Source organism: Ranitomeya variabilis, chromosome 2, assembly GCF_051348905.1.
Source record: "Ranitomeya variabilis isolate aRanVar5 chromosome 2, aRanVar5.hap1, whole genome shotgun sequence".
NCBI lineage: Eukaryota > Metazoa > Chordata > Amphibia > Anura > Dendrobatidae > Ranitomeya > Ranitomeya variabilis.
This window is the reverse complement of record NC_135233.1, coordinates 433121387-433265565: the sequence shown is the minus strand read 5'-3', so window position 1 is coordinate 433265565 and position 144179 is coordinate 433121387. Positions and strand designations below refer to the sequence as shown.

Here is a 144179-nt window from a genome sequence, read left to right as displayed (position 1 = left end):
TACGATGAGAAGTTCAGGAATGTAAGCCTTTTTTCTAATGTCTCTGTTCTTTCTTCAGGTTTATGACTTGTTTTAATCTTGGAGTAATGTATTCTTAATGAGAATATGCTGCATTATATATAAGACGTCACCATGGTATTATAATCGGACTGGACATCGGGCGTCTCATGCGACTTTGATGAGATTCCTCTTATCAGGAGAAACTTCATGCAGCCACTTCAGTTAGGTGAAGAATACATTTCGTTAAATGTTTATGCCCAACTTTGTGTATTTTGCAGATATGAAACATTCAGGATCATTTTTTTTCTGCAATCTGTTACAAATTAAATTGTTGTTGTTTTGTTTTGTTTAAAAACCTGTCCGCTTTGGACATTTTTTTTTTAGGGCTTGTTGCGCTGTTACTCTTCTTGGAAATGTCTGATAAATTAACAACTGGGTGTCTCTTCGTCCAAGGGGGTGTGCACTTGACGCTATCGGTGCGAGACCTTGTAGGGACAGATCGTGTTGTAAGGGGAATAGTAATGCTCCGTTATCATTTTATTCGTACATTTCCAGGAGAAACCGAGTATCTAAGGCTAGTTTCACATTTGCGTTTAAAACACAAACGCAGGTGGTGAAAAAACGCATGTAAACGCGGCAAAACGCCGCGTTTTTTAGACGCATGCGTTTTCACATGCGGTAAAAAAAACCGCGGCGTTTTGCCGCGTTTACATGCGTTTTTTCCTGCGTTTGCGTTTTTTTTCCCATGAAGAGAAACTTCACAAGAGAAAAATCTAGATAACCAGACACCGCGAATGGGACTACAGAGGGCGTGTATTATGGGATCTCTACATATAGACCCTAGGGCTACTGAAATTTTAACAGTTTGCTACTGTATCCTGTGTCATGATGGATCTTCGCATGGAGAGCTTTTATTTCAACCTGGATTTCAGCTTCAAGCTGTTTCTTGCCTGTGCTTTTGCTTGGGAGCAAGACAGAAATCGCGAAAGATGGAGAAGGAGACAATGTAGGCGTTTTTGGAGACACCCCATTATTGAACTACGTGAGAGCCGTGGAGCCTATCACACGCTGTATGGTGAGCTTAATGCCAACCCGGACAAATTCCATGAATACACAAGGATGTCGCAAGACTCGTTCCGGGATTTGCTTGCTCGTGTCCAAGGAACTATACGGAGACAGGACACCCAGCTCTGTAGAGCGATTCCACCTGAGGAACGTCTGCTGGTTACATTAAGGTACGTTACAAATCTAAACCCAAAGACAGTCCAATTTTTTTTTTTTTCACACATGTATGTTTTGGCTATTTACCTATCTTTCTTTAGCGTAAACACACCATAAATAGAATAGATTGTAATGTTTTTTGTTTCTGTTTTTCTTACAGATTTCTGGCAACCGGAGAGAGTTTATCATCCCTCCACTTCCAATACCGGCTTGGAATATCCACCCTATCCGGAATAGTTGCGGACACCTGTCGGGCTTTGTTTAATGTACTCCCGGATGAGTTTATACCCCTACCCACCGTGGACATGTGTCTTGAAATAGCTGAAAAATTCTGGAGTGTGTGTGATTTCCCCAACTGTTTAGGAGCGGTGGATGGAAAGCACATCTGCATTATCAAACCTGCCAGAACAGGATCGGAGTACTTCAACTATAAAAAAATATTTTTCTGTTGTGCTCATGGCAATAGCTGATGCGGACTGTCGCTTCATCGCCGTGGACATTGGAGCTTTTGGCCGTGGCAACGATTCCCAAACTTTCAAGAACGCAGATATGGGCCGGCGTGTGTATGGCCAAAATTTCAATTTTCCCCCGCCACAACTTCTGCCCAACACTCAAGGTCCACCGATGCCATTTGTTATGGTTGGGGATGAGGCCTTCCAGATGTGTGAAAACCTACTGAAGCCCTATTCCAGTCGGGACTTGAACCACACTAGAAGGATCTTTAACTACAGACTGACCAGGGCCCGAAGAACTGTAGAGTGTACCTTTGGCATTCTGGTCGCTAAATGGCGCATTCTTGCATCAGCCATAAATCTAAAAGTGGAAACAGTCGACGAGGTGGTCAAAGCCTGTGTGGTTCTCCACAATTACATAATGGCTAAGGAGCAACCCAACATTGAACTGGATGAACCAGTTGCACACCCACTGCCCAATTTCCATCATCACCCGCTGCGGTCAACTGCAGCCGTTGGTCACATGCGGGACCAATTTGCTGCCTTTTTTTAATCAGATATTGGACGTATGTCATGGCAGGACAATGTTGTGTAAATTTCCTGTTGTAATTATATCTGTACCAGTAATTTTCTACAATGATAATATTTCTCATTAATAAACTTTATTTTTTGGTTGTGTTGACCGTGTCTCCTGTGTATTTCCTCTCCAAACCAAGGTTGTCCTAAAACTGGCAGTATTTGGTCTGTCTTTAATATCATTTTTTGTAATCCAAAACCAGGAGTGGGTGATAAAGGCAGAGGTGCTAGTTATTATTATGTTAATATCATAACCCGACATGATATGAGACATGATTTACATACAGTAAACCATGCCATATCCCCCTTTATTTTGCATATTCCACACAACTAATGTTAGTAGTGTGTATGTGCAAAATTTTGGCGCTGTAGCTATTAAATTTAAGGGTTAAATGGCGGAAAAAAATGGCATGGGCTCCCGCGCAATTTTCTCCGCCAGAGTAGTAAAGCCAGTGACTGAGGGCAGATATTAATAGCCATGAGAGGGTCCATGATTATTGCCCCCCCCCCCCAGCTAAAAACATCTGCCCCCAGCCACCCCAGAAAAGGCACATCTGTAAGATGCGCCAATTCTGGCATTTGGCCACTTTCTTTCCATTCCCGTGTAGCGGTGGGATATGGGGTAATGAAGGGTTAATGTCACCTTGCTATTGTAAGGTGACATTAAGCCAGATTAATAATGGAGAGGCGTCAATTATGACACCTATCCATTATTAATCCAATTGTATGAAAGGGTTAAAAAAACACACATTATTAAAAAGTATTTTAATTAAATAAACACAGGTTGTTTTAATATTTTATTGCTCTCTCAATCCACCTGAAGACCCTCGCTCTGTAACAAAGGAAAATTAATAAACCAACAATATACATACCTTCCGATGATCTGTCACGTCCCACGATGTAAATCCATCTGAAGGGGTTAAAATATTTTACAGGCAGGAGCTCTGCTAATGCAGCTGTGCTCCTGCCTGTAAAACCCAGGGGAATGAAGGTAATGTAGGTCAATGACCTGTATTTACCTTCATTCGCGGTGATGCGCCCCCTGCTGGATGTCCCTAGAACGTGCGAAAATATTCAGAAAAGTTACCAGGCTCGAGGTCATATGAGGACATCCAGCAGGGGGCGCATCACCACGAATGAAGGTAATGTAGGTCAATGACCTGTATTTACCTTCATTCGCGGTGATGCGCCCCCTGCTGGATGTCCCTCGAACGTGGGAAAATATTCAGAAAAGTTACCAGGCTCGAGGTCATATGAGGACATCCAGCAGGAGGCGCATCACCGCGAATTAAGGTAAATACAGGTCATTGACCTACATTACCTTCATTCCCCAGGGTTTTTTACAGCTCCTGCCTGTAAAATATTTTAACCCCTTCAGATGGATTTACCTCGTGGGACGTGACAGATCATCGGAAGGTATGTATATTGTTGGTTTATTAATTTTCCTTTGTTACAGAGCAAGGGTCTTCAGGTGGATTGAGAGAGCAATAAAATATTAAAACAACCTGTGTTTATTTAATTAAAATACTTTTTAATAATGTGTGTTTTTTTAACCCTTTCATACAATTGGATTAATAATGGATAGGTGTCATAATTGACGCCTCTCCATTATTAATCTGGCTTAATGTCAAATTACAATAGCAAGGTGACATTAACCCTTCATTACCCCATATCCCACCGCTACACGGGAATGGGAAGAGAGTGGCCAAGTGCCAGAATTGGCGCATCTTACAGATGTGCCTTTTCTGGGGTGGCTGGGGGCAGATGTTTTTAGCCAGGGGGGGGGGGGCAATAACCATGGACCCTCTCCTGGCTATTAATATCTGCCCTCAGTCACTGGCTTTACTACTCTGGCGGAGAAAATTGCGCGGGAGCCCACGTCAATTTTTTCCGCAATTTAACCCTTAAATTTAATAGCTACAGCGCCAAAATGTTGCACATACACACTACTAACATTAGTAGTGTGGAATATGCAAAAAAAAAGGAGGATATGACATGGTTTACAGTATCTGGTCGGGTTTCACGAAAACCGACTTTGCCAAAAATCGGCTACTTTGGAAATTTGCCGATCTGTTTAGCTCAACCCTACTGGCGACGTTTCTTGACGCACGGTGTGTGTTGCCGGCGGCCATAGACACAATAAACCAAACATAATTGTGGCAAATCAAACTTTTTTTATTTATTTAACAACTGAAAAAAATTATTTTTTACTGCGCCGGCTTGGGGTAGAGTGATGTAAACGGGGGGTATGAAGAACTGAGGCCTGGCTAACCGTGGACGACGCAGAGGTGGCAGGAGAAGTGGCAATGAAACTAGAAGGTTCTGGAAGTTCGGGGATGGGGCTTGACACATGAGAGGCTTGAGACGCACTGGAAGGGTGAGACAAAACTGACATTACAGACACATTGGGAGGTGAAGGGGGAGGAATGCTAAGAGTCCTCTGTTTTTTTTTATTCTGGGTTTTTTTTGGCTTTGCCTGGTTGTGGGACGTCTTGGTGGGCTCATATGCCGTGGCGTGGTGGCGGGTGACCTGTCAGGGTCCGGCTGCACTGTGTCACAGTCCATAGCGATTGGCGAGCGGGCGGCCATGCCAGGGTCCTGCTGCATCGTGGTGGGGGCGGTCCGGAAAGCTATGCCAGGGTCCTGCTGCATCGTGGTGGGGGCGGTCCAGAAAGCTATGGCAGGGTCCTGCTGCATCGTGGTGGGGGCGGTTCGGAAAGCTATGCCAGGGTCCTGCTGCATCGTGGTGGGGGCGGTCCGGGAAGCCATGCCAGGGTCCTGCTGCATTGTGGTGAGGGCGGTGTGGAAAGCCATGCCAGGGTCCTGCTGCATCGTGGTGGGGGCGGTCTGGAAAGCCATGCCACGGTCCTGCTGCATCGTGGTGGGGGCGGTCTGAAAAGCCATGCCAGGGTCCTGCTGCATCGTGGTGGGGGCGGTCCGGAAAGCCATGCCAGGGTCCTGCTGCATCGTGGTGGGGGCGGTCCGGAAAGCCATGCCAGGGTCCTGCTGCATCGTGGTGGGGGCGGTCTGGAAAGCCATGCCACGGTCCTGCTGCATCGTGGTGGGGGCGGTCCTGAAAGCCATGCCAGGGTCCTGCTGCATCGTGGTGGGGGCGGTCCGGAAAGCCATGCCAGGTTCCTGCTGCATCGTGGTGTCAGTGGAGGAGGTCCAAGTAAGAGCAGCGGTTGTCACGGTGGTGGTGGTGGGATGTCCAACTGCACTCGTCATGGTGCTGGCGCTGTAGTGGAGTCCGCCTGTGGAAGGAATAGAGGTGGCCGAGCAGTGGTATGCAGCAGAGGTCGGCATTGAGGTTAATCGTGACAGTGAAGGCACAGTTGGATATGCCGCCACTGTCTGCTGGAAATACCGACTCTGCTGCATAGCCTGCACGTAAGCAGCATTGCAGGCCTGCATGACACTCAGCTGGAGATCAGGAGTAAGGTTTTCCGACATGCCCTGCTCAATTTGGTTAAAAAAATGATGAGCTGGCCTCTGGAGGTCGGCTTTAACTTGATCAAGGCTTTTGGTGACCTCCTGGATACAGGCATTCAAGAGGTTATGTGAAACATCCATTCGGTCACCTAAAGCCTTGATTGCTTCGTGTAAAACCGAGCTCAAGTGCAAAAACTCGGGCATGAGTAACCTGTCCGAAGCCCACTGCTGCTGCTGGGATGTGCCCAAAAAAAAGGGGCAGTGGAAGAGGACTGCGAAAGGGGAAGACCTGATGGACCAGCTCCCTGGTCTCCAGTTAGTGTGGAAGGCCCACCTGCTGCTGCGCTGCTGGATGGCTGGGACGGGTCCGTGGCTGTCGGATGAAGGACCGCTCCAGAACCTGGGCCGACAGTCATGCTGTATGTGCTATGAAAAAAGGAAAAAGAAAATTAATACCAAAAATTAACCAGACGCAAAATCCTGTGGAATTTAAAAATACAGATTATGGCAATACAACACAACCTAATGCACGGGAGAAATACTTACGTTCTCTGGGCAAGGACCGGTCTTAGAAATGCCAGAACTCGATGGTATTTGTATTGTCTGATCCTTGCTCCTGAACCACTGGGAACACGACTCTCTTCACGCAGGTCCTTGTTGAAGCGGTCCTTCATCGAACGCCAACGTGTTGGACTTTTTGCCGTGCTCATCCAACTGTGTGTGATGAGAGAAACTCCAGAGAGTTTCTTTCATCATACACAGGGTTGAGTGAGCACGGCCAAGGTCTCTGCTGCTTCACACTGCAGTGCAATACTTACCAAATGCATTTCGGACCCGTGTCGTGGCGTTGTCCCAGCCATCCCACATCGCTTGGGCCACCTCAATCCACAACTGCCGGATCGTGGTGTTGTTTGAGTGCAGTGGATCCCGGCTGTCCCACAACGGGACTCGCTCCTGGACCAGGGTGATGAGTAGGTCATTGTCTATCAGGTTATGGTCCCGTTGTGAAACCTAAAAGATAAAGAAAGTCATTAAAGTTTGCTCAATTACATAAGGAAAAGAAAGAAAAAAAGATGCTGAGAAATGGCATGAATAGGAAAGTCAAGATACAAAAGGATTCCAGAAGAAAAAAAGTTTAGAAATACGAGTGGAAAGAAAGGAAGATTCAAGAATATTACACTGAGGACAGTCAGCCTTGTATACGTACCCGCTGTCGCCTTTCCACCGGACCTTGACTCCGCTGCTCCGGCCCTGTCTCTGCCGCAGTAGAAGAGCTCTAAAAAAAAGGAAAAATCAAATTGTCACGTGTCGATGTGACAGTGAATGCTTACCAATCTGACGAGGCAAATACTCACCTCACTGAGAGCTCCACTTCCGACTGTCCTGGCTGAAACTCCTCACCAGACGAAGAATCCGAAGATGACATTCTGATGCATGTAGAAATAAAAAAATGGCAGAAATTAGGACATGTAGAGACAGAAAATAGAAAATAAAGGCATTGGCTAGGATATACTCACATTGTTCAGAGTCTTTTCCTCCAAGATGTGGCCTGTCAGGGTTTCTTCGGCTTCAGAGTCTGGTGACAAGTGACCTGCAACTGTCCACACCCTCCCTTTTATCACCTTGATGGTGGGGGGTGGCTTATCAGTGTCTAGACATTGTTATCTTAATTAAAACGCATGCGTTCAAAAACGCAACAAAACGCATGTGCTAAAAAACGCATGCGTTTACATAGACCGCAATACGTTTTTTTGCCGCAAAAAAAGCCTCTAGAAATTACTACATGTTGCATTTCTGAAAACAAACGCAAGCATAGAAACGACGCATGCGTCGTCAAACGCAGCAAAACGCATACAAAAAAAACGCATGCGTTTTTAATCTTAAATATAGGAAAAAAACGCATGCTTTTTTTGCGCAAAAATGCAGCGGCAAAAAACGCAAATGTGAAACCAGCCTAAGACTGAAGAAAGATGATAATAAGTTGCATCACAGACGAGTTACATGCATGGTTCTCACCAATATAACAAATTACACTAATGGTATGGAAAAAAAAATTGCACCATGAGCTAAAGGATTTATTCATCTTTAGGGCATTTTTTTGTACTTAAATCCATGCATTTTGGGCTAAAAATATATTTTTTTGCAATTGAATTCCATTAAAATGTTTGCACCGTTTGGCTTTTCCTTGCACATTGCTGGCTGCAGAATTAGTTAATGGAGAATCCATCAGTGAGCATGTGTTTGGATGGGAAGTTTATAATTCTGATTTTTTTTTTCTGGGCTCTTCATAGCCGATATATGACCACATCAAAGTTCACTTAAAAATTGAAGTGGTCATTAGAGATGGGCGAACTTGAACAGTAAAGTTTGGCATCCGTAGCGAACACGTACTGTTTGGGCAAGGACGCCGAACACCGGGTGTTCCTCGCGCTGTCATGCACATGACGGAGCAGCAAATACTGCCTCTGACCGACGGTAAAATTATAACCACTGGTCAGACAGCCACAGTTCATGTAACTGTGATTGGAGGTAAAAAGTTTACCTCCTGTCACTGGCGTTGGCTGATGGGACTAATGCTCTAATCAGCCGACACCTGCTGCTATTAACAGCAAGAGCAGGAGCAGCTGATGGGAGTATTCATCAGCCTACGCTCTAAATTATTTAAAAAAAAAAAAAAAACACCGTAGATTCCCCTGTATTTTTGATAACCAGCCAAGCAAAACTGACAGTTGGGGGCTGCAACCCTCAGCTGTTAGCGTTAGCAAGGCTGGTTATCAAGAATAGAGGGGTTCCCAAGCCATTTTTTTTCTAATTATTTAAATAAGTCATTTGACAAAACGGTGTGGGGTCCCCATTTTTGACAACCAGCCAAGCTAAAGCAGACAACTGGAGGCAGGTATGTTCAGCCTCTTCCCACTTGCCCTGTAGCAGTGGCAAGTGGGGCTGATGTCACCTTTGTATTGGTGTCTATAAGACACCTATCCATTACTAATCCTATGGTTATATGGTTAATAAGCACATCCAGAATAAAGTCTTATTAGAAATAAAACAACAGTTTTTTTGGGGTTTTTTTATTTAAAAACAACAAACACAGTTATACTCACCTAACGCCTATTCCACCGAAGCCCTCGTCTCCTGTAATAACAAAAATATAATAAACAATAGTATTCCTCACCTGTCTCTCGTTCTGTCCCACGCTGTAATCCATGTCTGGGGGATAAACAGTTTTCAACCTTGATGATGTCAAGATGCGACCGCCCAGGCAGAGAACCACTGAAGAATGAGCTGCTGCGAGCACAGCGTCAGTGATGTCATCGAGTTTACTGCAGGTCACTGAGGCTGCGTTCCCAGCTGGGCCCCTGAACTGTGGTGACCTCCAGTGAGATCCCCGCTAAGGCCGGTTTCACACGTCAGTGGCTCCGGTACGTGAGGTGACAGTTTCCTCACGTACCGGAGACACTGACACACGTAGACCCATAAAAATCAATGCATCTGTTCAGATGTCATTGATTTTTTGCGGACCGTGTCTCCGTGTGCCAAACACGGAGACATGTCAGTGTTCGTGGGAGCGCACGTTTTACACGGACCCAATAGAGTCAATGGGTCCGCATAAAACACGGACCTCACACGGACATTCTCCGTCTGGGGTCCGTGTGCGTGCAGGAGACAGCGCTACAGTAAGCGCTGTCCCCCCCACATGGTGCTGAAGCCGGTATTCATATCTTCTCTCCAGCAGCGTTTGCTATAGAGAAAATATGAAGAATAGTGTTAAAAATAAAGATCCATGTGTCCGCCGCCCCCCCACCCCCTGTGCGCCCCCCCCCGCTGGTCAGAAAATACTTACCCGCTCCCTCGCTCCTTCCTGGTCTGGCCGCGGCTTACTGTATGCGGTCACGTGGGGCCGATCATTTACAATCATGAATAGTCGGCTCCGCCCCTATGGGAGGTGGAGCCACATATTCATGACTGTAAATGATCGGCCCCACGTGACCGCATGCAGGAGAAGCCGCGGCCAGACCAGGAAGCAGTGAGGGAGGCGGGTAAGTATTTTCTGACCAGCGGGGGGGCGCACAGGGGGTGGGGGGGCGGCGGACACATGGATCTTTATTTTAAACACTATTCTTCATATTTTCTCTGCAGCAAACGCTACTGCAGAGAGGATATGAATCGCAGCTTCAGCACCATGCAGAGTGGGTACCACACGCTCCGTGTGGTACCCACTCGCCATACGGGCGGCACACGTGTGCCGCACGTATGGCCTCCGTGAGTTCCCAGGCACACGGACACGGATAACTCCGGTACCGATTTATTCCGGTACCGGAATTATCTGGACGTGTGGGACAGCCCTAACACAGTGAAAAAAAAAGTCTCAGTGCAGAGGCGAGTTCACCCGGAGAAATTTCCCATTTCTACTGGTAAACTCTGAGGTACCCGAACTTATTTTTAACTGTTCGGCCGAACCCCTCCAAACCCGAACATCCAGGGGTCCGCCCATCTCTAGTGGTCATAAATCAGCAAAATAAATAGACTCAAAAGAACAAAGCTCACTGATGGGATCTCAGTTAACTCGCTTGCAACAGTCTATGTGCATGCAAATAAAGAGGCTGTAAAAAACAAACGGTGTAACATTTTTAATAAAAACCCAACTGCAACAACATTTTTTTGGGGATCCGAATACATGCATTTAGGCTAGTTAAATTGTCCCTGAAGGTGCCACAATCCTTGAAAGGTGTTGTCCATGTTCCAATCACTAGGTTCCCCCTTGTAAAATAATAACACTAAGGGCTTGTGCAGACGACCGTATTTTTGGCCGGAGGGCAAGGTGGATTGTCCGAGCAGTGGATAGCCCCTTTAAACCTGTCTGAAAAATTGCCCTACGTGCACTAGCACACTGGATTACATTGGTAAGTGCGCAGTCCTTGGCTCACAAGGACAGCCCTCTGTCTGAAAATAGTCTCCTGAATGCCGCCTAAACGACAAAATAAACTAAGCTGAACTTTAAAAACCTCTAGTTGTCAAGCAATATGAAAAAAAAAAAAAATGTTGCTATTAGAAAGATTAAAAAATATATATAATATATATATATATTTCTTGCAGGGGAAAACAATAAAAATAAAAAAAATCTGCGATCAAAAGACAAAGTTAAATTTAAAAGTTTCTAAAAGCTTTTTGGCTATTAAAAAAAAATTCCTGCTAAATATTATGGAGTGAAAAATAGGCACGAGGCCTTTGTCCACTGGTGTACAGTATGATTGACATTATATTTTTTTACATTTGATATTGGACTTCTAAAGTTAGAACATGGGTATTACATTATTCATTATTGTGATTTTATTGTTGTACTAAACAGTGTATAAATCTCTGCAAAAAATACTCTACATTTGAACACAATTTAGCAATATATTTAAAATTAAAAAGAGAAATATGAAAAATGTACCGTATATTTCTTTTTAGATGTCAATTCTAAAATATAAAAAAATATATATATTTATACCATTTATTAGTAACACATCTCTCTCTCAATGTCTGAATATCCTTTTATGATACAAAGTTTGGATATTCGGATTATATTTCATTAATCGGTACGGTATAATCCTGGAGCTGTTTTCGTGCCGTTCTTGGGGCAGCACAGGTTTTCCAGTTATCTTATGCCTGGTTAGCAGAACAATAACAACATTAACATAAAAAGAGCAGATGTTACCAAGTGGGCTGTGAACTCAAAACAAACCGAAATATTCACAAGGGGACGCTGTACACTCAGACCGTAAAAAACACAACTTTCCACCCGCTGGCTGCCCCTCTGCACATTTCAGGAATCAAACTTAGAAAACAACGGGCTTTATTTTGTTATGTGTTGCATTTACACGGTGCTAGATTTCCCCCTTTATTATGGGCAAAGCATCTCCATATTTTTTTTTTATTATTATTTATTTATATACTGTATGTATATATATATGTGTATTATGTGTATATATATATATGCATGTTACATGCAAGTCAAATATATATATATATATATATATATATATATATATATATATATATATATATATATATATATATATATATATATATATATATATATATATATTTTTTTTTTTTCTCCCCATTTTTGACTTGCATGTATATGCATACATATACACACATTTTGATATTAGTTTCTTTTTCTTTGCCAAGGTGTTCTATTTTTTTTTATTTTTTTTTTTTTAATAGCGGTTCTTTCAATTTTTTAAATGGGTAAAATTGCTAAGTCCTTGTAAAAACAGACAACATTGCTACTGGTCTCTTTTAAAAAATTTTTTTTTTTCAAGAACTGAAGGTTATTAATTGTATAGTTTATAGCTTGTTGCCAAGGTTCCCAGCCATCGCTGCAATCCATCAGAGCTGTTTGCTACAGAGGTTGTAATCTCTTCTGAAGCTGGCCAGATCGCTGGCTCCAGTCACCTTTAGTGTCCTTGCGTGCTTCAAATGGTACTAACACTTGGAGCTTGGGAAAGTAAACTGTCAATCTTCAAGAGCGCACCGTCCCTGGTAAGCAGGACATTTGCTCAATCAGGGTCAGGGTTTCTTCTGAGTAATTTTTGTAATGTATTGTAATTGTGATCAGTAATGTGTTTGTTTTTTGTTTTTTTTTTTACAGAAGTCCAAATTCCTTCTATATACACTGCTCAAAAAAATAAAATAAAGAGAACACTAAAATCCTACATCCTAGATATCTAATATTCCAGTTGCAAATCTTTATTCATTGCATAGTGGAATGTGTTGAGAACAATAAAACATAAAAATGATCAATGTAAATCAAAATTAATATTCTATGGAGGTCTGGAGTTGGAAAGATGCTCAAAATCAAAGTGGAAAATCAAATTACAGGCTGATCCAACTTCAGTGGAAATGCCTCATGACAAGGAAATGATGCTCAGTATTGTGTGTGGCCACCACGTGCCTGTATGATCTCCCTACTGTACAACGCCTGGGCATGCTCCTGATGAGGTGGCGGATGGTCTCCTGAAGGATCTCCTCCCAGACCTGGACAAAAGCATCCGTCAACTCCTGGACAGTCTGTGGTGCAACAAGACGTTGGTGGATGGTGCGAGACATGATGTCCCAGATGTGCTCGATTGGATTCAAGGTCTGGGGAAGGGGTGGGCCAGTCCATAGCTTCGATGCCTTTATCTTGCAGGAACTGCTGACACTTCAGCCAGATGAGGTCTGGCATTGTCCTACAATAGGAGGAACCCAGGGCCAACCGCACCAGCATATGGTCTCACAAGGGGTCTGAGGATCTCATCTCGGTACCTAATGGCAGTCAGGCTACGTCTGGCGAGGAGGGCTGTGTGGCCCTCTAAAGAAATGCCACCCCACACCATTACTGACCCACTGCCAAACTGGTCATGCTGGAGGATGTTGCAGGCAGCAGAACATTGTCCACAGCGTTTCCAGACTCATGTTATAGTGTGAAGAGCACAGGGCGCCAATGTCAAATCTGCCAATCTTTGTGTTCTCTGGCAAATGCTAATCACCATGCACAGTGCTGGACGTCGGGCCCTCATACCACCCTCATGGAGTCTGTTTCTGACAGTTTGAGCAGACACATGGATGTTAGTGATCTGCCGGAAGCCATTTTGAAGGGCTCTGGCACTGCTCCTCCTTGCACAAATCGGTCCTGCTGCTGGGTTCTTGCCCTCCTGTGGCCTCCTCCACATCTCCTGGTGTACTGGCCGGTCTCCTGGTATCTGCTCCATCCTGTGGACACTGTGCCGAGAGACACAGCCACCCTTCTTGCTACAGCTCACATTGATGTGCCATCCTGGATGAGCTGCATTACCTCAGCAACCTCTGTGGGTTGTAGACACTGCCTCATGCTACTGTACTTCATGCTACCTCAAGGGATGAGAGCAATGACAACATGCAAAAGTGACCAAAACAGCCAAAAAGTATGAAAACAGAGAAATGGACTGTGGTCACCCCCTGCAGAAGCATTGCTTTATAGGGGTTGTCTTGCTAATTGCCTATCATTCTTACCTGTTGTCTGTTCCATTTGCACAACAGCAGGAGAAATGGATTTAATCAGTGTCGCTTCATAACTGGACAGGTTAATTTCACAGAAGTGTGATTGACCGAGTAACATTGTGTTTGTGTTCTCTATTTATTTAATAGCAGTGTAGTTAAATGGGTCACCCACTCTGAAAAATTATCTTTAGATGTGCCAGGACTATATATACACCACTTACTAATATACTTAAATGTACAAAGGTGAACCCATCTCCCAATACCAGTATCCCACCGACCATGATCCTGGCAGCTTCACTTCTGATTTCTACTTAAGAGGGCAGAGTTTCCAGTGTCGGCACATAGTCAGGGCTGTGCCTCAAGGGGACTGGCCAACAGGCTCATTTCAGTAGCCAAACTCGTCCCCATCTCTGTATTAGACAAAGGGGCTGTCTTAGTAACTGAAATGAGTCAGCCAGCCCCCTTCATCCAAAGCCCTGATGTGTGGACACTAGGAAGGAGCACGGGGCAGAGGAACACACTATGGACAAGGGGGGCAGAGTCTCAGAAGCAGAGAGCTCTTTTAATAGGACGCCAGTTATTTCGGCTACCCTCGATATAACAACCTGTGTATTATTGGATCGTACCTGGTGGGAGGCGGGTGAAGGTGGACAGGAATCCTTCGTATGTCTGTTCTGGGACATTGATAAAGCGACTTAAGACGTTATTCACCATTTCATCATCCGCTACAACCGGGGGTGACGTCCCGTCAGAGCTGGGCATGGTCCTACAGGGTCGCATCAACAGAAAAAACACAAAGGGAAAAGGCGTCAGCCAGGACCATAACTATGGGACTTCATTTTGGCTCACTTTTTTCAAGGGTTTTTTCAAGGGTCAAAAAAAAAAAAAAAAGAAAAAGAAAACAAAAACACAGAATTCCAAGACGCCATGAAAATCTGAACAGGAAGCAGTCGCGTTCGCCGGCTCCAAACTTACTTAACACCGCTGCAGGGTTTGCCGTCTCGAGGGGCGCAGACGGCACTAACCACATCAACTCGGTGGTTTATATGCAAATTTTGAGGTTTTAGAGAAGGAAATATTTTCTTGTGTTTTTCAGGCTCCAAAATACAGCGGTTTATGAATTTACGCAAATAAAGAAAGAAGTTTAATACTTCGCAGACAGAACAGGGGCAATAAAACTCATCCCCTTCCCCTAATCAGATGTATTCCCCCCTTTTAATCGGGAACAAATTTTGAAAATTTGGAGCCTTTTGTTTCAGGGGCCACATATCAGCCACTTGTACATCACTGCCCCTGGTTCCCACTAATGCAAAATCCCTGGTCTTGTAAACAGAAGATGGGCCCCTGTACTAAATCCTCAACAGGGCCCCTACCTACAATGCTGGTACTATAGGGACCATCAGAAAAAACTCCCCCAACGGCCTGGAAATTCCCCGTTTAGGCAAGGTTTAGATCATCTCCATCCCATTAGCGCATCCGGAATATCGGGACCGTTGACACCTATGGGCCGATTTACTTGCAATTTATTTAAGTCACTATTTCTTTGTCTGGTGATTATTCGCAGCCTTTTTTGTACCAAATTTGTCAAAATGATGCAGAAGTTCACAAATTTTTCGCAACTTTCATAAAAAAAAATATTTTTTTTTATGTCCGTTTTCAAACAGTTTAGCACAAAAAGTGTAGCAAAGAATGTCATAAAAATCCACCCCAGACAGGAGAGGTCAAGACCGGAGTGCAGCGGCGCAAAGTTTTCCAACTTTTTGGTAAAGTGGAAAATTGTGAATCCAGTGAAAACTTCTGGAAACCCTAAACTCTGCTGATATTGGCAAACTTAGAAGAAGAAAATGCAAAAGACAAAAAAGTGACTCTAAAAGAAGGCACAAATGGAAAGATGAATAGTACAAAACGCAAAAAGGCACAAAACAGCAAAAACTAGAAAAAAAAATGAGGTGCAAAAACTGCAAATGTAATAATAATAATAATAATAGTAATAATTGGCCTTTTGGTGTTTTCTAATAAAGAGGACGGGTCTGTGGGACCCCTAGGACATCAGGCCCAGGTGTATCTGCCTCCTCTGTACCCCCCTTTAGATCTATAGTCACCAGATCACATGATAAAAAGTCAAATAAAATATTTAAGAATTTCTTTTTGTATTTTATACATTTATTGTTTTTGCTTTTTTTCACAACTTTTTTTTTATTTTTTTATTACATTTTGTTTTACTAAGGGTGAGGAATGGGTTAAGAGTGACAACTTTGGGTAAAGCGGTCACAGACGGTTACCCACATCGCCCTGGGGTGAGGGGCACATCTGCACAACCAGTTCCTGATACATTCAGTTCATTGCTGGAGGACGACAACGACACGGAGGGGAGCGTATAACCAGGTGAGTCCTATGTGTCACCGATTCTAGAGCTACGATGCCCCCTCTAACCCTGGGTGACTACTCGGTGGGGGTAACATGATGTCCCGCACATGCGAGACCAGTTCCATAACTATTCTTACCATCTACTATTAAATAGAAATCAATGGGAAACTGCTGTCAGAGTAACCAAAACTACCACACTGTAACAAACCCCCAGCTCTACTCATTCACAAAACACACAATCACCCCAGCTTTCTTTCTGGAACAGCGCCACCACCACTCACAGGCTGTCTCTGGTACTGCAGCTCAGCTCCATTGAGGTGAACAGAGCAGAGCTGAAATGCAAGCCCCTACAACCTATGGTCAGTTGTGCTCCTTAAACGCAATCATGTTTGTCTAATCCCGTACAACCCCTTTAAAATTAGGTGGGAAATCTCTAATACTGCAATCCCATAAAATTAGAAAGTAAAGGCGATTTTTTCTGGCTCCATAATTTGTAGAAGTAGATTTATGGCACGGTGCAGGCGCTGCAGGGACGGTGGGGCTTTTGGTGGTTTGCATTCGCTTCAGCATTTTCGTCTGAAATAATTCCACTGCAGAATCTGCACCGAAATGTTTGCATGTGAACACTGCTGTAATGCAACAGCTGCAACTTGCCATACAGATCCTCAGCCCATTAGGGCCCTGAAGGTCGGACCCTCAGCATTCGGTCATTTATACCCTAATCTAACCCTAAATCATCAATGTCTATTCAGAGAATACCCCAAATTTCTGCGACTCTTTAACATACTGTTTCGACTCCAAGATCTCTGCTGTCTGTGAATGAATGGGACCATTCTGGATCCCCAAGCTGGATAATTCTCAGAGCTGAGAGTTTGCTCATGTTCTATCCAATTCTGGACTGATACAATGTAACAAACAAGGGGAGGATTTGTGCTCACAAAGGATCAGACTGGATACAATTGTGCAAACACTCAGAAATATGGAGGATTTTATGACCTGAATGTAACCAATGTTCCCACTCACTGACAGCAAGGAGAGACCTTGAAAAATAGACAGTAATAGAAACAGTCACAGACTTGTCTGGTGTCACAACCAGCGAGGCTTCTAGAAAGGACGGAGTGAATAAAGGAACCAATCTGCAATATTTAGGACCGGAATACAGACACTATGGACGGGTCATCAAAAACAAGGGCGCAATAAGTAATGCACAGGATAAGATGTCACAGCTGATCGGTGGCAGTACCAGCTGTCGGACCCCCACCGATCTGATACTGGTGGCAGGATCAATATATAAGGGTAGGTGCACACGGTCAGTAAACGCTGCGGGTTGGACGGTGTGTACTTGTGCAGCGTCCACACGTTACAGCACAAGAAACCCCATGTCTACTATGCGTGCACGGACACACGCTGAGACGGACATGCGGCACGTCTCTCCAGACTGCATCCTGTCTATTTATCTTGTGGAGACGCGAGCCTCCGCAAGATAAACTTCACCAGTACATGTATTGGACGCGGTGGATCCACACGGTTCAATGATCACATGCAGAATCACCTGCGTTTGATAGCCGGCAGCGGACATGTGCTGCGTCCAAAGCGCTGCCGATTACTGACCGTGTGCACCTACCCCAAGTAGTGGACAACCCCTTAAACGTAGATTACAACTGGCCTAGAAACATAATACAGTATTAGGCTATGTGCACACGTTGCGGAATGGGGTGCAGAGTTTTCTGCACAAAATCCGCATCTCCTGGCAGAAACCGCAGGTGCAGATTTAACTCGGATTTTTTGCGGTTTTTATGCGGAATTGATGCGGATTTTGTGCGGTTTTTACCACTGCGGATTTCTATAATGGAGGGGTGCAGAAACACTGTAGATCCGCACAAAAGTAGTGACATGCACTTCTTTTAAATCCGCAGCGTTTCTGCGCGGAAAAATCAGCTGCGGATCCGCACTAAATCCGCATCGTGTGCACATAGCCTTACAAGGTACAGATGTAGCAGAGTGGAGCTTGTCGGGTGTAGTGCAGACAAGTGGGTCACTGGCGATAACATCGGGGGAGATTGAAGAAGCAAAATTCCGAAAAAATACGGATAAAAGTGTATAAAAAAAATGGCGGACATGGAGCGCATCAGATGTACATGCGGTTTGCACACCTCAATTTTGCAAAAAGGAAACTTAACGCGCCAGATGCATAACATGTGCGCCATTGTGATTTGAGTGTCAGCTGCGGAGTTCAATAGCATGCAAGTAAAGCAATTGTTATAGTCCAAGTCTTAAAGGGGTGGTCCATGACTGCAACATTCTTGGACACTCTTAGCGCAGCTCTGTCGACCGTACAGTGGCTGCGGCTGGTACTGCACACAATCTGCCACCTATTCTGTCCACCGAGCTGTGCAGCATCGTTATTGAGCCGCCGACACCGGGAACAGCTGATCGGCGGGGGTGCAGGGTGTCGCACCCCCACCAGACATTGGTGACCTATCCTAAGGACAGGCCATCAATGTTTAAGTTCTGGACAACCCCTTTAAGTCCACAGTACAGGTAATGAAATAATGATTGCTGGGACCCAACTGATGCGGAGAACATGGCTGTGGAAAATCGGCCAGCGAGACCCTCGGCCCCGAGACGTTCTTCCTGCAGGGTATTGGTAGCTTTAGGATATGTGGACAGAACGTCCTTCTCTATGTGGGCGGTGAGGTGGGGATGGTTGCCAGTCAAAAAAGGCCTGAAAAAACGATTCCACAAAATTTAAAAAACAACAACAATACACATTTCCATGTAAAACACGACTTATTGGTCACGTTTACTCTTCCTGAGCATTTTTTTTTTTTTGTCATTTCAAGTCAAAGACTCCGAGCAATTAAAAGGAGCGACCCCTGACCCTTCCTTCTGGCATTTTCTGCTCTATACACCTTACAAAAACAAGTCAATGAGAAACTGGGCAGGTTTCCTGTCTGAAAAGGCCGCTGTGGGTGCAGAGAATAAGCCTCTGTGCAGACTGAGGTTTCTGAGGCAGGTTTTGTTGCGAGAAACGCTCCTTTATTTTTTTTTAAGGAGTTTTTCCCCTCCCTAAAGTGGTTTTTTGCAGCCCTCTGATTGGATGGTGCCTATTTTGGGAGCGTTTGCCATCAGGAGCCGCTTTATAGAAGTCACCTCACCTGCGCTTTGTTTTTAACAACTGGGTTTTTTCAAAACCTGAAGCAAAAAAAAAAATGCACAAAAACACCCAGTGTGCACAAACCCTTCATTCAGACGTCCATTGTTTTTTACTTTTAAGCCAGACCTAAAAAGAAGAGTAAATAGCTAAATACTGAACAAACTGCAACTAATGGCTACACCACATAGCTGTAAATTAAGGAAGAACTCAGGCACCACAGGATCCAGCATGCCCTGTCACTCACACAAACGACGAGGCATAGAAAACTTTAGACGCCATACCTGAGCAGCCAAGCATGCAGCAAAGAATGAAAAAGCTCAGGGAGGAAAACCTGCCTGCTGTATAGAAAGAATGAATGACGGGAAATGTAGTTAATCATAGAAAGACTGCTGTGAAACCGATGAGACACAAACTACATCTCCCAGGATGCATTGCGCAGGTCCTCCGCTTCAGGACGATGTGTAAGCATGTCACGGCTGCCAAGACAGCCGCTGGTTTGATGGGAAACGTAGTTCATGTGTGCATAATAGCGCCGTCAAACAAGAGGGGAAGAAACTACATCTCCCGGGAGGCTCAGGTCCTCCGCTCTAAAACGTTGCGTTGGCGTGTGACCGTTGCCAAGACGCCACTTGGTTGATGGGAAATGTAGTTCATCTGTAGAAAGAATGCTGTCAAAAAATGGCGAAAGAAACTACGACTCCCAGGAGGCTCAAGTCTTCCGGTCTACAACGTTGTGTATAAGCGATAACTGTTGCCAGGCGACCACAGTGCTAACAAGTTGTACAATGATGGTGCAAACAGAAATCCTAAAGTTTTAGGGCTTTGTGGGGTTTGGGTTCCTGACAGTTAAATGGGTTCTCCATTACTCTGACAACCAGTTTAAATCCTGTAACATAAAAATAAAAACTTACACAGTCCCACCTTAGCATCTGCCAGCCATGTTGGCGCCATGTCTGACCAGCATAATGTCATGCGGTGCCAACATGGCTGGAACAAGAGGTGACTGTAGGTGTTTTTTGTTTTGCAAGGGAGACTACAGCATTTAAGAAGGGGTTGTCTATGTAGTGGATAATCTCTTTGAGGCCCTTTTACATGAGTAGATAAGCTGCAGGATTCGCTAAGAAGCCTCGCTCCTGACACTTCACCTTCCCGCATGGCTGTAATCTCAGAAACTGCACATTCCCACATGGCCCTGATCACAGACACTTCACCTTCCCACATGGCCCTGATCACAGACACTTCACCTTCCCGCATGGCCCTGATCACAGACACTGCACCTTCCCGCATGCCCCTGATCACAGACACTGCACCATCCCGCATGGCCCTGATCACAGACACTGCACCATCCCACATGGCCGTGATTACAGACACTGCACCTTCCCGCATGCCCCTGATCACAGACACTGCACCTTCCCGCATGCCCCTGATCACAGACACTGCACCATCCCGCATGGCCCTGATCACAGACACTGCACCTTCCCGCATGCCCCTGATCACAGACACTGCACCATCCCGCATCGCCCTGATCACAGACACTGCACCATCCCACATGGCCGTGATTACAGACACTGCACCTTCCCGCATGCCCCTGATCACAGACACTGCACCTTCCCGCATGCCCCTGATCACAGACACTGCACCATCCCGCATGGCCCTGATCACAGACACTTCACCTTCCCGCATGCCCCTGATCACAGACACTGCACCATCCCGCATGGCCCTGATCACAGACACTGCACCATCCCGCATGGCCGTGATTACAGACACTGCACTTTCCCACATGACCCTGATCACAGCCACTGCACCATCCTGCATGGCCCTGATCACAGACACTGCACCATCCTGCATGGCCCTGATCACAGACACTGCACCATCCCGCATAGCCGTGATTACAGACACTGCACCTTCCCACATGGCCCTGATCACAGGCACTGCAGCATCCCGCATAGCCGTGATTACAGACACTGCACCTTCCCACATGGCCCTGATCACAGGCACTGCAGCATCGCGCATGGCCCTGATCACAGACACTGCACCTTCCCGCATGGCCCTGATCACAGACACTGCACCTTCCCTCATGCCCCTGATCACAGACACTGCACCTTCCCGCATGGCCCAGATCACAGACAGTGCACCTTCCCGCATGCCCCTGATCACAGACACTGCACCTTCCCGCATGCCCCTGATCACAGACACTGCACCTTCCCCCATGGCCCTGATCACAGACACTGCACCATCCCCTATGGCCGTGATTACAGACACTGCACTTTCCCACATGGCCCTGATCACAGACACTGCACCATCCCGCATGGCCGTGATTACAGACACTGCACTTTCCCACATGGCCCTGATCACAGACACTGCACCATCCTGCATGGCCCTGATCACAGACACTGCACCATCCCGCATGGCCCTGATCACAGACACTGCACCATCCCACATGGCCGTGATTACAGACACTGCACCTTCCCACATGCCCCTGATCACAGACACTGCACCATCCCGCATGCCCCTGATCACAGACACTGCACCATCCCGCATGGCCCTGATCACAGACACTGCACCTTCCCGCATGCCCCTGATCACAGACACTGCACCATCCCGCATGGCCCTGATCACAGACACTGCACCATCCCGCATGGCCGTGATTACAGACACTGCACTTTCCCACATGACCCTGATCACAGCCACTGCACCATCCTGCATGGCCCTGATCACAGACACTGCACCATCCTGCATGGCCCTGATCACAGACACTGCACCATCCCGCATAGCCGTGATTACAGACACTGCACCTTCCCACATGGCCCTGATCACAGGCACTGCAGCATCCCGCATAGCCGTGATTACAGACACTGCACCTTCCCACATGGCCCTGATCACAGGCACTGCAGCATCGCGCATGGCCCTGATCACAGACACTGCACCTTCCCGCATGGCCCTGATCACAGACACTGCACCTTCCCTCATGCCCCTGATCACAGACACTGCACCTTCCCGCATGGCCCAGATCACAGACAGTGCACCTTCCCGTATGCCCCTGATCACAGACACTGCACCTTCCCGCATGCCCCTGATCACAGACACTGCACCTTCCCCCATGGCCCTGATCACAGACACTGCACCATCCCCCATGGCCGTGATTACAGACACTGCACTTTCCCACATGGCCCTGATCACAGACACTGCACCATCCCGCATGGCCGTGATTACAGACACTGCACTTTCCCACATGGCCCTGATCACAGACACTGCACCATCCTGCATGGCCCTGATCACAGACACTGCACCATCCCGCATAGCCGTGATTACAGACACTGCACCTTCCCACATGGCCCTGATCACAGCCACTGCAGCATCCCGCATAGCCGTGATTACAGACACTGCATCTTCCCATATGGCCCTCATCACAGGCATTGCAGCATCCCGCATGGCCCTGATCACAGACACTGCACCTTCCCGCATGGCCCTGATCACAGACTGCACCTTCCCGCATAGCCGTGATCACAGACACTGCACTTTCCCACATGGCCCTGATCACAGACACTGCACGATCCCGGAGGCCCTGATCACAGACACTGCACCATCCCGCATGGCCGTGATTACAGACACTGCACTTTCCCACATGGCCCTGATCACAGACACTGCACCATCCTGCATGGCCCTGATCACAGACACTGCACCTTCCCGCATGGCCCTGATCACAGACTGCACCTTCCCGCATAGCCGTGATCACAGACACTGCACTTTCCCACATGGCCGTGATTACAGACACTGCACCTTCCCACATGGCCCTGATCACAGATGCTGCTTCTTCCGCATGTCCTGTAATCACAGACACTTCATCTTGCTTCATTTGTCTGAACTCTGTCCACTAAAATCCCCAATGGTGGCACGATTTTGTAACCAAATCCTGCCGCCATTGGGCATGGAGTGCGTCTGGAGTTTCAAACGCATGCAGCAAGACGCAAAGTCTGTAATCACGGGCCTTGCTTGAAGACGCAGTGTCTGCGATCACTCTACACATGGACGCCATTGGCCAACAAACAAACAAACTGCATCTTTTATGAGGCTTAAATTAATTGCTGTCGGCAAAACATCTCTCCACCGTAGGTGTCCATAATTTAGTTAATTAAGTCATCACTGATGATCTGTGAGCACAATGATAAACTGCATGTTGTCTTCTACAGGTGTGATGACCCTTCAGACATTAGTCGCCTCCAATAATACCTCTCTGATCCAGCCAGGATTCTCCTTCTTTCGGTTCGGAAAACATGTCTTCTTCTTCGGACAAAAGGGATGGCCGAAACGTTCCTGTCCCACAGGTGTGTTCCTGGTGGACCTCAAAAACAATGAGCTGAAACTTCGTCCCGCTGCATTCTCCAATGAATCGTGCTACCTCCCTCCACTGAGGCATCCAGCCATCACTAGTCTCTCTGATAGTTCAGATGGCGAAGTCATACAATATCTGATCCATGGAGGGAAGACACCAAATAATGAGGTGTCTCAAAAACTCTACATCATCTCCTTGGCCTCATCCGTCAACAAAAAAATAACACTCTGCTGTTCGGAGAAGGATTTAGAAGGGGATGTTCCTGATGCAAGATATGGCCATTCCATCAATGTTGTCCACAGCAGGGGCAAAAAGGCAGTAGTGATATTTGGTGGAAGGTCCTATGTGCCCTTGAATCAAAGGACTACAGAAAAATGGAATAGTGTTGTTGACTGTCAACCATCCATCTACCTCATCGATCTCCAGTTCGGTTGCTCCACTACACACGCTATCAAGGAAATTCAAGATGGCTTTTCTTTTCATGTTTCAATAACCCACAATGATACAATCTACATAATTGGTGGACATTCACTCGAAAATAATCTAAGATCCCAAAACATCTTCAAAATTAATGTGGATCTCCTTCTCGGAAGTCCAGCCATTACTTGTCATGTTCTCCAAAGTCGACTGTCCTTTTCAAGTTCTATTGTGACTAGTTCTTGTCCATATGAGTTTTTTATCGTTGGTGGCTATGAGTCTGACAGTCAGAAGAAGATGACTTGTCACAAAGTTCTTCTAAGTAGCGACAACATTGACTTTGAGGAAATAGAATCTCCAGATTGGACAGGGGAAATTAAGCACAGCAAGACATGGTTTGGGGCAGATATGGGTCATGGAGCTGTACTTTTGTGCATCCCGGGGGACAATAAAAATCAAAACTCAGATAGTAGCTTCTTTTTCTATCTACTCAGATATGGAGAAGAGCATAATATAATGACTCAGTTATGTAGTCAAGGATCTCTTGACGAACAAGAAGACTCCATGCCTCTTGAAGACTCTGAGGAGTTCATGTTCAGCAGTGATGGGATGTTTTGTGATGAAAACACCTACAACAAGGAAGACGAAGAAGACGAGTCGGAAACTGGATACTGGATCACGTGTTGCTCTGACTGTAATCTGGATATTAATACTTGGGTTCCTTATTATTCTACGGAACTTAACAAACCTGCCATGATCTATTGCTCCAGCGAAGGTGGACACTGGGTCCATGCTCAATGTATGAACCTCTCGGAAAATATGTTGATCAATCTGTCTGAAAACAACCTCAAGTATTTCTGCAATGAACATATTAAACTGGAAAGGGGACTGCAAACTCCTAAGAAGATGACCCCGGTCATGAAACTATCGGTGAAACGAGTAGGTCGAAAACCATGTGTAGGCCGAATGTCACCTGGAAAAAAGTCTTTCCTCAGACGCTTGTTTGAGTAAAAGACACTAAATGATTATCAGTCTAACGGTAGATTTGATATTTTTGGTATTCCATTTACTGCCCCCGGGATTAGTCTAATGTTCTTTAGAAATATGTGTAAAATGAACAGAAATCCCCCTTTTATCGGCACAATAGAAAATTGATCTTTGTGTGGCAAATGCAATATACTTTGCCCATACTTCTAAACTGTTTGCCTATCATATGTTTCTTAGTCCTCCAAGCTGCACATTAAATAGTAATACTTCATAATAACAGTACGCTTTTTATTTATATTTTTTAGGACCCAAGGGATAGTACCCAATGACCTCAGATCCAGCACTTGTCTGCTTTTACAATGTCCTTGATTGTTTTATTCTATTAATATAATAAATAATAAAACTGAACAAACCTGGAATCATTTGTAGATCTATAACTAACACTGATTTTGTAAACTTTATAATGATCTTTCATCTTGAATCTACCGGACAAAAAATTACACACTGCATCCAAACCCACTAATTTCAGCTCAAATATCTATGGGGGCCTCCTGACTCTCCTTGACACCGGATGTGAAGGGAGATAAGGATGGGGCCGTTGGATTTCAACTGCCCAATCCTTTAGATTTTGGAAAGATAAAGGGATATCTGGCAGAAACTGACTCCACTTTTCCTAGTAAGAACACATGCACACTCTGTCGAGCACACATGTGTATGGAGGGGTTGGACAAGATGGCAAGCTTCTCTTTCGACATTAAGAATGCTTGTATGGACCACAGTGCTCGAACTGGCCAGGAGTCTCCTGACCTTAACTCAATAGTCTCATGGGCAGGGGCAAACACATCATTGGCGCATCCTGCGCAATCACACAGGGGCCCAAAAAGTAAAGGGGGCCACTACTACCTCCAAAGCAGGTGGAAATGTGCATTATGAGGAGCTATTGGATGTAAAGAGCCCATCTACTGTTCTTGTACAGGGGTCTCTTCTGTCTGTGACCACTCCTTCTCAAAATCATATATGAGGCTGTTGAGGTTGTGTCAGGAGACCCTCGGCCAGTTCAGAAGTCACAGTTCATACCCGGACCTTGAATGTCAGAAGGGTCTTGGAACGTATTTTTTCCTTTGAGATCCATTCACAAATCATTTTCATGGCATATCCTATGCTACAGGTGTATCAGAGGCCCAAAGCAGCAGGTCCCAACGCAGGAGGCGCCATGATGTCTCTTCATTGTGCCACCTGCACCAGGCGAAGGAAGAAGAGGACTGAACTGCTCATCATGGGAGCGGTGAAAGGTGGGAGGCATGGTTGTCTTTTAATAATTACAGATAGCACAAATGGGGCCACAAAGGGGGGATATTATTAATGTTGGGGAGCCTTAAAGAGGGTATTAATGATATATGGGAGCCACAAAGATGGTATTATTAATATATGGAGACCACAAAGGGAGACATTATTACTATATGGGGCCATAAAGGGAGACAGTATTACTATATGGGGCCATAAAGGGACACATTATTACTATATGGGGCCTTAAAGGGAGACATTATTACTATATGGGGCCATAAAGGGAGACATTATTACTATATGGAGCCATAAAGGGAGACATTATTACTATATGCGGCCATAAAGGGGGACATTATTACTATATGGGGGCCACAAAGGAGGCAGTATTACTATATGGGGCGATAAAGGGGGACATTATTACTATATGGGGCCATAAAGGGGGACATTATTACTATATGGGGGCCACAAAGGAGGCAGTATTACTATATGGGGTGATAAAGGGGGCATTATTACTATATGGGGCCATAAAGGGGGATATTATTACTATATTGGGGCCACAAAGGAAGCAGTATTAATGTGTGGAGCTATAAGGAGGTTATTACTGTGTAGGGCACCAGGGGGGCACTTTGGCACTATGTAGTTTATGTAGAAGTGGAGGAAAAGGGGAAATGGGGCTCTAAAGATATCGGTCATAGATGTCTGTGTGTTTCATTCTGAAGAGGCAAGTCGTGGCTGGAAGATGTCTGTGCCGGAAGAAGAAGAAAAGGAGAAATGAATGACTTCAATGGGAGACATCACTGGTGCGTATCTGGATTTACTTGTACTGTGTACGTTCCTATTCATTAAGAACAAGACAATGTTATGTAATGGTGACAAAATGGACCCCCAAATGTATTAGAAAGCTGCAGAAATGTTGATTAAGCCACGATTTGCCTTCATACACCTGCTGCTGCATTTCTAGAACTAGTTATTATTATAACCTTCATTTTCCATCATCTTTGTCCTCCAGTTTTTCACTTCTCACACAAATCCTGATATTGACACACAGTGACTTCTATTACTATACATTACATAGAGCAATGTAAACTTGTATCTCTATCAAGGAGCCAAGGCATCGGCCAATGTGACAAGACTGCTGCTGCAAGATTACATAAGTCACCATTCATCATACCCCATTATATAAATCACACATACAACCCCCATGGTCTGCGCCAAGCAGACATGCAAGTACAGTGCCTACAAGTAGTATTCAACCCCCTGCAGATTTAGCAGGTTTAATAAGATGCAAATAAGTTAGAGCCTTCAAACTTCAAACAAGAGCAGGATTTATTAACAGATGCATAAATCTTACAAACCAAAAAGTTTTGTTGCTCAGTTAATTTTTTATAAATTTTAAACATAAAAGTGTGGGTCAATTATTATTCAACCCCTAGGTTTAATATTTTGTGGAATAACCTTTGTTTGCAATTACAGCTAATAATCGTCTTTTATAAGACCTGATCAGGCCGGCACAGGTCTCTGGAGTTATCTTGGCCCACTCCTCCATGCAGATCTTCTCCAAGTTATCTAGGTTCTTTGGGTGTCTCATGTGGACTTTAATCTTGAGCTCCTTCCACAAGTTTTCAATTGGGTTAAGGTCAGGAGACTGACTAGGCCACTGCAACACCTTGATTTTTTGCCTCTTGAACCAGGCCTTGGTTTTCTTGGCTGTGTGCTTTGGGTCGTTGTCTTGTTGGAAGATGAAATGACGACCCATCTTAAGATCCTTGATGGAGGAGCGGAGGTTCTTGGCCAAAATCTCCAGGTAGGCCGTGCTATCCATCTTCCCATGGATGCGGACCAGATGGCCAGGCCCCTTGGCTGAGAAACAGCCCCACAGCATGATGCTGCCACCACCATGCTTGACTGTAGGGATGATATTCTTGGGGTCGTATCCAGTGCCATCCAGTCTCCAAACGTCACGTGTGTGGTTGGCACCAAAGATCTCAATCTTGGTCTCATCAGACCAGAGAATCTTGAACCAGTCAGTCTCAGAGTCCTCCAAGTGATCATGAGCAAACTGTAGACGAGCCTTGACATGACGCGTTGAAAGTAAAGGTACCTTACGGGCTCGTCTGGAACGGAGACCATTGCGGTGGAGTACTTATGGTATTGACTGAAACCAATGTCCCCACTGCCATGAGATCTTCCCGGAGCTCCTTCCTTGTTGTCCTTGGGTTAGCCTTGACTCTTCGGACAAGCCTGGCCTCGGCACGGGAGGAAACTTTCAAAGGCTGTCCAGGCCGTGGAAGGCTAACAGTAGTTCCATAAGCCTTCCACTTCCGGATGATGCTCCCAACAGTGGAGACAGGTAGGCCCAACTCCTTGGAAAGGGTTTTGTACCCCTTGCCAGCCTTGTGACCCTCCACGATCTTGTCTCTGATGGCCTTGGAATGCTCCTTTGTCTTTCCCATGTTGACCATGTTTGAGTGCTGTTCACAAGTTTGGGGAGGGTCTTAAATAGTCAGAAAAGGCTGGAAAAAGAGATAATTAATCCCAACATGTGAAGCTCATTGTTCTTTGTGCCTGAACTACTTCTTAATACTTTAGGGGAACCAAACAGAATTCTGGTGGGTTGAGTTGTTGAATAATAAATGACCCTCTGAAAAGACTTTTCACAATTTAAAAAAAAAATAAACAAAGAAATAACATTCTTTTTCGCTGCAGTGCATTTCACACTTCCAGGCTGATCTACAGTCCAAATGTCACAATGCCAAGTTAATTCCAAATGTGTAAACCTGCTAAATCTGCAGGGGGTTGAATACTACTTGTAGGCACTGTATATTTCCAGAAAAGGGTCTAAATTCCCCCCCAAAAAATACACAAAATTTGAACCTTGCTGGAACAATGATATCCAGCAAGAGAAGGCTCCTGCTGGGTGGATTTCATTTGGCCGATAACTTTGATCTTTCCCAAGATAAGATACCGGCAGCAGCTCTATCATAGAAAGCACAGAAGAGTCTGAAAGCTATCTAATGTGTATGGGGGCCTTAAAGGGAACCTGTCACATCGAGAAACACTATTTACCTGCAGATACCATGGAATGGAAATCCTATCTGGTTGCTTTACTGGAGCAGCAGCTATAGGGAGAATATCAACTTTCATCCTCTCTGCAGCCGCTGGCTTCCAGTCATCGGTGCGGTACATGGAGAGGTTACAGTCACCACTCACTACACAGAAAGCGAGGCAGTAATCACTCTCCGATTATCGAAGATTATAAAAAGATTATTTTGATTAATCATGTTTTTATTTTAGATGTATTGGAACAATCAAAATAGTTGCAAAGATTCACACACAAGTCTTAAAGACCCGAAGGTCCAGAAGCAGAAAAGCAAGAGGAGAAAGCATCAGGATGGTTTTCAGGATGTAAATAACATCGTCTAACATCTTCTTGATCTCTCATGTGCCAAAAATGTGGATTTTTTTTTTTCAGTTAGTATCGGCTACATAAACGAACCAAGGGCAACTATGTCTATAGTTCCCAATGGACCTGGTCTCTGCTTTACTACTATACATGGACATTGACTGGATGTTAACTATAAGATACGGTAAAGTCCAGCTTCATCATCATCGGTTTCCTATCTCCAATCCTAGAGAAACTATGAGAATTGGATTAATAAACTGGTTTTAAGAAAATACATTAGCATCAATGAAATAATCCAAACATGACGAATGGTAAGAGAAAACCACTAGAGTGATAAGAGTTAGCTCCATGATTAAGGAGAAGACGATTGTGTTCTATAATAGAAACAATGGTATTATAACAACCACTCCCATATACACAAAACCTATTACTATATTCTGTGACCTAATTAATATAGCCTTCACTAAACACTATGTATGAATACCACATATTATTGCACACATTATTTAACACTTATAAAATATAATTGCAATAATACTGCTCCTGTGTAAAAGAATATAACTACTATAATACTGCCCCCTATGTACAAGAATATAACTAATACTGGTCCTATGTACAAGAATATAACTACTATAATACTGCCCCCTATGTACAAGAATATAACTACTATAATACTGCTCCTATGTACAAGAGTATAACTACTATGATACTGCCCCTATGTACAAGAATATAACTACTATAATACTGTCCCTATGTACAAGAATATAACTACTATAATACTGTCCCTATGTACAAGAATATAACTACTATAATACTGCCCCCTATGTACAAGAATATAACTACTATAATACTGCCCCTATGTACAAGAATATAACTACTATAATACTGCCCCCTATGTGCAAGAATATAACTACTATAATACTGCTCCTATGTACAAGAATATAACTACTATAATACTGCCCCTATGTACAAGAATATAACTACTATAATACTGTCCCCTATGTGCAAGAATATAACTACTATAATACTGCTCCTATGTACAAGAATATAACTACTATAATACTGCCACCTATATACAAGAATATAACTACTATAATACTGCTCCTATGTACAAGAATATAACTACTATAATACTGCCCCTATGTACAAGAATATAACTACTATAATACTGCCCCTATGTACAAGAATATAACTACTATAATACTGTCCCTATGTACAAGAATATAACTACTATAATACTGCCACCTATGCACAAGAATATAACTACTATAATACTGGTCCTATGTACAAGAATATAACTACTATAATACTGCCCCATGTACAAGAATATAACTACTATAATACTGCTCCTATGTACAAAAATATAACTACTATAATACTGCTCCTATGTACAAGAATATAGCTACTATAATACTGCTCCTATGTACAAGAATATAACTACTATAATACTGCTCCTATGTACAAGAATATAACTACTATAATACTGCCCCTATGTACAAGAATATAACTACTATAATACTGCTCCTATTTACAAGAATATAAGTACTATAATACTGCTCCTATTGTGATGCAGTGACCCCTGTGGCGGCTGGGGGGCGCTGTGTGTGCTCCTTGGGATATGCATGGAGGCATATTTGTTGTTATAATGGTGGTGAAACAGTGACTGGCAGTGTTGTGAATGGCAGATACAGTCATATGAAAAAGTTTGGGCACCCCTATTAATCTTAAGATTAATGTTTTATAAAAATTGTTTTTTTTGCAACAGCTATTTCAGTTTCATATATCTAATAACTGTTGGACACAGTAATGTTTCTGCCTTGAAAAGATGCTTATTGTACTAACAGAAAATGTGCAATCTGCATTCAAACAAAATTTGACAGGTGCATAAGTATGGGCACCCTTATCATTTTCTTGTTTTAAATACTCCTACCTACTTTTTACTGACTTACTAAAGCACTTTTTTTGGTTTTGTAACCTCATTGAGCTTTGAACTTCTTAGCTAGGTGTGTGCACTCATGAGAAAAGCTACCTAAAGTCGCCACTTGCAAGTTGTTCTCCTGTTTGAATCTTCTCCGAAGAGTGGCATCATGGGCTCCTCAAAACAACTGTCAAATGATCTGAAAACAAAGATTATTCAACATAGTTGTTCAGGGGAAGGATACAAAAAGCTGTCTCAGAGGTTTAACCTGTCAATTTCCACTGTGAGGAACATAGTAAGGAAATGGAATAACACAGGTACAGTTCTTGTTAAGGCTAGAAGTGGCAGGCCAATAAAAACATCAGAAAGGCAGAGAAGAAGAATGGTGAGATCAGTCAAGGACAATCCTCAGACCACCTCCAGAGATCTGCAGCATCAACTTGCTGCAGATGGTGTCACTGTGCATCGGTCAACTATACAACGCACTTTGCACAAGGAGAAGCTGTATGGGAGAGTGATGCGAAAGAAGCCGTTTCTGCAAGCACGCCACAAACAGAGTCGGCTGAGGTATGCAAAAGCACATTTGGAGAAGCTAATTTATTTTTGGAAGAAGGTCCTGTGGAAACCAAGATTGAGTTGTTTGGTAATACAAAAAGGCGTTATACATGGTGGCAAAAAAACACAGTGCGTTGTATAGTTGACCGATGCACAGTGACACCATCTGCAGCAAGTTGATGGTGCAGCTCTCTGGAGATGGTCTGAGGATTGTCCTTGACTGATCTCACCATTCTTCTTCTCTGCCTTTCTGATGTTTTTCTTGTCCTGCCACTTCTGGCCTTAACAAGAACTGTACCTGTGTTCTTCCATTTCCTTACTATGTTCCTCACAGTGGAAATTGACAGGTTAAATCTCTGAGACAGCTTTTTGTATCCTTCCCCTGAACAACTATGTTGAATAATCTTTGTTTTCAGATCATTTGACAGTTGTTTTGAGGAGCCCATGATGCCACTCTTCAGAGGAGATTCAAACAGGAGAACAACTTGCAAGTGGCCACTTTAAGTAGCTTTTCTCATGATTGCATACACCTAGCTATGAAGTTCAAAGCTCAATGAGGTTACAAAACCAAAAAAAGTGCTTTAGTAAGTCAGTAAAAAGTAGGTAGGAGTATTTAAAACAAGAAAATGATAAGGGTGCCCATACTTTTGCACCTGTCAGATTTTGTTTGAATGCAGATTGCACATTTTCTGTTAGTACAATAAACCTCAGTTCAAGTCAGAAACATTACTGTGTCCAACAGTTATTAGATATATGAAACTGAAATAGCTGTTGCAAAAAAAACAATTTTTATAAAACATTAAGCTTAAGATTAATAGGGGTGCCCAAACTTTTTCATATGACTGTATGTGTCGCAGAGGGAGTCTGCGTGGTAAGTCTGATGCAATGTTGTTGTTCTGGGACCTGTAGTCCCTCAAGAGTGTGTATAGTTAGTAAGGGAGACTTACTAGGCTAGTTATGTGAGATGGGTGGGACAAACTAGCCACACATCCACACTCCCACCCAGGGGAGTGGTTAAGGGTATATAATGTGACCAGGGTGTTGGTCACGTGGTCTTGTGTGGTTCCTGTGTGGTTCTTGTGTTGGATTTACTGGGAGTAGGAGTCCTGAGGAGCGTATGCCAGTGTGTTGGACGGTCCCATGTGGGATGGACGTCCTGAATAGCACACTGGGCAACCTGTGTTGGAAGACCTGGGAGTAGGCTTCCTCAAGAGCACAACCTGTGTTGGACTTCCTGGGAGTAGGAGTCCTGAGGAGCGTATGCCAGTGTGTTGGACGGTCCCATGTGGGATGGACGTCCTGAATAGCACACTGGGCAACCTGTGTTGGAAGACCTGGGAGTAGGCTTCCTCAAGAGCACAACCTGTGTTGGACTTCCTGGGAGTAGGAGTCCTGAGGAGCGTATGCCAGTGTGTTGGACGGTCCCATGTGGGATGGACGTCCTGAATAGCACACAGTAAAACTATGGTTCTGGAAGGTCTGTGTTGGGGAAGCTATCGTCCTTCGGTGGCTCTGGACTGACTGATGTGTGCCGGCCAGGCAAGTTGGTGAACCCCGTAAAGGCAGTTTCCCCAGGAGAGAGGACTGACGAGGAGTCAGCAGGTGGAGCAGCAGCTCCCATAAGGTACCATTAACTGTTGGTGCTTGTGTTAATCTATGAACTGTGTGGTCTCCCACTGAACGGGGTGAGGTTCAGCGTGTTTAGAGACCGCGACCCAATGTCATGTGCACTACATGACTAGGGACATTGGTGAACTGTTCAGCGTACGGACACCCATGGTTACTGGACGAAGTGAGAGGTCCAGCATATTTAGTGTCTGTGAGACAAAGCCGTATATGAAGTGTACAAGATAAAGCTGCAAGTTAATATCACCAGTTGGTGCCTATTGTGTTCTATGAAATGTATAATATGAACTGTGCATAACCCGGTTTATGACACTTTAATAAACCGGATGGACTGTTTTGTGTGAAAAATCGTGCCCGTGTGCTTGAATCCCGTGCCAAGCGAGTGTCCCCCAACACATGCGGTAAGCACAATCTTACATAATGTAGAAGAATATAACTACTATAATACTGCTCCTATGTACAAGATTATAACTACTATAATACTGCTCCTATGTACAAGAATATAACTACTATAATACTGCCCCCTATGTACAAGAATATAACTACTATAATACTGCTCCTATGTACAAGAATATAACTACTATAATACTGCTCCTATGTACAGGAATATAACTACTATAATACTGTTCCTATGTACAAGAATATGACACACTATAATACTGCCCCTTTTCACACGAATATAACTACAATAATACTGCTCCTATGTACAAGAATGTAGCTGCTATAATACTGCTCCTACTGTATGTACAAGAATATAACTACTATAATACTTCTCCTATGTACAAGAATATAACTACTATAATACTGCTCCTATGTACAAGAATATAACTACTATAATACTGCTCCTATGTACAAGAATATAACTACTATAATACTGCCCCTATGTACAAGAATATAACTAATATAATACTGCTCCTATGTACAAGAATATAACTACTATAATACTGCTCCTATGTAGAAGAGTATAACTACTATAATACTGCTCCTATTTACAAGAATATAACTACTATAATACTGCTCCTATGTACAAGAATATAACTACTATAATACTGCTCCTATTTACAAGAATATAACTACTATAATACTGCTCCTATGTACAAGAATATAACTACTATAATACTGCTCCTATTTACAAGAATATAACTACTATAATACTGCTCATATGTACAAGAATATAACTACTATAATACTGCTCCTATGTACAAGAATATAACTACTATAATACTGCTCCTATTTACAAGAATATAACTACTATAATACTGCTCATATGTACAAGAATATAACTACTATAATACTGCTCCTATGTACAAGAATATAACTACTATAATACTGCTCATATGTACAAGAATATAACTACTATAATACTGCTCCTATGTACAAGAATATAACTACTATAATACTGCTCCTATTTACAAGAATATAACTACTATAATACTGCCCCCTATGTACAAGAATATAACTACTATAATACTGCTCATATGTACAAGAATATAACTACTATAATACTGCTCCTATGTACAAGAATATAACTACTATAATACTGCTCATATGTACAAGAATATAACTACTATAATACTGCTCCTATGTACAAGAATATAACTACTATAATACTGCTCCTATGTAGAAGAGTATAACTACTATAATACTGCCCCTATGTTCAGGAATATAATATTACGTCTTTCAATTTCACTATGTTTTGTGTGATTTGTACATACACAGTACACAAAGCAGAAATTTAAACCACAAAATCTTTATTAAAAATGAAATCTTTGACAGAATGTTACATGTAATCATTTGCATCACACAGGTCAGTTTTAAATTTAATAATTTTCATATTCGTGTTTGGTAAATTTCTCGTAGTCTACAAAAAAGATCATTTTGCAAACTATAAACTGTATTAAGTTTCTTAAAAACATTACATAAAATGTTTCATGATAATTCCAATATGCCATCATGTCCGGTAATGAACATGTCATCATTCTACACAAAAATATAGGTCCTATAACTTTAAAAATCTTAATAAAAAATTGAATAAAAAAAATAAACGATAGTTATAAAGAGTGCAAAATGTAACATCTTAACTCTAATACAAGCATTCCAGTTTCATACATTGTGTTATGCCACTTGCAAGGCGGGTGGAGCATGGTGTGAGGATGTTCTCCTGGTGTTTTTATTCTTGTACCATGCTCCTCCCTGTAACACTGGATATGCTTTGCATATGATGTTCCTTAAAATACATAAGAATATTATTTAAAAAAACAATTAAGAGGCAGAAACGTTGGTATAAAGTGACAATTTAAAGTTTTTTAAATTACATGAAATAATCTACAAACACAGACTTGTTCATAGACATAAAGAAATTCACATATGAACAGAACTTCCTCCACCTCTGGCTCAGTCAAAACAGAAACAATTGTGCAGTGTCACAAAATAAATCAAAAACTTCCGTGCAAAAGAAAAATGAGGTAGAGAAAAAAAAATTAAAATTGAGATTAAAATTGCTACTTCCTAAACTGAAAACTATGTGCGAATCTCAGTCTTAATCATGTTCATAAAATAACGGAGACAACATGGTCTACTCTGGTTTTCCACAAAGGGGTTTTGCTAGCAACGAACATTACTAGGAAATACTAAAAATCTGAGGGTACTGAGGGTGGACCTAGACCCTTATGAAACGGAGCCCATGTTAGCCATAAAGTGGAAGCTGACCTCATGAGATAGAGCTCATATCAATGAAACCAGATCCTAATATGATACAGCTCATGGCCCTAGAACCAAATGAGATTTAGCTCCTATCATTAGTAGGGTAGAATTAGACTCTCATGAGATAGAGTTTGTATCTTCTGTAGGATGGAACCAGACCCTAATGAGATGGAGAGCTTATATCATCGGTAAGAAGTGCCCTAGACCCTAATGACATGGAGCTCATATCATCAGTAGGATGGACCTAGACCCTAATGACATGGAGCTCATATCATCAGTAGGATTGACCTAGACCCTAATGACATGGAGCTCATCTCATCAGTAGGATGGAACCAGACCCCAACGACATGGAGCTCATATCATCAGTAGGATGGACCCAGACCCTAATGATATGGAGCTCATGTCATCAGTAGGATAGAACCAGACCGGAGCTCATATCATCAGTAGGATAGAACCAGACCCTAATAGCATGGAGCTCATATCATCAGTAGGATGGACCCAAACCCTAATGTTATGTAGCTCATGTCATCAGTAGGATGGACCCAGACCCTAATGACATGGCGCTCATATCATCAGTAGGATGGACCCAGACCCTAATGTTATGGAGCTCATATCATCAGTAGGATGGACCCAAGCCCTAATGTTATGGAGCTTATATACTCAGTAGGATGAACCTAGACCCTAATGACATGGAGCTCATATCATCAGTAGGATGGACCTAGACCCTAACGCTATGGAGCTCATATCATCAGTAGGATGGAACCAGACCCTAATGATATGGAGCTAATATCATCAGTAGGATGGACCCAGATCATAATGACATGGAGCTCATATCATCAGTAGGATGGACCTAGACCCTAATGACATGGAGCTCATATCATCAGTAGGATGGACCTAGACCATAATGAGACGGAGAGCTCATATCATCAGTAGGATGTGTCCTAGACCCTAATGGGATGGAGCTCATATCATCAGTAGGATGGACCCAGACCCTAATGACATGGAGCTCATATCATCAGTAGGATGTGTCCTAGACCCTAATGGGATGGAGCTCATATCATCAGTAGGATGGACCCAGACCCTAACGATATAGCGCTCATATCATCAGTAGGATGGACCTAGACCCTAATGATATAGAGCTCATATCATCAGTAGGATGGAACCAGACCCTAATAACATGGAGCTCATATCATCAGTAGGATGGAACCAGACCATAATGTTATGTAGCTCATATCATCAGTAGGATGGACCCAGACTCTAATGACATGGAGCTCATATCATCAGTAGGATGGACCAAGACCCTAATGTTATAGAGCTCATGCCATTAGTAGGATGGACCCTGACCCTAATGACATGGATCTCATTTCATCTGTAGGATGGACCCAAGCCCTAATATTATGGAGCTTATATCATCAGTAGGATGGACCTAGGCCATAATGATATGGAGCTCATATCATCAGTAGGATGGAACCAGATCGTAATGACAGGAGCTCATATCATCAGTAGGATGGACCCAGACCCTAATGTTATGGAACTCATACCATCAGTAGGATGGACCCAGACCCTAATGACATGGATCTCATTTCAACAGTAGCATGGACCCAAGCCCTAATGTTATGGAGCTTATATCATCAGTAGGATGGACCTAGGCCCTAATAATATGGAGCTCATATCATCAGTAGGATGGACCCAGATCGTAATGACATGGAGCTCATATCATGAGTAGGATGGACCTAGACCCTAATGACATGGAGCTCATATCAGTAGGATGAACCTAGACCCTAATGAGATGGAGAGCTCATATCATCAATAGGATGTGTCCTAGACTCTAATGGGATGGAGCTCATATCATCAGTAGGATGGACCTAGACCCTAATGAGATGGAGAGCTCATATCATCAGTAGGAAGTGCCCTAGACCCTAATGGGATGGAGCTCATATCATCAGTAGGATGGACCCAGACCCTAATGACATGCAGCTCATATCAGTAGCATGGATCCAGACCCTAATGATATGGAGCTCATATCATCAGTAGGATGGACCTAGACCCCAATGACATGGAGCTCATATCATCAGTAGGATGGAACACACCTGGAAGAGAAGATGAGGTAGAAGAACCCAGTTCAGAGCTTATGGGTATCAGTTCGGCAGTCCAATGTGTAATGTATGGTGCCTCCATGAGTCACCATATTTTCCCCTAAAATCAATCTGTCTAGGGGAGCTGCATTTATAATGTGGGATGTGATGTAACGTGCATCGATTGACGCGTTGGGATAAAGCAGAGGTCCATATCAGGCTATATATGCCATATTAAATATCCATGCAACACAGGTTCATATATGGCTGTGGAAAATATGCAATACACCACTGAGAAGTGAGAACCCATTTATCAACACCCAAAAGCGGTGACTTGTAGTCTATTAGTGAGTCGTATACAATTTACAAGATAAAAGCATTTAACATGTGGGTGCAAGAGCTGTAGGGAAGCCATTTCTGCCATGTTTGGGGTGCCTATCCTGTGTTCAGAATATACTTCATGTCTTAAGTATTTACAGTAATCCATACTCATTATGTTGGTCTCAACTTGACTATGACCAGTAGGTGAATGGATTTTTCCATGTATTCAGACACTTAAAGGAGTTGTCCACCTTTGCAATTGCCTCTTTGTTTTGTTATGGTCTGTGGCCTAACCATGAAATATACAGTGATTTAATAACGTAAAAACTATAAGCAAACCTGAGCTTGGGAGGGTGAGGGGTGACTACAGAATTATGGCTACGGCAGAAAATATAGCTACAAATAGTCAATAAAACAGTTCATTCATACAAGAATTTTCTAATTACATTATCTTTTCATGAACTGCTAAAAAGTTAAAAAACACAAACCCCAACTATTAATTCTTCAACATCCAAAAAGTCACAGTCTTTGCCTAGCAAACACTAGTCTTACAGATGCAGCCATTTATTTAAGATTTTGCAAAAATAATAAGATACTATTGTTGCTCATTCTTGCCACAGCCTTCGATTACCCGCACTATCTTCTACCAAAATATTAATAATGTTTCTCCAGTCGACAACGCTATGGAAATGAACCATGGAGAACAAGCTCATTATACCTTGGTCCTAGCAACTAGGAGCTTGGGGGTCTCCTTACTATTGCTTGTAGACAACAAGTTGGTCTACAATTAAACAAACCATAGTAGAACATTCTAGAACTCATGTAACATTCTAGATGTGAACTCAGAATTCCATTAACTCTAAAGAATCTACTGGACATTCTATCTGCTGTTCTTCCTCTTGAGGTTCTACATCTACAGTAAAACCTTGGTTCTTCAGGGTCAAATGGGCATTCATAAATTTCTGAAGATACTTAGATGTGTAAAGCCAATGATGCTTTAAAACATCTTCCATTTCATAGATTTTGGACTGTCTGGCATTCATCTTTCGGAAGCGCCTGAACAGTTTATTACCAGACTCATTGCCTTCACTGGCCCATGCTCCGATAGAACCGTCACGTTCAATGATTTCTGGGACATGGGCTAGGGTCTTGTGGAAATAATTGGTGATCTTGCCTTCATATCGATACTTGAACTTGGTGGACAAGAGTTCTGCAAATCTCTGAGAGTGGTAACTGTACTGGCAGAGTAACTCTGGGCACTCTTTAGCTGGGCATGAAGAACGCCACACTGGTTTCATTTTGAGATACAAGTCCATCAGTTCTTTGAGGGCCACTTGCCTCTCCTCAGTGTGTATCAGCTCGCAAACGGCCTCAACGGTTTCCTTGCTCATTAGTTTTCGAGCAAAATTTCCATTCATTCTCATTATAGGCTTTAGATTCATCTTTTTCCTAAGATGTTTGTCAAGCATCGCCTGCCATTTCTTTCGTTCTTCGTTGGTGGCTTTGGCATGTTTGTAGACTTCTCCTATTTCGAGCTGGAATATTCGATAAAACTCTGCAGCATTTCCAATGTCACAGTGCAAAGCATCAATAGATGGGAGAGTTTCAATAAATGGCTTTGCAGAGACTCCCTTAACTCTATCACGGAGCTCATCGACTGATTCATGGTAAGGATTGGCTCTCCACGTTTCGTAGCGTTGCAAGTTCTCGCTGTGGCTTCTGGTAATGGAATGGAAAACCAAGTTCTGAGCAGCTTCCAGACGGGTGGCATCACAAAGAGTACAAATATAGACAGAACCAGAAGCTTCAAGTCCTTCTACTTCGCGCACCAACTTTTCATCGTATCCTGTGCCCCGGAAGACAAACTTGAAGCTTCTAAGTATTCCTCCAATTTCCAACAGGAGCTCGCTGGATTTCATGGACTCTCTTTCAGCAATTAGAGGTCCCAGGATGGCAGTCAGAGTTTCATGGTCGGATTCATCAGCAAGCATTAAACACACAGGTTTGCAGCAAAGTTCAGAATTGGGTTTGGTTTCCTCAAAAATTTTAACGGATCCATTATGGCTGTTGGAAACACTTATGCTCATGATGGTGAATGAGAAGCGGACAGCCTTCTCTGGTACAGCAGGTCCACAGCCATGCTTCTCACTTACATCGCCCATTCCATCACACGATTCCTTAATCACCACAGTGAATGGACCAGAAAGATATTCCTCTAGCTCTTTGGATTTCAAACCTTCAAGGATGTCTTCTTCCATGTCTTTCAAAGCTGAAACCAGAGCGGCATCATATCTAAACCTTTTAGAGATAGCATCGACAGGATATTCATCCACAGAGCGATTCAGCCCTGAAAGGCCATCAATGATGCCAACATCAGTACTGGTGGAAACATTCTTTAATGGTGGCTTCCATTCAAAAGGATGGTACCCGGGCAGTAGGGCTTTTTCTGCATTTCTAAGAGCATGCAAAGGCTGGAAGATCTGGCGCCCAGTTATGGCTTTGACTGTTCTGTACATTTTATGGTACTGGCTACAGCTCAAAAAAGTGTTTACTCGTATTGCAAGACAAACTGCTGGGTGCAGTCCTGCTCCTCTACCTTCCATGATGGCCTCTAACTCATCAGCCTGGCGGTGCTCATTCCTTGCTCTCAAAGCCAAAAGAAACAGAGTCAAGCAAACTGATTTGACATCACCTTCTTCCTCTTTATCAGAAAAAGCCTTCACTTGCATCTTGAGCTCCCTAAGACGGTGTTTTTGAGCTCTCCTCGTCAGTGATAGCAGATGTTGCCTTGGTCTTCCCCCTTTGTTGATATGGGCATAGGCTTCTTTACCTTTAATTTCTTTATGTTTGGAGATATGTTGAGAGTATTTTCCAAGTAGGATTTCCTCATCACATCCGGTCACTGTGCACTTTAAAACCAAAGAGTTTAAGATATTAAGAAAGGACTTCACAGGTGTGGTAAGGTCCGTTGGGAAGCAAGTATGTCTGCAAGATGGGCAGTAGCAACCCATGACTTTGAAGTATTTGAGGATGCAAATTCTGCAGAACAAATGTTTGCATGATGTTTGCACTGGGTCCGACAGTATGTGTTCACACACCTGGCAGGTGACCGACTTAGTGAAATCGGAAGGATAGTCAACCACCAGCAAATTGGAGTCAAGGTGGATGTGTTTGCAGTTGTTCTTGATTTGATTCAGGGTCCTATTCTTTTTCCAAACTGGTGAGATGTTTCCATTCTTGTTCTTCTTTCCACGCTCAACACTAAGTTTTCTTTTTTTGATAAGAGAATTTTGGTGCATTGCTCCCTTTCTCTTTCCACGGTTATTGGAGGAATTGCAGACGTCACATATGGAACAGTGAGGCTTCCACTCTACGGCATTGTTACGAGGGAAATAAACCTCGCTGAAGGAATTGCTGAATCTTTGATGCATGATGCTCCGGCAGTTATGGCAGAAATGTGTTGGGTGAATAGAGTCAATGTCTCCCCTCACATCTATCTTAAAGACCTTGGAGATAAGTTCAGGCCAAGAGGTAGCTTTCTTCTCTTTCCGTCTTAGGACTTCTTGAGTCTCGTTGTCTACTGGTCCATGAACAGGATAACTTCTATTCTGTTGATCCATTTTAAAAGAGACTCCACAAATACGGCATAAGTGTTGTAAAGTGGTAATGTGGGCCTCTTCTTCCAATCGCTTAACTTCAGCATCATTGTTTTCCGAGACGATTTCCTCTGGATCTTTGCAACTTGAAGGTGATGTCAGCTCTTGGCTAAGGTCATCAGAACTCACTTGGAAATATGGAGATTTTTCCTGAGAGCTGGTACAAGACACCCCACTATCATCATTCTGTTCTTGTGAGGGCGCCCTCTCCAGGGATTTCACCCTGAACAGCTTGAACTTCCATTCTGAAAATTTGGTATATTGAGGCTGGATTTCATTTGTCACTGGGTTTCCTGGAATGCTGATCAATGGCAACTCCATGGCCATGAGTGCTGAAAGACACAAAAAGGATATACGGTAAAGTTTTTTATCTACAAACTAATAATAATTTACTTTTGAACCAAAATAAGCCAAAAAATCTGCAGTTGCTTCTTTAAAAAATAAAAAAAAATCCAGAAATATCAAAGATTTTAAAAACACCTTAGAAAACTCTAAAATAGCAAAATAAGTATTTTTCTTCCTTACTCTTCCACCAACGTTCCCATTGCGGATTCTTCACCGGTCCCTTGCCAATTTCTGCTCTTTTTTTGGCTTTAATCTTTTATTACAACTTTTTTAAGCTAAAAATCACATGTTTTTTTTAAATAATGAATGCAACTCTAGCATTTGCGTAAAAATTTCTGGCGTGCAAAAAAAATAAATAAATAAATTGATTCCAAGGGAAATTGGAATATATTTGTGCCAAAAAATTAGCAACTTTTCAAAAAGTTGCAATTGATGAATCAGCCACATATATATATGGAAAAGAACAGTGCCTACAATTACAAATGTAAGACAAAAAAAAAAAAAACTGGGAAACAAATTTAAAAAATTGTGCAAATTAAAAGAAGACTATGGTGACAATAAAAAAAAGGTAAAAATACCAAAAATTTGGCAAAAAACAGGCGCAAACACAATACCAAATCGGGCTCTTTATGTATGCTATTTACCTGCAGTTATGGGGTTAATCTGCAGGTAAGTGGCGTTATAATGGTGCCCAGCCACCTTTCTGAAAGTGCAGCTACTTGGACAAACTTAACTTTTTTTCTCGTGGGACCTGACGACTATAAAGCGAATCTGTCTTGTAAAATAACGCTGGTTACATGCAAATATTGGTTTAATTTGCAGATTAATAGCATTTCCAGCAGTGTTTGGCTTTCAGTCATGGACTGGTGTCAGCGCCCTTTCAGTCACCGCTCTGTGTATAGAGATCGGCAGTTGTAATCTCGCCCGTGGCTCTGACTGACATCCAGCTCTAATGATGATCCTGCTGTCAGTCAGTGCCGGGGACACGGTTACAGATGATGCTCTCTATACACAGAGTGATGACTGAACCTGCGCTGGCGCGACTCCATGGTTGAAAGACGAACGCTCCCAAGAGGAATAAAGTTAATTTCCTCCTGGCAGTGGGGCTCTCACATGGTGTAGATTAACCCTATATCTGCAGGTTAATAGCGTTATTTTACATGACAGGTTTAAGTCATGGGAGCGTGCACGGAGTGGCTACAGTACAGTGAGCGTTGCTGTCAGTGGTGATCGTTGCCGCTCCTTGCACGCTCCCAAAACTGACAGCCGGTGACCCCCAGGGAGGAAATAAATTAATTTTCTCCAAATAGCCGCACTCTCAGTAACACAGCATTGTAATGCAATATACCTGCAAATTAACCCTATATCTGCAGCCAAATAGCATTTTCCAAGGTGCATCGACAAACAGTAATTAGCTGCAAAAAAAGTGGAATATTTTCAGATAAATAACATTTAAATCCTGCTTAGGTTACAGGAGCAGCGGCTACAGAGAGAAAATGATGTTATATTCTCCCTGCAGCCGCTCGCTTTCAGCTATCAGGGTCGTCACTGTCACTGTTGACCATACAGTGAGCACGGCTGCAATCAGTCTCCAGCATATTGATTGACAGCCTGCTCTGCACACACAGGTTGCACACATGCTGCAGAGCAGGCTGTCAATGTCAATTTCAGCAGCACTCACTGTGTAGTGAGTGATAATTGTACTGCCCTGATAACTGGAAGTCAGTGGCTGCAGGGAGAATATGAAATAATTTTCTCCCACTTTTCCTTCTGCTCCATTAAGCCAACTAAAAATGACCGCGCACATGTAAAATTTTTTCCTTGGGCTTAGTCGGTTCAAGAAAATGATCGCAGCATGTATGAATTGCCTCCGAGAATTGGATGACACTTGACCAAGGGTCCGTGGAAAAATCAGACCGCATTTGAATGACAACAAATGGATTAAAATGATAAAAAAGGTGGCGAAATCTCTTTTTTCTCCACCTCCGAGAAAATCAGATCACACTCTGGTCAAACTCTAATCACAGTGTGATTAACATAATCGGACCAATTTTCTCGGGTGTGCAGAATACGGTCGTGGGACCCTAGTCTGAGGCTCAGTTCAAAATGCATTTAATATTATTCTTATGTTATATATAATATATAACTAATACAGATTTTTCTGTAATTAATTCCCTTTGATCAGTCTTTGGCTGTGTGAAGTTCCAGTTATACTGCCCTGGAAACAAGTGTCAGATTATCAAATTTTCTGGATAATTGGATGTTAGATTAAAGGAATTTTACTATAATAAGCAGCATATTACAACAGACTGGAGCTACACAATACCAAAAAATGGCATTAAGTCAAGGCAAAATTGTAATTGTCATGTGAGATCAGTTTAATATTAGATAGATAGATGATAGATAGATAGATAGATAGATAGATAGATAGATAGATAATAGATAGATGATAGATAATAGATAGATAAAAGATAGATAATAGATAGAAAGATAATAGATAAATGATAGATAGATAATAGATAGATAGATAGATAGATAGATAGATAGATAGATAGATAGATAGATAGATAGATAGATAGAGATAATAGATAGATAGATGATAGATAGATAGATAGATAGATAGATAGATAGATAGATAGATAGATAGATAATAGATAGATAAATAGATAGATAGATAGATAGATGATAGAGATAATAGATAGGTAATAGATAGATAATAAATAATAGATAGATAATAGATAGATAATAAATAATAGATAGAGATAATAGATAGATAGAGATAATAGATAGATAGATAATAGATATAGATGATAGAAAGATAGATAAGATATAGATAATAGATATATAAATAGATAGATAGATGATAGATAGATAGATAGATAGATAGATAGATAGATAGAGATAATAGATAGATAGATAGATAGATAGATAGATAGATAGATAGATAGATAGATAATAGATAGATAATAGATAAATGATAGATAGATAATAGATAGATAAAAGATAGATAGATGATAGATAGATAATAGATAGATACATAGAGATAATAGATAGATAATAGATAGATAGATAGATAGATAGATAGATAGATAATAGATAGATAGATAATAGATAGATAATAGATAGATAGAAATAATAGATAGATAGATAATAGATAGATAATAGATAAATGATAGATAGATAATAGATAGATAATAGATAGATAGATAGATAGATAGATAGATAGATAGATAGATAGATAATAGATAGATAGATAATAGATAGATAATAGATAGATAGATAATAGATAGATAGATAATAGATAAATGATAGATAGATAATAGATAGATAATAGATAGATAGATAATACATAGATAAATAGAGATGATAGATAGATAATAGATAGATGACAGTTATTTCTATAGTGTATACTATATTATTAACCCCCAAATCAGATAATCATGCAAACACTATATAAAAGAATGAAAAAAAACCCCACTAAATACGAAACAATAATAAAATATAGAAATATTGACACTTACAAATAGTGGAATGTAAGCAGAGCAGTGAATTATCCCATTATTCCTGTGGCCCTAATCATCAATGATGGTTAATTTCCACCCAGTGTTCTAACAGCAGCAGCAGGTTTGGGACGTTGGAATTGATGCCGCACTACGGGAGACGTTCATAGCTCTATATAACCACCCACGTTCATAAGTCTTAAATCTTTTATGTCCGAGCTTGCAAATATTGCAGGAGCTTGACATTTAAAACATTTTGCAAAAATAGCGTAGATCAGGTAAATTTAGGAAAAATATGGCTTTTTAGTTAACTCGGTACTTAAAGCATTCGGCAGGAAGGCAGCGCCATCCAAACCCCCCCTAAAAAAAATGCAAGGATATGAAATGTCACAAATATAGCAGCCCCCCGGGGAAGGGCCGGTGCGTGGGCAGCAAAGATATCCAGCTGCTGGTTTAATACACTTCAGCAAATCAGTGCCCAAGAGATCCCTGGCCAAGAGTTGTCACATGCTCTTAATGGCCGCTTTTGTGACAGATGCTCACCCCTGGCCAGGATTTAGGATGGTGACTCTACAGAGCAGATCCCTGGAGGAGAGATCGGACAAGGCTCTGAGGCCTGTGTTGGTCATTTGGAGATAATAAGTCATGCATGTGCCCGGAATTTGACAGAACGACCTGCAAACTAGCTAATGAACTCTGCAGATCTTGGGATTTCATACCTGTTGCCAGCTTGTCGATGCCAACGCACACGAGTGTCAGTCAGCTCCCTGAATTTGGACAATGAGTGCAAGACTTTGCTCTGAACCTCTATATATCATTTCAAGCCCAAATTCATATTTTTGTACATAGCCTGGCAGCCAATGAGAAGCGAGGCAGGTGACCCCCTCTCACTACAAGCTCGCCCTCCTCCGTGCACCTGGGATCCCCTGTTTTGCAGGATTTCGGTGGTTTAGCGACTGAGGTTTTGCAGTGCCTGGTTCTCATGGTGGCTGGCGAGAGGCAGAGCCTGACTGGCACAGCTGTGTTATTCTCTGCCACTTCAAAAAAAAACACTTCTGTGTTTTCTGTTTTTTTTTGTGGGTCAACAGACCTCACGTGTCAGGACAAACAGGAGTAAGTGAAGCAAATACTCTGCCTGGTGTAGATGAGCAGCCATGGATGATGTCCTCACCTTTACCCTCTGGGGATTGTCTGACCGGTCGCTTTCATGCAGAGATTTTTGTACCGAAAAAAACAAAATATAAAAACCCAAAACAAAAGAAACAACGCAAGAGGCACAGAAATACCATAAATGTCTGATACGTGCGGATCATAGTTCTGAGGTCACCACCTATAGAGACATTGGGGTCCTCTGAACCCAGAGGAAACGGTAATGCCCACTAAGTACATGGTAACGGTCCAGCAGCCTTGATTCACTCTCCATCTTCATGCACGTGCTGCTTCACCTGGCGTTGGACTTGGGGGTGCCGAGAGCCCACCCAACAGTAACATAGCAATATTACCTACGTTTTAGCACACTGGCACTATATCAAAGTGGTGGGAAATGCTCAGATCAAATATTATCACCACCCTGTTAATGAAGAAAACCCAGTATAACAAGACCAATATAGAAAAAATACCACTATACAAAGGCCATACAAATATTATCACACTATAAACACATATTACCAGCATATATTTATATAACCACTATAACACTGCTCCTACATACAAGAATATAACTACTATAATACTGCCCCTATGTACAAGAATATGACTACTATAATTCTGCCCCTATGTACAAGAATATAACTACTATAATACTGCCCCTATGTACAAGAATATACAGTAACTACTATAATACTGCCCCTATGTACAAGAATATAAATACTATAATACTGCTCCCTATACCCACAAGAATATGACTACTATAATACTGCTCCTATGTACAAGAATATAACTACTATAATACTGCCCCTATGTACAAGAATATAACTACTATAATACTGCCCCTATGTACAAGAATATAACTACTATAATACTGCTCTCTATGTACAAGAATATGACTACTATAATTCTGCCCCTATGCACTGTACAAGAATGTGACTACTATAATACTGCTCCTATGTACAAGGATATAACTACTATAATACTGCCCCCTATGTACAAGAATATAACTACTATAATACTGCTCCTATGTACAAGAATATAGCTCCTATAATACTGCTCCTATGTACAAGAATATAACTACTATAATGCTTCTCCTATGCACAAGAATATAACTACTATAATACTGCTCCTATGTACAAGAATATGACTACTATAATACTGCCCCTATGTACAAGAATATGACTACTATAATACTGCCCCTATGTACAAGAATATAACTACTATAATACTGCTCCCTATGTACAAGAATATAACTACTATAATACTGCTCCTATGTACAAGAATATAACTACTATAATGCTTCTCCTATGCACAAGAATATAACTACTATAATACTGCCCCTATGTATAAGAATATCTATATATATAATTGTCTAAGGGTCACTTCCGTCTGTCTGTCCTTCTTCCTGTCTGTCACGGATATTCATTGGTTGCAGCCTCTGTCTGTCATGGAATCCAAGTCACTGATTGGTCGTGGCAAAACGCCCATGACCATTGCCACGACCAATCAGCGACGTGCACAGTCCGGAAGAAAATGGCCGCTCCTTACTCCCCGCACTCAGTGCCCGGCGCCCGCATACTCCCCGCCAGTCACCGCTCACAGGGTTCATGCTGGCGGTAACGGACCGCGTTATGCCACGGGTTACGCACTCCGTAACCGCCGCTATTAACCCTGTGTGACCAAGTTTTTACTATTGATGCAGCCTATGCAGCGTCAATAGTAAAAAAATCTAATGTTAAAAATAATTAAAAAAATAAAAAATCATTATATACTCACCTTCCGGTGGCAAGGATGGTATGCGCGAAGGACCTGCCATGACGTCACGGTCATGTGACCGCGACTTCATCACAGGCCCTGCGCGAGAAGGACCTGGCATGACGTCACGGTCATGTGACCGTTACGTCATGGCAGGTCCTTCTCGCGCAGGCGCGAAGAAGCTGCGGTACCACGGGACAGGCAGGGACAGCGTCAGGAGCAGGTGAGTATTTCATATTCACCTGTCCGCGTTCCATCCGCCGGGCGCCGCTCCGTCTTCCCGTCCTCTTGCAGTGACTGTGCAGGTCAGAGGGCGCGATGACTTATTAGGCAACTTTCACATTAGCGTCGTGCACTGCACGTCGCAATGCGACGTTGTGGCGCACCGACGCATAATGTGGAAGCACCGCACAACGGGGGGCAGCGGATGCTGTTTTTCAACGCATCCGCTGCCCCATTGTGAGGTGCGGGGAGGAGGGGGCGGAGTTCCGGCCGTGCATGCGCGGTCGGAAAAGACGGGCACGACGCACCAAAAAACGTTACAAGCAACGTTTTTTGGTGGCGACGGTCCGACTCAACACGACGCAACCGTCGCACGATGGTTGCGACGTGTGGCAATGCGTCGCACTGCGTCGCTAATGCAAGTCAATGGAGAAAAATACGCATCCTGCAAGCACTTTTGCAGGATGCGTTTTTTCTACAAAACGACGCATAGCGACGTGCAGTGCACGACGCTAGTGTGAAATTAGCCTTAGTGTGCGCGCCGCCCTCTGCCTGAACAGTCAGTGCGGAGAGACGGGACTCTGAGGAGCAGCAATGAGAGGTGAGTATGTGATTTTTTTTTTTATTGCAGCAGCATTAGGCTACGTTCACATTTGCGTTGTGCGCCACAGCGTCGGCGCCGCAACGCACAACGCAAACAAAAACGCAGCAAAACGCATGCACAACGCTGCGTTTTGCGCTGCATGCGTCCTTTTTTTCATTGATTTTGGACGCAGCAAAAATGCAACTTGCTGCATCCTCTGCGCCCGGACGCGGGCGCCGCAGGGACGCATGCGGCGCAAAACGCAAGTGCGACGCATGTCCATGCGCCCCCATGTTAAATATAGGGGCGCATGACGCATGCGGCGACGCTGCGGCGCCCGACGCTGCGGCGCCGACCGCAAATGTGAACGTAGCCTTACATGTGGCACAATGCTGTATGGAGCGTCTATGGGGCCATAAAGAACTGCATGGAGCATTATATGGGGCATCTATGGGGCCATAAAGAACTGCATGGAGCATTATATGGGGGCATCTATGGGGCCATAACTGCATGGAGCATTATACGGGGCATCTATGGGGACATAACTGCATGGAACATTATATGGGGCATCTATAGGGCCATAATGAACTGCATGGAGCATTATATGGGGCATCTATGGGGCCATAATGAACTGCATGGAGCATTATATGGGACATCTATGGGGCCATAACTGCATGGAGCATTATACTACGTGACTGGGCAATATACTACGTGGACATGCAGATTCTATAATACCCGATGCGTTAGAATCGGGCCGCCATCTAGTAACTACTATAATACTGCTCCTATGTACAAGAATATAGCTACTATAATACTGCCCCTATGTTCAAGAATATAACTACTATAATATTGCCCCTATGTACAAGTATATAACTACTATAATACTGGTCCTATGTACAAAAATATAACTACTATAATACTGCCCCTATGTACAATAATATAACTACTATAATACTGCTCCTATGTACAAGAATATAACTACTATAATACTGCCCCTATGTACAAGCATATAACTACTATAATACTGCTCCTATGTACAAGAGTATAACTACTATAATACTGCCCCCTATGTACAGGAATATAACTACTATAATACTGCTGCTATGTACAAGAATATAACTACTATAATACTGCTCCTATGTACATTAATATAACTACTATAACACTGCCCCCATGTACAAGAATATAACTACTATAATACTGCCCCTATGTACAAGAATATAACTACTTTAATACTGCTCCTATGTACAACAATATAACTACTATAATACTGCTCCTATGTACAAGAATATAACTGCTATAATACTGCTCCTATGTACAAGAATATAGCTACTAAAATACTTCTCCTATGTACAAGAATATAACTACTATAATACTGCTCCTATGTACAAGAATATAACTACTATAACACTGCCCCCATGTACAAGAATATAACTACTATAATACTGCCCCTATGTACAAGAATATAACTACTTTAATACTGCTCCTATGTACAACAATATAACTACTATAATACTGCTCCTATGTACAAGAATATAACTGCTATAATACTGCTCCTATGTACAAGAATATAACTGCTATAATACTGCTCCTATTTAGCTCGGATGCTGCCGGTGACAGCTGTCAGTAAGATTTCCATCTCTTCCTCCTCGCATAATGCTAATTTCTAATAAATCTCACATAATACGTCACAGGCTTTGTCTATTGTAACGCTACAAGCTGCGTTTTAATTGACGTTTGTAGATCTTTATCAGGACGGCTGAGCTGAATTCCTCTTCACATGAAATATTAAACATCCCCGAGACTGGCACCGAGGAATCCTCCAGCTGCTCAGAGTATGTGCGCCATCACTCTTACATAATGCAAATTGGCTCTTCAGGGAGGAAGAGAACTTGAACGCTACAACGCCACCTGTTGGAAGCAACAATCCTACACGTATCTTTCGACCCTTTAACGGGTCTTGCAATATGACAGGATAAAAGCCGAATTAGTGTCTCAATTTGCTGACACAGTGTTTCGGAGTATTACCTCTCATCAGTGCAAAGTATGAGAGCTGAATTGGATTACATAATGCAATAAACACACACTGAAAAAGGGCAGAGACAGTGCAGACCTTGCAATCTTTTTTTTTTTTTTTTTGGGGGGGGGAGGTTGGCAGAAATAGGAAAACTACAGGATTTACTATAGTAGCGGAAGGTGTGTACACTTTTCCTACCAGTATATTCATTGCACCAATTCATCTGGAATAACATTGATGATAATTAAGTTGATTAAATATTTCCTACTGTTCAGTGTACACAGCTCCTATCAACTGTAGTATTCAGCTGGGCTCCTGCTGCAAGGAGGCCAGGGTTGGAGATAACTCTGATCCTGGCCATTTAACTCTGGCAACAAAGCGCTTGGGAAATCCTTCTGTTTATCTAGGCGACCATAATTGTGATTCAAAAATTAAAATCATAAAACACCTCCAGAAGGGAGATAGAGCTTGCAATCTAACAAGTTACCTTTACATGACCCCTATGCAGCTGACCCCCTCCTTTGGAAACATGTAATGAAGGAAAATCCTAATGTCTAGCAGATGCAAGGCCAATCTTATCTTGAATGCACAAGAATGAGAAAAAGGACAGAGCTCCAGCTAGAAAGAAAACGTAAAATGCTTTGTCTACTTTATAGAAATTATGAAGTGAGGTTTCATGAATAGATAGGAAAGTCATATTTTCGGAAAAGTGATGAAATGGTGAACACAAAGCATGGTTTCGCGTCGCTGGGTGATGGCCAAGGTTCTGCCAAATGGATATCAGCCAGATAGAAGACAATATCCATGCCGCATCTATCTATGGAGAGATGAAATCATGATAGGAAAGATGATGGTAATATCTCCCGCCTGGGACCTCCAGGGGCGAAGATATTGTAAAAGATGGGAATCTCATAATTTTTTTAAGACAAAGGCACATCCTACAGTTCTCTGAAGTCCAGCCCTGTTATGAGTTACCAGAGGGGAGGTATGTGGGTGTAACTTCTACTATATAATTGTCTAAGGGTCACTTTCGTCTTTCTGTCTGTCACGGATATTCATTGGTCGCGGCCTCTGTCTGTCATGGAATCCAAGTCGCTGATTGGTCTCGCCAGCTGGCTGTCATGGCTGCCGCGACTAATCAGCGATGGCCACAGTCTGATTAGTCCCTCCCTACTCCCCGCCAGTCAGTGCACGGCGCCCGCTCCATACCCCTCTCCAGTCACCGCTCACACAGGGTTAATGCCAGCAATAACAGACCGCGTTATGCCGCGGGTAACTCACTCCGTTACTGCCGCTATTAACCCTGTGTGACCAAGTTTTTACTATTGATGCAGCCTATGCAGCATCAATAGTAAAAAGATCTAATGTTAAAAATAATAAAAAAAATAAAATAATCATTATATACTCACCTTCCACCGCCTTTCCGGCTCTTCGCGACGCTCCGGTGACTGCTCCATGCAAGCGGCAGGTTCCGGTGCCAAGGATGGTATGCAAGAAGGACCTGCCATGACGTCACGGTCATGTGACCGCGACGTCATCACAGGTCCTGCGAGAAGGACCTTCCATGACGTCACGGTCATGTGACCGCGACATCATCACGGTCATGTAACCGCGACGTCATCACAGGTCCTGCGCTCATACCAACCCTGGGATCGGAAGCTGCCGCATGCACCGCACACAGGCGCCAGGACTTCAAGGGGCCTTCGGAAGGTGAGTATATGTTTATTTGTTATTTTAAGTCCGTATACTACGTGGCTCTGTGCTGTATACTCCGTCGCTGTGCAATATACTACGTGACTGGGCAATATACTATGTGACTGGGCAATATACTACGTGGGCTGTGCAATATACTACGTCGCTGGGCAATATACTACGTGACTGGGCAATATACTACATCGCTGGGCGATATACTACGTGACTGGGCAATATACTACGTCGCTGGGCAATATACTATGTGACTGGGCAATATACTACGTGACTGGGCAATATACTACGTGGCTGGGCAATATACTACATGGGCTGTGCTATATACTACGTGGCTGGGCAATATACTACGTGACTGGGCAATATACTATGTGACTGGGCAATATACTACATGACTGGGCAATATACTACGTGGCTGGGCAATATACTACATGGGCTGTGCTATATACTACGTGGCTGGGCAATATACTACGTGACTGGGCAATATACTATGTGACTGGGCAATATACTACGTGACTGGGCAATATACTACGTGACTGGGCAATATACTACGTGTACATGCATATTCTAGAATACTCAATGCGTTAGAATCGGGCCACCATCTAGTGTGTTAATAACAGGCCAATTCCAATTATGATCCTTGTTCAATGCTAGAAAGATACATTGTTGTGTAGGACTGATCCATGTTTCACTGGAGTTCTTCCCTCCATAAATCTGAGCCATTTCCATGACCCAGGTTTAGTCATTTTCTTTCGTTATTCCTTTTCATTTTATGTAATTGCATATTCTGTATTGTTTTGTCCCCTTTGTAAAATGTTTTTTATAAACACTGCCTACTTTTCAGATTAATTATATAAAAATGTAATAGCTTTGTTCCTCTTGTTCTATAAACCGCATCACCCGAAGCCATACGCTACCTGTAACGAGTGTCCAATCAGCCTAAAAAGGGACTGGTGGTGGCACCGAGTAGTTTTCTTGGGTTATTGTGGAGTTGGCAGTGACCACACCGGGATATATATATATTCCATTCATTGGAATCGGTGGTTTATTTACTATACCGTCACTGCGAGTTTCCCAATAATTGGCCTAGTAGTGAAAGCAGCCGCGGCCTCGTCCATCAATCGTTGCTCAATTGCGTATTGTCCTGACGGTTGCTGTTCTTTGACAATATTAAAGAGTGGCGATGGATTGCTATAGCATCTGGTTGCCATATAATGGCCTTCCAGTGACAGTTTTTGCTTGACTTGGTCCAATACATCTCTATTGGCAATCCTCGGTGTCCATGGAATCAGTAGAAGTTGTATGTACCACAAAATGATGGCAATAAAACCTATGGCTTCTCCCACAAAATCAACTTCTCACAAAACTATGTCAATGGAAAAATAAAAAATAATTGCAAAAAAAATTTGATCCACCAAAACTTTCTGTGCCTAATTTTTGCTGTTTTGAATGAGAGTAATAAAACATAAAAAATATATTTGCTGTTTATTGTTTGTTCCGCCTCCCAGAAAATAGAATAAAGAACGATCAAAATGTCATCAGTGAAAACTGCTGCTCATCAAGGAAACATCAATCCCTGGTGCTGAAAGAGCTTTCAGAGATTTCTACCATTTATCCCCAGCACAAACCATAGATTTATGCTCTCTTATTATTATTGTTTGTTTATATATATCACCATCGTATTCCACAGCGCTTTACAGACATTATCACTGTCCCCATCGGGGCTCACAATCTAGATTGCCTATCAGTATGTCTCTGGAGTGTGGGAGGAAACTGGAGAACCTGGAGGAAACCCACGAAAACACAAGTTGCAGATGTTGTACTTGGTGGGATTTAAACCTAGGACCCCAGCGCTGCAAAGCTGCAGTGCTAACCACTGAGCAACCATACAGTGCTAACCACTGAGCCACCATGCAGTGCTAACCACTGAACCATTGTACAGTGCTAGCCCCTGAGCCACCATAGTTTTAACCACTGAAACACCATACAGTGCTAGCCACTGAACAGTGCTAACCACTGAGCCACCGTAAAGTGCTAACCACTGAGCCACCATACAATGCTAACTACTGAGCCACTAAACAGTGCTAACCACTGAGTCACCGTAAAGTGCTAACCACTGAGCCACCATACAATGCTAACTACTGAGGCATCATAAAGTGCTAACCACTGAGCCACTGTATAGTGCTAACCACTGAGCTACCATACGATGTTAACCACTGAGCCACCGTACTGTCCTTAATTTAAAAGCTTTCAGGCGTTATTCCTTTCTGAAAAAAAATGAAGACTAGAAAATGTCATCCTTTTATGATTAGTGGGGATCTGACCTCTGGGACCCCCACCCATCCTGAGTTTTTAGGAATTGCAATGGTGATCTATGTTCTCCCTGCACAGCGGCCATCACTGCGACACTGGACAGTGAAGGGTTTGCACTACTAAGTCAATGAGCTAGCCCCTTCATACTTAGGATTGTTGGAGGTCCCAACGACCTATCCCTAGTGTTACGCCATAACTTTATCTGATGGGAATAGCCATTTAAAGAAGTCCTCTTGGGCTGAAAGAAGTTGGCTGTCATTCTACAGTTTTGGCATCTGATACATATTTGGGTCCGTTGGCCAGAGCAGAAGCCGCGGGTACTAGTCAGCTCTACCTGTTGGTCATTATAGAGGGCAGCCCCTTACCCCGGACCCCCTTATGCCATAAAATGGATTAAAGAATAGGACTCCTGTCCCCTCCACTGACTGTTGTACGTAGAAGTCCTGATGTTGAGACTAAATAAATAGCGAACAGACGAATGAGTGAACTGTGACAGCTGTATTATCTTGGGATAGGAAATGTATCAGAGTAAGCGCTAACGTCTTCATAACTACCCCTCCCTCATTCCTCATGCCGATACTGCGCCCTGAAGGCGACTGTACAGACAGCACATTACGGGCCGATGAGCAAAGTCAGAAGAAGGAGATCAGACCATCAGTCTTAGCGCATTTCAGAGTAGACCTGCACAATACGGTTACTTTCTAGTGCCGGCCTGACATGATGACATAGACGAGGTGTTCCATATCAGTAATAATAATCTTTATTTTTATATAGCGCTAACATATTCCGCAGCGCTGGTTCCCTTTGATCACACAGTATCAAAAAGAATGACGCTTCGACTTTTTGACACTATAGCGCTAAAAAGATATCTATGGAAAGAAGAAAATAATCCTGGAGATCTAGAGAATAAAGAGGAGCTGAGACGCAAAGTCTATTTAAAAGTGGCAGAACTTCCATTCTACAAGACTTCTTTAGTCTATTTTGGACTGCATTCCTCACTTCAAACACAAGAGGGCGACAAAAGCTTTGAGATAATCATTTCCTACATTTCATCATCTTCTTGAAAAATGATTTAAAAAAATTAATGACAAAGAAAGAAAAACGAACTGTCTGATAGCAATGGCCAATCCTTACGTTACCAATATCAGATGGGTCCAACGCAATGCTGTAACTTGAAGCTCGTACCCCAATGCAAAACCTCCAACGAGGCCCCCAATTATCACAGATCATTATTAAGGTCTTTTTATTTGAGCCAAAGGGACCTCTTGGGCCCCCTAGGCTCCAGGCCGCGGGTGTGATTGCAATCCCTAGTTATTTCCCTAGGGCCTAGAGTCCCCTAGACCAATGCCTGTCACCCCCACTGATTAGTTACACAGTCACACACCACAGCGCCATATACTGTGAAGTGGCTGTTCTCAAGTACTGCAGCTCAGCAGTCACAGATGTGTCAGAGGCTGCAGACCATTGCACTGCATCTGTCTGCAGAAAGTCTCAGCAGTTTCCTTTGCAGAATTCTGCCTGGTCCTTCTGACGCTAGGAACCAGTGGCCACCTTCCCCCGGCTCTAATGGTCACACCGGGATCTGGGTGGTTATAACTTCCAACTTGCTGTTGGGTGTTGCCAGTGATATTTTCTATTTGCACTTCACTGATGAGGCTTGAAGCTGTAGCAGTTGGCTAGCGTCTTCTTTGGAGTTTGGAGGACGTTGGTGTTTTGCTCTAGTGGGGATTGACTAGTGTTCAACCTGCCCTTCCCGATGCAGGGCTTATCGCCAGGGTCAGCAGGGATTAGGTTCCTGCTCGGCGATAGGTGTGAAACCTACACAGGGATGATAGGGCAGACAGGGTGATGTTAGATCTGTGTAGGGGTCTCCACCCCCCTTCCCTAGTGTTTAGTTTCCTTTCCCTTATTCCTTCGTGTTGCACTTAGCCTTTCCTACACGTTGCATGAGATCAGCTCCTTTGGGAGTGAATGTGAGCCAAGCTGCAGCTCTTGTCAGCGGCCACTACACAATGCAGAACTGCGCTCTTCAGCTCTTCACACTGTGTACATCCAGCTACAGCCAGTGATGGTAACAGCTGATTGGAGAGAGGAAGCTGCATGTCAGACCCCCATCAATCTGATATGCATTATTATTCTGAAATAATACAGGGAGCTCTGCTGTGCAGGGATATAATGCAGGGAGCTCCGCTGTGCAGGGATATAATGAAGTGAGCTCTGCTGTGCAGGGATACAATGCAGGGAGCTCCGTTGTGCAGGGATATAATGCAGGGAGCTCCGCTGTGCAGGGATATCATTCAGGGAGCTCCGCTGTGCAGGGATATAATGCAGGGAGCTCCGCTGTGCAGGGATATAATGCAGGGAGCTCTGCTGTGCACGGATATAGTGCAGGGAGCTCCGCTGTGCAGGGATATAATGCAGGGAGCTCCGCTGTGCAGGAATATAGTGCAAGGAGCTCTGCTGTGCACAGATATAGTGCAGGGAGCTCCGCTGTGCAGGGATATAATGCAGAGAGCACCGCTGTGCAGGGATATAATGCAGGGAGCTCCACTGTGCAGGGATATAATGCAGGGAGCTCTGCTGTGCAGGGATATAGTGCAAGGAGCTCCGCTGTGCGGGGATATAGTGCAGGGAGCTCCACTGTGCAGGGATATAATGAAGTCGACTCTGCTGTGCAGGGATATAATGCAGGGAGCTCCGCTGTGCAGGCATATAATGCAGGGAGCTCTGCTGTGCAGGGATATAGTGCAGGGAGCTCCGCTGTGCAGGGGTATAATGCAGGGAGCTCCCCTGTGCAGGGATATAATGAAGTGAGCTCTGCTGTGCAGGGATATAATGCAGGGAGCACTGCTGTGCAGGGATATAGTACAGGGAGCTCCGCTGTGCAGGGATATAATGAAGTGAGCTCTGCTGTGCAGGGATATAATGCAGGGAGCACTGCTGTGCAGGGATATAGTACAGGGAGCTCCGCTGTGCAGGGATATAAATGCAGGGAGCTCCACCTGCAGGGATATAATGCAGGAAGCTCGGCTGTGCAGGGATATAATGCAGGGAGCTCCGCTGTGCAGGGATATAGTGCAGGGAGCTCTCTGCTGTGCAGGGATATAAGGCAGGGAGCTGTAATGATTATAAGGGATAACTCAGGAGACTCTTTGCATGGAACAAGACAACTACAGGACACAGTTTTATAAGTGGTAAAGTCTATATTATCACACAGTGATTCAAACAGGTGCAGAGAGAAACTCAAGTCCACAACACTTGGTGTAAATACTAAACGCAGCTTAACAGTCTATAGGGGACTTCAGGGGAAAATGCAATCACGCAGAAAGTCTATGAAGCACAATTATTCTTGAGAATACTTGACACGAATAAGTCCTTGGTAGTCCAAACACAGATAGATATGCTTATAAGGCAGTTCAAATAATATCTTAGCACAACTAGGTAGGCCTGGGTAATAGTCTCAGGTTTAAGCAGAGCAGCAACAGCTTACATGTCCAGCAAATGCAGATGGAAATAAACACAAGCAGCCAGATGGAGGATTACTGGAAACCGATGTATGTAGCAGAAACTCAGAGCTGAGTAGCAGGATCTCCACACAGGTTGACAGGAGCAGGTGCAGGTGCAAAGCCAGGGAGTCGTCAGGAGCTGGATGCAAGGCAGAATACTCTAGCACAGACTGAAGGCTGGGGTGGAGTTTTATAGCAGGAAGACAGTGCACATGAGGCCAAAGACGCCATCTTGGAAAAGGGCAGTAATGCACAAAAGGTAATAAAAATGTTCAGAGTCCTGACATTACTCCCTCCTTAGAAGCGGCCTCAGGACGATCCTGGACCTGGTTTCTCAGGGAATCTCTGATGAAAATGAGAAATCTTCTGTTGGGCATTGATGTTTTCCACAGATTCCCAAGAGTCTTCCTCAGGGGGATATCCCTGCCATCTTATTAGATATTGGAGCCGATTCCTGCGAATCCTGGAATCAATAATTTCCTTCACCACAAATTGTTCTTGCCCATCAATCACCACAGGCTGCGGAGGTGGCACAACACGTCCCTGGAAGGTATTAGGAGATACAGGCTTTAGTAAAGATACATGAAAAACTGGGTGTACCTTCATAGTCCTAGGCAGCTTCAGACGGCAGGCAACAGAGCTTACAATACCGTTGATCTTGAAAGGGCCAATGAATTTCTGTCCAAGTTTTTGTGAAGGAACGTTTAACTTCAGATTCTTAGTTGATAACCACACGGAATCTCCTACCTTAAACATGGGTGCAGGTTTACGGAATCTATCAGCCGATCTCTTATAACGTTCTTGAGCCGTGGTCAGGGATTCCTTCAGAACCTCCAGATTTTGCCTCATCTCAGTCAGCCTTTCCTCAACTGCTGGAACCGGAGAATTAATTGGAGGCCTAGGTAAGATACATGGATGATAACCCAGATTGGCAAAGAAAGGAGTGAACTTAGTGGAGGCACACTGAGAATTGTTGTATGAAAATTCGGCTAACGGCAATAATTCCAACCAGTCATCTTGGAGATGGCTAGCATAGCATCTTAGATATTGTTCCAACGTCTGGTTGGTACGCTCAGTCTAACCATTTGTCTGGGGATGGTAAACGGAAGAGAGACAGACATTAATATTGAGTGCAGAGCAAAACCCCTTCCAGAATCTTGAAGTGAACTGTACGCCACGGTCAGAGATGATCTCATCCGGGACCCCATGCAGCCGGAAGACATTCTGAATAACCAAGTTCACTGTATCCTTAGCTGAAGGGAGGCCGGCGTACGGAACAAAATGAGCGGCTTTAGTCAGGCGATCAACTACTACCATGATCGTATTCATGCCCCCCCGATGTAGGCAGCTCCACAATAAAGTCCATTGATATAGACCCCAAGGGGGAACAGGTAATGATTGCAGGAGACCCGTAGGTGCCACACGAGGAGTCTTGTAACGAGCACATACCTCGCAAGAGAGAACATAGTCCTTAGTATCCTTCAGGCAAGTTGGCCACCAGAAGAATCGGCTCAGGAACTCTTGTGTCTTCTGTACCCCCCTGTGACCAGCCAACTTGGAGTCATGTACCAACTTGAGGATCTGGAGACGGACGGCCTCAGGGACGTAGATACGTCGATCTCTGAACCACATGCCACCCTTAAAGACAAGATTAATATCAACAGGTGAGTTGGCCAGAAATACATCACCGTCATAAGCCTCCCTGCACTCCTTCCACAAGTCCTGATCGTGGATAACTCGGATGAAATTGGCATCAGATAGAATGGTCTTGGACGGGGCTCCAGGTACGGAATCCGCAGCATGGATTCGGGATAAAGCATCAGCCTTCCCATTACAAGAACCTGGACGGTACGAGATAACAAAATTAAATTGATTTAAAAATAAATTCCAACGAGCCTGACGAGGAGAAAGACATCTAGCGGATCTGAGGAACTCTAAATTGCAATGGTCAGTAAGCACTACGATCTGTTGTGCAGCTCCTTGCAGATGATGCCTCCATTCCTTCAAAGCCGCAATAATAGCCAGCAACTTCTTGTCTCCCACATCGTAATTCTTCTCTGCTGAGGTTAGTCTACGGGAAAAGAAAGCACAAGGATGTAGCAGACCCTTCTCTCCAGTTCTTTGGGAGAGAATAGCCCCCAAGGCATTATCAGAAGCGTCCACCTCCACAATGAAAGAAAGTGTTGGATCTGGGTGTATCAACAGCGGTGCTGAGGTGAAACAGATCTTAAGCCGATCAAAAGCTTCTTGAGCCTGTGATGACCACTTAAAGGGCTTTTCCTTCTTTGTCAAGGAAGTAATGGGACGGACAATATCAGAAAAATTTTGAATAAAACGTCTGTAGAAATTTGCAAAACCAATAAAACGTTGAACCTCCTTAACGTTCTTGGGTACCGGCCAGTCAAGGATAGCCTGAACTTACCAGATTCCATGTTCAGCCCCTGGGGAGAGATGGTATAACCTAAGAACTGTATCTCAGAACGATGGAACTCGCATTTCTCCGGCTTGATATACAGATGGTTCTCTTTCAGACGTCTTAAAACAGCTTTGACATGTTCTTCATGTTCCTGTAGAGAGTCGGAAAAGATTAGAATATCGTCCAAATAGATCACCACAATCTGGTCCAACAAATCTCTGAAACTGTCATTTGCAAGGTGTTGAAACGTTGCAGGGGCATTACAAAGCCCGAAGGGCATCACGAGATATTCAAAGTGTCCATACCAGCATCAGAATGCTGTCTTCCACTCATCCCCTGGACGAATACACACCAAATTATAAGCCCCACGAAGATCCAGTTTAGAGAACACCTTAGTATGGCGGACTCTTTCCAGTAATTCGGGAATCAGCTGAGTTGCTCCTTGTTGGAAAGATAATATCCTTGGACTCCCAGTTGATAGTTGGATTCTGAGAACGCAGCCAAGGGATTCCTAAAATCACAGGAAAATGAGGAGAAGAAATTAACAAGAAAGAGAGTTGCTCTTGATGATTAGGCTCCAACAAAATCTCAAGGGGTGCGGTCTCCTGATCCACAGGCCCGGAGCTTAAATGTGACCCATCCACTGTTTCCATGGTAATTGGAGAGGCTCTTTACTGAATTTCAATACCATGTTCCTTGGCAAGTGTGATATCCATAAAATTGCCACCTGCACCAGAGTCAATCATAGCTGCACTGGAAATCCACTGTCCTGTACACAGGATCTTAATTGGGAGAGAACAGTGAGAGTTCTTTTCATTTAGCTTCTTGGCTGGTGAAGTCATAGAAAGTGAATGGAATACAGCGTTTAAAGGCAGGCTATATTCAGAGATGTCAGATTCATCATCACAGTTGTCATACTCCCCTACTGCTGCTAGCACCTTGTTAGGCCGCTTGGGACACTTGGGACAGTTGATTAGAAAGTGGTCAGACTGGCCGCAGTAGAAACATAGACTTTCTCGAAGGCGATGCTCCCGGCGCTCATTACTCTCGCGCCTCTGAACAGAATCAATTTGCATGGGCACCTCCTCCACCTCCCGAGATGTTTTACCTGCAGGCTCTTTGGAAGGAAAGGAAAAGTTAGAAATACGGTTATATGCAGCAAACTTCTCCTGCCTACGCTCAGTAAGGTGAATGTCTATGCGCACACAATGCTGTATAAATGTCTCTAGCTCTTGTGGTGACTCAGAACGAGCGAATTCATCTTTTATAATACTAGACAGACCCCTTTTAAAAATAGGCAATTGTGCATAACTGTCCCAATTGGTATCTACCGCTAATCTCCTGAATTCAGTGGCATACTCAATAACAGAACGTTTAGCCTGGCGTAAAGACAACAAAGCAGATTCAGCGGTTGCACGGCGATTAGGGTCAGCAAACATTAATGCCATAGCGGCCAAGAAATCATCCAAGTTATTTAACCGTGGGTCACAAGACTCAATCATCGGATTCGCCCAGGCGAGCGCTCGTGCGGTCAGCAACATTATTACACATAATACTTTGGATCTATCATTAGGAAAACGGTCAGCATGCACATCAAAATATAGCATACATTGATTCACAAAGCCACAAAATTTGTCGCGATCACCATTAAATCTGAATGGGGGCAACTTAGGTGGGCTAGCTGGTGGCAGTTCCCCAGATGGTAAAGTTGCTTGTGCAGCTATTTGCGTGCTTATGTCTTGAAAAGCCCGTCCATACTGGGACTCTATGCCAGCAAGTTTGTTTTCCTGGACTGCCATGCGGGTGCTTAAGTCCTGCAAAGTTTGTCCAAACACTTGTTGATTGTGTTCAAAGCTTCCAAACTTCTTTTGCAAACCTTCCACATCTTTCTGCAGTGATCTAATTATGGAGAACAACTGCTCTAGTCTGCTTTCTGCAGTCATTGTTCCAGCAGTCTCCTCTTTTGAGGGTAGAGCATCCTGTAATGATTATAAGAGATAACTCAGGAGACTTTGCATAGAACAAGACAACTACAGGACACAGTTTTATATGTGGTAAAGTCTATATTATCACACGGTGATTCAAACAGGTGCAGAGAGAAACTCAAGTCCACAACACTTGGTGTAAATATTAAACGCAGCTTAACAGTCTATAGGGAACTTCAAGGGAAAATGCAATCACGCAGAAAGTCTATGAAGCACAATTATTCTTGAGGATACTTGACACGAATAAGCCCTTGGTAGTCCAAACACAGATAGATATGCTTATAAGGCAGTTCAAATAATATCTTAGCACAACCAGGGAGGCCTGGGTAATAGTCTCAGGTTTAAGCAGAGCAGCAACAGCTTACATGTCCAGCAAATGCAGATGGAAATAAACACAAGCAGCCAGATGGAGGATTACTGGAAACCGATGTATGTAGCAGAAACTCAGAGCTGAGTAGCAGGATCTACACACAGGTTGACAGGAGCAGGTGCAGGAGCAAAGCCAGGGAGTCGTCAGGAGCTGGATACAAGGCAGAATACTCTAGCACAGACTGAAGGCTGGGGTGGAGTTTTATAGCAGGAAGACACAGTGCACATGAGGCCAAAGACGCCATCTTGGAAAAGGGCAGTAATGCACAAAAGGTAATAAAAGTGTTCAGAGTCCAGACAGGAGCTCTGCTGTGCAGGGATATAATGCAGGGAGCTCTGCTGTGCAGGGATATAATACAGGGAGCTAAGCTGTGCAGGGATATAATGCAGGGAGCTCTGCTGTGCAGGGATATAGTGCAGAGAGCTCCGCTGTGCAGGGATATAATGTCGGGAGCACTGCTGTGCAGGGATATAATGCATGGAGCTCTGCTGTGCAGGGATATAATGCAGGGAGCTAAGCTGTGCAGGGATATAATGCAGGGAGCTCTGCTGTGCAGGGATATAGTGCAGGGAGCTCTGCTGTGCAGGGATATAGTGCAGAGAGCTCCGCTGTGCAGGGATATAATGTCGGGAGCACCGCTGTGCAGGGATATAGTGCAGGGTGTAACAACCCTGCCGGCGTCACTGCATGGCCTTCCATACCCCACCTGCCTGTTACATCAACTCACTCACCCTGTGCCAAGCTGTGAGATCTGTCTGCTGCCGGCTCCATGCCGCGTGCTTCATGGCCACTTGCTCTGTGTACACTTTCTGTCTGTGTGCATAGGCGCCAGCAACTCCTGTTTCTTATTCAGTCTGTGTGCACCTCCCTAAGGTGTCTCTGGCCAATAGCCTAGGGGCCTCTGATTCGTAAGGCGTCCTCACCCACTGGAGGACGCCGGAGCAAACTTACTTCCTCAGTCAGTACTTTGCTGCTGAGGTGTCTGGTTCTGTCTCTGTGTCCGCCAGCCAGTGGGGCATAGTACCCTGGTCTGTGTTTGCCACCCAGTGGGGCATCATACCCAGGTCTAAATCTGTGTTCCGTTACTTCTGTGTCTGAACTGTGGTCTATGTCCGTTCCTGTCTGAACTCTGGTTTATGTCTGTTCCTGCTTTGGTTGTTGCCATTCCCACTCTGCTGTGTGTATCTCTGCGCTATCTCTCTGCTCTGCTTGCCACTGTCTGTGGTTCTGTGTTTCTCTGCTTTGCTCACCTCAACCTGTGGCTCTGTGCCTTCCCACTCTTGGCTCCGCCTCCAGCATCTCTGCTCTTGGCTCCGCCTCCAGCGCCTCTGCTCATGGCTCCGCCTCTAGCATCTCCGACCTTAGCTCCTCCCTCTCTTCTGCCTTCTCCCTCTTTACTTTTAGCTCCGACTTCCTCTTCTCTGCTCTTAGCTCAGTCTTCTCCTTCTCTGCTCTTTCCTGCATTTCTGTTCTTGGCTCCGCCTCCTGCTCCTAACTCCACCTTCTGTGGTTCTGCTTTGCATCCGCTCCTGCGGCCTTCCTCTATCTCTGTTCTGCAACTTGCCGTACAGGTCTCTACCTGTCTCTTTATATTCACCAGTCCAAACAGGTCCCTGTTTCCATATACCTTCCAGTCTGAACAGGATCTTAGCTGTCTCCATACACCCGCCTGTCTGCCAGAGTGCCAGCCGTACCTGCCTGTCTGCCAGTATCTCCGTCAAGCCAGTCTGCCCGTCAGGGTTTCTGCCGTACTCGTCCGTCAGCCAGTGTCACAGCCATGCCTGCCTGCGTCTAGTCCCCCGGTGGGATCAGCATTCACAGTCAGACTCCACCCTGGAGTGGTACCTGGTAGCTTCCTGCCTCACAAGCCTGACCCCACCATCAGAGGCTCCAGCGAATACCAAGGAAGCTACTTAGTTACACCCCTTCCAGGGAAACATCCTCGCATGCCCGCGCCAACCAGTCTGGGCGTGAGCGTTACACAGGGAGCTCCGCTGTGCAGGGATATAATGCAGGGAGCTCCGCTGTGCAGGGATATAGTGCAGGGAGCTCTGCTGTGCAGGGGTATAGTGCAGGGAGCTCCGCTGTGCAGGGGTATAATGCAGGGAGCTCCGCTCTGCAGGGGTATAGTGCAGGGAGCTCCGCTGTGCAGGGGTATAATGCAGGGAGCTCTGCTGTGCAGGGATATAGTACAGGGAGCTCCGCTGTGCAGGGATATGATGCAGGGAGCTCCGTTGTGCAGGAATATAGTGCAGGGAGCTCCGCTGTGCAGGGGTATAATGCAGGGAGCTCTGCTGTGCAGGCATATAGTACAGGGAGCTCCGCTGTGCAGGGGTATAATGCAGGGGGCTCTGCTGTGCAGGGATATAGTGCAGGGGGCTCAGCTGTGCAGGGATATAATGCAGGGAGCTCCGCTGTGCACGGGTATAATGCAGGGAGCTCCGCTGTGCAGGGATATAGTGCAGGGAGCTCCGCTGTGCAGGGATATAATGCAGGGAGCTCTGCTGTGCAGGGATATAATGCAGGGAGCTCCCCTGTGCAGGGATATAATGCAGGGAGCTCCGCTGTGCAGGGATATAATGCAGGGAGCTTTGCTGTGCAGGGATACAATGCAGGGAGCTCCGCTGTGCAGGGATATAATACAGGGAGCTCCGCTGTGCAGGGATATAGTGCAGGGAGCTCCGCTGTGCAGGGATATAGTGCAGGGAGCTCCGCTGTGCAGGGATATAGTGCAGGGAGCTCCGCTGTGCAGGGGTATAATGCAGGGAGCTCCGCTGTGCAGGGATATAGTACAGGGAGCTCCGCTGTGCAGGGGTATAATGCAGGGGGCTCTGCTGTGCACGGATATAGTGCAGGGGGCTCCGCTGTGCAGGGATATAGTGCAGGGAGCTCCGCTGTGCAGGGGTATAATGCAGGGAACTCCGCTGTGCAGGGATATAGTGCAGGGAGCTCCGTTGTGCAGGGGTATAATGCAGGGAGCTCTGCTGTGCAGAGATATAGTACAGGGAGCTCCGCTGTGCAGGGATATAATGCAGGGAGCTCCGCTGTGCAGGGATATAGTGCAGGGAGCTCTGCTGTGCAGGGGTCTAGTGCAGGGAGCTCCGCTGTTCAGGCGTATAATGCAGGGAGCTCCGCTGTGCAGGGGTATAGTGCAGGGAGCTCCGCTGTGCAGGGATATAGTGCAGGGAGCTCTGCTGTGCAGGGGTATAGTGCAGGGAGCTCCGCTATGCAGGGGTATAATGCAGGGAGCTCCTCTGTGCAGGGGTATAGTGCAGGGAGCTCCGCTGTGCAGGGGTATAATGCAGGGAGCTCTGCTGTGCAGGGATATAGTACAGGGAGCTCCGCTGTGCAGGGATATGATGCAGGGAGCTCCGCTGTGCAGGAACATAGTGCAGGGAGCTCCGTTGTGCAGGGGTATAATGCAGGGAGCTCTGCTGTGCAGGCATATAGTACAGGGAGCTCCGCTGTGCAGGGGTATAATGCAAGGGGCTCTGCTGTGCAGGGATATAGTGCAGGGGGCTCCGCTGTGCAGGGATATAATGCAGGGAGCTCCGCTGTGCACGGGTATAATGCAGGGAGCTCCGCTGTGCAGGGATATAGTGCAGGGAGCTCCGCTGTGCAGGGATATAATGCAGGGAGCTCCGCTGTGCAGGGATATAATGCAGGGAGCTTTGCTGTGCAGGGATACAATGCAGGGAGCTCCGCTGTGCAGGGATATAATACAGGGAGCTCCGCTGTGCTGGGATATAGTGCAGGGAGCTCTGCTGTGCAGGGGTATAGTGCAGGGAGCTCCGCTGTGCAGGGATATAGTGCAGGGAGCTCCGCTGTGCAGGGATATAATGCAGGGAGCTTTGCTGTGCAGGGATACAATGCAGGGAGCTCCGCTGTGCAGGGATATAATACAGGGAGCTCCGCTGTGCAGGGATATAGTGCAGGGAGCTCTGCTGTGCAGGGATATAGTGCAGGGAGCTCCGCTGTGCAGGGATATAGTGCAGGGAGCTCCGCTGTGCAGGGGTATAATGCAGGGAGCTCCGCTGTGCAGGGATATAGTACAGGGAGCTCTGCTGTGCAGGGGTATAATGCAGGGGGCTCTGCTGTGCAGGGATATAGTGCAGGGGCTCCGCTGTGCAGGGATATATGGCAGGGAGCTCTGCTGTGCACGGGTATAATGCAGGGAGCTCCGCTGTGCACGGGTATAATGCAGGGAGCTCCGCTGTGCAGGGATATAATGCAGGGAGCTCCGCTGTGCAGGGATATAATGCAGGGAGCTCTGCTGTGCAGGGATATAATGCAGGGAGCTCCGCTGTGCAGGGATATAATGCAGGGAGCTTCGCTGTGCAAGGATACAATGCACGGAGCTCTGCTGTGCAGGGATATAATGCAGGGAGCTCCGCTGTGCAGGGATATAGTGCAGGGAGCTCCGCTGTGCAGGGATATAGTGCAGGGAGCTCCACTGTGTAGGGATATAGTGCAGGGAGCTCCGCTGTGCAGGGGTATAATGCAGTGAGCTCCGCTGTGCAGGGATATAGTACAGGGAGCTCTGCTTTGCAGGGGTATAATGCAGGGCGCTCTGCTGTGCACGTATATAGTGCAGGGGGCTCCTTTGTGCAGGGATATAGTGCAGGGAGCTCCGCTGTGCAGGGGTATAATGCAGGAAGCTCTGCTGTGCAGGAATATAGTACAGGGAGCTCTGCTGTGCAGGGGTATAATGCAGGGGGCTCTGCTGTGCAGGGATACAGTGCAGGGGGCTCCGCTGTGCAGGGAATGGATATAGTGCAGGGAGCTCAGCTGTGCAGGGGTATAATGCAGGGAGCTCCGCTGTGCAGGGATATAGTGCAGGGAGCTCCGCTGTGCAGGGATATAATGCAGGGAGCTCCGCTGTGCAGGGATATAGTGCAGGGAGCTCCGCTGTGCAGGGATATAGTGCAGGGAGCTCCGCTGTGCAGGGATATAGTGCAGGGAGCTCTGCTGTGCAAGGGTATAGTGCAGGGAGCTGCGCTGTGCAGGGATATAGTGCAGGGAGCTCCGCTGTGCACGGGTATAATGCAGGGAGCTCCGCTGTGCAGGGATATAATGCAGGGAGCTCCACTGTGCAGGGATATAATGCAGGGAGCTCCGCTGTGTAGGGATATAATGCAGGGAGCTCCGCTGTGCAGGGATATAAAGCAGGGAGCTCCGCTGTGCAGGGATATAGTGCAGGGAGCTGCGCTGTGCAGGGATATAATGCAGGGTCTCCGCTGTGCAGGGATATAGTGCAGAGAGCTCCGCTGTGCAGGGATATAGTGCAGGGAGCTGCGCTGTGCAGGGATATAATGCAGGGTCTCCGCTGTGCAGGGATATAATGCAGGGAGCTCCGCTGTGCAGGGATATAGTGCAGGGAGCTCCGCTGTGCAGGGAGCTCTGCTGTGCAAGGGTATAGTGCAGGGAGCTGCACTGTGCAGGGATATAATGCAGGGAGCTCCGCTGTGCAGGGATATAATGAAGGGAGCTGCGCTGTGCAGGGATATAATGCAGGGTCTCCGCTGTGCAGGGATATAGTGCAGGGAGCTCCGCTGTGCAGGGATATAGTGCAGGGAGCTCCGCTGTGCAGGGATATAATGCAGGGAGCTCCACTGTGCAGGGATATAATGCATGGAGCTCCGCTGTGCAGGGATATAATGCAGGGAGCTCCGCTGTGTAGGGATATAATGCAGGGTCTCCGCTGTGCAGGGATATAGTGCAGAGAGCTCCGCTGTGCAGGGATATAGTGCAGGGAGCTGCGCTGTGCAGGGATATAATGCAGGGTCTCCGCTGTGCAGGGATATAATGCAGGGCGCTCCGCTGTGCAGGGATATAGTGCAGGGAGCTCCGCTGTGCAGGGAGCTCTGCTGTGCAAGGGTATAGTGCAGGGAGCTGCACTGTGCAGGGATATAATGCAGGGAGCTCCGCTGTGCAGGGATATAAAGAAGGGAGCTGCGCTGTGCAGGGATATAATGCAGGGTCTCCGCTGTGCAGGGATATAGTGCAGGGAGCTCCGCTGTGCAGGGATATAGTGCAGGGAGCTCCGCTGTGCAGGGATATAATGCAGGGAGCTCCACTGTGCAGGGATATAATGCAGGGAGCTCCGCTGTGCAGGGATATAATGCAGGGAGCTCCGCTGTGTAGGGATATAATGCAGGGTCTCCGCTGTGCAGGGATATAGTGCAGAGAGCTCCGCTGTGCAGGGATATAGTGCAGGGAGCTGCGCTGTGCAGGGATATAATGCAGGGTCTCCGCTGTGCAGGGATATAATGCAGGGCGCTCCGCTGTGCAGGGATATAGTGCAGGGAGCTCCGCTGTGCAGGGAGCTCTGCTGTGCAAGGGTATAGTGCAGGGAGCTGCACTGTGCAGGGATATAATGCAGGGAGCTCCGCTGTGCAGGGATATAAAGAAGGGAGCTGCGCTGTGCAGGGATATAATGCAGGGTCTCCGCTGTGCAGGGATATAGTGCAGGGAGCTCCGCTGTGCAGGGATATAGTGCAGGGAGCTCCGCTGTGCAGGGATATAATGCAGGGAGCTCCACTGTGCAGGGATATAATGCAGGGAGCTCCGCTGTGCAGGGATATAATGCAGGGAGCTCCGCTGTGTAGGGATATAATGCAGGGTCTCCGCTGTGCAGGGATATAGTGCAGAGAGCTCCGCTGTGCAGGGATATAGTGCAGGGAGCTGCGCTGTGCAGGGATATAATGCAGGGTCTCCGCTGTGCAGGGATATAATGCAGGGAGCTCCGCTGTGCAGGGATATAATGCAGGGCGCTCCGCTGTGCAGGGATATAGTGCAGGGAGCTCTGCTGTGCAAGGGTATAGTGCAGGGAGCTGCACTGTGCAGGGATATAATGCAGGGAGCTCCGCTGTGCAGGGATATAAAGAAGGGAGCTGCGCTGTGCAGGGATATAATGCAGGGTCTCCGCTGTGCAGGGATATAGTGCAGGGAGCTCCGCTGTGCAGGGATATAGTGCAGGGAGCTCCGCTGTGCAGGGATATAATGCAGGGAGCTCCACTGTGCAGGGATATAATGCAGGGAGCTCCGCTGTGCAGGGATATAATGCAGGGAGCTCCGCTGTGTAGGGATATAATGCAGGGAGCTCTGCTGTGCAGGGATATGGTGCAGGAGCTGCAGCACTGTACCCAGAGGCACTGGGGGTTCTGGTGGTCTATTTCCTAAGGTTCTGCAGGTTCTATCAGCCTAAAGTCCATATTACAGCCCCACGGCCTCTAGCTGCAGCCTCTGTGCCCTCTCTCTGGTGCCTGCATACAAGCATTAGCCGGAGATGTGAGATCTATAGACCGGTCTGTGTGGTGAAAACACAGGAAGGAAGAACAGTGAGCTGTGAGGCGGGCACCACAGCAGCCAATCAGATATCTGCTTTCATCCGCTACACAAAGCCTCTGAAACATGAAAGCTTGTCTGGTTCGTTGCTGTTATTCGTTCATCACGTGGTTTCCCAGGTCACGTGACGTGACTTTTTCCCCGTCACCTGGTGTTCCTCGGTCACGTGCTCCTCGTCACGTGGAGCCTCTCGTCACAGACTAGGTGTTACTGGTGAGAGGAGGAAGTCTGCGCCGAGGGCGAAACCGGGAGCGGGGCCGTGCGGGTGAGTACCGGGAGGCGCGGAGTCTGCGGGCAGTTACTCCCCCTGTGTAACTTGTACTCTCCCGGCGGCTCAGAGATAACACGACCGTAAGTGAAGGATGGAGTCGTTACAGGGGTTTTCCATCAGAAGAATTCATAGGACATAACATGATGTGATCAGTGGGGGTCAGACTCCAGGGACACCTGCCCCCGTAGATCCTGAGAATGGTATTGCCCGTCCCCAGGGTCTCAGTGGTCACACAGGGGGGGCTCTGGCCCTGCGACCTTCACACGTGTGCCCCTCCTCACCCTGGGGCGCAGAGAGCGGCGACCCCCTGTTCTGTGCCTCTGAGGGGGTCCTGAATGTGGGTCCCAGGGCAGAGCCAGAGAGCGCCATGGTCCGGACAATCCCTTTAAGTGTCCGTAGGACCTTCTGCCGTCACCTTTTTTGCGTTTTTTTTTTTTTACCTTCAGTCTTGACGCCCGCTGGGATTTTAAATTTTAGGGGTTTTTCACCCCTTAATTCCCAGAGCCGTAGAGTTCTTATTTTTCCTGTCCATGAACCTCTGATGATCCTTTTTTTTTTTTTTTTTTTTTTATTATTATTCTTAATTTTATTTTTATTATTAATACAATTTATTTGTGTACGACCCGATTTCCACACTTTTATTTCTCTGTTGTGGAAATCTCTAGAGGCTTTTGCCTCCGTCATTAAATCATCGATATCAAATGTGTCATTTCTTTACGGTGAATGAATTTTATAGCGTTCAACCGCTCAGAAGGAAAACTGTGATGGTGCAGGACGTGGCGGCATAACCATTTATTTCTAGATGGCGTTATTAGAGGCTTTGGCTGTGATATTGTTGCACCAACTAATTGAGGCAGCGTCCTGCGTGCTGCTCGGCTACCGACTTCAGCATTCTATGCTGAGGCAGGAGCTGGGCGCGGGGCGGCGTGGTTGGTGGGCGCGGGGTGGCGTGGTTGGTGGGCGCGGCACAGACATCTGTCTCTATCCTGCAAGTTTGGAGCAAAAACTTTAGTGATTCACAAACATTACTGTACTATAGAGTCCTGCACTTTGTTTATTTTTATTTATTTTTTTATTTTTGCTTCCATAACAGATGGCGGAGCTCGGCAGTTGATTTGCTGCTGTCAGACACTTCACACGTCACAGTTGCTATTGATCCCAGTGTCTAAAGGGTAGAACGATCAGAGACCGACTTTCTTTAGGTCAGATTTTTTATTTATTTATTGGGTTTTGGCTCACATTCGCTCCAAAATCTGCTTCAAAAACTGTTTGGAAACTGATTCATTTCCATGTGAAATCTGTTGTAATGTTTATTAGAGGAGGGGGGAGAGAGTTACAGAAGTTGTCCAGTACTTTGACAACTTCTAATACCCCTCGCTTAGCCCCGATAAAATAATAATGCCTATACTCTCCTCCCGTGCCGTTCCCTTTCCCGCAGTGTCGGCACTGGTTCTCCTCGGGGCTCTGTTGTGACGCTGGCACATAAACAGCGCTGGCGTCACTGTCCCCACATTTGGACAAATCGAATATGAAGAAGTCCGCGATCAGCTGCAGCCCGGACTTCTTCTACATCTTCAAATTGTGATGCCTCACTGATTGGACGCCAGCGTCACATGTCACAACAATCGTAGGAGAACCCCGGGGACAGCGAGTGCCGACACTGCGGGAATGGCGCGGGAGGTGAGTGTAGGCTTTATTATTTTATCGGGGCCAAACATCTTAATCAAGAAGATGTTGTCATAGTAGTGGATAACCCCTTTAATGTGATTTGTTTGAAGCGGATTCGTAAGGAGACCTCTTCACACTAGGCACTGTCCAATCAGAAGGCTGGACAAAAAAAAACTCTTCCAAAACTGCTTCAGGAATAGAAAAAAAGCTTTCCCTAAACAGGAGCATTTCCTGGAGAGGTTTTTGCCTGAAATACTCGTAGTTTTTGAAAGGCTCGAAAAACTTTGTGTGCGCGCGGCTCTAGACTCCAATCAGTGCAGGTTACACCGAGCTGCTGTAAACGGGCGACGCCTAGGAGGAAGTCTAATGACCGCCGTAAAATCACGGTATGACGTCCTTTATGATTCTGTTAGCGCCCTTCTTGTGTGCGTTGTGGACATTTGCTGGTAAATCCCGAGAAGCAGCGCCCGGCGCGTGTCATACGATGATATATTGTATCCATTATCTCATATTGTTAAAAAATATATATACTGGAGTCAATAGAGGCGGGTGACCGGATGTGCACGGTGTATGAAGCCGGGACCGCGGCGAGCGGATGCATGTGGAGCCGGGACCGCGCAGAGCGGATGTGTATGGACCAGTGACTGCGCAGAGCGGATGTGTGTGGAGCCTGGACCGCGCAGAGCGGATGTGTGTGGAGCCTGGACCGCGCAGAGCGGATGTGTGTGGAGCCTGGACCGCGCAGAGCGGATGTGTGTGGAGCCTGGACCGCGCAGAGCGGATGTGTGTGGAGCCTGGACCGCGCAGAGCGGATGTGTGTGGAGCCTGGACCGCGCAGAGCGGATGTGTGTGGAGCCTGGACCGCGCAGAGCGGATGTGTGTGGAGCCTGGACCGCGCTGAGCGGATGTGTGTGGAGCAGGGACCGCGCTGAGCGGATGTGTGTGGAGCAGGGACCGCGCAGAGCGGATGTGTGTGGAGCAGGGACCGCGCAGAGCGGATGTGTGTGGAGCAGGGACCGCGCAGAGCGGATGTGTGTGGAGCAGGGACCGCGCAGAGCGGATGTGTGTGGAGCAGGGACCGCGCAGAGCGGATGTGTGTGGAGCAGGGACCGCGCAGAGCGGATGTGTGTGGAGCAGGGACCGCGCAGAGCGGATGTGTGTGGAGCAGGGACCGCGCAGAGCGGATGTGTGTGGAGCAGGGACCGCGCAGAGCGGATGTGTGTGGAGCAGGGACCGCGCAGAGCGGATGTGTGTGGAGCAGGGACCGCGCAGAGCGGATGTGCACACTGTATAATGGCCGTTCTTTAATATCAGACTCTTCAGATTACAGGATTCTTACATTTTCATGGCTTTTTTTTTTTATTACTTTAACCGTTGTCACTATCTCCACTCTGTACATTGACCGCAGTTTATGAGCAGCAGGAATGCTTCCTATAAAGCGGAGCTCATCCTTTTCATCCCACACATCTTGTTCACACTCTTAGGTACCGGATAAGTCTTTCTAGCGACTGATTAACTCTGCAGGTCGGTGAGGTCTCTTGCACACCCTTCATTGTCAGAGCTTGTGGTTCCAGTCCGGAATGTTGGGAATGTAGTCCCTATGGCTGTGGTGGAAAAGGGAAGCAATGATGGAATTTCCCCTGGACTGCAGGCCTATCCGGCTGATGTCATGTCATTATCCACCAGCCTGCAACCTGAGCACAAATACAGGGGTGCTATGTATAGCTGTATACTGTACCTATGGTATACACCCAGATCTAATAGTCATATCTGCGGCCCCAGATCTGGGTGTATATACCGCAGCCATTAGCTCTGGGTATAGACTGACACTGTGGTCCCTAGATTTGGCCATGTACTATCCTCATGGCCCCTTAGATCAGGGCGTGCGTGCTGTCCCGGCGGCACTTAGATCAGGGTGTGCGTGCTGTCCCGGCAGCACTTAGATCAGGGTGTGCGTGCTGTCCCGGCGGCATTTAGATCTGGGTGTGTCTACCGTACCCACAGCCATTAGTTCTCAGTATAAACCCACACTGTTGTCCCTAGATTTGGCTATGTACCTTCCCAGTAACCCCTTGGCCCAGCTGTCTGTTCCGGCCCCTTGGCCCGGCTGTCTGTTCCGTCCCGGCGGCCCCTTGGCCCGGCTGTCTGTTCCGGCCCCTTGGCCCGGCTGTCTGTTCCGTCCCGGCGGCCCCTTGGCCCGGCTGTCTGTTCCGTCCCGGCGGCCCCTTGGCCCGGCTGTCTGTTCCGTCCCGGCGGCCCCTTGGCCCGGCTGTCTGTTCCGTCCCGGCGGCCCCTTGGCCCGGCTGTCTGTTCCGTCCCGGCGGCCCCTTGGCCCGGCTGTCTGTTCCGTCCCGGCGGCCCCTTGGCCCGGCTGTCTGTTCCGTCCCGGCGGCCGCTAGATCTGTGTACATGTAGTATTTTTTTAGAGCCAGCGTTGGTTCTGAAATTCTCTCCGTGTTTAGACGGATATTGTGTTTCCTACTCGGCTAAAAGAAATCTTAGGAGGAATACTTTCTCTGCTGCAAAATAGTCTGCTCGATCAGGTGACGAGGGGCAGAGGATGAATGGAGAGGAGCCGGGATGGGGCCACTCGGGGATGGTTTGTCGTCTCTTTAGTCTTGGAGATGCATCGCTCTGCATAGGAGCTGTATACTTCTATAATGTTATAATTTTGCCCTTGACCACAACCCCATTACTGCCCTAAAAATGTGAACTGAAAATCTGCTCCAGCCATTGCAGATGCCGCCTTAAAGGGGTTGTACAGGGTTAGAGAAAATATCTGCTGCTCTCTAGAGACTACTGAGCTCCATTGCAGTGAGTAGAAATAAGCTGCAATACCATATACAACCTGTTGGTAGCAGTGGCGCTGTTTTTGGGAGAAAGCCGCCACGTTTTTCTAATCCTGAACAACAGACGATTCCTCTCGGCACGCACACAGCTGTCAATGCTTATTATTTTCTATTTATTAGTTGCATTAATTTTCTATGTAATTGTCTTCTGTCTCCCTCTTAGATGGTGCAGACGGCCATACAAGCCTCGTTACTATGAGTCTAGTGAACTCCGGAGCCAGCTACGAGGGTTGTTGGGATTCAGACGACGCCTGCTGCGGAGCTACGGCCGGCGCTTGCGCACTCAACACCAAGGAGGATGTCATCAGCCCCTCGGTGGAGACGCCGGGGATTAACCCCTCCAGCCTGGTCATGGAGGAGACGCAAGGATACGACGTAGAGTTTGATCCCCCGCTCGAGAGCAAGTACGAGTGTCCGATCTGCCTCATGGCATTGAGGGAGCCCCTCCAAACACCGTGCGGCCATCGCTTTTGTAAAGCGTGCATCATAAAGTCTATAAGGTGAGCTCTGATCCTAGCAGCGTCCCCTCCAGCAGCGCCACGGTTGGCGCAGCAGATATTACACTGATTATTTTTTTCTTTTTCTTTTTTTTTCTTTTCCCACAAGCAGCGAGATTAAGGTAACTTTCCAGACTAGTGTTTGGCTTTCTTGGGCACCTGACATCCCTGTGCTGGCATTTCTCTAGCAATGCAGACGTAGCCTACCCAAGAGAAACCCTTTAACTTTTACGCAGGTCTCTTCTTTTGCAAAGTCAGGAACACTCCTTCAGCAAAATCGCCCCAAGGTCAGATCCTGCAATGCTCAGAAATATTGCAAAAAAAGAGCTAAAGTTCAGACTCTAAAGGCCTCAGCGTGTTTATACGTTCATGACCGTACAATTGGATAAAGACAGATCATCTTAAAATGTAAAAATAATCTTATCTCAGGAAGACAACACATGACCTATTACACTGTGATTTACCAAAAGCTAGGCCAACATGGTGAAGTGGTCTGTGAAAAATGTAAGTACACCCCATGGGGATGGATGGAGATGCCTCATGGGCAATGCAGAACCCTCCTGTATCTGACAGAACAAGAAGGCGGCTGCCCTATCCATTCATTTATTGTCTGGTCCGGCCTTTCTTGTGTCATGTACCTTTCCTCCTGCAGCGACCAAAGAAACGACCGAAAAGTGGTCGGGAGCAGGATACTGGTGTTATGAAGACTCATTCTCTGCATTTTAATCATAATTTTTTTATTATTTAAAAAAAAATGCTATTAAAATTAAGCTTTTTCGCGTATTTAAGGATGGAAGGCGGTAACGTAAAAGAAGACATTATTTATGTGCGGCGTTATGCACTTGTACCCGTAGGGTCGGCGGTGCAGCATAATCTGCCGCACTGCACCTTACAGGGTTAATTTTTGTGCTAATCTTTAGAATCTCTCTGGCGGATTTAGTTCTGAGCACAAAACCACCGTCCCCCCCCCCCCCCGGTGTGAGCGCAGAGGCGCTGGGTGCCGCTCGCCTGCCGAGGGTGCGGTTTTTATCAAAATCAGCAGGAAGGGAATAGGAAACGGCCGTGGCTCTGTAGACGATAAACTATTAACCCCCCCAGGACTGGAGGAAACAGGTGAATAAACGCTGCAGATCATCGCCTTCACCTAATAACACGAGCCTGTCCTTCCTCTGCCCCAGAGCTCATCATCATCGTCACATCCTCCAGCAGCTTTCGCCTCCACTCACACGTCCTGTTTACACCGATCACGTGTCCCTGTGATTTCGAAATGCTGGGGGACGGGAGGGGGCTCCAGGCTCAATTTTATTTATTTATTTTTTTTTTTTTTTTAATCTCCTAATGGATTTTACTCTACAAAAGCTTCAAAAACTCTATCTGCAACAATGGATCATATCTACTTTTTAGGGGTGCAGGGTGTTAACCCTCTCCTGTCCCCTTTATTTAGGATGGCTTCTGAATTCTTAAATATTAACCCTTTGATGTTCCATAACGTATTTATCTATGAGCAGGTCGGGGGTGTGGACCTGGGGATCAAGTGCAAAGGCGTCTGATGCTTGCTGACTGTTTCAGTTTTCTCCCCCGTTTCCCATTCTAGCTGTTATATCCACTTGCTTTATATTCCAGGGATGCAGGACCAAAGTGCCCCGTGGATAATGACCTCCTCCTCGAGAACCAACTCTTCCCTGATAACTTTGCCAAAAGGGAGATCCTATCCCTGACAGTGAAATGTCCCAGCCAGGACTGTGCAGGGAGGATGGAGCTGAGAAACCTGGAGGTGAGTGGGCCCTAGATCCTAGAGACAAATCTCTGAAATGCCGTGTGTAATGCATGATCTGGCCTGAATTTTGCAGCCTCATAGGCAGAGTCCGGCCTTTACATGACACCAGGGGGCTGCACTAGTGAATCTCAGTAGTGCAGCTTGAGGCTTTGTGCGTGTTCTCCAACAACATCCACAGTTTTGTGCTGAATAAGTTCTGTATATCTTCAAAGAACATTGCATGTAATATAGAGGTGCAAGTCCCCCTTCATAAATGTAAAATGGCATCCACTAGGGGGAGCCGGCTGAGTACTGTGTATTCACAGAGCTGTATGCAGTACGATCCTGAGCTCCCTCTAGTGGTGGCTGCAGGGAGTCAGCTTCTAGCAGAGCTCTGACCTCCTCTACAGATATGTTCTGATGGATTAGAGTAAAGTTCAGGGGTGTGAGCTGTACTTCCTTATCATTGCTGCCAGGATATTAAAAGGGTGTGTGGTTTGTGTCTTTTTTTTTTTTTTTTTTTCCTTTTTCGCAGCATCACGTAGCAGCCTGTGAGTTCGCCAGTGTGGAGTGCAAACTGTGTCAGCAGCCCTTTAAGAGAAGCCAGCTACAGCGACACGTGGAGGGCGAGTGCCCAAGACGCCTAGTATCATGCGAGAACTGCCTAACGGAGATGCCCTATGAGGAGAGGATGGTAAGTCTGCAAACCTATGTGTTTAAGTAAGTGGTGTCTTATCGTCACCTTCTGCCACATGCAAGATGGCCGCCACAGTCAGAGAGCGGTCGGAGGAGCCTGGACCTGCTAAACATCTGTTGTGTAGCTGTAAGGGAAAGATTGCTTTGTTGTTCTTTGCTTTCCTGTATCTCTGGATAGAATCAGTCTCCTTCCCCCTCTGACAGCTCTTATCACCTCGGAAGTCTGCACAGCTATACTGCCAGGTGCTGCAGAGGCCTCCCTCCTTCCCTGACAAGCAGGACAGAAAGCTATTCCTATTGGCTGTTCTGCGGTAATCACTATCCACAGACCGGGCTGTGGGTGTGACTGAGCATGTGCGACCACCGCGGCTTGGCTCATTAGGTGGACGTGCCTATGGTTATAAACTGTGGACACCATTTGGCGCCATATTGTATGTCACCCCTTTTCAACAGATTTTTTTTTTTTTTTCTGCCACATTGCAACCAATTTCTTTATTCAATAAATTTTCAATATTAATCGGTGGGGCGTCCACTTCTTTACGGTAATCTGCCATCTTTTATTTTATAGCGACACGACCAGACGTGCCCCCTGGCCTATGTGACCTGTGAATACTGCCAAACTGATTTGGCCCGGAAACAGGTAGGAAAAGCCCCGAAGAGACGGGTACAATTTGGTGAGCGTCTACTAATGTAATCTGGAGCAATCAGAAGGAAACGTTGTGTGTGATTGTCATCATCAGAGTGATTGGATTCATGAGGCTGCGAGTAATCATGTGACGGGGTCTGCTTTACTTTCAGATGGCCGATCATTATGACATGGACTGTTACAAGGCTCCAATCCCGTGTACTTATAGCCACTTTGGATGCAAAGAAAAGGTGAGTGTTGTAAATATGAAACCACTGGTGACTTATTCAGACCTAGGTTCTTGTACATAGGGGCAGTATTATAGTAGTTATATTCTTGTACATAGGGGCAGTATTATAGTAGTTATATTCTTGTACATAGGGGCAGTATTATAGTAGTTATATTCTTGTACCTAGGGGCAGTATTATAGTAGTTATTTTCTTGTACCTAGGGGCAGTATTATAGTAGTTATTTTCTTGTACATAGGAGCAGTATTATAGTAGCTATATTCTTGTACATAGGAGCAATATTCTAGTAGATATATTCTTGTACATAGGGGGCAGTATTATAGTAGTTATATTCTTGTACCTAGGGGCAGTATTATAGTAGTTATTTTCTTGTACCTAGGGGCAGTATTATAGTAGTTATTTTCTTGTACATAGGAGCAGTATTATAGTAGCTATATTCTTGTACATAGGAGCAATATTCTAGTAGATATATTCTTGTACATAGGGGGCAGTATTATAGTAGTTATATTCTTGTACATAGGGGGCAGTATTATAGTAGTTATATTCTTGTACATAGGAGCAGTATTATAGTAGCTATATTCTTGTACATAGGAGCAATATTCTAGTAGATATATTCTTGTACATAGGAGCAGTATTATAGTAGTTATATTCTTGTACATAGAGGCAGTATTATAGTAGTTATATTCTTGTACATAGGGGGCAGTATTATAGTAGTTATATTTTTGTACGTTAGGGCAGTATTATAGCAGATATATTCTTGTACATAGAGACAGTATTATAGTAGATATATTCTTGTACATAGAGGGCAGTATTACAGTATAGTACCGTAGTTATATTCTTGCACCTAGGAGCAGCATTATAGTAGATATATTCTTGTACATAGAGGGCAGTAGTACAGTATAGTACCGTAGTTATATTCTTGTACATAGGAGCAGTATTATAGTAGTTATATTCTTGCACATAGGAGCAGTATTATAGTAGTTATATTCTTGCACATAGGAGCGGTATTATACTAGTTATATTCTTGCACATAGGAGCAGTATTATACTAGTTATATTCTTGTACATAGGGGCAGTATTATAGTAGTTATATTCTTGTACATAGGAGCAGTATTATACTAGTTATATTCTTGTACATAGGAGCAGTATTATAGTAGTTATATTCTTGTACGTAGGGGCAGTATTATAGTTATTGTTATATCTATTTTGCTTGTCTGTCATTAGGACGACTACTTTTTGTGCCAATAATGGTCTCATTACATATGTTTCACCCCCACGACTCCCAATCTTTGATATTACGGTATTATGACGCTTCTCGTCTTCTTTCTGACAGATGCAGAGGAATGATCTCGCTCGGCACTTACAGGAGTTCACCCAGGCTCACATGCGAATGATGGCACAAACCCTGAGAAGCGTCAGCAGTTCCTTCACACCGATATCCAACATGGCCGGCGTGTCGCTTGATCCCAACCAGTTTGAACCCGCTCCTTCATCATTCCCAGTGCCGTCTTCCTTATTGTCCACCCCCCATGACTCCAGCCAACAGATCCAGAGCATGAAGGAGACCATTGAGCAGCTGGAAGCTCGCCTGGTGATTCAGGACCATCAGATCCGTGAGCTCATAGCCAAAATGGAAACCCAGACTGTCATTGTGATGGACTTGAAGCACACGGTCCGTGTCTTGGAAGACAAGCTGGTGGAGGTGGAAGCGCAGCAGTACAATGGCATCTTCATATGGAAGATCCACAACTTCAGCGTTCACCTAAGGAACCAGGAGGAGGAGCGGCCGGTGGTCATCCATAGTCCTGGGTTTTACACCGGTAAGCCTGGCTACAAGCTCTGCCTTCGGATGCATCTGCAGTCGCATAGCGCGCCTCGCTGTGCCGACTACATCTCCCTCTTCGTACACACCATGCAAGGCGAATACGACAACCTCCTCCACTGGCCTTTTCAGGGAACCATCCGTCTCTCCATCTTGGACCAGTCCGAAGGTTCCAACTTTCAGGACCAAGAAGAGATTATGGACACTAAACCAGACTTGTTGGCCTTCCAGAGGCCCACCGTGGCCCGCAACCCTAAGGGCTTTGGCTACGTCACCTTTATGCCCATTCTGGCCTTAAGACAGCGCATGTTCATAAAAAACGACACGTTGCTGGTGCGCTGCGTCGTCACCACCCAAGGGGAGCTGAACAGCCCACGCCGTGAGGGATTCCACCCACGCAACAGCGACGGGGCCACCTTATAGTCACGCACGAGTCCTCCGCTAATGAAATGTTCTCATAATGGCCATGGTCATCACCGCGCTACTTCCTTTAAGACTGTGCAAAGTATCTGAACGTTACCGTTTGTGACATGACTGTATATTAAACAGATTTTTACCTGTGCTCAACCTCGATGCTGAATATGTCTAAAAACGTCTTTTTTTTTTTTTTTTTTTTCTGTAAATAATAGCAACAATATTAGTCTTCCATCTATGACTTCACCAAACTTCATAAGTGGTCACCACCCACCCAGCTTTTCCAAACTACAAATACCAACGAGCTCTGCTTTGCAACCATTGGGGACCATCGTTCTACATGGATGTTCTCGCAGTCCTAAACCCATAGGAAGAGACAGTCCTATGTAAATCCTATTACATTACATACATGCTTAACTCTTTGGCCACGGCTGCTGTGCATGTACAATGTCTATGTGCCATAAGTATATGGTTCGGGCTCAGGCGTCGAGCCTACTCCGTACAGCTCTGGTACCGGCTCCTTTACAGACAGTAACTGAGTGGGCTCCGATCGCAACAGTTTAACTTCTTAAATGCCTCAGTCACACCTTTTGGAGACCCTTGTAAGACCTCTTATGTAGCCTGTGACTGGGTTTCATAAGAGATCATCCATTTCTCAATGCACTGCAATATCACAGCGCTGCAGAATATCGTATAGGCAACCGAGCAATCTCAGGATCAAGTTTCAATTAATATTTTTAATGAATATTAAAGAGTACAAAATGTAAAATGTCCCCTTTTTTTTTTTTTTTTAAACCGCACAATGAAGAAAAAATATATACCGTATATACTTGAGTATAAGCCGAGACCCCTAATTTTGCCACAAAAAACTGGGAAGACTTATTGACTCGAGTATAAGCCTAGAGTGGGAAATGCAGCAGCTACTGGTAAATTTCAAAAATAAAAATAGATACCAATAAAAGTAAAATTAATTGAGACATCAGTAGGTTAAGTATTTTTGAACATCCATATTGAATCAGGAGCCCCATATAATGCTGCACAAAGGTTAATGATGGCCCCATAAGATGCTCCATAGCATAATATGCCCCATATGCTGCTCCATAAAGATTGATGGCCCCATAAGATGCTCCATAGAATAATATCCCCCATATGCTGCTGCGATTAAAAAAATAGAATTACTTACTCACCTCTCGTCACTGGGGACTAAGTGCCGGTGTCCTGAGCAGGCGGGGCCACCTGCGCACCATGGGGATCAGGTGCCGGTGTCGCCGCTGGCTCAGGCACCCGGCACTTGCGATATTCACCTGTCCCCGTTCCACTACTGCGCGCCGCTGTCTTCCGGGTCTCTGCAGTGACTGTTCAGGCAGAGGGTGCGCACTAACCACGTCATCGTGCCCTCTGACCTGAACGTCACAGCCAGAGGACGTGGAATGGGGACTGGTGAATATCGCATGGCTCACCCTCCCCCGTTATACCCTCCTGGTGCGATCTCTGCAAGTCCCTGCTTCTCCGATGGTCTCCGGCGCCGACAGCTTGTTCCTGTGTTCAGCGGTCACATGGTACCGCTCATTAAAGTAATGAACATGCGCTCCACGCCTATAGGAGTGGAGGTGCGTCCATATTCATTACTTTAATGAGGGGTACCATGTGACCGCTGAACACAGGAAGAGCTGCCGGAGAAGCAGAGACAGGAGGGGGTGAGTATGATGTTATAGCTGCCGCTCCCCTGCCGACCCCCTGGGACAATGACTCGAGTATAAGCAGAGAGGGGCACTTTCAGCCCCCCAAAAATGGGCTAAAAATCTCAGCTTATACTCAAGTATATACGGTATAATTTTATTTTATTTTTTCATATTTGGTATCTCTTCCTGTGTAATCCCCAAACTAAAAATATCAAGAATATTTATCCCATAAGGTATACGCCAAAAAAATATATATTGAAAAGCCAGAATTGCTGTTTTTGCTTGCTGCACCACCTACAACAAATGCAACTAAAGCGATCAAATGGTATCAATTAAGAAAATGACTCCCTTGATTGGAAAAATAAAGTTTTGGGTTTTTTTTAAGTCTCAGAATTTGGGGAAGCAAATTAATTTTTTTTTGTAACAATAAAACAAGGTTTTTTGTTTTTTTAAAAGTTTGGTTTCTCCTTGTTCATACTGAGCTGGACCTTGATGCTGAAGGGTAATTTTTTTTATTTTTACTGCATAATGAACATTGTAAAAGGAAACACAATCCGTCCCCCTCCCTCCCCCAAAAAATAAAAATAATAAAAATGGTGGAATTACTGATGGTGATCAAAAAAAACATAGCTCTTGAAACGAGTGGAGGATAAATTAAATGTGCAAAAAATTTTAAAAAAATCACCCAATTATGGTTTGGATTAAAGGGATTGTCACATTTGCAATAAAGTTTATTTGCTGCTGATCATTCAAGGTGCCTCAAATCTCAAGAACGGGGACCTCTGCCCCTTATTGGAGAAGCTCATCGTTTGTGCTGCCTTGCTATACGTTTTCTAAGGGGCTACAGGACACCGCTATCGTGAGTGGTGGGGACCTTCAGAGATCGGCAACTCCTCACCAGTTCTTGTGGGTAAGTTGTGATACAACTTAAAGGGGTTGTCCCTGGATAGATATTGGTCACATTTCACCAGGATTCTCGAGTAACGTCAAAACTGGGGGGGGTCTAAGGTCCGTAAACCTGTTGTAAAGTAACTTGGCACACACGTGATCAGATGCTATTGTGGTTTAATAAAGAGAGTACATACAAACGTTTCGGTCATAGACCTTCTTCAATGTACTAAACAAAATGATAAATAAATAAAGTATATACAATAAATACATTCAACTAGATGGGTATTTCCTGAAGGAACTACAGATAGTGCTTTGGAATGGTGCCCGGGCTGCCCCTGCAAGACTTTCACACTTGGGTGCCCCTCAGGCGCTGGCTTGGTAGTTGTAGCCCCTAAAGGGGTGAGGCCACTCTGGGACCGATTTGGTGGGCGGGGTCACTCTGGGACCAATTTGGTGGGCGGGGTCACTCTGGGACCGATTTGGCGGGCGGCGCCACTCTGGGTCCGATTTGGCGGGCGGCGCCACTCTGGGTCCGATTTGGCGGGCGGCGCCACTCTGGGTCCGATTTGGCGGGCGGCGCCATTCTGGGTCCGATTTGGCGGGCGGCGCCACTCTGGGTCCGATTTGGCGGGCTGGGTCCGATTTGGTGAGCGGGGCAATAATTATAATAAGACTATAGATAGTGCTTTGAAATTGTGCTGTGCTATCTCTTTAAGAGCTGATATTATCTGCCAAAACTGTCCTGCTAGGGTCATGTACAGTTCGCAGGCGTTGGCATAGTAACTGGGCCTGACTGAGCATATCAATGAGCTAATCAGCCAGGTGGCAGGTACATTTCAAATTGCCTCAGAAACCCGGCCATTATAACCTATGTGAAAATTTCCCTATTGAAATGCATTACAATGAGGGGAAAAAACATTTTCAAACGCAAATTGCGCCAAAACTACAAATCCGATCGACACCAAAAAAAACTTAGCACACCTCTTGGGGACGCTGGCTTTGAAATGACACCTCACTGGAGTCTGTGAGTGAAGCGGTTCGGGCCGCATTATGTGCGGACTGAATAAGAATAAGAATAAGAATAATAAGAAGAAGAAGTTATCCACGGTGGAATAACAGTATAGTGCTTTGTTCCAAAGCATTATAATAAGAATAAGAAGAAGAAGAAGTTATCCACGGTGGAATAACAGTATAGTGCTTTGTTCCAAAGCACTATAATTAATGGTCTCATGTAAATACAAATGGCTGAAAAAAATTGCAACTGCTCAGAGGATAACCACGTACTGAATCTACCAGTCTCTAGTGAAAAGCATTTATCATGAAGAAACGTGCCAATAATCATGCACTAGTGGTGAAAGGAAATTATTCCATAGTGACCGTTGGAGTGAAATAATAAGTAGGGAAGGAAAAAGAAAACCTACCCTCTCACAGAGAGAATGTCTAGTAGAAATTTTGGGGATGAATGGACCTGTAAGTATGTATGCAAAGTCTCAGACTGATTAAGCATGTGGTAGCGCACATTTTGGTAGTAATAAAGCTCAACATACCCCTTATAGTATCTGTAAGTGGTGATAACCGGCTATGCGTCAGTCAGGCACTGTGGGGAGAGATGAAATTGCTACCGAAGTCCTGGGGTAACGCTCAGGGGAAGTGCTCCGTGAGCCATGATGTGTCCAGCTTACCTAAGGTGTACCTGTCCCGGACGCGGTGTCCACCGCTTGTCCTCAGTGTGAGGAAGCTGCCGTGTTAATGCCATTTATGTGCGCGTTCTCAGACGCGCTACCGGAAGTGCCTGACCGGAAGTGACCTGGCGGTGTGGGTATGGCTAAGTTGCGTTCCACTATTGCTGGAGTGGGTGGGGCCGTGCGTTCTACTGCGGGCATGCGCAGTGAAGTAGTGCCCTGTCATTCTGAGATGCATGATCAGCTCCTCCAAAGTGGTGAAAAGTCATTTTAGCTGACAAGTGGTGAAACGTGATCGTTCTTGGTGACCATTAGCAGTGAGTTTTAGCAGGGGTGATCTATATTCCAGTCAATATTAATAAAGCCGATTCTGTGAAAGAGAGATAATAGAATTAGAATGGAAATCACAGATTAGTATCAGCATATTAAATCGCAATACTTTACATCAAAATGGCATTATAAGGGTCACATTAGAGGAGCAAAATCCACACAGTTCATCATGCATTAAGAGAGGAAGGATTGGATATCGTAGTCTCTGTTCAAGCCCCTTGGGGCTAAAGTCTGTAATTCATGTATCCAGTAGGCCTCCCTCTTTCTTAGGAGGCCTATCCTGTCACCCCCTCTACGTGGTGGCGTTACCTGCTCAATCACTTGAAATCTTAGCTGGGCAATGGTATGGCCCTGAGTGATGAAGTGATAGGGAATAGGTAGTAAGGTGTTTTTGCAACTTATCGTGGATTTATGCTTTGAGATCCTTTGCTTGATGGGTTGAGTTGTTTCCCCCACATAATAAAGTCCGCACGGGCATTTAATTATATAAATTACATATGCCGAATCGCATGTAAAGAAGCCTTTTATGGGGTATTCCTTACCATTGTGTGGATGGTATACAGTCGTGCCTCTTTTTATGTTGTTACACTGTATGCACTGCAGGCATGGAAATGTGCCTGTCCTTGGATTGGTAAGGAAACGTCTGGGTATAGATTGTAAACTCCCTATATCTGCTCTTACCAACTTATCACGTATGTTGCGCGGTCTACGGAAGCAGGAGAGGAAAGGTTCAACAAATTCTTTGACCCCTGGGTGAGCTGCTCCTAAGATATGCCAATGGCGTCTAATAGACTTATGGAGTAGGTAAACCAGGGGGTGATAGTTGTGGACGAAGGGAATGCGGTGTTTGGTATCTCTCTTCCTGATAGCGGAAGGATTTGTAGTAGTGATATCCAGTGTATGAGGGGGATATCCCCTCTCTCGAAATTTTGTCCGCATCTCTTCTAGCCGTTTGATTTGTAAATCTTTGTCAGAGACTATTTTTTGGACCCTCTGAAACTGGGATTTTGGGATAGAGTCTTTCTTTTTTTGGGGTGGAAGCTGTCATAGTGTAATAGGCTATTGCGGTCTGTTGGTTTGATGTGTAAATCTGTGGAGAGTTTGCCTTCTTGGTTTTTGAGAATTGTGGTATCTAGGAAATGTATTTGGTCCTGATCGTACGTGATAGTGAAATCCAGGCCTGGCCAGGAAGTCTTGAGGAATCCAAAGAAGGATACCAGTGATGTTTCGGGGCCATTCCAGATACAGAATATGTCGTCAATGTACCTTTTCCACACTACGGCATGTGTGCGGAAAAGGTCATTCACATAAATGGTGCTGGTTTCGTAATCCGCCATATAGGCATTTGCGTACGGTGGCGCAGCGTTGCTACCCATCGCGGTGCCTCTCCTCTGTAGGTAGAATTTGTCCTCAAATAGGAAGTAATTTTTAGTGAGTACCAGGGACAGTAACTCACAGCAGAGGTTGACCTGATCCGGGTCTAGGTCAGAGGTACTCAGTAACCTTCTTACTGATCCGATGCCTTCCACGTGTGGTATGGACGTATATAAGTCCTTTACGTCAAATGTGACAAGATAAGCCTCTGATGGGATGATTTTAAGCTCCTCTATAAGTTTCAAAAAAGCTCCCGTGTCCAGTAGGAAGGAGGGAGTTTGTTTGATCATGGGTGTCAAGATTTTCTCTAAATATTTGGATAGGGGTGAAAGAATTGAGTCTGTTGAAGCCACTATGGGTCTTCCTGGTGGGTTGGCTAAACTTTTGTGAATTTTTGGTAGTACGTAAAATACTGGCGTGGTGGGATTTTGTTTAGTTAGAAATTCACATGTTTTTTGGTCCAGTATTTTTAATTCTCTGTATTTGGTAAGTGTATTTTGTATTTGTTCTCTGGTCATGTTGGTCGGGTCCCTCTCTAGAGGTGTGTAGATGGAGCTGTCGTTCAATTGGCGGTAGACCTCTTGTCTGTATGCGGACTTGTCTAGTACGACTATAGCTCCCCCCTTGTCGGCTGGTTTAACTATTATGTCCTTGTCTGCCTGTAGGGAGTTGAGCGCTTGTTGATCCAGGGCAGTAAGGTTAGATGGAGCATGTAATCTGCCTCTATCAAAGTCATCCCTTAATTTGTGAAACGAGTCATTCACAAAAGAGATGAATGCTTCTAGGTCCGTAAACCGACGCTCATGACCCACAAGCCACTAGTGGGGTGCTGTTTGTTTTTTATTGAAAAAAGTGCTATGTAAAAAAAACTCTACTAATGATATTAAACCAGTTCATAAAAGTGTAGTGTAGAGGGCACTCAGTTCCGCTCTCTGTTCCTTTCTGCTCCGTGCTCTCCGCTCTCCATTCCGATCTCCGTTCCGCTCCCCATTCCGCTTCGATCTCCGTTCCGCTCTCCATTCCGCTCCCCATTCATCTCCGATCTCCGTTCCGCTCCCCATTACGCTTCGATCTCCGTTCCGCTCCCCATTCCGCTCCGATCTCCGTTCCCCTCCCCATTTCACGCCGATCTCCGTTCCGCTCCGATTTCCGTTCCGCTCCAATCTCCTTTCCGCTCCGATCTCTGTTCCGTGCCGATCTGCTCCGATCTCCCTCTATGATTATGGTTGACCGTGTCGATAGTCCGTGGTGACGGCCCAGAGCTCCTACCTGCTGCATCCCTGGTGTCCCTTCTGATTAGTAAACCTTGTGCCTTTGTGGTGGTCTACTAATTGGGAGAGGGGCTGGGGGTCGGTGATCACTGATTATCGATCCGGTCTCTGGACCCTGGGTCCTTGCTCCCCTCTGGGATGTTACTATGAATACAGAGCCTTTCCTACATGGTGAGACCAGTGTTGGTGGCTGAGCCGTGTCTCCTCTGCCAATCCTGCCTACGTTATAGTGGCTGTTTAGTCCTTTCCTAGGGGTCGGGATCCAGCCAGGACTCCTCTACAGCCGGCCGCTCCTAGGTTACTTCTACCATGGATCAAGTCTGGACCAGTGCGGAAGCCATTGATTATTGTGCGCATTCACCTTCCATATGACGGGAATCCACCCTAGAACCCGACACATGCCAGGTTGGCATTACTCTGGGCGGGCAGTCTTTCCAATCTATGGCGGCAGAAATTAACTATTTGCAAAACAGTTATACACTATAAACCCGATTGTAAAATTTACAATCTACAAACACAATCCAGATCCTTATTTTATTACTCCGGAGTCGCCGTCCTCCCCTTTGTAATGTGGATTTTCCTGTTCTACAGTCGGAGGCGATGTATGAAGCACCCGAGGTGCGAGCGACGGAATATTCTCCGTGTGTTGTATCATAGACCCTGTAATTAAAGTGTGTTGGGGGGGCACATACTTTTCATATAGTATAATCTAAACATGCAATTCCAATAAATGTCCAGGAGGTGGCAGCAGATTCTGATAAATGAACAGGGTGAAGTCCATGGGGCGAGCAGAGCCGGGTATTGTGCTGTATGCGTTCAATAATGTAATAATGGAGATGTCATTTCTTTCAGACTCTTGACAGTCAGTAGGGAGGAGCCGCAGATCTGGGAGGCAGAAGGTAGGTATCCATCATAGCGCTGGGGGGCTGAGACTGCCATTCTGTGGCATCATCGAAGCTGGCAGCGCCACACGCACCTCAGCTGCTGCAGCCTTCTTTTTCAGAACCTGTGCTACCTGTTTTTATTCGATAAGGGGTTATTTCTCAATAAGAGGTTCCGCAGCAGCTGAGGTGTGCCTTAGAAGGGTTTGCAGTAGCGTGCAATTTTTGCAAGGTCCTATTATAATTGCAGTGATCCTGCCGCTGTGGGTAAAAGTTTTGTAAAGGAACGGTGGCAATTTTTGGAATCCTGGAGAACTTAATAGAATTGATCCAAGACTCTTGGCTGCCCTCTGCAGGATAGGTGCAGAATGACAACTAAAAACTCCACTAGCACAGTCACTTTTTTTTTTTAAGAAATGTGCAACTGGTTATAGATGTAGCAGAACTGGATTTGTCATCTGCTCCAACTCGTGCAATTTTCAGTAGGAACGCTATGTTAGATAGTAAATAGGAAGCGGCCACAAAGGGTTAAATGACACGTTCCATAAATCTCACATAGGCGCTATTTCCACTCGAAGTCTGCAGCACTTTTCTCGGCCTTAGACGAGAGCGAGCGTCCAGTTACAGTCGTGCTGAGTGAGCGATGTGTCGTTTTATGGGGTCACCAAACACCGGGTTTTACATGACGCCCCATAAATAATGTGCCGGTGTTAATGTTAGAGGAGGACATCTTTATGATCCCCCATCTGCAAGCCAGTCTACTAAGAAAGGCAATTACAGAAATAGATTTGTGTAATACTCCATGGCACCTGCGGGGGCACTGTGGGTTAATGGAACACTTGCTGCCAAGAGGTCACAGGTGATTACTGTAGGCTGCACATGATATCACTTTCATCAAGGTAACATCTGATGATTTTAGACCTTGCTGTCGCCCCCATAACTAGAAAGAAGAAGCCCCTCGAATGGCTGACAACCGATTTCAGTGTCAAGCAGCAGGGAATTAAATCTGGGATGTTTGGAAATGCATATTAGTAGGATATTACAAAAGTAAATGGAGGGTCCCCGGCTTCCTACCCGATAGAATACCTCACTTCCCAATAAACAATGAGAAATTTACCTTCGTAAAGTGCAACTCCATCCACCATTAATATAAACATTTCCAGGACTGTGCACGCTGCTTACTTACATGGCAAAGAAATGATTTGAAAAAAGTTGGTAAATGGCTTTTTTTTTTTTTTTTTCCTTCCCTGAATATCCCTCCCATCATGCACCAGGATGCAGCATATGCGTCATATTCCGCTCCTCATGGGAGGAACTTCTTTACTCATTGTCGCCCTCTGCTGGGGAATAATGGAGCTGAAAAGGGAGATTGACGGAAGGGAAATTACAGCTTAGTTCTGATACAGAATGTCATTTTCTTGTTTGTTTTTTTCCGTTCATTCAATAGTTTTTTTTATGCTAAATATAAACGACAGTTAGTACACAAGCAGTTTATGGGCTATGGCTACATTGTCTGTGCTGTGGCCGATTTACGTGCCTCATTGCATGCAGCAGCAAACTATTGTCCAAAATTTTGCCACCAGATAGAACTTTTAGACCCTAACGGAAAGCGAGACCCCCAGATAAAGTAGGGTCGAAACGTGCGTTGGGGTCTGATGTGGAGGCCTATGTGGTGACACATTCTATTATTTTGGGGTATATCTGACTATACTCCATCTTTATCTCTTCACTATTGATTTTATTTTTGTGCACCTAATCTCTATACATCAAACTCGCAGAATTGCATTATAATTAACTTTGTGGAGCTACGTATGTGCCTGTATATACCTGTTAGCACCACTCCTTGATAGTATTCTGCCATCTGGTGGCTACTTCATGTATTGCTTTTTATTTTTTTGTGTCTCTCATCAGTCTCCCCTTTTTTGCATTGTTTCTTGTTTTTACTGTTAGCTTTAAATTAATATTTATGGTATATACAGTGCCTACAAGTAGTATTCAACCCCCTGCAGATTTAGCAGGTTTACACATTTGGAATTAACTTGGCATTGTGACATTTGGACTGTAGATCAGCCTGGAAGTGTGAAATGCACTGCAGCAAAAAAGAATGTTATTTCTTTGTTTATTTTTTTTTTTAAATTGTGAAATGTTTTTTCAGAGGGTCATTTATTATTCAACCCCTCAACCCCCCAGAATTCTGTTTGGTTCCCCTAAAGTATTAAGAAGTAGTTCAGGCACAAAGAAGAATGAGCTTCACATGTTTGGATTAATTATCTCTTTTTCCAGCCTTTTCTGACTATTTAAGACCCTCCCCAAACTTGTGAACAGCACTCAAACATGGTCAACATGGGAAAGACAAAGGAGCATTCCAAGGCCATCAGAGACAAGATCGTGGAGGGTCACAAGGCTGGCAAGGGGTACAAAACCCTTTCCAAGGAGTTGGGCCTACCTGTCTCCACTGTTGGGAGCATCATCCGGAAGTGGAAGGCTTATGGAACTACTGTTAGCCTTCCACGGCCTGGACAGCCTTTGAAAGTTTCCTCCCGTGCCGAGGCCAGGCTTGTCCGAAGAGTCAAGGCTAACCCAAGGACAACAAGGAAGGAGCTTCGGGAAGATCTCATGGAAGTTGGGACATTGGTTTCAGTCAATACCATAAGTAACGTACTCCACCGCAATGGTCTCCGTTCCAGACGAGCCCGTAAGGTACCTTTACTTTCAAAGCGTCATGTCAAGGCTCGTCTACAGTTTGCTCATGATCACTTGGAGGACTCTGAGACTGACTGGTTCAAGGTTCTCTGGTCTGATGAGACCAAGATCGAGATCTTTGGTGCCAACCACACACGTGACGTTTGGAGACTGGATGGCACTGCATACGACCCCAAGAATACCATCCCTACAGTCAAGCATGGTGGTGGCAGCATCATGCTGTGGGGCTGTTTCTCAGCCAAGGGGCCTGGCCATCTGGTCCGCATCCATGGGAAGATGGATAGCACGGCCTACCTGGAGACTTTGGCCAAGAACCTCCGCTCCTCCATCAAGGATCTTAAGATGGGTCGTCATTTCATCTTCCAACAAGACAACGACCCAAAGCACACAGCCAAGAAAACCAAGGCCTGGTTCAAGAGGCAAAAAATCAAGGTGTTGCAGTGGCCTAGTCAGTCTCCTGACCTTAACCCAATTGAAAACTTGTGGAAGGAGCTCAAGATTAAAGTCCACATGAGACACCCAAAGAACCTAGATAACTTGGAGAAGATCTGCATGGAGGAGTGGGCCAAGATAACTCCAGAGACCTGTGCCGGCCTGATCAGGTCTTATAAAAGACGATTATTAGCTGTAATTGCAAACAAAGGTTATTCCACAAAATATTAAACCTAGGGGTTGAATAATAATTGACCCACACTTTTATGTTTAAAATTTATAAAAATTTAACTGAGCAACAAAACTTTTTGGTTTGTAAGATTTATGCATCTGTTAATAAATCCTGCTCTTGTTCGAAGTTTGAAGGCTCTAACTTATTTGCATCTTATTAAACCTGCTAAATCTGCAGGGGGTTGAATACTACTTGTAGGCACTGTAAACATCTGTCTGATTAAGTTGGAGAAAATCACAGAAAATAACTTACAGGGATCTGATGCCAGAGGACAATGGGGTAAAGATATTTCTCCGATGAAGCTCCTTCAAACTGTTTGGGACATGTGGAAGAACGAATGTCCAGAGAAGAGGCAGTGACGCTACCTCGAGTCCTGTGTCGGGAGGTGGTAAAGCCTCCTGAGACCCTTCATGTGTGGGGACTTGTCAGCCATGGAGGGGGTCACTCACAATGTATGGGGGCTTCTCATCCATGGAGGGGGTCACTCACAAATTTGCCTAAGACCACGTCTAGGAATAAAGAATGAAATCTAAACATCCTCCAAGAGCAACCTCTCCAATCATCCAGGACAATGTGGAGATGATGCTTTTTTCCAACATGATGGAGACCAGGTCACAAGGCAAACGTGATAAAGTAGCTCAGAACAAAACACTGACATTTTGGACCCAGAGGGAGGAAAGTCCCCAGATCTTAGTCCCATTGAGAACCTGAGGTCAATCCTCAAAAAGAGACAAGAACAAAAATTATAATAACCTCCAAGCTTTGATGAGACAAGAATTGGCGGCCATCAGTCAGGATCTGCCTAGGAGCCGATACACATCTACCGGGGCGAAGGGCAGAAGTCTGAAGAATAAGGGGCAGCACTTGGAACATTGAGACTTTATTAACTTTTATTGACAAATACATGAAGTTTCTGTAAACGTCTAAAATGCCGATATCGGAGCGGAGTTGAGTCGTTCTGCGGAGGTCTTCCTCCCTCATCACAACCTAAACTATCAGGTCAGGATGTGACCGGCGACAGATGTGCAGACGCCCGAGGAGAAATTATTCCGCCAGGCAGTCTGTTTTTTATTTATTCCGAGCTGTGATGGCTGCCTGCTCCAGCTGTTAAATTCCAGCTTTTCAGAAGCATTTTTTTATTTTAGTGTTTTGCATCGCTAATCCCTTATTACACAGATTACAGTAATCCTGAGTTTGGTTTCTGGTTCTTCCTTCAGATCTCTCCCAATATGGGGAAGTTATAAATCAAAGAACTTCTCATACCACCTACGGGTGCAATATATCAAACCTAACATTTGAAAATTGATGTACAGTCAACGAGTTGTCAAGTTTTACTTTTTATTCCAGCAGCATTCCGTCCCGCAAGCAGCAATGTAAGCAGTTCTGTGTCCGGTCAGCAGCTGAAGCAGCTCTTTCTTCCTCTCTCGCAGCGTCAATTATCTCCAGCCAATAACGTGCAGTCAACTCACACAAGAAATTAACTTTGCAAATTGTATCGGCAAATCTGAGGACGCACGTTCAGTTGAAAAAGACATCGGTGGCCCCATGATTGTCTCAGTGGCCCATCAATCAGCGCCCTGCGATTGTGTCACCATTCTTGGGTGCCCCTCTTTCCCCACTATGAAAAACAGCAGTGGCAGCTGAAGTGTGGCCAGATAAATTTGCCTGTAAAATGGCGCATTCTGACAGCAGATGTCTCCTACGTGGCCTCATTTGCGCCTTTGAAGTGTCTGTGATTGTTGTGGGATTAAATAAGTTTTATAACAAGTGGAGAAACGAGAGTGAAACTTCACAACTTCGCGCACACAAGTTGCCTTTTCTGTCTCGCCCGCTCTCACAAACCTCAGACGCAGCGCTTGCCCTGCTTGATACATCCTGGCCTTAATACCTCTTGTTTTTTATTATTATTTTATTTTCAAGATGAAAAGAAAAAAAATTGTCAGGTTTCCATAAACAGGAGACAGCCCTGCTCAGTCACAATCTCCTTTAGATCTTTACAAACGGCGAGACATGAATGGAAACCGCGCCTGCAATTTGCACGGGCGCTTTAATCACCCAAACATCTCATCAATCACCGAAATCCATTTACAAGTCACCGTACACGTCTCATATGTACACACACGTCCTACCATATGCCAGTCTTGTACTCTAAACCCACCGGATCAAGGTGTGACAAATTTTTGTTGCTGCACGCGTTCTAGTAAATTCCGCTGAACTTTTAGGCAGTCCTCCGAAGAATGAAACAAAGTTCTAGTTACAATGTGACACCGAATTTCTGGCAAGCATTATAGAAAATTTGACATATAACGTCAGGACACCTTCCCTTTCAACTATAAATAATTGACTTTTTTTAAAAGGTGCAAAAGGGGAAAAAATAATGTAACATTTGGAGCAAATGCACTCGAAAACTAGTGGAGGTGGAGGGGAAGATATGTTCCTTCCAGGTTTGGTTGCTGCTTCTTTGCCTTTCTCTGCTACACATTTAACAAAGCATGATGTTTGAGAATTTTGGCGAAACTTTAGATATAAAACGTCTGTCTACAAATATGGCTCCCCTTTTTTTTTCTCCCCCTCATCCCAGTCCGTTCGACACTGGAAGAAGTTTGCAACTTTTTAAAGTCACAATTCATACTTTTTCGTTTCATCTATTGTCATCGTCAAGCGCGACCCTTCTTCCCAACCATATTTCAGAAGTTGTGAGCGAGGCGCAAAATAGCACAAACAAGTTGTGCAAAAAAAATAAAAAATTTGGGACAAAAAATTTGGCGCAAAACCCATGATAAACCCCTCTCTTCATTTGGTGATCTTAAAATACATGCAATTTATTTGTATCTGCCCTAAGAAGACTCAGTGTACAATATTATAGGACCCCATAGGTTTTACAAAAATTGGCAATTCTGTCCTAATTCTGGTAGTAATTCGGTGGAGATGGTGCCAACAACGGGAACAAAAAATGGCAAAACACGAACTTTTGCTTTTTAGGGACCCAAAATGACTGGAGTTAAACAAGTTTCCTCATTATTAGTGTAGTGTAGACAAGGGGCCTCTTACTGTATCAGAGTCTACACACAACTGGTGCCAGCCCTGAATTTGCTATAGACCCCCCCCAAATTTTTCATGCAAAAGGTACAAAAACACCAGTGAAGCCAAGTTGAAAAAATAAAACTTTATTTTGCTTTCCAGTTTGTTCCATCCTCTCCGACTCCTAATCTTAAATGCACTTTAATTAGAACAACAATAATAAAAAGTTAAAAACTATTTCAAGTTTTATGAAATCGGGAAGCATCGTTTGGGCAGAATCCGAGGTGTTCGTCCAAATCAAAAGCGTTCCTGTCCTGTGCCGCTTGGTTGGTTTTCAGTTTTGATGCATCCACGGAGAATAAAACGTGAGGGGTTCACATACGGGAAGGATGTACCTTATTATAACATATACCATATACAGTTAAAGTACCATAAAAAGTGATTTATATGTTCTTATTGCGTTAGGCTCTTCGTAAAACATGGTGTGGTCAGTCTGTGGTCATACGGTGGAGTAGAAGTTGGGATCCTTGTGAGGCTCCAAAAATATTTCTGATATCTATTTTTGCTCTTTTAAAGGTCTTTAGTTTTTGGGGTACCTGTCAGCTGGGGGATGGGCAGATGTTCTCGGAGCCATCACGGAGGTCGGTACTCAGCAGCTCCGATGGACTGTCCACAATATTTGGCTCACTGCTAAACTGTCGCTGGGTGAAATTCGGTTGCAGTAGAAGACACTGGTCGGAAAGCTCCGTCTCCTCGGATCTAGGATGCATGATGGAGGCCATCGCTAAAAGTTGGATGTCCGTGTGAGCGTTGGCTACTGTGTGTCTCCTGATGCTTCCACATTTTTCCAAATAGGCCTCACCCTCCTGCTCTGTGAGCGGGGAAAGACAACGCTCAACTGGAAGGGAAATACCGCCATGTGGGGTGTAGGGTACAGAGTCCGATCTTAGATGACATTTAGGGAATCTGTGCTCTAGAAAGAGAAAACATATTAAGAGTCATCATGGAACATTTGGCCACCATCAAAGTAATAAGTCCAAAAATAATCCATTAGGAAGTCTAAAAATAATCACTCAAAAGCTATGAGCTGACCTGTACATTTTAATGCAAGGACTGTAGTACCCCTTGCTGCCAGTAGGTGCTAAATTATTTATTAATTTTTTAACAGCTGATAAATGATTAAAAATACAAAAATAAAGAGATTTCTTCTCAGTCCTGTGACTAGGATATCGCCCAAACCATAAATACGCTAGCAGAGAGTAGCCTGATGCATTTATCACCTCCCCGTCACACTACTTATACAGACCAGTTATAGTTATACTGATGGTCACCAACCAGTGGGTCTTCAGCTGTGGCAAAACTGCAATTCCCAGCATGGGACATTGTTACATCATTCACTCCAGTTTCCTCCTGGAGTCCTTACTCCAAAGATCGGAAAGTATGAAAGTTGAAAAGTCTAAAACCATCCGTATTTTTGCAGGGTACTTAAAGGGGCATTTCACCATTATCATATGGATGACCCCTGTTCTTAAGATAGGTCAATATCAGTTTGTAGAGATGAACACCTGACGCTGCATTGAACAACTGTTCTCATGTCGATCAGCAGCCGGATGTAAAGCCGGATGTAGACCGGTGCAGAGCGGAACAGCCTAGGGGCCAATGCCTGGTACTGCAGATCAGCTCCACATTCATTTGGCCAGGAGTGGCCACTAAATCGTCCGTAATCCCATCCTTGTCAGACCTGAGAACAATTCTTCTATGGCGTACAGAGTGTCGGATCTCCACCCAATCTCATATTTATGACCAACACGGGTCATCAATATCATGTTGGTGAAACATCCCTTTAAATTTACTTTAAAGGGAACCTGTCACCTGAATTTGGCAATATTGCCTTGCGCTGGCGTGTACTCCGGAGGACAGAGAATGAACTTCAATCCAATATTGCGGCCAGCATGCAGCCAGCGGGTAAGGAAAGGGTGAATCAAACACCCGAAAACCCCGCCCATATGACCCAAAACTGGTCCCACCAAATTCAGGTGACAGGTTCCCTCTAAGGTAATGATGAGATCAACATACTTTCTGCTTTCAAGATGGGTTTGGAAGCATTCCTTGATAATCGGTTCACTATAAAGTGTCCCCCTGCTGAGACTGCCGCAATCAGCTCTAATCTGAGAGGAAACCGGGTAGGAAGTGTTCCATTTCCCTGCAGCACCTCCGCAGGTGAAATGAAGAATTACACAGTGCCTATTCATATTAACACAAGAACAGGACACTCTGGTCCTCTAAACCCTTCTTCAGGCTGGACAAGACCTAAGGATCCTAAACAAAAGACCCCATCTATTGTCAGGACATCACAGAGTTAGGTAAGGAGAATGTCTACCACCCCGGCAGATTAGGAGCTCACACTATGGTTTTTAGTAGGAGGGTTTGGGAATGTCTGGATGATCTGTAAGAAATTACACTTAGGCGGAGATGAGCACAGACTTGTCCTGACTCCGAGGACTGAAATCTACAAACTTACTGAACTTTTCATCTCAACCATTTAGCCTGTGGAAAGTGATGTCCAGATACTGGAATACTAAAATGACGTTCGGGCCGATGTGTCCTGAGGCACATGGTCTTCACATCCAATTCCAGGACAATGGACATAGCCTGGAATTAGACAGGTGGTGGATATAAGCCATTAAAAGCTCTTAAATTGTTCCTTCATGTACCAGGGCTTAAATTGGGTTTCCACCAAAGGGTATTCACCATCTTCGGAAAGTATTATTGGACCCTTATAACCATGCCATGCTCCACCGGAGTGCCCATTCCTAAAGTAAGACTTCCACCTTGGTGCCACTTACTCCCAAAAAAAAAAAGTTTATAAACTTCTAAGGCGAGAACTTTTCTTCTCCCGGCACACAAAGCAGGGTCGGCACAATGTGGCGATATCATTGTACCACCTGCGGAGAACATTGAGGTGGTGTAGGCCGGGGGCAGGATGCGGTGTGGATCAGGCGGATCACCGCTCTACTACAGGCACCAAACTGTTGGCGTGATGTTGACCGTGAGACAATTCAAAGTTGAGATGTTCCCTGCCGTGGGGTCTAGTGATTCTACTGCTAGAATTTTGAGCCCGACTGTTCCCTTCTCATACTGCACCACTGGCCCATAGATCATATAGATTTTTGTAAACAAGCAATGAAGTATATAAAAACGAAATCAGGAAATCTGTAGTGAGCTCAAAAACAAATTCCCCCCAAAAAGCCACAACTTTTTCTGAGCATTTCAGTTGTGGTAAATTCTGAATTTTCTCACACAAGATGAAGTTGTCGTTGTATCAACGGATCATCGTCTACACGCCAACGTCTGTCTCACGACAAGACTCTGGACACTTAGAGGTTCCCGGAACTGGAGACATGTGACAACGTTGTCATCAGGGGAAAAAGAAACGCCCCAGACTCAACTATTAGGGGTCCCATGCACAATAGGAAGCCATCTGCCAAACCACGGTTTGGCCGGCAGACACCGTCCCCGACTCCTGCTTACACTGTGCCGACAGCTTCTTTCTTCAGAAGAGACACTTCCACACTCTTGTTTTTGGCTAGAGAAGCCACCAGAAGAAAAGGATTGGCATCCAAAATGGCACGTTCTGGATCCGTATCTCCCCAGACATCAACTGTTGGGGGGACACCATAGCAACCTTTGACTGTCAGCCAAGCCCATCAATATTGTTCTGATGTTGGTCCAAATTCAAATCTAACCCTACAGTCGGCCTCCTCCAGCCCAGAATAATTGATAGTGGGCTACAAAAAGATAAAATAAACATTGACCCCCTAAACCCGAGACCCCTCTATAAACTAGAACGAGAGCTGTTCAGAAAACATGACTTGCTCTCTGATGGACATGAACCGTGTATGAATCACATGGACGACCATCATGAGAACTTTCTGCATACCCCAAGAGTTCTGCGGCAAAATCATCAGTCTATGATGAGCAAACCCTTTAAGGGGTGGGATTATGCTAATTGGGTAGACCTGGCAACTATAGTCTCCAAATGCAGAGCCATGGGGACGGGCTACAGCCGAGACAATCTGATGGCGCTCACCCTTAAAGCCAGTCTACCCTGCCACATAGAAAGGGGTCCCGAGTAAGGAATCCTCCCTCTAATGTGCTTAAACAGCATTTGGAGAAGGGGGGGTTTTACTGACATCCCCAGATATTTTTTTTACATTTTCTATTTTTATTAATATGAAGTTCATTTGCTACATTTTTGGGTCACCAGTGCCCCCCAGAAAGCGATATCTACGCCAGCTAGACCACAGCCATTTTTCATTAATCCCCAATCGTTTTTTTACTTTGGAAAAGTGTCAGGAGAGCAGGAATCAGGAAAAAGTCTCCAATTATTGCACAAATATGGCGTCTGCAACAGTTCAGAACTTTTTTTCTGCAAGAAATCAGCCACTAATAAGCCCCCGGTGGGATCTGCGATTATTGTTGTGCAGGAATTCTCTCCGAGAAGTGTTGATGATGGCGACTAATTGGCATGCACCCCGCGTGATGTGTCTCCACCGCCGCCCATGAGAGTGGGCAGAGTGTGCAAATAATAATGCCAAGGATTCTGGGAAAAACCCACCAAATAAATGAGATCCCCGCTGCGGCCCCCTTCGCTCCTCCTCTGAAAACCCGAACATAGACGCCAATGATCAGAGTAATTTTTTTGGCATCGATTAGTCACGCAGCTGCTTTGGATTTCATGTGTCTATTCACTGCAGCCGCGGCTCTGTGAACGAAGTGTATCACACCCGGACGGAAGCCAAGGAGGACATCAGCACCGAGGGCACAACGCAGCTGAACGGGGGCCAACAAGAGAGTCACTATGGGGTATTCAGAAGCAGATCCATCACACCGATGTGCAGTGCTAGTCATCCAGGATCAGTGCAGGACCGCAATGTATGTACACAGTGACTGCACCAGCAGAATAGTGAGTGCAGCTCTGGGCTACAGGAGGTAACTCTGGATCAGTAATGTAATGTATTATACCCCAGAGCTGCACTCACTATGCTGCTGGTGCAGTCACTGTGTACATACATTACATAACTGATCCTGAGTTACATCCTGTATTATACTCCAGAGCTGCACTCACTATTCTGCTGGTGCAGTCACTGGGTACATACATTACTGATCCTGAGTTACATCCTGTATTATACTCCAGAGCTGCACTTACTATTGTGCTGGTGCAGTCACTGGGTACATACATTACATTACTGATCCTGAGTTACATCCTGTATTATACTCCAGAGCTGCACTCACTATTCTGCTGGTGCAGTCACTATGTACATATATTACATTACTGATCCTGAGTTACATCATGTATTATACCCCAGAGCTGCACTCACTATTCTGCTGGTGCAGTCACTGTGTACATACATTACTGATCCTGAGTTACATCCTGTATTATACTCCAGAGCTGCACTCGCTATTCTGCTGGTGCAGTCACTGTGTACATACATTACTGATCCTGAGTTACATCCTGTATTATACTCCAGAGCTGCACTCACTATTCTGCTGGTGCAGTCACTATGTACATATATTACATTACTGATCCTGAGTTACATCATATATTATACCCCAGAGCTGCACTCACTATTCTGCTGGTGCAGTCACTGTGTACATACATTACTGATCCTGAGTTACATCCTGTATTATACTCCAGAGCTGCACTCGCTATTCTGCTGGTGCAGTCACTGTGTACATTCATTACTGATCCTGAGTTACACCCTGTATTATACTCCAGAGCTGCACTCACTATTCTGCTGGAGCAGTCACTGTGTACATACATTACATTACTGATCCTGAGTTACATTCTGTATTATACCCCAGAGCTGCACTCACTATTCTGCTGGTGCAGTCACTGTGTACATACATTACATTACTGATCCTGAGTTACATCCTGTATTATACCCCAGAGCTGCACTCACTATTCTGCTGGTGCAGTCACTGTGTACATACATTACATTACTGATCCTGAGTTACATCCTGTATTATACTCCAGAGCTGCACTCACTATTCTGCTGGTGCAGTCACCGTGTACATACATTACATTACGGATCCTGAGTTACTTCCTGTATTATACTCCAGAGCTGCACTCACTATTCTGCTGGTGCAGTCACTGTGTACATACATTACTGATCCTGAGTTACATCCTGTATTATACTCCAGAGCTGCACTCGCTATTCTGCTGGTGCAGTCACTGTGTACATACATTACTGATCCTGAGTTACATCCTGTATTATACTCCAGAGCTGCACTCACTATTCTGCTGGAGCAGTCACTGTGTACATACATTACATTACTGATCCTGAGTTACATTCTGTATTATACCCCAGAGCTGCACTCACTATTCTGCTGGTCTGCAGTCACTGTGTACATACATTACATTACTGATCCTGAGTTACATCCTGTATTATACCCCAGAGCTGCACTCACTATTCTGCTGGTGCAGTCACTGTGTACATACATTACATTACTGATCCTGAGTTACATCCTGTATTATACCCCAGAGCTGCACTCACTATTCTGCTGGTGCAGTCACTGTGTACATATATTACATTACTGATCCGGAGTTACTTCCTGTATTATACTCCAGAGCTGCACTCACTATTCTGCTGGTGCAGTCACTGTGTACATACATTACATTACTGATCCTGAGTTACATCCTGTATTATACTCCAGAGCTGCACTCACTATTCTGCTGGTGCAGTCACTGTGTACATACATTACATTACTGATCCTGAGTTACATCCTGTATTATACCCCAGAGCTGCACTCACTATTCTGCTGGTGCAGTCACTGTGTACATACATTACATTACTGATCCTGAGTTACCTCCTGTATTATACCCCAGAGCTGCACTCACTATTCTGCTGGTGCAGTCACTGTGTACACACATTACATTACTGATCCTGAGTTACATCCTGTATTATACTCCAGAGCTGCACTCGCTATTCTGCTGGTGCAGTCACTGTGTACATACATTACTGATCCTGAGTTACATCCTGTATTATACCCCAGAGCTGCACTCACTATTCTGCTGGTGCAGTCACTGTGTACATACATTACATTACTGATCCTGAGTTACCTCCTGTATTATACCCCAGAGCTGCACTCACTATTCTGCTGGTGCAGTCACTGTGTACACACATTACATTACTGATCCTGAGTTACATCCTGTATTATACCCCAGAGCTGCGCTCACTATTCTGCTGGTGCAGTCACTGTGTACATACATTACATTACTGATCCTGAGTTACATCCTGTATTATACCCCAGAGCTGCACTCACTATTCTGCTGGTGCAGTCACTGTGTACATACATTACATTACTGATCCTGAGTTACATCCTGTATTATACCCCAGAGCTGCACTCACTATTCTGCTGGTGCAGTCACTGTGCACATACATTACATTACTGATCCTGAGTTACATCCTGTATTATACCCCAGAGCTGCACTCACTATTCTGCTGGTGCAGTCACTGTGCACATAAATTACATTACTGATCCTGAGTTACCTCCTGTATTATACCCCAGAGCTGCACTCACTATTCTGCTGGTGCAGTCACTGTGTACATACATTACATTACCGATCCTGAGTTACCTCCTGTATTATACCCCAGAGCTGCACTCACTATTCTGCTGGTGCAGTCACTGTGCACATACATTACATTACTGATCCTGAGTTACATCCTGTATGTATACAGTGACTGCACCAGCAAATAGTAAGGTGGAGTTGAGCTTTAGTGGGAAGATCTGAACTGAATCTGGACGCAGAGGTAACACAGTAATGGCCCAGTGCATCTCTATGGGGGATAGGTCATGAGCTGGTGTAAATGATTTCCATCTATAGGAGAATTGGCCCTTAAAGTCTCATTATCCCGTCCACTTCTAGACTTTCCAGCTGACATGATGGTGATCTGGAGTCTGGAGTTAATATTTGACTAATGTTTGTCTTAATTGGTTTGGATTAGCGATTATACAGCAACATAAACACGAGAGGAAGAAAATGGGGTTAATTACCAAAACGGCGTCTGCGTTCTTCCCACACTCTGGAGGCTGAGAACATCACATATGGCCCGAGGTTCTGCTAATCTCAGGGCATTCAACGCTTTCTAAGGCTTCGGAATATTATTTTCTGCCTTTTGATTAACGCGGATATAAAATAAAAACTGTTCCCAGAGTATCGGTTCTCCAACACTTAAAGGGATTGTCTGGCCAGAAATGTGAAGGCCATTCCCCTTTATACTAGGATGGCTTGTGTGTACCATATTGGGAACCTCCCATGTCCTCGGAGGACGTCCCACCACAACCCCTTTAAATGTGGACAAGATATGTGAACCTTTGCCCGGAGGCACAGGCTGGGGGGCTGTCAGGGTTTGCAGCGGATGTCAGTGAATGCTGGGAGTTGTAGTGTTGTAACTGCTGAAGACCCACAGGTTGGAAGCCATGACCACCATTTGAGGTCCACCATGATGGATCTAGTTTTCATCGTATCCGGTAGTTATTACATTGGGTCATGTCCAGAGGAGTCGATCTTACCAAGTAGACAGGGCGCACTATTGTGGCAGTAGCTCCGGTCCCCATAGGCCGCCAGGTATGGAGATACCACTATTTTCACCAGCTCTTCCAGCTTCAGGTAACCATCACTGGGTCCCGATGGCTCGTGGATACCCTGAAAGGAACAACATGACAAGAACCCATCAGGTGAAGGAGAACACGATCTCCGCCCCTCCACAGGTCTTCATAGTGATACTGACGGCAGGCGCTGGTTCTGGTAACGGAGGAGGAGGCCTGACGCCACATGAGAAGACACCAGCTGATACCGGGCTCATAGTAGTTGGGAAGGGGATCTGATATAGATTTGGCCCTGGGGCCCCCAGGACAAGTGACACCTCTGCCGGGGATCAATGTTTCCATCTGCACTCAAGGAAAGCGGACGACGTAAAGGGATCGTCCCAACACAACAGATCACCTCTTCCCAGGACAGGTATTATTGGATGATCCATGAGGGTCCTACAACTGGTCATGAGACGAGAAGTCCCAAAAGTCCCCATTGTGAATACAGATGGAGTGAACTATTGCGACCACTGCTCCAATCACTGTCTATAGGAGGTGGCCGCACACGCTCACTACCGCTCCATTCACCATGTATAGGAGGTGGTCGCACATGCTCACTACCGCTTCATTCACCATCTATAGAAGGTGGTCGCACACACGCTCACTACCGCTTCATTCACTGTCTATAGAAGGTGGTCGCACACACGCTCACTACCGCTCCATTCACTGTCTATAGGAGGTGGTCGCACACGCTCACTACCGCTCCATTCACTGTCTATAGGAGGTGGTCGCACACGCTCACTACCGCTCCATTCACCATCTATAGAAGGTGGTCGCACACGCTCACTACCGCTTCTTTCACTGTCTATAGGAGGTGGTCGCACACGCTCATTACTGCTTCATTGACTGTCTATAGAAGGTAGTCGCACAAGCTCACTACCGCTCCATTCACTGTCTATAGGAGGTGGTCGCACACGCTCACTACCGCTCCATTCACTGTCTATAGGAGGTGGTCGCACACGCTCACTACCGCTCCATTCACCATCTATAGAAGGTGGTCGCACACGCTCACTACCGCTTCTTTCACTGTCTATAGGAGGTGGCCGCACACGCTCACTACTGCTTCATTGACTGTCTATAGAAGGTAGTCGCACACGCTCACTACCGCTCCATTCACTGTCTATAGGAGGTGGTCGCACACGCTCACTACCGCTCCATTCACTGTCTATAGGAGGTGGTCGCACACGCTCATTACCGCTCCATTCACTGTCTATAGGAGGTGGTCGCACACGCTCACTACCGCTCCATTCACTGTCTATAGGAGGTGGTCGCACACGCTCACTACCGCTCCCTTCACTGTCTATAGGAGGTGGTCGCACACGCTCACTACCGCTTCTTTCACTGTCTATAGGAGGTGGTCGCACACGCTCACTACCGCTCCATTCACCATCTATAGAAGGTGGTCGCACACGCTCACTACCGCTTCATTCACTGTCTATAGGAGGTGGTCGCACACGCTCACTACTGCTTCATTGACTGTCTATAGGAGGTGGTCGCACACGCTCACTACCGCTCCATTCACTGTCTATAGGAGGTGGTCGCACACGCTCACTACCGCTCCATTCACCATCTATAGAAGGTGGTCGCACACGCTCACTACCGCTTCATTCACTGTCTATAGAAGGTGGTCGCACACACGCTCACTACCGCTCCATTCACTGTCTATAGGAGGTGGTCGCACACGCTCACTACCGCTCCATTCACTGTCTATAGGAGGTGGTCGCACACGCTCACTACCGCTCCATTCACCATCTATAGAAGGTGGTCGCACACGCTCACTACCGCTTCTTTCACTGTCTATAGGAGGTGGCCGCACACGCTCACTACTGCTTCATTGACTGTCTATAGAAGGTAGTCGCACACGCTCACTACCGCTCCATTCACTGTCTATAGGAGGTGGTCGCACACGCTCACTACCGCTCCATTCACTGTCTATAGGAGGTGGTCGCACACGCTCATTACCGCTCCATTCACTGTCTATAGGAGGTGGTCGCACACGCTCACTACCGCTCCATTCACTGTCTATAGGAGGTGGTCGCACACGCTCACTACCGCTCCCTTCACTGTCTATAGGAGGTGGTCGCACACGCTCACTACCGCTTCTTTCACTGTCTATAGGAGGTGGTCGCACACGCTCACTACCGCTCCATTCACCATCTATAGAAGGTGGTCGCACACGCTCACTACCGCTTCATTCACTGTCTATAGGAGGTGGTCGCACACGCTCACTACTGCTTCATTGACTGTCTATAGGAGGTGGTCGCACACGCTCACTACCGCTCCATTCACTGTCTATAGGAGGTGGTCGCACACGCTCACTACCGCTCCATTCACCATCTATAGAAGGTGGTCGCACACGCTCACTACCGCTTCTTTCACTGTCTATAGAAGGTGGTCGCACACGCTCACTACCGCTTCATTCACTGTCTATAGAAGGTGGTCGCAGACGCTCACTACCGCTCCATTCACTGTCTATAGAAGGTGGTCGCACACGCTCACTACCGCTCCATTCACTGTCTATAGGAGGTGGTCGCACACGCTCACTACCGCTCCATTCACTGTCTATAGAAGGTGGTCGCACACGCTCACTACCGCTCCATTCAATGTCTATAGGAAGTGGTCGCACACGCTCACTACAGCTTCATTCACTGTCTATAGAAGGTGGTTGCACACGCTCAGTACTGCTCCAGTCACTGTCTATGGGAGGTCGCACTCGCTCACTAGCACTCCAGTCACTGTCTATAGTAGTGGTCGCACACGCTCACTACAGCTCCATTCACTGTCTATAGTAGTGGTCGCACACGCTCACTACCGCTCCATTCACTGTCTATAGTAGTGGTCGCACACGCTCACTACCGCTCCATTCAATGTCTATAGGAAGTGGTCGCACACGCTCACTACAGCTTCATTCACTGTCTATAGAAGGTGGTTGCACACGCTCAGTACTGCTCCAGTCACTGTCTATGGGAGGTCGCACTCGCTCACTAGCACTCCAGTCACTGTCTATAGTAGTGGTCGCACACGCTCACTACAGCTCCATTCACTGTCTATAGTACTGGCGGTCGCACACGCTCACTACCACTCCATTCACTGTCTATAGTAGTGGTCGCACACGCTCACTACCGCTCCATTCACTGTCTATAGTAGTGGTGATGGCACACGCTCAGTACCGCTCCATTCATCTATAGGAGGTGGTCGCACACACTCACTACCGCTCCATTCACTGTCTATAGTACTGGTGGTCGCACACACTCACTACCGCTCCATTCACAGTCTATAGGAGGTGGTCTCAAACGCTCACTACCGCTCCATTCACTGTCTATAGGAGGTGGTCGCACACACTCACTACTGCTCCATTCACTGTCTATAGGAGGTGGTCGCACACACTCACTACTGCTCCATTCACCGTCTATAGGAGGTGGTCTCACGCTCACTACTGCTCCATTCAATGTCTATAGGAGGTGGTCTCACATGCTCACTACTGCTCCATTCAATGTCTATAGGAGGTGGCCGCACACGCTCACTACCGCTCCATTCACCATCTATGGGAGGTGGTCGCACACGCTCACTACCGCTCCATTCACCATCTATGGGAGGTGGTCGCACACGCTCACTACTGCTCCATTCACTGTCTATAGAAGGTGGTCGCACACGCTCAGTACCGCTCCAGTCACTGTCTATAGGAGGTCGCACTCGCTCACTAGCACTCCAGTCACTGTCTATAGTAGTGGTCGCACACGCTCACTACAGCTCCATTCACTGTCTATAGTACTGGTGGTCGCACACGCTCACTACCACTCCATTCACTGTCTATAGGAGGTGGTCGCACATGCTCAGTACAGCTCCATTCACTGTCTGTAGTAGTGGTGTTCGCACATGTTGTAAATGTTGTTTATGAGACAAACCCATTAACATAAGACTCAGGATACAGCATTTGTCAACAAAGATCAGAGGAAACTTCTAGACCACATCCTTTTTCCTTGTACCGCTTTTTCACATGCACTAGCACTGGATGAGTGAAAGGAGGGAAGTACAAAACAGAAACCTCCCTAGGCAAAAAAATCTGTCTTCCAGTTAGAACAGGATAGGTGCAAACTTCTATATCGGGGAGGATTCAGCCACCGAGACCCCCTATAATTGAGAATAAGGTCCCCCACGTGGATAGAGGGGTGGCCACCGTTCCATGCAATCAGTGCAGGACGTCCGGAGATAGTCGGGCACCATGAGCTTTGAATAAATCGCCCTCGAGCATTCAGGACTTCTACTTATTTCTAATGGTGGACACGTCTCGCCATTCTGGTGGGGGTCCCAGTAAATGGACCCATATCCAACATATATATATTTTTTTTTTTTCATTTTCATACACCATGGAAGGAGCTCGCGTCTTGTCCTACCGAAGTGCAAACAGTTATAGAGAGAGCAGAGATAGCAGACGCCCAAGCACTGGTGCATGAGGAGCCCAAAGACCCCTCTGCTCCATAAGAAGACCCCAGTATTGCAAAAATGACAGGAGGGGGTCCTGTTGCAGACTTTGCATGGAGCCCCTCTATCTTCCCGGCCCGCCCTTTCATCAGCGATTATCAGTTCCTGCGGCGGTCGGTTGCTCAGCTCCATACTCCGTCCAGTGGCTGTTCTCGGTACTGCAGCTCAGCTTCGATTAAAGTGAATGTGATCGGAGCTGCAGAACTGAAAACTGCTTGTACCCAATGCTGTATATTCCCGGATCTGCAAATAGCGGAGAGCAGGGGATCAGACACCTGGCTCTGCCGCCTAGTCGGGGGCAACTTCGTTAAAGGATGCAAGTGCACCGACTACTTCAGCTTTGATTGGACAGTGTGACTATTCTCTAGGGATCCGGACAGGTTCCCTTTAAATAATATATTACTGAGAGACAATCATCCCTTGTCGGCTCCCGGCCGAGCAGGACGGACGGTGCTCATGCGTTATTGATGAGGCTCAGTCATTGTGATCTATGCGGCTATTCTACACATCTTCTTCAGTCTTTTTCCCCGCTTTGCCCTCATTTTCTGTCACTTTCATTCGTCCGGGATTCTTACAGCCCTTTGTGTCATTTTCTATCAAAAAAATATATACGGTGTATATAAGAAAAAAGAAATAGAGCAACGTAATTACATGACCCAGAAAGTCAAACAATCCTGCGGTGATGCGGCTTCATACTGCGCTAATGGGTAACCAAGTAAATCCCTAAAAATAGCCAACGGATGATCAGGTCACTGGGTCACGGCTGCAATCCAGCAGCTAAAGCCGCGATTATCCCAGGATCGTCCACGCAATGTCTAACCCTATTAGTGAGCGACCCCCTATAATTCAGCCAGAACCAGGGAATGAAGAGCGGCTCCACCCTGGAGGACCCCACAGCCTGATGACCACTGTATGTACACAGTGACTGCACGAGCAGAATAGTGAGTGCAGCTCTGGAGTACAATACAGGATGTAACTCAGGATCAGTAATGTAATGTATGTACACAGTGACTGCACCAGCAGAATAGTGAGTGCAGCTCTGGAGTATAATACAGGATGTAACTCAGGATCAGTAATGTAATGTATGTACACAGTGACTGCACCAGCAGAATAGTGAGTGCAGCTCTGTGGTATAATACAGAATGTAACTCAGGATCAGTAATGTAATGTATGTACACAGTGACTGCACCAGCAGAATAGTGAGTGCAGCTCTGGAGTACAATACAGGATGTAACTCAGGATCAGTAATGTAATGTATGTACACAGTGACTCCACCAGCAGAATAGTGAGTGCAGCTCTGGGGTATAATACAGGAGGTAACTCAGGATCAGTAATGTAATGTATGTACACGGTGACTGCACCAGCAGAATAGTGAGTGCAGCTCTGTGGTATAATACAGAATGTAACTCAGGATCAGTAATGTAATGTATGTACACAGTGACTGCACCAGCAGAATAGTGAGTGCAGCTCTGGAGCATAATACAGGATGTAACTCAGGATCAGTAATGTAATGTATGTACACAGTGACTGCACCAGCAGAATAGTGAGTGCAGCTCTGGGGTATAATACAGGATGTAACTCAGGATCAGTAATGTAATGTATGTACACAGTGACTGCACCAGCAGAATAGTGAGTGCAGCTCTGAATTATAATACAGGATGTAACTCAGGATCAGTAATGTAATGTATGTACACAGTGACTGCACCAGCAGAACGGTGAGTGCAGCTCTGGAGTATAATACAGGATGTAACTCAGGATCAGTAATGTATGTACACAGTGACTGCACCAGCAGAATAGTGAGTGCAGCTCTGGGGTACAATACAGGAGGTAACTCAGGATCAGTAATGTAATGTATGTACACAGTGACTGCACCAGCAGAATAGTGAGTGCAGCTCTGGAGCATAATACAGGATGTAACTCCGGATCAGTAATGTAATGTATGTACACAGGGACTGCACCACCAGCAGAATTGTGAGTGCAGCTCTGGAGTATAATACAGGAGGTAACTCAGGATCTGTAATGTAATGTATGCAGTGACTGTACCAGCAGAATAGTGAGTGCAGCTGTGGAGTATAATACAGGATGTAACTCAGGATCAGTAATGTAATGTATGTACACAGTGACTGTACCAGCAGAATAGTGAGTGCAGCTGTGGAGTATAATACAGGAGGTAACTCAGGATCAGTAATGTAATGTATGTACACAGTGACTGCACCAGCAGAATAGTGAGTGCAGCTCTGGGGTATAATACTGGATGTAACTCAGGATCAGTAATGTAATGTATGTACACAGTGACTGTACCAGCAGAATAGTGAGTGCAGCTCTGGAGTATAATACAGGATTATACAACCATTTATGTTACATGCCTGGACGGGGTGATAACTGGACCATAGCTAGGAATGTTGACTGGTTTCATTGCCGTTTTCGCACTCGGTAAAGCTCGTTGTTGGAGCCAGCTCCCAGCAGTCGGTCTTGTACCCTGCTATCAGTTATACTGGGAATTAGGTAACAAGTTCTTGCCGTCCATTTGTTGCGGACACATAAAGTGCTGTATACACATAACAGCAGGCGAATCGCATACAATATGGGAATAAACTGATAAAAGCTCCTGACTTTTCCCACCTGAAGGACCAACAACATCTGCAGGATGGGCGGTGGTATCGGTGACTTCATTAATGGCAGTGCAGTGTCCACGCTCACTTTTAAGAGAACAGAGTCCCTGAAGCCGAGGAGAGCAATCTGTCGAATGGTAAGTTCCTGGCCCTGGAATATAGAGAAACACATGAGCGCAGAACCTCATGAAGAGAGGAGCCATAATTCACACACGTAAGACAATGGAGGCCAAAAAGAAAGACCATTTACATCTCAAAGTGTGAAATCGGCAGTTGTGTAACGAAAAATGGCACACGGAGAACTAAAGTCTGCAGCGCTGGAAATCCCCCCCCCCCCCCCCCCCCGCACCATGGGGATGCGCCCGAAAGTTATTTTACTCATGCAGCCACTTTGGGACATTGTTGCACTTCTGAATGTTGCAGCTGCTAATGATTAATTCATTAGAGGATGTGAAGAGCTATTAGGAAGAATGGGATTGAATGTTAATTAATAACCAGGACGTTTATATGTAGGGGAAGTAATGAAGGCAAGCTGTAAATTTGCTGAAGGTAACGAGCTGAACCTTAGAGAGCAACCATTGTTTTGTTTGTTTGTTTTTTTCCATAAATCAAAAATACACATAAAAATAACAAACTTTGTAATATATTTTATCAGAGAAATCTGTTTCATTCTCCTCCTGGACTGATCGTTCACGCTCTCTCTCCTCCCCTCTCCGTAGAACTTTATGAGCACCAACTGTCATCTCCTATCTCAGTAATGGGAAAATCTGTATTCACCAGAGACAGATTTTACTGATTCATGGGTAAAATCTATCTTCAGTGAAAGCAGATTGTCCCATTACTGAGATTAGAGATGACAGTTGGTGCTCATAAACTTCTACGGAGAGGAGCTTAGCTAGTTACTAGGCTATCCAATAAGGGTGCACACTATACAGACAAAAGTGGCGTAATACCTGGACGGGATAAAATATCGCCTGGAGTGTTGGCAGGATTTCCGTGAAGAAATGATCCCACAATTCGGAAAGAATCAAGACGCGGTTTTCACCTAAGAATAAATACACGTATGAAGGATCCATCGTTCCACCCGCTGTATACTGGCGCTACGCTGCGACATCGCTGGCGTGATCTCATAGTATAGCGACACGAGCAGGCCACACCGAGGTCACCCAAAAAATAGCAGTTAGTAAATTGCACAAATTTTACACCCTTGACCTCAATGTAATTCTGGTCCGTCTGCGATTAACTCGCATTTTTTATTTATTTATTTTTTTTTAACACAGCTCTACAGTAGATGTCAAATAAAATCACTCATTTTTTTTTTCTTAGAAACTTCACATCTGCAGCTATTACACATTGGGTCTTGCGGGTCAGAGTAGGTGTCAGGGTGGTAAAGTGCTGCAAATGTGCTTGCGCCCGTCACACAGCGTCTGCTCTCCCCGCGGTGTCAGGGTCTCTCACCTTCGTACAGCTTGACTTTCTCCTCCATGAAGGCCAAACCCTTCGAGAGCAGCCGATTCTACAAACACAAAGAGAAGTTTCATCTCCAACACAGAAATGAGCGGAGTAGTCACGACTAAAGAAGGAGAACCACAGCGACCAGCAGGGCTTAAAAGGGACGGTGTTGTCAGAAAATTACCTATTGGTTAAATCAGGTTTTTGTGCGTATGTTTTTTTTTTTCTGATACAAAAAAACTTATCTTGTTATTTTCAAAGTGGCTTTTTTTAGACTTTTACTACCTGTCCTTTTAGGAAGAGTTTTCAATAGACTCATTATCATCAGAGATAGGATTACAATGACTGATAACACCTCTGTACACAGCTGATGCAACAGGATCCACCAATCCCAATAGGTGATGTCACAGCTCACCTCCTCCTCCTGTACAGTGACTGATAACACCTCTATATACAGTAGATAATACAGGATCCACCATTCACAATAGGTGATGTCACAGCTCACCTCCTCCTCCTGTACAATGACTGATAACACCTCTATATACAGTAGATAACACAGGATCCACCATTCACAATAGGTGATGTCACAACTCACCTCCTCCTCCTGTACAATGACTGATAACACCTCTATATACAGTAGATAACACAGGATCCACCATTCACAATAGGTGATGTCACAGCTCACCTCCTCCTCCTGTACAATGACTGATAACACCTCTATATACAGTAGATAACACAGGATCCACCATTCACAATAGGTGATGTCACAGCTCACCTCCTCCTCCTGTACAATGACTGATAACACCTCTATATACAGCAGATAACATAGGATCCACCATTCACAATAGGTGATGTCACAGCTCACCTCCTCCACCTGTACAATGACTGATAACACCTCTATATACAGTAGATAACACAGCATCCGCCATTCACAATAGGTGATGTCACAGCTCACCTCCTCCTCCCTCCACAATCATGTTTGCACACGTTCATTAGGTGCATCAATATAAGGTACAGAGACAAAGTCTGTACATTGCTGCTAATGTACATGTGGAGTATAATAAAGCCTCGGTGGCCAGTCTGAAAATTTTAAGATGTCTAATGTTTATGCAGAAAGCGATATGAAAATAAAAAATAAAAAAAATATATAATATAATATTTAAAAGCACAAAATCCTGATTCAAACATTAGGTGATTTTCCGATGACTCATTCGCTTTAACGTAAAATCAACAGATCATCAAAAAATGAAATCTTCAGTCAATTAAAAAGAAAAAAAACAAACAAATACACATAACTTAATGAAATAAATAAATTCTCAACAATGATTAAAGAGACTGTCCATGACTTTAACATTGACGACCTTTCCTTGTCTTATCGGTGGGGGTGCAACACCCAGCGCCCCCGCCAAACAACTGTCCCGCAGCGGAGACTGAATACATTGGACACTTGACCTTTATCACTCTTTGGCTGGACTCATAAAATATGTCAGGGTGACTGTGTAATCCTGACATGGATTTTCAAAGTAAGTTCACCAGCCTCATCAGGTGTGAGATCTATTTAATAATGGATGCAGATTTTCTAATGACTTTTTTTTTTTTTTCTTTTTAATAGTAACCATGAAAAGTGAGACACACAACAATGTCTCTGTGTGATTCATCCCGACTGCCGTATGATTGCAGAGTATAATCCAGCAGGTCCGAACACGACAACTGCATGACTTACCTGAAAGTAATCCGTGATAAACGAGCCAAGTTCACTCTTTAGTAAATTTCTGGAAAAAAAAAAAAAATGGGGTCATTTAATCTAATTTACCAATTTTGAAAAAGGGGTCTCCTGATTTCTTTTCGATCCCAGGATGTAGTCTGTTGCTGCAGGTGCTCAATTTTTCTACAGCACCACCGCAGGAGAAACGGAGCATTACAGCGGCTGGCAGTATAATGTATGGACAGGTCAGGTCCTCCAAGTCAGAAGACCCCCTTGGTCACCTTTCATTAGTCTAGGGGGGACCCGTAGGTCACCCAAAGCTATATCCCGTTAAAAAATAAAAATTATTCGCCCCGTATTGGCCGGAGTTAGTGCTGTTCAGTGCCATCTTTGCATCTCAGTGGTGTTTTGTTTTTGTTTTTTTACATAAAGAAAACAAAGACTCCATTGTGCCCCTGCATCTTCCTCCCGTCTTAAGGCTACTTTCACACTAGCGTCGTGCACTGCACATCGCTATGCGTCGTTTTTTCTCCATAGACTTGCATTAGCGACGCATTGCCACACGTCGCAACCGTCGTGCGACGGTTGCGTCGTGGTGCGATGGTTGCGTCGGACAGTCGCCACCAAAAAACGTTGCTTGTAATGTTTTTTGGTGCGTGGTGCCCGTCTTTTCCGACCGCGCATGCGCGGCCGGAACTCCGCCCCCGCCTCCCCGCACCTCACAATGGGGCAGTGGATGCGTTGAAAAACAGCATCCGCTGCCCCCGTTGTGCGGAACTTTCACTGCTAGCGTCGGTACGTCGCAATTCGTCATGCGTCGTACGACGCTAGTGTGAAAGTAGCCTAAGTCTACGAAGTCTGGCACCAAGCTCTGAGCACAAAAGAAAGAAAGAAAAAAAAAAAAAAATCACCAATATCCCCCCTTTAACTAAAAATGGATCAGGAAAATTAAAAATGAAGGAAAACGTTATAAGAAAATTCCGCTTTAGAAAAAAATTAGTATACGGGAATATACTGTAGTAGTCATGTATACGGCCATGTTTATAGGCCATTAGATCAGCGAGAACAGTCTCTGTGGTCTTTCTGCATGTAGAAAATGAGAAGAAATCTGGTTGCTAAGTAGTTACTGATCGGCTGTTATGGGCCACAAGATTTCCCACAGAAAATAAAAGACGAATTCTGGTTGCTATAGGGAATCCTTTTGCCCATAGCAACCGATCAGTAATAACTTAAAAAGTATGCAATTAAATCTAGTTGCTAAGTGGTTACTGATTGGTTGCTATGGGCAAGAAGATTTGTCACAGAAAATAAGAGATTAAATCTGGTTACTATGGGGAATTCTGTTACCCATAGCAACCGATCAGTAACTACTTAAAAAAAAATACAAGATGAAATCTGGTTGCAGAGTGATTTCTGAATGGTTGCTAGGGGCAACAAGATTTTCCATAGCATTCAGATTTAATCTTGTATTTTTGGGGAACCTTGATGCCTCTGCAACCGATCAGTAGCTAATAAGCAACCAGACTTCACCTCTTATCTTTTAAGTACTTACTGACCGGTTGCTATGGGCAACAAGACTCCCCATATAACCAGATTTCATCTCATATCTTTTAAGTAGTCACTGATCGGTTGCTATGGGCAACAGGGCTCCCCATAGCAACCAGCTTTCATCTCATTTTTAAGTAGTTACTTATCGGTTGCTATGGGCAATTTCATCTCGTATTATGCCCTTTGATGCCCTTGCAAACAATCAGTAACTATTCATAAAACGGGAGATGAAATCTGGTTGCTGTAGTGGAGTCTTTTTACCCATAGCAACCATTCGTTAGCTACTTAGCAATCAGATTTCATCTTTGGTTGCTATGGGCAACATGAGTTCTCATAGAAACTAAATCAGTTGCTACTTAGCAACCAGACTTCGTCTTGTATTTTCTAAGTGATTACTGATCGTTTGCTATGGGCAACAAGATTTCACCTAATTTTCTAAGCAGTCACTAATTGGTTGCTATGGGCAACAAGGTAGAGGTTTTGGTTTTTTTGGATGCCATTTTCCCTTACAGCTTGCATATTAGGATGTCTAATTAGAGGCGATTAATTCTAATAATATACGGGGGGGGGGGGTTGGAGACATTGGAGAGCTGCACTTTAAGTCACGGTGACAGGTGCATGAAGCTCGGGGCTTTACAATCACATTCTGTCGGCTGTAAATAATCCTTCTTTGGCCCAGAGTCTGAGGATGATTGAACCCGTTTAGACAGGTCCAGATTTTTTCGCTGAACGCGGGGCTGAGCGAGCGCCGATGTGAAATACTAGCGGAATACGCGGAGACGTTCTATGGCATCATGTGATTTAAAGGGCCAGGCCGGCATTTTTCTTACAAAGAGATAAAAAAAAATTCTACTAAACGTGTGTACATACCCTTAGTGGGTCTTAGCTCAGTTTTTGGAAGTTTTTCCAGTACTCTTTAAAAATTAAGTGCACCCTTCTGCTGCTATACCAATGGTGACACAATGGGTCTTGGTCAACCAGTTGCCCTTTGTGGCTTTGTATCTGCTAGAATCTCCTGGATTTTAGAATGATCAAAATATATTATATATTGCTGTCTTTTACATTACTTTAAAAAACACCGGATTACGTACCGGTAATGCTCTTTTATAGAGCCACGACAACACCCACTGAGAGAGGGGATCCGCCCCTAGGAACAGGAAACCCTACGGAGAGATAAAAGGGGCGGTCCCCCTCGCTCCCACAGTTTGGGTTACAGAGATTGCGAGGAACCGCCCACCAGTATTAGTAGGCAATTCTATATTATCATTTTATCTTAACTACTAATATTTACAAGAACCAATCACCCTTATCCGTGCTCATATGCAAACTAATATATAAGGGAGGGAAGTGAAGGGGTGCTGTCGTGGCTCTATAAAAGAGCATTACCGGTACGTAATCCGGTGTTTTCTCTTCGCCACGACAGCACCCACTGAGAGACTTTCAGAGACAGTTATTTGGGGGGGATTATCGTGTTAAGAACCGATCTACCGAAACACAGGTCAGTGGAGGCAGATAAATCTAGTCTATAGTGACTATAGAAGGTAGTAGGAGATGACCAGGTTGCGGCCTTACATATGAGTTCTATCGGAACCTCTGCTCACTCTGCCCAGGATGATGCTATCGCCCAGGTGGAATGTGCCTTTACAGTCTCAGGTGGATCTTCCCCTTTAGACGAATAGGCCAGGTATATCGCCTCCCGAATCCATCGGGATAATGTGCCTTTCGTAACACCAGCTCCTTTCCTTTGACCCTGGAAGGAAACAGAGAGCCCTGCTCTTCCTCCAGGGACTAGTCCTGTCTAGATAGGTTATCACAGCCCTTCTCACATCTAAAGTATGGTACTTTTCTTCTTCTTCCTGATTTGTAGGGTTATTATAGAAGGTAGGAAGAAGAATTTCTTGAGATCTATGGAATTTAGTACACATTTTAGGTAAGTAGGAAGGGTCTGTTTTTAGGATAATCCTATCTGGCAATATTGACATAAATGGAGGATCTACTGATAGCGCCTGTATGTCACTGACCCTTCTCGCCGATACTAAGGCGACAAGAAGAGCAGTCTTGAGGGAGACATGTTTAATGTGAGCAGAATGTAGAGGCTCAAATGGGTGATCTGTTAAGGCTTCAAGGACCAGATTAACATCCCAAGGAGGTGAGTTGGGAATATGGACCGGTTCTGCTCTCTGGCAGGCTGAGATGAATCTGGATATCCATCTATCTCCCGCAACGTTGTGACTATACAAAGCCCCTAGCGCAGAAACTTGCACTCTTAAGGTGTTAACTGAAAGGCCTAAATCACGTCCTCTTTGGAGAAATTCAAGAATAATAGGGACTGGAATTTCATTTGACAGGGCTGAGGGATAGAGGCTTAAAATTTTTTTCCATACTTTTATATAGATCGATGTAGTGGATCTTTTCCTACTCAGCAATAGGGTATCAATTACTTTATCAGAGAAGCCCCTTAGTTTTAACAGCTGCCTCTCAAATCCCAGGCTGTCAACCGTAGACCCTTCACATGAGGGTGGTTGAAGGGCCCCTGGAAAAGCAGATCTTGATTCTCTGGGAGAATCCATGGATCCGAGACGGACATGGCTCTGAGCAGGGAAAACCATGGTCTTTTTGGCCAGAATGGGGCGATTAAGATTATATTCGCTCTGTCCTCTCTTATCTTCCTGATTACTGTTGGAAGAAGAATCATCGGGGGAAAGGCATATGCTTTCTGAAACGTCCATGGAATCTGGAGGGCGTCGAGAACATCGGGGTTGTCGGTTCGGAACATTGAGGCGAATGTTTTTACTTGCCTGTTGTCTCTTGTAGCGAAGAGATCTATGTCGGGTATACCCCATTTTATAGTTATCATTTTGAATATCCGACGATTTAACACCCACTCCCCCTGATGGAGGGTATGACGACTGAGAAAGTCTGCTTTTGCGTTGTCTATCCCTCGGACATGTAGTGCTGATAAGGACAGAAGATGATCTTCGGCTATAGTCAAGATGTTTTCGGTTATAGACATGAGAGTGCCTGATCTCGTTCCGCCTTGATGGTTGACGTTAAGCCACTGATGTCATGTTGTCTGAGAGTACCCTGGTATGTGTTCCGTGCAACTGTGGGAGGAATTCACATAGGGCATGATAGATGGCTTTTAGTTCTTTTTTATTGGACGAGTCGTCTAATTCCGTAACCGACCACAGCCCCTGGACAACCTGGTCCCCCAAGTGTGCTCCCCAACCATGAGGGCTGGCATCCGTAAAAATTATGTTTGAGGGTTTAACCTCCCAGGGAACCCCACTGACTAGATGATCTGGTTGTAGCCACCAGGTTAGGGATTGGATTACGTCATTAGAAAGGGAAATTTTACCGTCTAATCGCCCTTGTAATTTTATCTCCTCATGTAAAATTGTATACTGTAAGCACCTTGAGTGGAACTGGGCCCATGGAACCGCTGGGATACATGACGTGAAGGAGCCAAGTAGGGACATGCCTTCCCGGAGGGAGATTATAGGTTTATCTAGTACAGACTGGACTTTATTTCTAACTGTTAATTGTTTAGATTCCGGGAGAAAACATTTTTGACTTACGGAATCTAATATAATTCCCAAAAATACCTGCCGAGTTGTCGGGATCAGCCTAGATTTTTCCCAATTTATTAACCATCCCAAGTTCTGCAAGGATGAAATCATATGACATAATCTTTGCTGACATTGTGAGGGGGATTTTCCCACTACTAGAAGGTCGTCTAAGTATGGGATTATGAGGGTGTCTTTTAATCTTAGATAAGACATGACCTCTGACATTAGTTTAGTGAATACCCTTGGAGCAATTGATAGTCCGAAGGGCATTGCCGTATACTGAAAGTGCCGGATACATCCATTCAATACAACCGCTACGCGGAGAAACTGTTGATGTTCTTTAACGATTGGTAGATGGTAATACGCATCTTTCAAGTCCAGAACCGCCATAAAGCAATGGGGAAACAGGAGTTTTACGGTGGATCGAATAGATTCCATTTTAAAGGTTTGATTTTCTAAGAAGGTGTTCAGTTTTTTAAGATTTATGATGGTTCTGAATGATCCATCAGGTTTTGTAATCAGAAATAGCGGGGAATAGAACCCTTTCCCCTCCTGAAGAAATGGAACCTCCACCAAAACTCCTTTGGATAGAAGATTCATTACTTCTTGCTGTAATGCCTCCTGTTGGGACTGTGATTTTAAAGAAGTCAATAGAAATGAGTCCGAAGGGACTCGGGCAAAATTTAACTTTAAGCCAGAGGTGACGAGACTATTCGCCCAAACGTTCGATGTTATTCTTCTCCATTGGTCTGAGAAGGAGGATAATCTACCTCCCACCGGTAGATCTGCTCTAATGGGGCTTGTCTTCAGTTTTAAAAGGGCGCTTCCCAAAGAATGCACCCCTTTGTTTGGTGTCTCTAGGGGTCCAGCGATCTTGGTTTTTAAAATCTTTTCTTTTATTAAATATGGGCTTCCGGAACGCTTTCCTATAGAATGGAAGGTAGTTGTTATTAGGGAAGCCCTTCTTTCTTTCTCCCGCTTTAGTTAAGATTTCGTCCAGTTTGGTACCAAACAGGTACTCACCCTGACATGGGAGGCCACATAATTTGGACTTCGTCTGGGGATCGCCTTTCCAGCCCTTAAGCCATAGGGCTCTACGTGCCGCATTTGTGAGACCTGCCGATTTGGCCGCCAAACGTATAGAGTCGGCAGATGAATCTGCCAGGAAAGCTGTAGCCCCTCTAATTAAGGGTATAGAGGACAACAGTTTGTCTCTAGAAAGACCACTTTTAAGTCCTTCCTCTAAGTCACTCAGCCAGACCAACATGGACCTAGCGGTGCATGTAGCAGAGATAGATGGCCTAAATGCTCCCGTACACGACTCCCAGGCTCTTTTTAATAGTGAGTCGGCTTTACGGTCTAACGGGTCCTGTAATGAGCCTGAATCCTCCACAGGCAGCAAAGATTTTTTGGATGTGGATGCTACCGCAGCGTCCACTTTTGGCGCTTTTGTCCATGTTGAAAACTCTTCATCATTGAAGGGATACCGTCTTTTTGAGGATGGAGGTAATCCTCTTTGGCCCTGGCTTTCCCACTCTTTTTTGACTAACGATTTTATCGCTGCTATCACCGGAAAAGAGGGCCTTTTCTTTTCTGATAGACCGGCAAACATAATATCCTGCTGTGTCTTAGGGACTTTAGAATCCTCAATGCCCATGGTATTACAAACGGACCTGACAAGGTTGTCAATACTATCAGTGGGAAAGCACGTATCCTGGTCCTCATCTGAGGAAACATATTCGTGGGAGATGTCAGAGTCTGCTTTCTCCCTATCTGAAGATGGGTCAGATATAGGGGATTCATATCCTCTTTTACTTTTGGCACGCGGTTCTTTATCAGAACCCTGTAAGGCTTGTAACTCTTGTCTTATCATGAGTCTGATGTCCTCTGATTTAACTGAGGCTTCCTCCCGCAAGGTAGAAGCAATACATGATTTACAAAGTCTCTTTTTGTAACTATCCGGGAGGGGCTGGAAACATAATGCACACTGTTTGTGCTTCATTTTTTCAGTTTTCTTTCCCTAGGTGTATAGAAGGAAAGGGAACACCAGTCAGCCTATGAGGGTAGATGCACACTCACCCCAGTGAAGCTTTTACGGTACCGATTGACGAGGAGGAGATTTAGGTGGAGAACCGGCTTTTTTCCTGGAGGATCCGCTCTGTTTAGAGCGACTGCTGCTGCCCCGTGTACGTGGGGTAGATGCGGTGTCTTCTACAGAAAGCATCGCAGGGATCTGCGATGAATCCATTGTGGACACCGGGTGCTTGTGCCGGCGTTCTTTTACATGGGGGCCGCCATCTTCTTCCGGTTGAACCCGGAAGTGCTAATCACTTCCGGGTCGCGGCCATACTGTATGCACCCGCGCTGCCACCGGCATCAGCGCGGGTGCCGTCCACCTCCTCCTTCGCCCGGAGTTTACTTCTGGACTCCCGGGGAAATAGTGGAGCTCCACGCCGCATGAGCGCTCGCCAAAGCGCAGCGCTTACCTCTCCTCGGCGCTTGGTCCTGCAGACTGTCCGGGTGGATTTCCATGAGCCAGGAACCCCCGTAGTTCTGGCCTCATGGTGTCTGCCAGCAGAGGGGGGAAGCTGAGAAGAGGACCCCCGACACTGCATCCAGCTCTGGAGCCCTTGCCGTCCTCACAGGTAAACTGCGCAAGCGGCATCCAGGCTAGGCATCCTCTTCTCCGTGGATTCCCATAGGAACAGGAAACCAAACTGTGGGAGCGAGGGGGACCGCCCCTTTTATCTCTCCGTAGGGTTTCCTGTTCCTAGGGGCGGATCCCCTCTCTCAGTGGGTGCTGTCGTGGCGAAGAGAAAATTTTTTTTTTTTTTTTTTTTTTAAACTTTTCCCTACCCTTACACCTTCCGATTCATTAACACTTTCCCCACCTATTTTCAGTTTGACTCATCAATACAACCAGACAGTCATAGCAAAACTTCAAATACTTTGCAAGTAACTTTGAACGCTGGAATGAGGCTGAAACTTTATAGAAATTAATCTTAAACATTAATATTATTATTAGAAAAAAATATTCTATAAAATGTTTGCAAAAACTGACATATTTGCTCATCCTTTTCCTTTATCCATTTTTATTTCAATTTTTAGACACACGTATTGGAAACTATCACCGAGTTCCTGATGACAGATTATTATTTTATTAGAGCCATTTACAGGGAAAAAAAATATATATCAACCTGAAATAAGAGAAGCTTTATTCTTAACATCTGATCATGTTAATTAAAGAAGACCTGACAAAAGTAAGATTTTTTTTTATTCCCCCCCCCCCCCTCCCCGTATAATAAATGCCGCTGTTGTCCTGAATCCGGCGATGTTTTTCTTTCGTTTCTGCGCCTTTCCGTTCCCGAGATACGACCCTCTCTTCACTGTATATAAATTTAGTCTTGTAAGCCAACAGGGTGTGATTACTCAATAAAATGCCCACAGAGAAGAGTTGAGGACACACCCCTTTGGCTAACACAACCAGATTTATCTACAGGGAAGAGGAGGCCGTATTTCAGGAACGGAGAGGAGCAGGAAGAAAAGAAAAAAGTCGCCGGATTCTGGAGAACAGCAGCATTTAGACAGGTTTTAAAAAAACAACATATTTATGGCAATGGACAGTTCCTTTAAGCTTCGTGAATAAGTTATTAAAGCCAGTGTTTGTGTGTGAACCTGACAGTTCAGTGTGAGAATTGCGATAATGCAGCGGGTGAGTGTGAGAAACGACGGCCGTGTGATGTTGTGGTTAGGGTTGTGGGGTTGACCTTGTAGCTCGCAGTTGGGCCCCTCTACACCATACCTGATGTTCTCGTTGAGGGAGTACAGTTCGTTAGCTTGCAGGCCTCCTCCTTTGAACACGTTGATGACGGCGTTCTGCACGCTGAGGAAGGAAACCACTAAATATTCAGTATGTGACATCTGTCCCTAAACAGCTGAGTAGCATGAATGTGGTGAGAAATAGAAGAAATAACTAACAACATACAGAACACTTAGTAGCCATGGCCTATTGAGGCCCCCAATTAAAAATAAAGTGTGTCCAATAGTATTAAAGGGTCTCCTTTTTAAGAAATAGCTGGGTTTTTTTCTATTGCATTCAATCAGCTTTTTCTGCGACGTGTTACATTTCCCTGCAGTGCCTCCACAGGGGAAATGAAGTATTGCAGTTTCCATTGAGTAATGCATGGACCAGGTCCTCCAGACCAAGAGATACTCTTTGTAGCCTGAATAAAGGGCCTTCCTCTATTCACTCAGTAAGGTAGGCAGTTGAAATTAAGTTTTCAAAACCAAACAACCCCTTTAAGAAGTGATAGGAGGTCAAGGTTGAGCTCCTAAAAATGGATGTAACAAAGAAAATTGTCAGCAACATATTAACAGACTCTTATACTCTTTGGGGTAAATGCCCAATAGACCAATGAACCCAATCATGTGCCGCACTTGGACGCTAAACCTGCATTGCAACATTGTTTGAAATGGATACTTTCATTTCCTCATTAAAGGGGTATTCCTGTCTCCAAAATCCTATCCCAATGAGTACTAGAGGTAAAAATAATAATATTATATACAATAATATTAACAAACACCTCCAATTAGAAATGTAGTATAGTTTTTCTGATAAGCTATGTGGCTTACCCCATGTGCAGGGCATTGCATTAGCTTAGGTATCCATGGTTACAACTACTTACACGGTTACAGCCATGGATACCTAAGCTAGTGCAATGCCCTGCACATGGGGTAAGCCACATAGCTTATCAGAAGAACTATACTACATTTGTAATTTGCTAATAGTATTATTAGTACACCTACCACACATTGGGGTGGGATCTTGGAGATGAAAATACCTCTTTTCCTTCAAACTACTTCCTTGGGGTTACATGACAGAAAACCATTAATGTATTTTAGGATAATCTTAGAAGGAAGATCTTTTGAGGTCAGATATAGGATTATCTGCGGGATTAATGCTCAGATTTAGAATCCTGCTAAAAACACGAGACCGGGTATTGGAGGGGGGATAAATTCATATAAATTACTGGGTACATGCACATTCAGGTTCACCGTAGCGCCCCCGGTATCTGATCTTGGAGGACAGCCTTGTTGGGCACCATTACTGCTCCCACTGAGGTGCCGCACAGTGCCACTATACAGTGGAGGGATTTCTGAGATTTGTCATTCAGGAGTTTGGAAAAGCTGGAATGGCGGCCATATTGTATGTCACTGTACCTGTTCCACATTGCGCTGGAATTCGGCTGCACGGCCGGTCTGCCGGCATAAAAGCGCGGTAAATCGCTGAGCGCCGGGGAGCTCATGAAGCGAGGCCGAGGGCGCCGGAACGTTCCCATCTTGGTCAACTGCACCGTAAAGTACGGCAGGAGGGTCTGACTCCCAGTCATGCGGGCAGGAGGGCGAACGCCAGACGTGGCAGATGTGGTGAAAGCGATGTACGGGAGTGGACGAGGGAAAGAGAGAGACTGCAAAAAAGAAGAAATTAATAACATTAAGGCTATGTTCACACGCAGCATTTTGATGCATTTTTTTCAGCTTTGTTTGTAGTAAACTCTTAATTTTTTTATGCATTTTGTGGGTGCGGATTACATCTGTGCATGTTTAATAGGGTTAATTTTATTAATCAAAAATATTTATTTTTTTGCTCATTCTCATTGCTTTCTATGGGTGAAAAAATGCTGCAAAAACGCAAAAAGAATTGACATGCTGCAGTTAAAACAAAAAAAAAAAAGCAGCGGTTTTCCAAATTTAGTTAGGAAAAAAAAAGCAAGCGTGTGCATGAGATTCTTGAGATCTCGGAGATTTTTCTGGTACTGACAGCTTTTAATATGAATAATATTAATAAAAAAAACGCTGCACGTGAACACAGCCTAACAGTGTATGATAACGCAGCAGCTAAGGAGTGAGCCAGGATCTTATGCAGCAGCTGAGGTGTGTGCGTTCAGATGTTCTGCAGCAGCTGAGTCGCTGAGTCTCGTGTTATGATGTTCTGCAGCAGCTGTTTTTAGGGTATAGGATGTGAAAAACACGCAAAAACTAATGCTTGGACGAAAAATTAAAAATAATGGATTTTGATGGAAAATATAATATAATATAATATAATATAATATAATATAATATATATATATATTTTTTTTTTACAGAGCCACATCCACAGAGGCTGCATTGAGTCCCTGTAGCAGAGCATTGCAGAGCTGCGGAGACTGCATGTGGCGCCATATGTTGCATCTGTATGGAACATGTCCCAATGCCAATTACACTTTCAGGAAAAAAATAAAAATAAAATGTTGTATTCCCAAGAGGAGGTTTATTAAAGCTGTAATTTGCTCTTTAGCCTGAAGCCTAAAAGCCAGATGAAGGTCCAAGCATCCTTGTGACCGGCCCCAATAAAATAAAAAATAAAATAAACAGCACAAAGACAGAATTATTTAAAGGGCAATTTAATGTATTGCTCCAGTACACAAAGAATACAAAAAAAATTAACATTGTTTTGTATCTGCATGTTCTATGCAGACCTGTTTCCATGGATACAGTCTACAAAACAAACCCTGTGTAGTCAGAGTCGGCAGTTCTATAAAAAAAAAAAAAAAATACCGTAAATGTAAAGAAAAATGGATGATCACTTTGTTTATGGTCAGACTAAGTTCTTCAGCGTACAGGCTAATAGAAGGGGGTCTCGAATACAGGGCTAATCCTCTCTGGTGCCCGTACACTATATAGAAAGAGGTTGTCCTGCGGAAAAAAAAATAAAAATAACAATGGCTGTAATCTGATTAGTTGCAACAGAGTGCCCCTTCTTTATCTCAGGACTCATTGGTCGATTCTTTTTTGGCAATACATCTTAAAAAAATAAAAATAAAATAAAAACACAATACTTACCGCTGAGTTCTTCCTCTTTTTTTTATATGAGACGGTTTTGACCTTTGCAGAACATATTGGAGGCTGATGAAGTAATCTTCAGTATTACACACAAACATGATCCATCCAGAATGGAGGTTTTCTAATAACCGCCTCCACTTCCCGAGTGATCGCTTTCGCGCGGTCTGCGCATTTCCAAGGGCGGCTGATTCGGGTATGTGGCATCTGATGGGTTTTTTTTTTTATTTTGCAGAACTTTAAAATGTCACTTCAGTCTTTGTTCATTACTTCCCTTAGTCACAGGTCGACTACATTTAACCCCTTAGTGAGATGTTTGTTTCTCAAAAAAACACATTGCAATTCTGTAAACGGCCCACGCATGAGTCATTTTAAGAAAAAAAAAAAGCGAAGCTACACAAGGAACAAGTCAAAAAATGTCTGCCCCTCTGTCGTGTAAAACTCCACTTTCTGCACTTATATGTTCAGTTTGTCTCATTCCGAATAGAAAAAAAATATGTATAAGGAAACCATCAGCAATCTGCTGTTGACTGATCTTAAAATGTTGTGTCTCTGTACTGCTATGGAAGAGCAATAGTTTCTTAATGTGAACGGGGCTGTAGATGTCATTGGTATATTAAAGAACTTTTTGGGATAAACAAAGCTGATCACACAACTGATAATTAGGATAAAGAACGGAGTGTGTGTGTATATACAGGTCCTTCTCAAAAAATTAGCATATAGTGTTAAATTTCATTATTTTCCATAATGTAATGATTACAATTAAACTTTCATATATTATAGATTCATTATCCACCAACTGAAATTTGTCAGGTCTTTTATTGTTTTAATACTGATGATTTTGGCATACAACTCCTGATAACCCAAAAAACCTGTCTCAATAAATTAGCATATCAAGAAAAGGTTCTCTAAACGACCTATTACCCTAATCTTCTGAATCAACTAATTAACTCTAAACACATGCAAAAGATACCCGAGGCTTTTAAAAACTCCCTGCCTGGTTCATTACTCAAAACCCCCATCATGGGTAAGACTAGCGACCTGACAGATGTCAAGAAGGCCATCATTGACACCCTCAAGCAAGAGGGTAAGACCCAGAAAGAAATTTCTCAACAAATAGGCTGTTCCCAGAGTGCTGTATCAAGGCACCTCAATGGTAAGTCTGTTGGAAGGAAACAATGTGGCAGAAAACGCTGTACAACGAGAAGAGGTGACCGGACCCTGAGGAAGATTGTGGAGAAGGACCGATTCCAGACCTTGGGGAACCTGAGGAAGCAGTGGACTGAGTCTGGTGTGGAAACATCCAGAGCCACCGTGCACAGGCGTGTGCAGGAAATGGGCTACAGGTGCCGCATTCCCCAGGTAAAGCCACTTTTGAACCATAAACAGCGGCAGAAGCGCCTGACCTGGGCTACAGAGAAGCAGCACTGGACTGTTGCTAAGTGGTCCCAAGTACTTTTTTCTGATGAAAGCAAATTTTGCATGTCATTCGGAAATCAAGGTGCCAGAGTCTGGAGGAAGACTGGGGATAAAGAAATGCCAAAATGCCTGAAGTCCAGTGTCAAGTACCCACAGTCAGTGATGGTGTGGGGTGCCATGTCAGCTGCTGGTGTTGGTCCACTGTGTTTCATCAAGGGCAGGGTCAATGCAGCTAGCTATCAGGAGATTTTGGAGCACTTCATGCTTCCATCGGCTGAAATGCTTTATGGAGATGAAGATTTCATTTTTCAGCACGACCTGGCACCTGCTCACAGTGCCAAAACCACTGGTAAATGGTTTACTGACCATGGTATTACTGTGCTCAATTGGCCTGCCAACTCTCCTGACCTGAACCCCATAGAGAATCTGTGGGATATTGTGAAGAGAAAGTTGAGAGACGCAAGACCCAACACTCTGGATGAGCTTAAGGCCGCTATTGAAGCATCCTGGGCCTCCATAACATCTCAGCAGTGTCACAGGCTGATTGCCTCCATGCCACGCCGCATTGAAGCAGTCATTTCTGCCAAAGGATTCCCGACCAAGTATTGAGTGCATAACTGAACATTATTATTTGATGGTTTTTTTGTTTGGTATTAAAAAACACTTTTATTTGATTGGTCGGGTGAAATATGCTAATTTATTAAGACAGGTTTTTTGGGTTATCAGGAGTTGTATGCCAAAATCATCAGTATTAAAACAATAAAAGACCTGACAAATTTCAGTTGGTGGATAATGAATCTATAATATATGAAAGTTTAATTGTAATCATTACATTATGGTAAATAATGAAATTTAACACTATATGCTAATTTTTTGAGAAGGACCTGTATATATAAAATATATATATATATATATATATATATATTTTTATATTTTTTTTTCCCGATGTTGTAGAGTAAGGCTTCTTTCACACTAGCGTCGGGCCCGGCCTGTCGCAGTGCGTCGGGCCGAGGTTACCGACGCTAGCGTTCTCTGCGCCGCACAACGGGGGCAGCGGATGCATTTTTCCAGCGCATCCGCTGCCCCATTGTGAGGTGTGGGGAAGTGCGGGGAGGTGGGGGCGGAGGAAAAAGCGGACCGTCGGCAGCAAAAAACGTTACATGTAGCCGACGGTCCGCCACAACACGGCGCAACCGTCGCACGACGGTTGCGACGTGTCAATGCGTCGCAAATGCGTCGCTAATGTTAGTCAATGGGAAAAAAACGCATCCTGCAAGCACTTTTGCAGGATGCGTTTTTTTGCCAAAACGACGCATTGCGACGTATTGAAAAAAATGCTAGTGTGAAAGTAGCCTAAGTGAAGACAATAGAGTTCCCACAGGTTGTCTCGTTATGACAGACGCTTGCAGCTCTGGCTTCAGAAAATCTCACATAAATTGGATAAATAGGTTTTTTTGTTGTTACTTTTTTGTTTGTTTTAATAAAAAGTGGGAAATTGACTTCGTTAAAAGAGAAGAATTATTCATAGAGATGATGATGATTTTTTTATGTCAAAGTACAAAGAAGCTCTGTCATTATAAAGTATTATTATACTACTCATATAATACCAAAAAAACATGATATTGGAGGTGCGGTAAAAGGTTATAACACCATGTTTACGAAAATTTAGTTTTTCTATATTTTGCCAGTTATCTGCAAATTATGCTGTTTTGGGCGCCAGAGTCATGATGGTGATCCGTACAGCATAAAACACTGCAACTGTAGCCTGCCCGGTGGCTCAGGGGTCAGCGCCGTACCCCGGCTCACGGGGGTCAGCGCCGTACCCCGGCTCACGGGGGTCAGCGCCGTACCCCGGCTCACGGGGGTCAGCGCCGTACCCCGGCTCACGGGGGTCAGCGCCGTACCCTGGCTCACAGGGTTTGCACCGCAACACTGCTGACCTGGGTTCAAATCCCACCAACAACAATATCTACAATGAGTTTGTATCTTCTTCCCGTGTTTGCACAAGTTTCCTCCGGTCTCCTTCCATACTCCAAAAACATGATGATAGGGAATATAGATTGTGAGCCCCGATGGGGACAGTGATGATAATGTCTGTAAAGCGCTGTGGAATTAATGGTGATATATAACAAATGAAATAGATAAACTGTGACCCATTACACAACCCCAAACTAAAAATGTGTGGCCCTTTCAACAGCAGTTACAAAATGTCCCAGAACACCAAAGCCGTATGGAAGAATAAATTGATCAGAAATGTCAGCTGTGAAGTTTCTAAAATGCTTATCAAGCCGACAAGAATGCCGGGTCCCCCCCACTCCCTCTCTCCAACCGGCACGAGCACGAAGCGACATAACAAAGTCACAAGAACACATAAACGCTGGTTGATTGCCATCATTGTGCATTTATGAAGAATTTGGAGTTATTGATTAGCTTTTACACCGGTTAATGATTAACGGCGAGGACGAGCTGCAATCCATAAAGCGGCCGCTGGGTTATGATGACAATTGAATATGGATTTTTGTAAGGTCGGGGGTTAGGAATAAAGCACAGCGGCAATGAGGGCATGAGGCTGAATACATCACATATTATGGCTGTGTGTACCCGCTGCTCTATGGCTCAGGAACTCACTAGATTAGACCAGACACTTGGAAACATGGGCTCGAAGTGGGTACGGTTTCACCTTGTAGAGAGTGATATGCCAGTATGAGGAGACATAGAAGCCATGCATGCTCCTCTGGGAAATTTAATATGCAAATTGTCTCTTCAGAGAGGAAGAGGACTAAAACTCTAGTGCCACCTATTAGAAGGAGCAATTCTAAAAGTCATTATCGACCTTTTAAAGAGCCTTGCAGTCAGGGGCAAATAGAAATAATGGGGCCCAATAGCAGAAGTTCTAATTGCCCGCCTCCAAAAAATATTAAATATTTGTTGGGTTCACAGAAGAGCATATCTCACAATTTTGGAGCCTTTATAAATTAATTTTACTTCTGCTTAAGTCCTAGATTCCTCTTTCATTGCCCCCATAAAGTATGATGCCAACAAAAGTGCCCCCCAAATAGAGTACGATACCCCCCATGGCGAATTCCTCCACATGCACAGTATAATGACCCTACTGTACCCAACCTCAACTCCCAAGACAAAGTATGGTGACCCCAACACAGTATGTTCCCCAACTGTGCCTACATACAGTATAATGGCTACATACCTCTCCACACTGTATAACGCCCCGCATTATAGACCTCCACACAGTATGATGAACCCCACAAAAACCTTCACACTATAAAATTGCTTGCATACAGTACAATGGCCCCCACATAGCCCTCCAACTATTATAATGGCCCCACATATTATTCCATATAGTATAATGCTCCCCCCAATCCTCCATATAGTATAATGCACTCCCCATAGTCTTCCATATAGTATAATGTACTCCAAATAGTCCTCCATATAGTATAATGTACTCCCCATGGTCCTCCATAGAATATAATGCACTCCCCATGGTCCTCCATACTCTATTATGGCCATCAGTCACTGATTTTTAATTTTTTTTTTAAATTCAATACTCACCTCTTCTCGTTCCACCTGATGCTCCGGTCTGCTGAGCGTGTGGTGTGAAGCGCCGCATAACGGACGCGCTGTAATGACACCATCACGCCCTTCGCACTGAGATGTCAGACACCGAGGAAGAATGATGGGGGAGGAAGCGTCAGCAGATACTCCCTCCTCTATCATGATTGCTTGCTATGATGATGACTGGCGGCCCGATGCTGGCGCCAGGCGCCCCCCGGCTCACGGACCCCATAGCAGTCGCGTGGCCTGCTGCCATTGGCAGTACGCTATTGCTTGCAATATGAATGAGGATAAAAGCCAAATCAGAATGTATTTGCAGACACAGTGTTTCGGGGTATTGCCCCTAGTCAGTTCAAAGTATGAGATCTGCTGTGGCTAGGTGAGAGGCTAAGACTGGGATCTAAAGGTTAAGGTTTCTCCTTGTGGAGAGTGACAAGCCAGGTCTGGCAAGCCTGTATGAGGAGACTTAAAGGCCTTGAACTTACCTCTTAGATCCCAGTCTTAGCCTCTCACCTAGTCACAGCAGATCTCATACTTTGCACTGACGAGGGGCAATATCGCTGAAACAGATGAACCAACAGAACTCGGCACAACACAAGTCTATGAATCTTAAATGCCACAAAAAAAGTGAAGCAAGGAGGAGGTGAGCTAAGACATCACCTATTGTGAATGTTGGATCCTGTGTTAGCTACTGTATATAGAGGTGTTATCAGTCATTGTACAGGAGGAGGAGGTGAGCTATGACATCACCTATTGTGTATGGTGGATCCTGTGTTATCTACTGTATATAGAGATGTTATCAGTCATTGTACAGGAGGAGGTGAGCTGTGACATCACCTATTGTGAATGATGGATCCTGTGTTATCAGCTGTGTATAGAGGTGTTATCAGTCACTGTACAGGAGGAGGAGGTGTGCTGTGACATCACCTATTGTGAATGATGGATCCTGTGTTATCAGCTGTGTATAGAGGTGTTGCGGCTTGATACTATGAAGATAACAGCGGAAAAGACCCTGGTGGACCTATCTAGACTACACATGATCAATCTTCCTATAGATCGTTAACCCATCAAGTCGCTATGGCTCAAGATGGAGTCGAAGGCCGCTAAATAATAATATTATTATTATTATTATTATTATTATTAATTGTAGAGGTGTTACCAGTCATTGTAATCCTGCCTTTGATGTTAGGAACCTGCTGAAAAACTCTTCCTGAAAGGAAATAGGAGTTTAAAATAGCCACAGTGTCCTCTGTGATAATTGAAAGATTTCTACATGTTTGTTTTTTAGTAAAGATTGGGATATGGAATAAAAGTAAACATTTTTTGTGAAAATCCCTGCAACACAAAAACATGATTTAAACAATAGGTCATTTTCTGATGAGACATTCCCTTTAAAAAAATTTAAGAGACAACCTCAGCTCTGCTCATATGACCATTATATTCTGATAAGACTTTTGTGTGGTCGCCCAGGGGAGATTCCTTGGCTCTTTCCTCCTCTTACCACATACAATATAGTGTCCAGAGACAATGGGGGGTCATAGTCCGACTCAATACACAGTTCCGACCGTATTCGAGAGCTTTTCTAGATTTGCAAAGTGATCATAGGGGTTATTCGGATTCCTGGACCCAAGATGATACAAGAATCCACAAGAAACATGGCAGGTGACCCCCAAATCTTCTACAGGTCCTGGGCCCTGCTTTCCCAAGATGGCTGGGGGGGGGGGGGGGGAGCAAATGGGGCACCTTTTATTATAATAAAATCATCCTATTCCAAGCTCTCCCCAAACTTTGTCCGTTGTCCCTCTGTTATTCTTCCTGGAAATGGAAATTGACAACCTCTATAGGAGATTATCATCAGTGATGCTGCTAACGACAATTTGGGGTCGCGGACGGTCACACCCTCATTAAGTGAATTTCTCTTCTTTCTATGAAGCTTGTGTTCTCTGATCTCATGGTCGATCTCATGTGGTCGCATGCATGCGATTACTGCTCGTCTCAGCACTGCAGACAGCTGATGTTATCGGATAAGTGCCCCCCAGATCAAGAAGAAGAGGGCTGGACACAGCATTTGGGGATCCCCAAGATTCCCTCCCATTATTGCCACCAGTGCAACCTTAATAACACTGACTTATGTGTTAGTGAGAAATGCACTGGGGGTCAGCACCGTGCCAACTGTTACAGGACCGGCCCCGCCAACGTGGACTCGTCTGCCGGGCCGTTTGCCAACATTTACAACTTAGAATTCCCCTTCACATGCATACGACTGCCATTACAGCTCTCGATATGACTATCACCAAGCTTTCCTGCAATCCTGAAAGGCTACATTTTTCCCATTTAGGCAGTAACACATCCGCAGCTTCCATATTACATCCCACATATAGGATAGGGGATAACTTACGGATCACTGGGTGTGCGACCACTGTTCCAGAAAATAGAGCGGGAACACATGCTCAGCCTCAGCTCCATTCATTGTACATGGGACTGACGAATACAGTGCTCCGCTATTTCCAACAGCCCCATTGACCATGAATGGAGTGGCGATCCAACATAGACCCGTATATGAGGGTATACAATTATTATGCAGATGGGCACAGATGTGTGGCATGCCCGCCACCGAGTATACACAAGCCAGCCCGCCACCGAGCATACACGAGCCAGCCCGCCACCGAGCATACACGAGCCAGCCCGCCACCGAGCATACACGAGCCAGCCCGCCACCGAGCATACACGAGCCAGCCCGCCACCGAGCATACACGAGCCAGCCCGCCACCGAGCATACACGAGCCAGCCCGCCACCGAGCATACACGAGCCAGCCCGCCACCGAGCATACACGAGCCAGCCCGCCACCGAGCATACACAAGCCAGCCCGCCACCGAGTATACACAAGCCAGCCCGCCACCGAGTATACACAAGCCAGCCCGCCACCGAGTATACACAAGCCAGCACGCCACCGAGTATACACAAGCCAGCCCGCCTCCGAGCATACACAAGCCAGCCCGCCACCGAGCATACACAAGCCAGCCCGCCCGCCACCGAGCATACACAACCCAGCCCGCCACCGAACATACACAACCCAGCCTGCCACCGAGCATACACAAGCCAGCCCGCCACCGAGCATACACAAGCCAGCCTGCCACCGAGCATACACAAGCCAGCCCGCCACCGAGCATACACAAGCCAGCCCGCCACCGAGCATACATAAGCCAGCCTGCCACCGAGCATACACAAGCCAGCCCGCCACCAAGCATAACGGTATCAGGACAGGAGTCTGGGTCACCAGAACAATCCAGCTGGTTTACTAGATTAATAGGGTTAGTATGTGGTGCGTCCCTTTCTCTTTCCCAGACATGGCGCCGTGTCCTGCGCTCCATTATCGGCTATATTGACTCTGGCATTGGTAGCTCTCATTATGACATGTTTTATAGTCCCGTGCTTCCTCTTTTTTGAAGTTCCCTGTGAAATTACTCATCCATAAAATCCTTTTTCAGACAGTAAACACCAATAATACACATACCGAAGTCTGTGACATGTGATCGGGCGAGCAGCGGACATGATGGGGCGCACCGATTACAAGACACTGCTTTTACACCCATTTTGGGCCAATAAAACATGTCACGATAGATACCGTAGAAATCTCTCCCATAATGTCCTGGAAACTCCCTCAGCAAAAGGGTAAACTTCCCTGACAACGAAAAGTTGTTCTACAGGATTACCGGAGACCCCATTGCTGGCTTTACACAACCAACGATCCACAGCGCCGATGCAAGAGGTCACTTATATGGGCCCTACAAATGTGGTTCTTGTGGTGGCACCGTTACTGGCACATTGTGACTGACACTATGGTTGGTACGGTTATGTGGATACTGTAGTTCCTCTGTTATGTGGGTGCTGTGACTGGACCGTTTTGGGTGCAACATGGTTGACACTGATAAAGGGGTTGTCTACTACTTTGCTATTAATGACCTATGCTTAGGACGGGTCATCAATATCCGATCAGTGGAGGTCCGACACCCGGGACCCCCACCCATCTCCTGTTACCAGCTCCAACATTCACATGTAAACAGTGTATGAAGCGGAACTGCTTCATACACTGTTTAGTGTCCAATATCAAAGTAGTGGTCGACCCCTTGGTGGGGCAGTGTGGTGGGCACTGCGGACAACACTATAATGGGGAATTGTGACTGGCACTGCTAGGGGAGCACCGTGCATTACACTTATGGGGTATTGTGGCTGGCACTGTTATGGGAGCACCATATACGACACTTATGGGGTATTGTGGCTGGCACTGTTAGGGGAGCACCATGCATGACACTTATGGGGTATTGTGACTGGCACTGTTATGGGAGCATCATATACGACACTTATGGGGTATTGTGACTGGCGTAGTTATGGGAGTACCATGTCCGAGACTTCTGGGGTATTGTGACTGGCACTGTTATGGGAGCACCATATATGATACTTATGGGGTACTGTGACTGGCACTGTTATGGGAGCACCATACATGAAACTTATGGGGTATTGTGACTGGCACTGTTAATGGATGCTCATCAGGCAATTTTGGAATGGGGGTCACTTTACCTGGTCTTGTTGAATGACACTGACCGATTCATGGTCTATGAGACTGATGGAGATAGCCAAACGCGGTACTGGACTACATGTCAGTCCCATAGACCATGAATGGAGCATTAGTGCGCAGGCGTGACCATCGCTCTGTGCAGACTGGGATAACGAGACCCCCAAAATAATAATAAAAAAAACAAAAAACGTAGTGACTTGCGCCATTATACTTTACAAATGTTCTCATGGTGTAAAAAATTAATATCTCAGGTGTCTGGGACCCAGAACCAGTGGTCAATGCTCTGTGATCAGAGGAGGGTGGACATCCGCCATGCTTTATTGTCAGAATTTCAAAATCAAGGAAGCGGGAGATATGAGGAGCTGTTTGTAGAGTTCCCCGGGTCTCAAATTCCTGGACCTCTGCCAGTGGCCAGTGTGACACCAGTGGAAGAACCAAACTGGGATCAACCACAACCAGAACCTGAATGGTCAGATGTCGATGTGGAAGTTGTTCTGACAGAGCCGGTTCAGGGTTGGGGGGTTCCTGTTGAAAATTTTACCTCAAATGAGGATATCTGGTGATTGCACAGACAGCATTCAGGCATTCTGCTGACCACTATGGAGGAATTGTTTTATTTTAGTCAGCTGCTCCTGAGAAACTATTGTTTCACATAAATGTCCCGCGCCATAAAATGACGTATTACAAAGCCAAAAATTCTACAAGGAAACGCTAAATAAACCTGCAAGACTCTGACAGCTTTAGGGCTTGTGCACACGCTGCGGATTCCATTGCGGAATTTTCCGCAGCGGAATTGATAAATCCACAGTGCAAAACCGCTGCGGTTTTTATTGTGGATTTATCGCGGTTTCTAGTGCGGTTTCAGCTGCGGCGTTAACACCTGCAGTTTTCTATTGGAGCAGGTGTAAACCCGCAGCGGAATCCGCACAAAAAATTGACATGCTGCGGAATATAAACCGCTGCGTTTCCACACGTTTTTTTCCGCAGCATGTGCACTGCGGATTTAGTTTCCCATAGGTTTACATTGTACTGTAAACTCATGGGAAACCGCTGCGGACCCCTTTCTCAATTACTATTTTCCGCCATGAAAAAAAAAAAAAAAAAGCTGGTACTCTTCCGATGCCATTTCAGCGATGCCGGCGCCAGGGCTCCCGTGACATTGTTATGTCATGGGAGCCCTGCAGCCAATCAGCGGCCATTACTGGGCTGCTTCACTCTCACTTCCATCGGACGAAACCAACATCTGAAAGAAATGAGAGGAAGTCTGTATTCTGAAAATGGCGACAGCGTCCTGACTGCCACAACTTCCACAATACAGGTGACCATAAGCAGCAGAGGAATGAGGCGGCCAGCGCGTGTAGGTTTGTTGGCTTATCTGAATCGGTGGATAGAACTATACAGGGGCTCGAGGGATAGCACTGGACGGGGGGACTCGGCGGATAGCACTGGACGGGGGGACTCGGCGGATAGCACTGGACGGGGGGACTCGGCGGATAGCACTGGACAGGGGGACTCGGCGGATAGCACTGGACGGGGGGACTCGGCGGATAGCACTGGACGGGGGGACTCGGCGGATAGCACTGGACGGGGGGACTCGGCGGATAGCACTGGACGGGGGCTCGGTGGTTAACACTGCACGGTGGCTAACACTGCACGGTGGCTAACACTGCACGGTGGCTCAGTGGTTAACACTGCACGGTGGCTCAGTGGTTAACACTGCACGGTGGCTCAGTGGTTAACACTGCACGGTGGCTCAGTGGTTAACACTGCACGGTGGCTCAGTGGTTAACACTGCACGGTGGCTCAGTGGTTAACACTTGATTTGCAGCGCTGGGGTCCTGGGTTCAAATCTCACCAGGGACAACATCTGCAAGGAGTTTGTATGTTCTCTCCCCGTGTTTGCGTGGGTTTCCTCCAGTTTCTCCTAAAGACATACTAAGGCCGGTTTCATATGTCAGTGGCTCCGGTATGTGTGGTGACAGTTTCCTCACGTACCGGAGACACTGACACACGTAGAAACATTAAAATTAATGTGTCTCTGCAGATGTCAGCGAGTTTTCACAGACCGTGTGTCTGTGTGCAAACCACGGAGACATGTCAGTGTTTGTGGGAGCGCACGGATCACATGAACCCATTAAAGTCAATGGGTGCGTGTAAACACGTACCGCAAACGGATGCTGTCCGTGTGTTTTTTTTAAGTCATAGGGTTAAAATTGAAAAAAAATTGTTTCAATACACGGATGAGAAACACTGACAGCACACGGATGGCCTACGTGCACACACAGACATGGATAGGTCCGGGACCGTTTCTTCCGGTACCGGAAATATCTGGACACAGGGGCGTAACTACCGCGGTCGCAGCGGTCGCCATTGCGACCGGGCCCCGCAGGTCAGGGGCCCCGGGCCGGCAGGTCTGAGCAGGGCCAGGCTGGCCATCGGGCACTTCTGGCAAATGCCAGAAGAGCCGATGCCAGTAGTGGGCCGCTGCACTGTTCCTCCCCCGGAACCCCCCCCAGTGCCGCCGCCGCCGCCGCATTTAACTATACCGGCGTCTATGACACCGGTATAGTTCAATGCAATGATGGGAGGAGAGAGCGTCACCTGACGCTTCCTCTCCCATCATTCCCCGCTCTGCCTCTGACAGTACACTGCGGGTGCGCGATGACGTCATATCATCGCGCACCTGCAGTGTCCTGGGCAGACTTCAGCCGCCAGGAGCAGCGCGGGCAAAAGGAAAGGTGAGGAGAGTTTTTTTTTTTTTTTTCTTTTTAACCGGACTGTGGGGCCATTATCGGGGGGGGGGATGAGATGAGATGTGGGCTGTGCTCTATATATCCCTGTGCGGGCTCTGCTGTATATACCCCTGTGGGGACTCTGCTGTATATATCCCTGTGCGGGCTCTGCTGTATATATCCCTGTGCGGGCTCTGCTGTATATACCACTGTGCGGGCTCTGCTGTATATACCACTGTGCGGGCTCTGCTGTATATACCACTGTGCGGGCTCTGCTGTATATAACACTGTGCGGGCTGTGCTCTATATACCACTGTGCGGGCTCTGCTGTATATAACACTGTGCGGGCTGTGCTGTATATACCACTGTGCGGGCTCTGCTGTATATAACACTGTGCGGGCTGTGCTGTATATACCACTGTGCGGGCTCTGCTGTATATAACACTGTGCGGGCTGTGCTCTATATACCACTGTGCAGGCTCTGCTGTATATACCACTGTGCGGGCTGTGCTCTATATATCCCTGTGCGGGCTGTGCTGTATATACCACTGTGCGGGCTGTGCTGTATATACCACTGTGCGGGCTCTGCTGTATATACCACTGTGCGGGCTGTGCTCTATATACCACTGTGCGGGCTCTGCTGTATATAACACTGTGCGGGCTGTGCTGTATATACCACTGTGCGGGCTCTGCTGTATATAACACTGTGCGGGCTGTGCTGTATATACCACTGTGCGGGCTCTGCTGTATATAACACTGTGCGGGCTGTGCTCTATATACCACTGTGCGGGCTCTGCTGTATATAACACTGTGCGGGCTGTGCTGTATATACCACTGTGCGGGCTGTGCTCTATATACCACTGTGCAGGCTCTGCTGTATATAACACTGTGCGGGCTGTGCTGTATATACCACTGTGCGGGCTGTGCTCTATATACCACTGTGCGGGCTGTGCTCTATATACCACTGTGCGGGCTGTGCTCTATATACCACTGTGCGGGCTGTGCTCTATATACCACTGCGGGCTGTGCTCTATATACCACTGTGCGGGCTCTGCTGTATATACCACTGTGCGGGCTGTGCTCTATATACCACTGTGCAGGCTCTGCTGTATATAACACTGTGCGGGCTGTGCTCTATATACCACTGTGCGGGCTGTGCTCTATATACCACTGTGCGGGCTGTGCTCTATATACCACTGTGCGGGCTGTGCTCTATATACCACTGCGGGCTGTGCTCTATATACCACTGCGGGCTGTGCTCTATATACCACTGTGCGGTCTGTGCTGTATATACCACTGTGCGGGCTGTGCTGTATATACCACTGTGCGGGCTGTGCTGTATATACCACTGTGCGGGCTGTGCTGTATATACCACTGTGCGGGCTGTGCTGTATATACCACTGTGCGGGCTCTGCTGGATATACCACTGTGCGGGCTGTGCTCTATATATCCCTGTGCGGGCTCTGCTGTATATACCACTGTGCGGGCTGTGCTCTATATACCACTGTGCAGGCTCTGCTGTATATATCCCTGTGCGGGCTCTGCTGTATATACCACTGTGCGGGCTGTGCTCTATATACCACTGTGCGGGCTGTGCTCTATATACCACTGTGCGGGCTGTGCTCTATATACCACTGCGGGCTGTGCTCTATATACCACTGTGCGGGCTGTGCTGTATATACCACTGTGCGGGCTGTGCTGTATATACCACTGTGCGGGCTGTGCTGGATATACCACTGTGCGGTCTGTGCTGGATATACCACTGTGAGGGCTGTGCTGGATATACCACTGTGAGGGCTGTGCTGGATATACCACTGTGCGGTCTGTGCTGGATATACCACTGTGCGGTCTGTGCTGGATATACCACTGTGCGGTCTGTGCTGGATATACCACTGTGCGGTCTGTGCTGGATATACCACTGTGAGGGCTGTGCTCTATATACCCCCTGTGCTGGCTGTGCTGTATATACCCCTGTGCGGGCTGTGCTGTATATACCCCTGTGCGGGCTGTGCTGTATATACCCCTGTGCGGGCTGTGCTGGATATACCACTGTGAGGGCTGTGCTGGATATACCACTGTGCGGTCTGTGCTGGATATACCACTGTGCGGTCTGTGCTGGATATACCACTGTGCGGTCTGTGCTGGATATACCACTGTGCGGGCTGTGCTGGATATACCACTGTGCGGGCTGTGCTGGATATACCACTGTGCGGGCTGTGCTGGATATACCACTGTGTGGGCTGTGCTGGCACCCAACACCATGTTGCAGTGCAGGAGATTCCTGCAACAGTCCGAGGCGTATCTAGGGGAAGCGGGGCGGGGGAAGGTGGGGGGGTTGTGGGGGCGGGGGAAGGTGGGGGGGGGTAGGGGGGGGCCCCATTTGGAAGTTCGCACCGGGGCCCATAACTTTGTAGTTACGCCACTGTCTGGACATGTGAGACTGGCCTAATAGGGAGTTTAGATTGTGAGCCCCAATGGTGACAGCGATGATGAATATGATGGTGATATATAAGCAGGTAAAATAAATAAAAAGCATGAATAAGATAATAGAAAGTTGCTTATAGTACAATTACCTAAAACAACCAACAGCTTCATTTTACAATACATGGCAGAACAGGAGATCAGACACCAGGTTCTGACATAGTTCAATACAGGCTTTCCAAAATATAGAAATGATTGCACCGGTGTAGCAGAGCCGGATTTGCATTTCCTCCGCATTGGAATGACACATGTAGGTTGTCAACCTAAAGTCTTGGCTGCATTAACATACTGTAACTGTTCAAGAATTGCAGCAAAATAATAATAAATAAAAAACCTGCAACATGTAAAACTACAGGAAGCATGAAATGACAATGAGTTGTAAAAATGACAACTTTCTCTCTGCTACATCTGCTGGTCTCTACTGTACTAGTGGCACAGGTCCACTACCTCTGACAACCTCAGCACAACTATACAAAAACCAGGCTTCACTGCATGTGACAAACACAGCTCTGCTGCACTAGGATACATCACTGACATCATTGTTTTGCAAAAGGACTAACATGTATGAAAACCCTGCATTATTTAGGAAGCAGGGCTGGCTGTTCCCTTGATACCTCAGTACTCACCCCGAGCTGCTGCCTGCTGTCCACACCCTGAGCAGATGCTCATGAAGACCCCTGACTCTGCACAGCCAGGGGGTCTGCACTTCTCCTCAGCCTCCCTGCAGGAATGTCACACTTTAGTGAATCCCCAGCTCTCAGCCTGTGTGATCTGCTCCTCTCCACCCATTGCTCACATCTCTCCACCCCTCTGTCTGTGGCCATTAACCCTCTCTCATCTGCTCCTTCTCGGGAAGTTTCCTTGTGTGACCCTTTTCTGAGGATGTGCCCTTCTCTGGCTATATTTGTCATGGCATTGTCGGTTATGGGGTCACCAGGAAACCTAGAGCTGGTGCTAAAGAAAAGGCCGAACAAGGGGCATGAATGATGCATGGGGAATTCTTGTATGATCCGTGTAGCTCACATGGCTTCTATGTATTATTCATGACGGCGGAAAACGACCATCCCACCGTATGGCCCCCGTATGCCCCCCGTGCCCTCGCCATCCGGTTAATGAAAAGGAAATAACAAACATGATCAAAATAGTTCTGTAGCCCCCCTAACCTTACAGCTATTTTGTAAACTAGGTCATCCAATGAGGCTACCCACCGTCACCCCGTATATTACACAATGGTCGGTGCGAGGCAGAGATGCTTTACCGACTATCTCGCCATTATATGGAGAAAAGTATTGGGACATGGGTCTTAATCGGCCACATTGCCCCCCGTGTATAATATCAGGCCCTTGTCCCCCTGTGTATAACCATCCCACCCTATTGCCCCCCCATTACATAAAATCTAGCCCCACTATCCACCCGGTGTATAGCACTTGGCCCCCCACCCTCAGTGTAT

The 144179-nt window shown here is 45.4% G+C and overlaps 5 protein-coding genes across 15 annotated transcripts in view; 2 read left to right on the top strand and 3 right to left on the bottom strand.

Annotated features, from left to right (window-relative positions):
- Positions 1 to 19791, bottom strand: part of IFTAP (intraflagellar transport associated protein) — a 45159-nt gene extending 25368 nt beyond the window's left edge. Inside the window, exons 1-3 of one of the 4 annotated variants that reach the window (XM_077287047.1) lie at positions 19566 to 19584; positions 19497 to 19531; positions 14318 to 14457 (exon numbers count right to left, since the gene is read on the bottom strand). In XM_077287047.1, coding sequence (XP_077143162.1) covers positions 14318 to 14453 — 136 coding nt within the window. In that variant the 5' untranslated portion in view covers positions 14454 to 14457; positions 19497 to 19531; positions 19566 to 19584. The other 3 variants (XM_077287048.1, XM_077287046.1, XM_077287049.1) reach the window with 3 other exon arrangements.
- Positions 15721 to 25247, top strand: RAG2 (recombination activating 2). 3 transcript variants are annotated; one of them, XM_077287044.1, is made up of 2 exons: positions 15721 to 16076; positions 23406 to 25247. In XM_077287044.1, exon 2 carries the CDS (start codon positions 23411 to 23413, stop codon positions 24974 to 24976), a length of 1566 nt encoding a protein of 521 aa, XP_077143159.1. In that variant the 5' UTR covers positions 15721 to 16076; positions 23406 to 23410; the 3' UTR covers positions 24977 to 25247. The 3 variants fall into 3 exon arrangements, with proteins under 3 accessions (XP_077143159.1, XP_077143160.1, XP_077143158.1); XM_077287045.1 differs by lacking the exon at positions 15721 to 16076 and adding an exon at positions 19883 to 20006; XM_077287043.1 differs by lacking the exon at positions 15721 to 16076 and adding an exon at positions 20189 to 20220.
- A 13156-nt stretch (positions 25248 to 38403) lies between these two features.
- On the bottom strand, positions 38404 to 43572 carry RAG1 (recombination activating 1). Its single transcript, XM_077292606.1, has one exon. The coding sequence runs from the start codon at positions 42818 to 42820 to the stop codon at positions 39680 to 39682; it is 3141 nt and encodes a 1046-aa protein (XP_077148721.1). The 5' UTR covers positions 42821 to 43572; the 3' UTR covers positions 38404 to 39679.
- A 28133-nt stretch (positions 43573 to 71705) lies between these two features.
- Positions 71706 to 82698, top strand: TRAF6 (TNF receptor associated factor 6). 4 transcript variants are annotated; one of them, XM_077287041.1, is made up of 8 exons: positions 71865 to 71970; positions 73070 to 73178; positions 76657 to 76993; positions 78614 to 78764; positions 79282 to 79440; positions 80011 to 80082; positions 80241 to 80318; positions 81648 to 82698. In XM_077287041.1, the coding sequence occupies exons 3-8, from the start codon at positions 76689 to 76691 to the stop codon at positions 82557 to 82559; spliced, it is 1677 nt and encodes a 558-aa protein (XP_077143156.1). In that variant the 5' UTR covers positions 71865 to 71970; positions 73070 to 73178; positions 76657 to 76688; the 3' UTR covers positions 82560 to 82698. The 4 variants fall into 4 exon arrangements, with proteins under 4 accessions (XP_077143157.1, XP_077143153.1, XP_077143156.1 ...); XM_077287040.1 differs by having other exon boundaries at positions 71925 to 72056; XM_077287042.1 differs by lacking the exon at positions 73070 to 73178 and having other exon boundaries at positions 71706 to 72056.
- Positions 82699 to 97179: 14481 nt separating this feature from the next.
- PRR5L (proline rich 5 like) lies at positions 97180 to 143579 on the bottom strand. Of its 3 annotated transcripts, none has more exons than XM_077287035.1 (9): positions 143356 to 143579; positions 126293 to 126540; positions 124875 to 124955; positions 115974 to 116022; positions 114257 to 114314; positions 113752 to 113843; positions 112809 to 112949; positions 105627 to 105759; positions 97180 to 98022 (listed from the first exon to the last, which is right to left on the bottom strand). In XM_077287035.1, exons 2-9 carry the CDS (start codon positions 126460 to 126462, stop codon positions 97649 to 97651), a joined length of 1098 nt encoding a protein of 365 aa, XP_077143150.1. In that variant the 5' UTR covers positions 126463 to 126540; positions 143356 to 143579; the 3' UTR covers positions 97180 to 97648. The 3 variants fall into 3 exon arrangements, with proteins under 3 accessions (XP_077143150.1, XP_077143151.1, XP_077143152.1); XM_077287036.1 differs by having other exon boundaries at positions 124875 to 124971; positions 143356 to 143493; XM_077287037.1 differs by lacking the exon at positions 105627 to 105759 and having other exon boundaries at positions 143356 to 143498.
- Positions 143580 to 144179: the final 600 nt, after the last annotated feature.

Coding starts and splice junctions, on each gene's coding strand:
- RAG2 (XM_077287043.1), top strand. CDS start 20,199: ATGGCTGGAACAAGAGGTGACT. Junction 20,221..23,405: donor GGCTGGAACAAGAGGTGACT/GTAGGTGTTTTT, acceptor TGTCTTCTACAG/GTGTGATGACCCTTCAGACA.
- RAG1 (XM_077292606.1), bottom strand. CDS start 42,820: ATGGCCATGGAGTTGCCATTGATCAGCATTCCAGGAAACCCAGTGACA.
- TRAF6 (XM_077287042.1), top strand. CDS start 76,689: ATGAGTCTAGTGAACTCCGGAGCCAGCTACGAGGGTTGTTGGGATTCA. Junction 80,083..80,240: donor CTGATTTGGCCCGGAAACAG/GTAGGAAAAGCC, acceptor CTTTACTTTCAG/ATGGCCGATCATTATGACAT. Junction 80,319..81,647: donor ACTTTGGATGCAAAGAAAAG/GTGAGTGTTGTA, acceptor TCTTTCTGACAG/ATGCAGAGGAATGATCTCGC.
- PRR5L (XM_077287035.1), bottom strand. CDS start 126,462: ATGACTGGGAGTCAGACCCTCCTGCCGTACTTTACGGTGCAGTTGACC. Junction 113,844..114,256: donor GAAAGTCAAGCTGTACGAAG/GTGAGAGACCCT, acceptor ATTTATTCTTAG/GTGAAAACCGCGTCTTGATT. Junction 98,023..105,626: donor TAGTGCGCCCTGTCTACTTG/GTAAGATCGACT, acceptor TTCTCTTTCTAG/AGCACAGATTCCCTAAATGT.